Source organism: Tasmannia lanceolata, unplaced genomic scaffold (assembly GCF_043159265.1).
Source record: "Tasmannia lanceolata isolate RefF3 unplaced genomic scaffold, GAP_Taslan_0.1 ptg000012l, whole genome shotgun sequence".
Taxonomy (NCBI): domain Eukaryota; kingdom Viridiplantae; phylum Streptophyta; class Magnoliopsida; order Canellales; family Winteraceae; genus Tasmannia; species Tasmannia lanceolata.
Genome location: NW_027518689.1, coordinates 50,822,822 through 50,967,000, shown reverse-complemented (window position 1 = coordinate 50,967,000; position 144,179 = coordinate 50,822,822). Strand labels below are relative to the sequence as shown.

The following is a 144,179-nucleotide window of genomic DNA, read 5'->3' as shown; positions in this document are numbered from 1 at the left end:
ATACGTCTCTATAAACTATATCTTTGTGCTTTAATGAATATCATTCTAGAATATGTTGTCTAAGTACACACACTTTGTCTCATATCTTCTTGTACTTAGTATTCATCCACAAAGAAAAATCCACAATAGAAAATTCATTGTGAAAACCATATGTGTGCTTTCATGAAAATCAACCACTCCATTGCCCATGAGTCCAACTTGATTTATTAAGTTCATTTTCTCCATATTTGACTCTATCTAGGACAAATTTGGCATTTGCTAGATCTTAGAACATTCAACTTGTTTGAAATGTCATCTTTAGCAAAATTAAGAAGTTAAAAGCCATGTCTAAGGAAATCAACTCAAAACCTTTCTTAAACATCTCTTGTACCTAGGTGAGTAATCATGTCTATTACTTTGCACCTAGTTGTCCGTCAAACCCATTCTTGTGTGCTTAATGGTTATCATTAAATGCATAAGAAATCTTGATGGGTTAAAATAGATGTGTTCCAAAAGCTTAAAATGAATATCCCCTCATGATTAAGATGAAATTATCTAGTCATAGTAGTTCATTTTGGATGCATTTGTCCAAGGTGTTTATCTCTTGACATACTCTAAAGAGTCCTTGGATCTTTTCCTAAAGCTTATATAAGAATATATTATATAGGAAAGTTGGAAATGAGTTTAGATTCAATATATGAAACTCATTTGACCAAAATTGAAAATCTTTTAAGAATCTAGTTTCATTTCTGGGCATTTACCCATGATGGTGGTTGTCATGCAATACATTGTGATGGGAACACTTATCTCCCTCACATTTTTTGGTTTTCCATGGGCTTATGCATTTTGTGCTTAATGTCCTATCTTTATATGGTGGTTTGTGGATATAGACATAGATGTTTGGACCATCAACGTTATATGTCATATTCCTTGTGTCCAAACATGGTAGACTATCCATGAATGCTTTAAAATGTTATATCTTGCTTATGATTACCCATACTGGTATGCTCTCACTTACATGAGCCATGGATGTCTCTCTCAGGCATAGTCCTTCATAGTCTGATTTTCTTTTGTCTGAGTTCTATAGATTTGAGCTTAAATGATAATTTATATAATCTATAGTTTTATTCCCTTTGTAAGGTATTAGCTACATGGTAAAGATGATAAACTTAAAGTTAAAAGCTACTCAATTGGTACTCTTAGTCTTACCTAGTAAGTTGGAGAGTGTACACTCATCTTTTTAATTAAAATATTTAATCTTTTTGGCTTCTAGCCAACATCTTAACCATGATTAGCCATATGTGCTTAGTTAGGGGAGCATGGTATGATAGGTTGTCATCTCACTCGGTATCACTTGATTACCCTTAGCAATCATGCATTAGTAGCCCAAGGGTTGATTGTAAATCATTCATCTCAAAACCCCTTGGTGGCTATGTGGTTGAACATCCATTTGGATTCATACACTGTATGAGTCACTTGCAGAGGGGGAGAAATACATATAAATATCTGTTGGGAGAAATACAAATAAATATATGTCCTTCCATCTTGTCATATGTTGTGTATATTACATTACATATGATAAGTGCACTCATATGGAGTTCTATTGCTCCATATGTGGTGTAGTTCGGATCTTGACTTATGCCTTCATGTTGAGATTATCTCTCATGTATGTCAAGTTCCCTTAGCCTGAGCCTTAATGTCATATTCTTGTAGGCTTTATACTTATCTTGGATGATCATATATATGGTTTCATTATTTCCAATGATAAGTATCTTGTTCTAGAGTTTGGAAACTCTCTAGAACTCTCCTTCATAGGATAATGTTTAAGTTGATCACCTCATTACTTATGAAGTAGTCTCTTATCATGTATCTTTAAAAGTAAATACATCATTCAGCATGATAAGATCTATTGGCTACGCATTCACTGTCATATCTATAGCCATTTTGTATTGTCATGCCTTGCCTTATAGATTTTATCAAAGGCCAATGACAATTTCTTGGAAGAGAGAGCTGATTATTTGAGCTTTAACTGTTAAAACTCTTCCTTTTTGGTTCATGTATATGGAGCTTTGTCTTTGTTTCACACACATATATATATATATATATATATATATATATATATATATATATATATATATATACATGTCCCATTATTTGCCATAGATACACCATTATTCTTGTATCCATGTGCATTTGTGTCTCAGACTATATTCATTTCATTTCTAAATCCTTTGTCTGATATTCCTCCATTCACATTCTAAATGTAAATTTTTTTAATGGATCATTTATGAATGGTTAAGGTGTAAAAAGGCAAATCAAATGCCCTATGTGCTTGAACTGTTACATTTAGTCAATATGCACATAGTCAGGGGGAGCTTTAATTTTAAATCTCTAGGGTAAGCACTTTGGTCTCAAAAGTTATATTATAGTTAAGAGCATATCCATGCTCTGGAATAGACTTGTCTGCTTATTGCCCAAGAATCCTAAGTCAAACTTCCATCATAGTACCTTGTCATGCCCTATCATATAGGTTTCACGTAGGGCCAATGACAAACTCATAGGGGGAGAGCTAAATGGTCATATATTCATGTTTATATAGATCATTATGATATGCTTACATGATCTATTACCCCCACAGTTGTGCTTAACTGTCAAATCTTAAAAACGGGCTTATCATGCATTTCACTTTTGTTTTATTTTTTGATAAGCATTCTATGAGCTTCAATGGTATATCATATACTACATACATAGCTTAGATAAGCTATCATTCACCTTGACACTCAATTTGCACTTTCATTTGTAAAATCATTCCTTTTTGCTGTTGCCAAAAGGGGGAGAGTTTTTTGAATTGATTAGGCAGTCCATATTTGTATGCACCATATGCTTTACATTCATTTAATATACTTGTGCATATAGTGAGGGGGAGCATGGTTTCATTGTTTATAGTATTTAATGCTTATTCATCTATTTGTTTAATATCTCCTGGCTCCCTAATCAATTTGTTTTCCATCATCAAGAAGGGGAAAATATAAGCCCAAGGATTTCCATGGGTTCAAACATTCACCTTACCTTATTGTTTTGGTGCTAACAAACTAAATCGATTAGCATTTATGGGCTGAAGTGTTGCTTTGAGGTGTTGTGTTATACAGGAATTTCATGTCATAATCGCAATTACACAACTCATCTCAAGACATGACTTGTGGATCCGCACACATGATGATCAAGAGCTTGCACTCACAGTGAAGACATCACCATTTGGAGGATGTTCAAAGTTAAGAAGCTCAAGTTCAAGATCCCACAAGTTTCCTATCAAGTATCAAGAGGCAGCTTGGAGTTGAACATGCCATGGTGACACCTCATGTACCTTTCAACTTGCATTGAAGATTGGAGGAGAAGTCACAAGAGCCAAATCAGTTAAAGAAGTTCACTCACAAGCTGAAGAAGTCTAAGAAAGTGCAAATGAGCTGATACATTCCAAGAAGACTCAATGATATTCATTTTTAGAATGTATTTAGAGTCCTCTTGATTTTAGGTAGAATGCACTTTCAATAGGTTTTCAAATGGTTTTCATACTTAACTTTTTATATGCTTGAAAACCATACACCCACCCAAAAATGTGTTCGAAAACCTAGGACTTAAGCCCAAAGGCCATGGCCTAAAAACCCTTGAACTTTTAAAGTAAAAATGGAATTTTATACAGGACCGGTCGACCGGGGTGTCCCGGGTGACCGCGACAAGGTAGCTGGAAATCCAGCACTTGCTGGATATTGGCAGGCCGGTCGACCGGGGTGATTCAGGCGACCGCGGAGGTGTTCCTGAACGCCAGGAACAATCCGTCATGGGTTTGGGCGGGCGACCGCCAAGGGCCGGTCGACCGGGATAGGTTTTGTGAGCTGAATTTTTGAGCAAACAGGTAGCTGTCATCGGGCGACCGCCATGGGGCCAGTCGACCGTGAAGGTAAGAAATTTGAAAATAAAAAAGTGCGCTCGATAGGGGCGGGCAACCACTGTAGCCCGGTCGATCACCGCGGTCTGGCAAACTAGCCTTGGGGCTTTCGCAGGTTAAAATTTTCAACCCAGTTTATTACAGTTTTACCCCCAAATGGTTATATTTTCTTGTGGACTATATATACACTATTCAAACAGTTCTAAATAACCTTTTGCAAGATTAAATCATATCTTTTGAAGCTTAAACTTTTCTATAAAAGGTTATACCTCTTTGAACTTGGATTTTTACATTCTATCAAGAGGAACTCAATTGGCTTTACATTTGTATCTATTCCTTGGAGTGTTTGTGAGCTTTAAAAGTTTGTAATCTGCCTATCAAGAGGCATTGAGAGTTCTTTCCTTTTATTTTTTCATTTTCTATTCGTGGGTCTTCGATTCGGCCCGTTAACAACGATGAATCATTTATAAGGGGAAGTGTTCCTCGTAAGGCTTCGTGTAGAAAGGCTTTGTCCCCTTTGGAGATTGGAGGAGTTGTATGTTTGGCTTGGAGATTTGCCATTGAAGAATCCCAACTTTAGTGGAGCACCCAAGGAGGAAAACTTGGAAGAGTGGAGTAGGTCTTGTGATAGACCGAACCACTATAAAAATTGTGTGTTCTTGTGGTGTGCTTTCTCTCCTTCCTCTCTTGCACTCTTGGTGATTGGTAAACTCTACCCTTGTCTTGTATTTATGTTTGCTTATCATTGAACAAGGGTTAGAGCATATAAAGGCTACAGTAAAATCTAAACCCCAAATTGTTTGTCTTGATTTTTTAAAACAAGGGATAGATTAATTAGTGCTTAATTATCAAATTAATTTTAATAATCCATTTAATTAAGCCCAAAATTTTTAATTGACCAATTCACCCCCCCTCTTGGGTTGTCATACTTGTATTTCAAGGATCATCCTATGGGAAAACCAACAAATGAACTGTTTAGATCATCTAAATAGGGAAAAATACAGACCCCCTCAACTTTCTAACACATTCAACAATAACCCTAGGTTTTAAAAGTCATCAACGACACCCCCTGTGGTTACACTGGGTTTTTTTAAACTGACGAAGTGGTCGGCGAGGAGGAAATGGCCATAATGCCCATCCATATAAACCTAAAAGAAAACACTTCAATGATCATTTTATCCTCCACAACTAGGGTTTCATAATGATCTCCAAAGCTAGAGTTTAACTGTGTTCTAGAAAATTAGGGTTTCGTAGGAAGGTTTTCTTTGAGAGGAGGTTTTGTTTGTCATCGTCTTCAAGGTTGATCGTATTTGAAGCTTTGATCGTCTTCGACCTTGATCGTATTTGAATGAGGTCAGTATATTCTTACTGGAATTTATAGTTTAATTCATGTAAATTTGGCTTTCAACTATGTCAAATTAGGGTTTTTGTTGATTCATAGGTATATCTGTGCATTTTCATAGGTCAGCACAAACCCTTGTGTTCCCACTGAAATTTGGGTCTTTTTAACGGTTTTCGTAATCGTTATTTATCAACACAAACCGTCGATCCAAGGGTTTTATTTATCTCCATTCAAATCATTGTGATGGTTTGCACATAAACCCTAATATTTTAGGTTTTTTTTTGTCTTTATCAGTGTTTTTTCCTTCAAGTGTGTGGTTTGATGACCTATGAGGTGGGGACTCATTGTCTGTGGTGGAAAGGTGGTCCCCCTTTGCAACCATTGCAACCAATTTTCAATTGGTAAAATGTCATGCTGAAACTATTTACAATGTTTGGAAATGGAGGACAAGTTGTCCTCCTTTGCAACCATTTTTCAATTAATAACATTTTTTCTTTTGTCCCCCTTTGCAAACATTGCAACCAATTTTCAATTGGTAAAATGTCCTTTTGCTGAAGCTATTTAGAATGTTTGCAAAGGGGGGACACTTGGTCCCCCTTTGCAACCATTTTTCAATTGATAACATTTTTTCTTTCATCCCCCTTTGCAAACATTGCAACCAATTTTCAATTGGTAAAATATCCTTCTGCTAAAGCTATTTACAATGTTTGCAAATGGGGGACAAGTGTTCTCCCTTTGCAACCATTTTTAATTGATAACTTTTTTTGTCTTTGGTCCCCCTTTGCAAACATTATAACCAATTTTCAATTGAAAATGCTTGTTGGTGGTCCCATTCATTATCAGTCCGATTGAGATCCGAGACAGGCGTTGTGTTCCTTTCGACTTGACAGACAGGCAAGACGGTTGATTTCATTTTTCGACGTTGATCCCAATGGCTCCGCCATATGTTCCAGCTTTTTATGGGTACGACGATCGATGTTTGCATGACCAGACTCACTACATCTATTATGAGGATGCATGTTTACGGTGGATCTCACTCTAGACGCATATCATGAGTACTGTTGCTATGATCACTGCAAGACTATCTCTCGAGCGAGAAATACTGTACTACGACAAGCCCAGTTGTTCTAGCTAAAGATGGAGAGGGCGCGTGGTATTGCAGGTGCACCTCCATTCAGTCGATGGGAGGATACCTGTTCTAAGTTTATGAGAAATTATGCATATCAGTACGTACAGAGATTGAAAAGCGAGCGAGCAGCATATAAATAAAGATTGATGCGTGAAGAAGTCGCTCGACGAGAAGAAGCTGCTCGACTTGCACAAGAAGCTGAATTTCAAGCCATATTGGAAAGGATAGCCCGTGACTTAGATGCGAGGAAATTGACAAATCAATAAGCTAAGAAGGACTTTACTAACACTACTGAGGAGCCGCCTGATGATCCAACTGACAATGTTGATGAGATCATTATAGTTGAGTTTTTGCTTATGTTAGATACTGAGTCAGAAATGTCCAATATAGAGCCAGAGTGTTCATTGATTGCCGAGGTCGACGTCAACGAGCATGACAATTCAGAGATTTTCCTAGCAGCAGTTGCTGAGCATTTAGAGAGATAGCTTGACACTTCCACAGTTGAGACAATTATTGTGGCAGAGCCATGTGAGGTTGTTCCATTGATAGAGTTGATTGATCACTGTCATGTGTCAGAGGCAAGTGACCTGACTGATGGTTCGTTACCTGAGACGGATGATCGAGAGCATATTGTTGAGGATTGCCCTATCTTTGAGCCAATTGAGCAGATTGTCGAGCTTTGTGTTGACACAGAGGAGCATCATGGCAGTGTTGCGTCTCCCGTGGATATTCGGACAAAGGATTTTAGCACATTGGTTGACAACATTGAGCCAGATACGCCCCTAACAAATGATTTTATTGATGCTCCTATTGAGCCTGATGTGATACCAGCGGGTGTTGATCATTTGGAGGATGGTCATAGCCTGATACTGCCTACTACTATCATGACGTTCCAAGAGAAGTACGTTGCTATCTTCCCAGCTCATTTGATTGTGAAGAGAGGTTCGTGTCTTTATATTCTGCACGAATGATTTCTTCTGTATTACTACGCTCGCGTTCCATACCACTTTCACAGTCATCACGAGCGTTGTACATCATTTCAGAGTTCGAAGGATTATGACTCCTACTGCTTGATTGGGTCGTGTACATATTTGATCCTTGAGGACTAGAACTCGAGGTCGAGTTCTTTTCAAGCGGGGGAGAATCATGTAGATAATAGTCCAATAAGTAGCATATTTGCCCATTAAGATTTCTATTTCTATGTTATTTATTGTAGGAATTTATTTTCATGTTATTTAGATTCTAAGATATTTATTTCTATGTTTTTAGTTGTTAGGACTTTTATTTTCCTTGTAATTTTATTTGCCTATAAATAGGCCTTATGTAGTAGAGATTATTAACTTTGATGATTATTGAATAAAGATTGATTGGCTTCTCCCCTCTACAGGTTTCTTCTCCTTCCTCTATTCCTATTCTCTTCCCCCTAATTTCTTCTATTCTCTTCTTCCCCTAGTCTTCTTCTATGCTTTTCCTCTCTTCTCTTCGTCGTCTCTTTTTCTCCCCTTTATTCTAAGAGACTTACCTATTTTATTCTTAATAGCTATGGGCCAACTGGCCTCCCTTTTTTTCTATTGAAAGATACGTGAGTGTACTGAGAAAATGACATTTTTGAGGAAACTTGTTGTGAAAGTAAACTCTTTAATTTGCCTTCACTAGGAAGCTTCGTTGATAAGGATAAGAAACCCTTGAATGACACGTACGGATGTACCACACTAGCAACCTCAAAACAAATTAAAGATACACTTCTCCATGAATAGTAAAGTAACTTTCCTTGCAAGATATGTAATCTCTTTTGGCTGTTTCTGTTAGCTTTAGTAACCAGAGTCAAACAAAATCCTCCCGAGAAATCCGATTTGATTAGTTGCATATTGCAACCAGCAAGTAGGGCCGAGAAGATGCCCCGTACAGCAAGGAGTTCGACTGGCAGTGCTTGGCCGGAGATGGGTGGTGGTTCAGGCGGCTTGCTTCTCCAATGATGCTTTTCCAATTTCAAGAGGAAAGTGGGTTTTTGGATAGAGGTTGGGCTAGAATCCAAGGCCTATTAACTAGGGTTTGGAGGAGAAAGTTTTCTGCAAGATTAAAAAAGAGTGGATGCTTCGATTATCTACAGACTTTTCTATGCTTCCGGTTGAAAGTATGATGGACTTTTGTGGCTGAAAATCAGGTTTGTGAAGGGTAATTTGGTTCTAGATTAATGAAAGAAAGGGGATGGATTAGTGATTGAAAGAACAAAGGACAGCAAGGTGTATGGGTATTCCTAGAACGCCTATAGGCTACAAAAGTGGGCTGCAATTTTGGGTGAAACTCTGGGTTGAATTGGCGGTTTTGGAACTGGATTTCACCTAGAAACCTGCAAATTGGGACTGATTTGAGTCAAAGTTCTGGATCGGAGGTGAAAGGTAGTTTAAAATCTATTGGAAGATGGCCGGAAATCTGCAACGGTTGTATTGTTGTTGGTGAAGCGCTTTGACAGATGAAAAACGACTGGGACAACTTGGACCCTTCAGCTCTGATACCAAATTTGATGTAGAACTAGGAAGAGAAAAAAAGGAAGGGGAGAAAAAGAGAAGACGAAGAGAAGAGAGGGAACAAAATAGAAGAGTAGAGGAAGGAGAGAATAGAAGAAGAAATTGAGGAGGAGGGATGCAAATGAGCCTTGAAGACTTGCAAATCCTTTCAAGTTGACAAGAAAGCATCAGACGCTAAAGTGCAGTAAGTGTGGCCAATTTGCACACAACACACGTACTTGTAAAGGGCCAATCAGAGGAAAAGAAAAGGGTGCTTCTAGAGGGTCAATTAGGCCAAAAGTGCAAGGGCCAATTAGAGAAAGAGGAGAGGTTAGTAAGGGTGGGCCTTCTGTTGGAAGAGGTGAAGGAGACATCAGAGCAAAATAATAGATTATGAGGGGTGAAGCTACATCTTCTGGTGGCAGAGTTGTAGGGCATAGCACAGACCATGTAATTCCCAATTCCTTTGATAGGTTCACATTTCTTTAAACCAATTTGTGTTATTGACTTTTTGATCTTTCTGTGTGAATGGTTACATGTAGGCTACTATTGTTAGGCGAGGAAGAGGAGCAAGAGGTGGGAGAATTGAAGGAGGATGGAGGTGTGTAAGCCCAAGGTTTCCCATGGGTTCAATCATTCACCTTTACCTTCTTGTTTTGATGCTAGCAAACCAAAATTGATTAGTCTATATGGACTAATGTGTTGTCTTTGAGTGTTATGCCTTAGACAGGAACTTGACATGTCATATCGCAATTACACAACTCAACACAACATATGGCTTGAGGATCAACATGCACAATGGAAAAAGGAGTATGCACATTCATTGAAGACATCATCCCTGGAAGATGTTCAAGTTCAAGAGCTCAAGTTGAAGATCCCACAAGCATTCCTAGCAATGTGCCAGTAGAAGCTTGGAGTTGAATTAGCACTGGTGACCTTCTCATGGACCATTGAAGATATTCAAAGAATGGAGGAAGTCACAAGAGCCAAAGCAAGTCGAAGAGTTCACTTGCAAGTCAGAGATATCCAAGAAAGTGCCGAGGAGCCAAGCAATCCAAGAAGACTCAAGGTTTTATCCTTTTAAATTGTATTTGGAGTCCTCTTGTTTTAAATGTATATTTGCACTTTCAAAGATTTTCAAAATGGTATTCTTAAAACAAATTTGATATTTTTAGAAACCATCCACACTCCCCAAAAGGTGTTTGAAAACCTTGGACACAAGCCCAAAGTCTCTAAGATTTTAACTTTAAAATGGAATTTTAAACAGGGCCAGTCGACCAAGGTTGCCCGGCGACCGCGGCAAGGTGGCTGGAAATCCAGCACTTGCCAAAACATAGCGGGCCGGTCGATCGGGGCCTCTCGAGCGACCGTGGATGTGTTTCTGAAAACTCAGAAACAATCCAGCATGGTTGGGCCGGTCGACCGCCATAGGGTCGGGTGACCGCAGATAGGGATCTGGACAAAAATAAAAGGTCCAGGTTGCTCTCAGCGGCCCACCGCGATAGACCCGGTCGACCGCGGTGATAAGAATTTCAAAATTAAAAAGAGAGCGCCCGATAGGGCGGGCGACCTCAATACCTCGGTCTACCACGATGGTCTGGAAAAGTAGCTGTTGGGGCTTACGGGGCTTGACTTTGCCAACCCAGTTTTATATGGTTTTACCCCAAACAGTCATATTTCTTCATGGGCTATTTATACCCTATCCTAGACCAACTAAGCAACCTTTTAGAAGATCATTTTCAAATCCTTTTGAGCTTACACCTTCAAATCTAATGGTTTTTAGTTTTTTCTCTTTGAGCTTTGATTTGTGTATTTTCATTTATCAAGAGGATCTCCATAGGGCTTTGATTTGCTTATCTTTTAGAGAGTTTGTGAGAGCTATCATTATTGTAATCCGCCTATCAAGAGGCATTTAGAGTTTTTCACTTTTGTTCTTCTTTGTATTGATGGTCTCCGATTCGGCTCGGTAAAAAAGGAGAATCAACTTTGTGAAGAGGGATTTTATGCTTCGGCCCTTTAGAAAGGAGAAGTTGATTGTAAGAGGGTCTCCGATTCGGCCCGTTAAGAAAGGAGAATCCGGAGCTAGAGGGTTTGTCCCCTCGGAGGCGGAGAAGGTGCTTGTAATGCTTGGAGATTAGGCGTGTAAGATCTCAACATTAGTGGAGTACTCAAAGAGCCAAGCTTGGAAGAGTGGAGTAGGTCTTGTTGATAGACTGAACCACTATAAATCTTGGTGTCTCTCTTCTTCTCTTGCTTTTCCTCTTGCAGTTGGTGATTGGTAATCTCTAACCCTCTTGCGTGTTTATGCTTAATTGAACAAGGGTTAGTTAAAACACATGATAGTAATATCCAAACCCTAATTTTATTATCTTGATATTAGAACAAGGGTTAGACTTAAATTGATTTAAATTGGCAAGTTATTTTTTAATACCACACCTAATTAAATCCAAAATTTTTAATTGACCAATTCACCCCCCTCTTGGGTTGCTACACTTGTATTTCATTTGCTATCAAAGCTTAGGCTCTTAAAGAGATTTTTAATTCAAAAATCTACAAGAGAAAAGATCTATGGCAACCCTAATGGATTTTGAGGAAGACCGATCCACTCTAATTCCTCCATTCTTTGATGGAACGAATTATAGAGCTCGAAAAGTCCAAATGTTAGTCTACCTCAAATCGATAGATTGTGACATTTTAAATGTCATTGAAAAAGGCTATACTCCACCAAGGAAATGTAATAAATTTGACAATAAATTATTTTTCTTGAATTCAAAAGGTATGATTGTATTATGTTGTGGATTATTCTCAAATGCTTTTGAAAAGATCTCTTCATGGATAAATGCAAAAGATATTTGGATCACTCTTGGAAATATTCATGAGAAAAATTATTTTCTTTTTACAACAATTGATAAAAATCATACCTTTGGACAAAATGAGATTTCTCAAAAATCGTTTGTAAATGGAGATGGAGTTAAACATCAAATTTCCAATTTGAAAAAACAAATTGAAAGCTTAAAGATGGAAGTTGATGAAAGCTTAAAACAGAATGAGAGGTTAAGTCAATTAAGCAAAGTTTTGATAAACAAAATTGATGACTTAATTAAAAAATGTAATGCCTTTCAAAGAGAAAATAAAAGTTTAGAAAACTTGAATATTGAGCTTATTGAAAAACATAAACTTTTATGTGAACATGAAGAACATTTAAGAACTAATTCATCTAAACAAATAGATCATCTTGAGGATCGAGTAAAAGAGATGAAATTAGTAAATGAAGAACTTAGTTTGAAAAACCAAAAGCTACATGTAGAAAAAGATAATCATGTTTGTTCTCATAAACACTCTTGTAGTTCAATCAGTCCATCAACTTACTCTTCAATTTCATGTAATTATTGTGGTAGAAATGGACATTACAAATCTAGGTGTATGCTTATATTTGTAAAATGTTCAAAGTTTGTATGGATTAAAAAGAATTCATTATATAAAACAAACTTGAGTGGGCCCAAGATGGTTTGGGTTCCAAAATCCCCTACATGAAGCATTTTCTATGCTTAGTAGATTTAGGGGTTGTGCTTAAATTGTAATATCATTTGAATATTAAGATATGTGATACATGTGCACATTCTTGATTATTTTCTTATATCCATATTGTGCTTAAAATTTATATCTTTTGTGATCATGCATGCTAGATTCTATATTCCTAAGATAGATTGATTATCTTTGCATCTAGTTGTTTGTGCCTCAATTGTTATATCTATTGAAAAATGTTCCTTAGATGTCCCATGTTGGCATCTAGTTTATATTTGTGCTTCAATGTGTAGATTATTTCAAAATTTGATCTCTAGATACCCTGTACTCTTTTTTGGATATAAAATCTTGTATCTAGTTGGGTTGTGCTTAAAAAATCACATCTTTTTGAAAATATACTAAAGATACACAAATCTTTGACTTGGTTTATTTATATGTATCTATATTTAGGCATTCATCCAATTAATAACATGATATAGTATGTTGATATCTATAAACTCATAATAGAGTATACTCTCATATAATGGTATGACCATGCACCTATGGTCTAAGTGTTTTGGTATCACTTGAAACATGTTCATGCACTTAGTACCCCCATTGACCCATAGGAATAGAATAGTGGTTCAAGCTATGTTCCTCAGCCCAACATCTAGATTCTATTATTCTAAGATTGTTAATCATATAATTCCAGCAAATATAAAAGAAATTGAACAAAAATTTGAAAATAGAAGAAATGATGAAAAATCAAGAAAAATGCTATGTCTAAGTAAAATCATTATAAATAAAACCTTAGACATTCTTTAAACAAACAAGATTGGGTCAAAACACAAAAAATAGTGAATTTCTAAAACTATTGTTAATATCATGAGAAATTCATAAGTCAATTCATTAGCCAAAGGTGTTTCCAATTGAGACACTCTTGAGTATCCTTGGCTTTTGATATAATCCCCTTGAACTTAAAATTTTATTTCAATTAAGGGAAATTGATATTGGTTCAATGTGAGAACACATATGAGTTATCTCAACTTCTCATTGAACTAATCATGTCTAAAAGCTTCAAGGTGATCATTGCTCACTTGTTTTGAAATAAGTATAAGAAGAACATAAATCAAACAAATAAGTGAAATTTGATTAAAAGATGTGAAGTGCTAAGAAACCTTAACCATCTTAAAACCCTTCACTCTAAACTTATGTGCATTAAAAAATAAAAATTTAGTTAAAATCTCATAAGTGTGCACATTAGAACCCACTGTCATTATGGAGTGTGATATTTAGTTATCTATATCATCCATATGACATTAATGAGTTAACAAAGTCATTAAAACTTGAAACTCTTTAGACGTGTGAACTCAAAACTTAAGTGGAATCTTTAAATATTATGATTACTAAAATTCACTTAGTGAGAGGCATGTGATATACATGTATATACACATTATGCCTAAGCATGTGATCTATGCACTTCATAGTAAAGACTCCCAAGCTAGATCATTATAAGTACGAGTTATTTGAATATCCATCATATACTCAAACTTGTATCTCATGAGTTCATTGCAAATTGTGAACATCGTCAAAATCATGAGATTATGCCTAAAAAGCCAAAAGTTTACTCAAAATTGAGATATATATAAAATTGGCTTTAAAACAGAAAAATAGAAATAAATGTGTTTTGACAATTATGCTTAAATTATTCACTTCAAAATTCAATCAATCAAAACACATCTAATAAGATATTGGAAAAATAAAAATAAAAATGAAAATGAAAATCAAGCATTCCCTAAAAGTTGAAAACTAGTTTGTCTTTATAGGAAATCTTTTAAAACTAGTTGTTTTCATAATAGGATAGAGTTGCTTGTCCTAGGATAGATTTCTAAATCCATGTCATCTTTAGCTAACCTTGGTGTGCTTATATTTACTTATTTATAGCACTCTATATACAAGTGAATTCCCCTTGTATGGTATTAGCTGCATGGTAAAGATGTGAAACCTTAAAGTTAAAAGCTAATCAATAGGTGCTCATGTCTTCTTTTGAAGGAACAGTACCATCACATTAATTAACACATCTAATTACCTTAGCTTCTTACCAGCATCTTAACTATGATAAGTTATATGTGCCTTGAATTGCTATTTATATATATATATATATATATATATATATGTATATATATTCACATAGTTAGGGGAGCATGTGTTGCTAGGATACCTCACCATCTCATTTGATATCAATTGAGTATCCTTAGTAAACATGGAATTGTAGCCCAAGGGTTATTTTTCAATTATTCACCTTTCAAACCCTTGGTGACTATATGTTGGACAACCCTTTGGATTCATACTTTGTATGAGTCTCCACCAAAGGGGGAGCTATATATGCAATATATGTCCTTTATGTCTTATCATATGGGTTTGATATGTATATTACATTACATATGATAAGTGCACTTATTTGGAGCCTCATTGCTCCATTTGTGTTGTAGTTGGGTCTTGTCTTATGATTTCACTTTGTGACTGTTTCTCACTTGACAAGTTCCCTTAGCCTGAGCCTCAGTGTCACATCATTTTAGGCTTTAGACTTATCTTGGTTGTGCTCATATGTCTATCATGTCTGCCAATGATAAGCATCTTGTTCTAGAGTTCAATTTTGAAAACTCTCTAGAACTCTCCTTCATAGGTTAGTGCTCCATTTGATAATCTCATTTCCTATGAAGTCATACACTTATCATATGGGTTATAAGTCATTTGCACTCAATTTTCATGATAAGTTTATTTGGCTATGCTCTCAGCTCTCACTGTCATATCCTTAGCCATTTTGTATTGTCATGCCTTGCCTTCTAGGTTTCATCTAAGACCAATGACAAATATTTAGGGGGAGAGCATAATTGTTTTATTCTCATCTATATATATGAACTATTGTGATGTGCTCACAATGTTCATTGCCCCATTTGTTGTGCTTTACATGTACATCTTTTAGATCAAATTAAAAATAAAAAAAATCTGCTTATCATGCACTATGCTTGATTTTTTTTCTTCAATCTTTATGATAAGCATTATATGAGCTTAAAAGTTACATCATCATTAGTTTCATGGGTCATAGAAGTAGATTATAGTATTTTGACACCACTTACCTATCCCCATTCACATACTAAACATAGGATTGTTTCATACTGTCACATTGTATCTCTATATTTGGTTCTTCTTATCATGTATTTTTTCACTTTAAATATATCATATCCATGATAAGTAGATAGGGGAAGTTATTATGGCACTATAGTTTTGAACTTTAACAGTTAAAAACCTTCCATTTTACTGCTGCCAAAAGGGGGGAGAATTTTGGAATTGATTAGGCAGACCATAGTCTATATTCATTGTTTGCTTTATATTGTTATACTACATTTGTGCATATAGTGAGAGGGAGCTATGCTCTATTGTTTATATCATTTGATGATTATTTATTTATTTGTTTGATATCTCCTTCCTCCTAATCAATTTTGTTTGCCATCATAAAAAAGGGAGAGAATGTAAGCCCAAGGGTTCCCATGGGTTCCATCATTCACCTTTATCTTCTTTTTTTTATGCTAAAAAACCAAAATTGATTAGTCTTTATGAACTAATGTGTTGTCTTTGAGTGTTGTGCCTTAGACATGAACTTGACATGTCATATCGCCATTACACAACTCAACACAACACATGGCTTGAGGATCAACATGCACAATGGACCAAGGAGCATGCACATACATTGAAGACATCATCCCTGGAAGATGTTCAAGTTTAAGAGCTCAAGTTGAAGATCTCACACGCATGCCTAGCAATGTGCCAGTAGAAGCTTAGAGTTGAACTAGCACTGGTGACCTTCTCATGGACCATTGAAGATATTCAAAGAATGGAGGAAGTCACAAGAGCCAAAGCAAGTCGAAGAGTTCACTCGCAAGTCAGAGATGTCCAAGAAAGTGTGGAGGAGCTAAGCAATCCAAGAAGACTCAAGATTTTATCTTTTTAGATTATATTTGGAGTCATCTTATATTAAATGTATATTTGCACATTCAAAGGTTTTCAAAATGATTTTCTTAAAACAAATTTGATATCTTTAGAAACCATCCACACTCCCCAAAAGGTGTTTGAAAACCTTGGACAGAAGCCCAAAGATCATGGCCTAAAGTCCCTAAGATTTTTAACTTTAAAATAAAATTTTAAATAGGGCCGGTCGACCGAGGTTCCCCGGGCGACAGCGGCAAGGTGACTGAAAATCTAGCACTTGCCAAAACATAGCGGGCCGGTCGACTGCGGCCTCCCAGGCGACCGCGGATGTGTTTTTGAAAACTCAGGAACAATCTAGCATGGTTGGGCCGGTCGACCACCATAGGACCGGGCGACCGCGGATAGGGGTCTGGACAAAAATAAAAAGGTCCAGGTTGCTCTCGGCAGGCGACCGCGATAGACCCGGTTGACCGCCCCGATAAGAATTTCGAAATAAAAAAGAGAGCACCCGATAGGGTGGGCGACCGCGACACGTCTGGAAAAGTAGCCTTGGGGCTTGCAGGGCTTGACTTTTTCAACCCAGTTTTTTACGGTTTTACCCCAAACGGTCATATTTCTTCATGAGCTATTTATACCTATCCGAGACCAACTAAGCAACCTTTTGGAAGATCATTTTCAAATCCTTTTGAGCTTACACCTTCGAATCTAAAGATTTTTAGTTTTTCCTCTTTGAGCTTTGATTTGTGCATTTTCATTTATCAAGAGGATGTCCGTACGGTTTTGATTTGCTTATCTTTTGGAGAGTTTGTGAGAGCTATCATTATTGTAATCCGCCTATCAAAAGGCATTTAGAGTTTCTCATTTTTGTTTTTCTTTGTATTGATGGTCTCCGATTTGGCCCGTTAAGAAAGGATAATCCGGAGCTAGAGGGTTTGTCCCCTCGGAGGCAGAGAAGGTGCTTGTAATGCTTGGAGATTAGGCGTGTAAAATCTCAACATTAGTGGAGTACCCAAGGAGCTAAACTTGGAAGAGTGGAGTAGGTCTTGTTGATAGACCGAACCACTATAAATCTTAGTGTCTCTCTTCTTCTCTTGCTTTTCCTCTTGCAGTTGGTGATTGGTAATCTCTAACCCTCTTGTGTGTTTATGCTTAATTGAACAAGGGTTAGTTAAAACACATGATAGTAATATCCAAACCCTAATTTTAATATCTTGATATTAGAACAAGGGTTAGGCTTAAATTGATTTAAATTGGCAAATTATTTTTTAATACCACACCTAATTAAAGCTAAAATTTTTAATTGACCAATTCACCGCCCCTCCTTAGGTTGCCACACTTGTATTTCAAGGAGCAAAACTTACTCATATCCATCAATACAAAGTAGCAAGTGTAGTTTTTACCTTATTATTTCACCTATACCGTAACCTTATTATTTCACCTGTACTATATTGGCTAACTTGGCCATTTTTTTACACAACCGCACTCTTGAACTGTGGGGAGTACCTCAGGTGTGAGAGGGGGTGGTTAGTGAAGTGGACCTAATGTTGGGACTCAATAATCTTCAGCTCATGGGGCAACTGAGTTGCGGTGGGCAGTTTTATTTTTGGTGGTTTTGGATGGATTTAGAAACATTTAGATGTTGGGATAACTGAGTTCCGAGGGCTCAACTTTCCCTTTCGTCCGAATTGCATAACTGCCTTGAAGGGTGAAATCTTTAGAAAAACCATGTCTCCCACTACGAACTCGGCATAACTCTTCTGTCAGCTCTGAATCGTCTTCAATCTATCCCTAATCAAATCTACATTCTCAGAGGTCTCCTAAAGCATTTTTGGCCCAATCAAGTGCCTTTCACCAACTTCCACGCAACACAGAGGGGATCTACAAGCTCGTCCATAGGGGGCTTCGGAGGGGGATATGTATGCTCTGCTCGTAGTTGTTATTAAAAGCGAACTCACACCGGTGTAAGTTTTGCTCCCAGTCTTCCCCAAAATCAAGAACACATGCCCTCAAGAGGTCCTCCACAATCTGATTCACACTTCATCTGACCGTCAGTCAGAGGATGGTAAGTAGTATTGAATTTCAAGTTCGACCCTAAGGCTGTATGCAGACTTCGCCAAAACCCAAAAGTAAATTGGGTATCTCTGTCTAAGACAATACAAGTGGGCACCCCCCATGCAATCTAATAATCTGTTTAACATACACCTTGGCCAACTTCTCCAACTTTCAAGTCTTCTTTATGAGTATAAAATGAGCCGACTTGGTGAGACGATCCACGTTCACTTAAACATTGTCGAACCTGTACTTTATTTTGGGCAAGCCTATGATGAAATCCATAGATAAATTGTCCCATTTCCACACAGGAATCTCTAAAGGCTCAAGAGTGCCTCCAGGTTTCCGATGCTCTGTCTTAATCTTCTGGGAAGCCTTTTTATTCCACTCCACCAAAAATTCCATTTTAGGTCCTTATACTGAAGGAAGGTTATCCCCTTCTGGCAAGATCGTTATGCGTAGCGGAAATTAGATTCCCATAGTATTTTTAATTTTCCTTTTAATCTTGCTTTTGCCCAAGATCCTAGAGTCTAGATTGGTTATTATAATTAATCTAAGATCAGTAAATACCTTTATGAAGAATAAATTAACAAGTAACGGTGCTTGATCTAATCGAACGGTTGCGATTGTTCTGAACACCGCGAACCTGCAAGTTGAACCGATGGATTCTTTTGCTTTACACCGTTGAATATGGATGTGAATAATTCTTATTCACTTCTTTAGGATCTGATCTAATCAGTACCCAAGTAGTAGAGATTAGAAAACTAAATTGGAAGCCTTTTCTTTTTGAACTTTGGTGTGACTTTCAATAATTGAAGAGAGAGAGAGAGAGAGAGAGAGAGAGAGAGAGAGAGAGAGAGAGAGAGAATGATTTTTCAAGGGGGAGAAGGGGGGACAAATTTTTGGATCTCTCACACTCTAGAATTCGTCCATCCCTCTCCTATATGATTAAAGAGTTTGGTAAGTTCATTCATACTTTCTCTCTCCCAAATTCTATCCATATTAGAAGACAAGTTGTATGAGACTCCAAAACCGATTGGGACTCTTCCCAAAAACCAACCCATGGCTGAGTTGGACGCCCCTCTCTCCTTGGGGGGCATGAATTTGAGTCACTTCTCCAACTCTTTGAGAGCTTATCCCCTAGAGTCAAAGTTGGCATCGAATTGCTTGAATTCTAGAAGCTAGTCATGAACAATTCCAACTCCAAGAGGAGTTCTAATGCAACTCAAAGTCCAAGATACAATGGGAAACATTTTCCCTTGTCTTCCCACTGACTTGGGCATGTGCTGGACCCCACCACAAGTTTCTCAATGTGTGGGACAATTCCAATTCCCAAGTTGGTTCCAATTTCGCTCTCTTTGCAAAATCAGTTTGGGAATAACTGTCATCATTTGGATTTCATATTATTATTCTTTTTATTAATCACATTAATAATATTTAATAATGTTTATTAATAAATGAATAATTAACTATCTATTTAATTAATTAATAACTCGCATCCAATGGGAGTTACTTGGCTCCAATTTTGTCCTCGAAAAATTCTCTTATAGTCACTTGCTAGTTAAGCAACAAAGACATGTATATATATATATATATATATATATATATATATATATATATATATATATGAGGAAAATGTTGGTGAGCTTAAGCGCCCAATCACATTGGGGCCTACTTTGTTAGGATGATCCAAAGCATTCATTTGAAAGGCCCTTACATAGATGGGGTGTGTAGCAAAAATCAGCTCCGTAGGATCATCCTAACCCATCCATTTGTGGAGGTCAAAATGGACAGACATTATTTGTCCACAAATTTGCCCATTTTTGTCCTCCACAAATGGAGGGGTTAGGATGATCCTATGGAGGTGATTTTTGGTACACACCTTATCTATGATAGGGCCTTGCAAATGAATGGTTTGGATCACCACAGAAAATGTGGGACCCATGTGATTGGGGCGCTTAAGCTCACCAACACTTTCCTCTCTCTCTCTCTCTCTCTATATATATATATATATATATATATATATATAATATCTACATTGATCTAACGGATCATATCCGTCCGTGCAAATACATAAAATGCGGAACCCTGATCCACTTGGATGTTATTAGGTCACTTGAGTTATGAGTGGGATCGTTGTAGGGATCCGACGGTCGATCCTGCAGAACCCTATGGTGGGTTCCACTGTGATCTCGCTCTGTAGTTAAACTACACTCGAATTAGGTCAGTGGCCTTCAGCCAGACGTAACCCTGAAGATGAACGTCAGATCATCTTACCCCTAATCACATCTTATATGTGCAAGTCCTTTCTTCTTAACTACATCTACTGAGTTGAGTCATACGGTGGTTGGATACCTCTTACCCCATTGGCCCACTCTAGGTATACCATTTTGTTCAAGTGGTGTTCGGCCTCCAAATGCATTTGTTAAATCCTTTGAAAACTTTTCAACGTTTCAGAAAACATTCCGATAATCCTTTTCTCAAATCCGTCTAGCCAGCCTATTTAATAGGCCTACCGCTCTAACAAAATTGTAGATGTCAATCCCTAAATTTTAGGGCGAAGAATCCCATATTGAGTATCACTAGTGGTCTCGAGGGTTTGCTCTAGTGTATGGCACTATTTGAATGTAACTCTATACGAGAATCACTATGAGATAGACTAGACCCTAGAACGGGCCCACAGATCAATAAGATCCCTCAGGTCTAAGGACATGGGTCTTGTCTGGTAGAACAACTTTACACTCTTGTCCACAAGTTATTCTTTTATTTGATTTGGTTCGGGTGCGCGATCCATTTGTCGCACCCACTCTTCTTGCTTTGGGTCCACTACCCAGATGACCGAGATAAGTCACCTCACGACACCCGCATGTAGGCAAGACTGGTGCTGGTTGTATACAGAAAGAGATGTCCAGTCTCTTTCCCAACCAGGAACTATTAAGGCTTGCATAGAACCGAGATGTCATATCTCCTTGCTCCCTTGGATTTGTGAATCCTTCAAGCATGGCATTTCTACTATGCTTCATAAGGACGAACATATGTCATAAAATAAGCGCATCACACATTCATTAATTTAAACACCCATTCATGTCATGAAATAAACCTTTATTGATTACATAATGATATTCTACTAGCTTTTCAGGGTCTATACACTAACAAATACATCTTAGTGCTACCCGGGTGAATGGTATAGAGAGACTTGTGCCCTCTTCCAATATGTTATTTTTGAGTTCTTCCTTAGCTAGCACACAGATCTTGCCCCTAAAGTACAAACAATCATTTGTCCCAACTGAAAATTCTGGTCTGGAATCTATCTCAGTCTTAAACTTAACTATCTCTGCGTCATCTGCCTGAGCCGCATTAATCGACTCCAAGAAGTCTGACTGAAATTGAAATTTGCCAAGACTGATCTTTCACCCATTCTGCAGGCGCCCAAAGTCAAATCTCAAAATTGCTCAAGGAGTTTGCACTCTTCCATCATCAAATAGGCAAGTTTAGCGCATCCCTGTCTGCTGAGAGCATCCGCAACCACATTGGCTTTTTCCGGTGATAGCTCAATGTAAAATCATAGTCCTTGAGGAATTCGAGCCACCTCATATAGCGCATATTAAGCTCCTTCTGGTCAAACAAGTAATTGAGGCCCTTATGATCAATGAAGACCTCAAATTTCACTCCATACAAATAATGGAGCCAGATCTCGAGTGCAAACACTATTGCTGCCAATTCCAAGTCCTAAGTGGGGTAATTGCCCTCATGTCTCTTCAGCTGTGAGCCGTGATTCATAAGTGATCACCTTCCCAGGTTGCATGAGAACACAACCCAAACCCTTAATAGAGGCATCACTATAAACTACAAGTAAACCCTTAATAGAGGCATCAAACATGAGATTATACACATAAGTATTGCAGGAAAATCTAAGGTCATTAATGTTGGGTATATGATATAACCCATGTATTTTCTAATATAAGCCCAATAAGATAATGGACCGGTATAGTGGGCCTACATGGGCTAGAGTCCATTAACCAGTCATTAACCCTAGTGTATCTCAGTTGGATTAGTTAGATTATTCTAAACTGAGACCTAATGAAGGAACCAGCGTGAATCAGTTGGATTATTCTAAAATGATTGGTAGTCTCATGTATGAGATGAGTTGCACTAGACCAGACATAGCCTTTACGCTAGGCATGTTGAGTCGTTTCACTAGTAATCCTGGCCATGATCACTGGGATGCCTTTATGAGGCTGATGAGATACCTTAAGGGTACTCAAGGATATGCTCTATCTTATAATGGCCATCCTCCTATCCTGGAAGGATATTCTGATGCATCTTGGGGCTCAGAATTAAGAGACAGTAAATCTACCAATGGTTATGTATTTACACTGGGTGGAGCAGCTGTTGCATTTAAGTCAAAGAGACAGACTTGTATTGCTCTGTCATTTATGGAATCAGAACTTTATGCTCTAGCTTCTGCAGAAGATGAAGCAGAGTGGATAAGAGATCTGATCCTGGACATTCCATTGATCCGTTTAAAGATTAATTCTTTAAGTATGTTCTGTGATAATCAAGCTACAATTACGATTGTAAAGAACTCACTCTTTAATGATAAGAGGAGACATGTCAGGGTGAAACATGCCACGCTGAATTATCTCATAGAACAAGGTATTATCACTTTGGTTGATGTGCGATCGAAGGATAATATGGCCGATGCTCTCACAAAGGGACTGAACAAAGATTGAATATTCAAAACTGTGGGGGAGATGGGGTTAAAGACTGTGTAAACATGTCTTAACTTACATCCATGTTATTTTGAATTTTTTAAATCTCCCTTTCTTGGCCAAGATAAGCACTTGATGTGTTTCAATGATGTTTACAGTTGTCTTTATGTCATTCCACATTTGATGATATGTCCTTCTTGGAAAAGGTTGTTTCATCCCAAACTTGATGATACAACTTAACTCAATTTGGATATGATGGCTGTAACATTCCAAATGAAAATATGGAATGATTTTTTACAAAAGAAACTTAAGGTCTTCTTCTTGAATAAAACTTGACATTGATGCTTATTGATATTTGCTTTTCAGCCATTATGAAATTGTACTAAGTTCTTCTGGTAGAACTAGATACTTTTAGTAATTTACACAAATGATTAGATTCATTTTTTAATGAAATCATATTTGGTAATTTACAGGAATTGGCAAAAATGGAGGAGATTGCTTCAATTTGGATTTTGATGAGGATGACTTACTTGATGAGTGAATCCTTATAGAGCAGTGGAAACTATTATTTTCTTTCCAGTTGATTAAATAGTTCACTTACATGTGAAACTGCTTTTGTTTGAGTTTAGATTATTTCTTCTTAAAAGTAATTCTTGTTTTCAGTTGGATTACAAATTTTTTTTTTGGATATGGATGATTCAATATTTTGTTTGGACATCATATTATCTATCTATTGGATTGTGCTATATGAAGAACATAGGAGGAGATTGTTGGGTATATGATATAACCCATGTATATTATAATATAAGGCCAATAAGATAATGGACCGGTGTAGTGGGCCTACATGGGCTAGAGTCCATTAACCAGTCATTAACCCTAGTGTATCTCTATATATAGGGACTAGAGGCAACAAACTTGGAATTCCAAACCTATAACAATTAAGTGTGATCTACTAGGTAGCCTTGAAAATAAACTGAAAGGATCAAGGCCTGAAATAAAGAGCACACCAACTAACTTGGAATCAATGCTATATGATAGGAAGCTTAACATGATTTTATATGTAGTCTCGTTGCATGTTGATTTCTATCACATTCTCACTTAGGGGCGATTCAGTTTCCCCACATTCGAAAATCCAAGGCAAGTGATTGTGACCCATATAATAATGGTTTCAAGAATGGTTTTGTTATTATAATCTCATTTCATATGAAGATGTTCTTTGCCTCCTATTTTATGCATCTTTTAGAATAAATGTTAAACTAATAATCCATGCTCTATCTCAAATGATTTTTTGAAAATTATTATAGACATTGAAATTACTGACCATGATAGGGAAACAAAGAAAAACCTCTCATAATAGAGAGAAAAGAGGTGCGTATAATTCATGATGCATTGTAATTTTGGTAGTATATATATGAGGAAAGTGTTCCTGAGCTATAGCTCAAAAACACATGTGGCCCCACATTTTTTGGGGGATCCAAAGCATTCATTTGGAAGGCCCTTCCAAGGATAGGGTGTGTACAAAAAATCAGCTCTATTGGATCATCCTAACCCTGCCATTTGTGGAGGGAAAAAAATAGGCAGAAACATGGACACACATTGTCTGTCCATTTTTCCCTCCACCTTTGATTGGGTTAAGATGATCATACAGGGCTGATTTTTGGTACACACCCTATCCGTGGAAGGGCCTTCCAAATGAATGCTTTGGATCCCCCCAAAAATGTGGGGCCACATGTGGTTTTGAGCTATAGCTCAGGAACAGTTTCCTCTCTCTCTCTCTCTCTCTCTCTCTCTCTATATATATATATATATATATATATATATATATACACACACACACACACACACACGGTCTGAGCCGTATATTTCTATTAATGAGGAAATTTGTAGCTGTAATTTTGATATATGAGGAAATTGGTAGCCGTATATGTATATGTATATATATATATAATTTATATATATACAATGATCTGAGCAGTATGATTCGGTATACGAGGAAATTGTCGCCCGCATATATATATATATATATATATATATATATATATGTGAGAAAACGGTTTCTACACACATGTGTAGATAAGTTATCTACACACTAGCTTAAAATACAGTGGAGGGCATATTTTTTGGGTGATCCAAACCATTCATTTGATTGGCCCTCACATAGATAGGGTGTCCATAAAAAATCAGCTTAATAGGATCATCCCAACCCTATGATTTGTGGAGGTAAAATGGATGTGTATAAACCTTCACAAATCTGTCCATTTTTTGCCTCCACAGTTCGAAGGGTAGGATGATCCTATGGAGCCGATTTTTTGTGGACACCCTATCTATGTGAGGACCAATCAAATGAATGGTTTGGATCACCCAAACAATGTGGGCCTCCACTGTATTTTAAGCTAGAGTGTAGATAAATTATCTACACATGTGTGTAGAAACCGTTCTCTCTCTCTCTCTCTCTCTCTCTCTCTCTCTATATATATATATATATATATATATGCAGGAACCGATACTAAGTTGTTTTTGTTTTTCATAATTCAGGAAATGCGAATTGTCGCCACGTGCACTTTCAGCTGAAAAGGGTATATTAGAAGCAGGTGTCTGCTTTTATAAGTCCTCTGTATCCTTTTCTATCGTCAGCTAATCAATTAATACCCATACCCTCTATTAATTGAGTTTTGTTTTTTCTCTTCTTATCTCATCGGTTTGGACGGAGATAACGATGGATTAGCGTCTCGGGAAAACGCGCACCGCCAAAGTACATCCATTTGGAGTTGTAAAATGACTAAAATGCCCTTATTTATATTAGAAGCAGGTGTCTGCTTTTATAAGTCCATTAATTGAGTTTTGTTTTTTCTCTTCTTACCTCATCTCTGTTTGGACGGAGATAACGATGGATTAGCGTCTCGGGAAAACGCGCACCGCCAAATGTACATCCATTTGGAGTTGTCAAATGACTAAAATGCCCTTATTCCCAAATCTATAAACACGTTAAAGGCCTTTTGGTTTCGTTTTCGCCTAAAATGTAGTGAAAACTACATCAGAAGAAAACTTTTAACATGGGACGGTGGCGTTCATCCCAGAAAGAAAACATTCTATAATTTCTGGCCTATCTTGTGGGCGGAGAAAGTGATACTTTTCGTCAAACGCTATAAAATACAACCCAAAGACCGGTTGGGTAAGTGTAGATGTGTGGATGGGATAAGGGGACGGTGAAGACACGCGTGAGATAAGGGGACGGTGAAAATCTAGGAATTAACATCAGGGGAAATGACCGGTAAATCCGCCTTCTCCACGTTCCCTTATAATCCAACCGTTGAAGCAGATAAAGGGGGGAGAAATTCCAAAATCTTCAGTAACGAATCCTACATAGAGGTAATTTTATTTTATTTTTACATATTTTTCACTTCTTACAGACATATTAGGTGTAAATAAGGTTTAAAAGAAGGTAAATAATTTCTTTTGTCATAAAAATCTTCTAGGTCGTTCTAAATGACTCCAATTCTTTCGCCGCCAACAAACTTTGTTTCCGATATGTTTATCTAGCGGTGAGATACAGATCAGATGCCCCGTGTTATTTGTACGATGCGCCACCGTTATCTGAAGAAGCGTTTGACTCTTCTTCAAGATAAGTTGAAATATATGCGTTGATTTTTTCTTTTTTACTTCTGTTATATATCTTTCTTATCTTTGGGTTTGTAGGAAGGAGAAAAATAATGTTGTTTCCCTCTTTGTTTGGACTGGTTTTTTTTTACTACAACTTTAGTTGTAGGTTTTTTCCCTTATTGTTGTTTTTTGGTAATTATTTTCCCCGTCTTTTAATCTGTTTCCTTAGGTCGTATATTTGGTGTACAGAAAATATGGATGACATATGTTTTTATTCTCTCAGCACGACATGTAAAGTTCTAATTCTTCTATTACTGTTTCTTTTGTTGGTTTTGCTGTTTGGGTGTTATTTTCTTTTCTTTTATCATTAGGGATATTTGTTGTTCCCCTCGCTATCGTTTTAAAGGAAATAAACTATTTTCTTATCGAACTTTAGCAAGTAGGTTCAACCAATAGAGAGAAAAAAATCCAAACCGAGTTAGTAGAAAAAACGTTTTCTGCCTATTGGTTTCCATTTCTCTGCGATAGACAGAATTTGCGGCCAATTAGCTCCCACGCTATTGGAGACCTGCTGCATGAATGTCTAACCTTTCTTTCGACAGGTACTATATTAGATGGTTCCTTTGTTACTTTTGTAACCTTCTTTATGTTTCAAATTTTGTTCCCTATAAGTTGGTTCATGTAAATTGATGGGGACATGAATGACGAATTCGAAAGGCCATGCTATGAATGAAATCCTACAAGTTTTATAATAAATTTATTTTTTGATGTTAAATTTCAACTGGTTCTTTCCCTATTTGTTTACGTTATAATTCGTAATTTTCCCTACGCCAAATAAATGCAAACATGAAATAACACCCTTTCTTTAACTTTATGTTATTTGAATTTCTCATTTCCTTTAGTGGAAGTATATTTTGTCAACGTCGTTTGAAAAACCTTTCATCAATTGGACTCTTACTACTTCCTACTGTGCACCTCTACTGAAGGTATTCATGTCATTTAAATTATATAGTATGGCTTTGAAATTAAATTTCCCATCCCATGTAGAAAGTCTTAACAGTATATGAACTGTTTTGTAAAAAATATATATTTTTTTTATTTTTTCTCCTACCTGGTAAAAAATTATAATTTATGTCATTCGTTATATAAAGTTCTGTTGTTCACATATCAAATTTCATTCTATAAATATATAATAAGTTCTTCTATTAGCTTCATTAAATTAGCACCTGCATTCTTATTTTTATTTGATTGCAATTTCAATTACTCAGTTTTGATGAGTTACCGAATCAAAGCAAATATATATATATATATATATATATATATATATATATATATATATATATATATATATATATATATATTACAGTAGACATTAAAATAGGTTTACGTCTAGGTGGTTTACAAAAAATTATAAGAGCCTGTCGTATTTCTTAAGAAATTATTTTATTTTTTATGTACAAAAGAAATCATAAAGTATTATTTTTTTAAAATAATAGTGAAGTATATAAATCATAAAGCAATTTCTTGAGAAAGATGATGGGTAGTTATAAGTTGATGTACACCATCTAGGCATAAAGTTCCTTTAATGCCTACTCTAACAGTTATAGTTGGTTCAACTCAGAAAGACTACAATATCGTACTTATCTTGCGCTATAGTAATTAAAAAAATTTAACTATTTCAATAATTGGTTACAATAATCAAAACAATGAAAATTTGTATGACGCTTATAGTGTTACATCCTTAGTGCAAAAAATTTCCCAATTGCAAAAAACATATTCTTTATGAGAGACAGAAGAACATTTTATGTGTCAGCTCTATTTGGAAAAAAAAAAATATAGTATTGGAAGTTCCCTGTTGAATGTCTTTACTGTTTAATGTCAGTGGAATTTTACTTACTGATGTTGTTTGTTAACGTTTTATTAATTTATCATGAATGATAGTAACGGCCCCCCACTAAGGAAAACAAAAACTGGGAAAAGCAATTACCAAGTGCCTTTGGTTTTCATCATTATTTCAAATACGAGCAAAATAATTGGATTGGTTTCTTCTTCTTTTCATTTGTCTCTTCTTACTCCTGCTATGTCTGTTTTTTGGTTTTTTTCTCCCATGCGTAGGGATTTCTACTATACCAATAAAAACGACCTTGACATTGTGATTTGTGCCTACTACATATTGGATATGGAATTTCTTCCTGGTTGATTACAAAAAGCACACGATTTCTTCCTTCGACGGTTACGGTTGGAGTTTTATTCTGTTTACTTCTTCTACGTGCAAACAGCATCAGAACAATTGTGGACCAAATTAAAGATCGATTGCTTGGATTTGTAAGTTCCTTTTACTAGGTATGCATACATTTTTTTTGTACTATTCGTCTTGCTCTATTACAGCTACCAAATCAATTGTTTGCTAACATGCCCGCTTCGTAGTTATAAGTTTATGCCTATATATTTCTTACATTCTCGAATGATGGCTGGTGAATCGTTACTTTTCGCCTCATCAGATGCACTTATATGTTCATCTATTTCTATAGCTTTACTATATGGGTAGGTATATTGTTTCCTTTGGCATATCGACTAACATTATTTACTATGTTTTCTTATGGATTGTTACAATATGGTATGTCAATTGAGTCTTAAGAACAATTCCTTCAAATATATGCTCTGTCCATACGGATGTATATTGTTTTCCTTGAGATATCGACTAATATTATTTATTGTATTTTTCGCATGAGCTCTTATAGTATGAGATGTTACTCTTAAAATATAAGATGTTAACTTTGTTTTTTTTTAAATCATTTAAATATGCCTTTTGGCTTCGTCATATGTTTTATTCCTCATACGTCTTACTGTAGAGTTTTACAGTTTCATTGTTGAAATAGTAACTAATTTAATCACTATTGCCCAGCGTCTGTTACGAACTAATTTACGCACTGTTGAAAATGAATCCACGTCATGAAACACGTAAGTTCTATTAACTCATTACATGAACATTTTTGCAACTTCCATGACCTACTTCATAATTCATCAAACAATTGATATTATCATTGCCTTTCCTCAATAGATGATAAGCTGATAGAATATGGTTCAAAACTTAGACATTCGCTTAGAATTAGACAGTTATGTATGAAGAAAGGTGCTACTCCGAATGTGGAGTGGGAATTGGTAATTACTACATGTGGAGGCGCACCATCAACTGCAGCTGTAGAATTAAATACTACTGATTGCGACCTACAACAATGCCAACATCTTCTAAACAATGTTCAGCACAATTATTCGAAATTCGAAACCCAAATGGCAAGTCTAACTGTAACAACTGAAGAAAGTCCAGCTATTGATGGAACGTCCGTTGAGCTTCCTGTATTAAATTCATTACTATAGTATAGCATGTCTGCAAACGAGCAACCATCCTCTCTTCAAGGTCAACACTTTTTCAAAACTTGATTTTCTAAGAGCACAATATTATATAGTGCAGATTTATTTAATGTGATTTCGTCTGTTCCAAATAGAGAATAGGATATCAGCCCTCGCACCAACCGTACTTGCTACTGAAGTACATATGGAGCCTATCACATTAAATCCATTAACAGAACAAAACAGATGTGCGGAAGAACCAGATTTCTGTCCCGAAGGTCCCAATTCATGTACTTTTCAATATATATTCACTTACTATTATCTTCTCCTTATGGTTGTTGCTCTACCAAATTGTATAGGTACAAATCATTCCACATGTAGAGAATGTTATGCATTTAAAAAAACATGGAACTTCGGTCCACCAACACATGATGTGCCGAATGTGTGGTGTGCTACTGTGGTATGAGGAAAGATCCTCTTCTTCTGAGCAAAGTACTTTTGCCAGATTTACCATGTGTTGCTAGGATGGGAAAATCCAGCTTCCGTCACTTCCAGAGATGCCACAATATTTACAAGAATTGCATAATGGAAAATATGATACTCGACATACATGTTTCAAAGAACTAATTCGACCATATAATTCTATGTTCAGTTTCACTTCAATGGGTGGTGTTGTTGACTACAATATTATTGATGGTAGAAGCCCATATTCATTTAGGATCTCCGTTCAAACTACCATCAAATTGGAACATTGTTGCCAAGACCTAATTGCAAACCGATGTTTGCACAATTATACGTGTATGATCCTAAAGATGAAATAAGGAATAGAATAACCGCAATTCATGCTCACGATGGGCGTTTCTCTATTGATGAACATATTGTCAGAAATTTAACGCATATGCTCAACTATACAAATCCTTATGTACGGAGTTTCAGATATGTGAGCAAATTCTTGAAAAATGATTCCACTATTGACTTATGTATTCGTCTTATTGAAGAAAGATCTCGAGATAGTAGACAATATAATCTACCAACTGCCCCTGAATTGTTGCCGCGCTTATGGTTGGTGATGGATCTGAACATGTTGACTGTCGTGATGTTATTATTTGTAATAGTGAAGGTTTCTTGCAGAGAATAAGTGAACGCCACCCCGCTTATATGGCACTGCAGTATCCTTTGTTGTTTCCATTTGGAGAAGATGGTTGGAGAATTAACATACCAATTAGGTCAACTCTCACTTCAACACGCCCAAGTAGGAAAAATGTAACCATGAGAGAATTTTATGCTTATCGAATTCAATACCGAAGTACAAAAGGAAGGACCCTTATCGAATCTGGGCGGCTTTTTCAGCAATTTGTTGTTGATGCATATGCAGCTATTGAAGAACAAAGACTCTACTGGGTGAGAAAGCACCAGGGACAATTGCGGGGAGAGGTGTATCAAGGGTTAGAAGATGCTATGGAAAACGGAGATCACGATGCTGGGAAAATAAGACAAAGAGTTATTCTTCCATCGTCATTCACAGGTGGAGCTCGATATATGGGACAAATATTTCAGGATGCAATGGCAATCTGCCAAAGGTATGGAGTTCCAGATTTATTCATAACATTCACTTGCAATTCAAAATGGATAGAAATCACTTCTGCTTCGGAATTAATCCCGGGACAGAAGGTTGAGGACAGGCCTGAGATAGTAGCAAGGGTGTTTAATATTAAGAAAAAACAGCTTCTGAATGACCTCCGTGCGAAAAAAAGTCTTTGGCAGAGTTATCGCAGGTAATAAATATATATTATAATAATGAAATTTTTTTTCCTTCCGTTAGATAAGTTACATTTACCACTGGAGATCTACAAAAATATAAATTCGTTACGTGTTGCTAACAGTAATATTCATTAAATGCAGATTTCCATGTAGTAGAATTCCAAAAAAGAGGATTGCCACATGTACATATTCTTTTAACGTTAGCAAGTGAAGATAGGATTGTTACAACAAACGAGATTGATAATTTCATTTGTGCTGAACTCCCAGATAAAGATGACGAACCATTGCTCTTTGAAATTGTATAAAAAACAATGATACATGGGCCTTGTGGAACTTCGAATCCAAATTCACCTGTATGATTAATAATGTCTGTTCTAAACACTACCCTAAGAAATTCAACAATAATACATCAATTGATGAAGACGGGTTTCCCCATTTACCGTCGAAGGGCTGATGGACGAACAACAATGGTTCATAATCAGGAAGTGGACAATCGATGGGTTGTACCATACAATCGTGCTTTAATAACAAAATATAACTGCCACATGAATGTTGAATTTTGTGCTAGAACAAGAGTTATTAAGTATTTGTTTAAATATCTTCATAAGGGACCTGATTGAGCAACCATAGTTTTTGAAGCTAATTCCTCGATAGCGACAGATAGAAATATTGGCTTACATAAAAATAATGACGAAGTTAAACAATACTTAGATTGTAGATATGTATCTACACCGGAGGCAAGTTGGAAAATTTTTGAATTTGATACACAAAACCAACAGCCATTTGTTGAACGTTTGCAATTTCATCTACCAAATGAATAATAAGTTATATTTAATGACAATGACAATTTGTATGAAATTGATGAAAATCCAAATGTTCGGATAACAATGTTTACAAAATGGATGGACACTAACAAAAAGTTTGATGATGCGAGAGCATTGAAATATATAGAATTCCCTACTGCATGGGTGTGGGATAGAAAAGAAAAGAATGGGACCGCCGTAAGAAAAAGAGAGCTATTGGCAGACTGTATTTTGCTCACCCATCGTCAGGTGAACGTTATTACTTACGAATGCTTCTTACCATCGTACTGGTTCTTCAAGTTACGGGAACATACGCATTGTTAATGGAATTGTCTACCCAGATTTTAAATCTGCGTGTGGTTCGTTGGGTTTGTTAGAAGATGATAATGAATGGCTTGAGGCACTTGCAGAAGCAAGTATTTGGGCATCAGGTAACCAGCTTCACCATTTGTTTGCATCGATTTTGATAGCATGTAATGTAACAAACACATTATTATTATGGGAAACCTACTATGGACCTCTTTCAGAAGATGTTATTATTATCTCCAGATGTGATACAGAATATGGTACTTGAAGAAATAGAAAGCCTTCTCAATTGTAATGGAAAAAGTCTTTCGAATTACCCTCCTCTACCACTGCCAATGAAAACTCACAACCATGGATATGAAAACAGATGAAATTTGGGAAGAGTCAAACTACGTTCAAATTGAGGCACTGACTGAGTTTCAACATTTACATGAAGGTTTAAACGTCGAACAATTGAAAATCTTCGATGCAATAATTGACTCCTGTGATAATCATAAAGGTGATTTCTACTTTGTATATGGAAGCGGCGGCACAGTTAAAACATATTTGTGGAAAACTGATATCTAAGTTGCGCAGTAGTGCAAAAATAGTATTAGCTTCATCAGGTATAGCTGCAGTATTACTACCAAGTGGTCGTACTGCTCATTCACGTTTTAAAATTCCACTTGAACTGAATGACACTTCTACCCGCACGATTCCATAGCAGTCAGAATTGGCAGACCTAATTAGGAAAGCTAGCCTCATAATTTGGGATGAGGCTCCAATGATACATCGGTACACAATTGAATCTGTAGACCGGACGTTCAAAGATTTACAAAAAAATACATCGACTGACGCTGGGTCCAAAGTTTTTAAAGGGAAAACGATTGTGCTAGGAGGAGATTTTGGGCAAATACTCCCTGTCATTCCCAAGGCTAGCCGACAAGTAACTGTAGCTGCTTGCTTGCAGAAATCTTACTTGTGGTCCCATTGCAAATTGCACTATTTAATCAGAAATATGCGCTTATCTGAAGAGCAGTCAAATCAATAGAGAATCGTGAGATGTCTACTTTTGCAGCTTGGGTTCTTGAAGTTGGAAACGGCCACGTTCCTATGAATTCTATAGGTATTCACACAGAAACATATTGGATAATTATCCTTGATGATATGCTCATAGATGACGATAATTCTGGTATAATACGATTAATTTCAAAGATTTATACTGACTTCCCATCCAAGTTGCACGAAGACAGCTACCTCGAACAACGTGCGATATTAGCTCCAAGGAATGATGATGTCGATCACATCAACTTACAGATGTTGGACATGTTACCTGGTGAAATAAAAAACATATTTTAGTGCCAACTCGGCTACTACTGATAGAACCGAACCCTGCACTACGCAATTCGTACCAGCACCTGAATATTTACACTCTCTAAACTTCCCTGGCATAGCGAGCCATTGCTTGCAACTAAAGGTTGGTGTCCCTATCATACTTCTCAGGAATATCAATCCATCTGTAGGATTATGCAATGGGACCAGGCTAATTGTTCTAGGATTAGAGAAGCGTACAATTCGAGCAAGTATTATCACAAGAACTAATAAGGGCGAAATACATTGCATCCCATGAATTATAATGTCTCCATCTACCAATAAGTGGCCAAATATTAAAGAGGAGACAGTTCCCCTTGAAGCTTGCCTTTGCTATGACTATAAATAAGAGCCAAGGCCAAACATTATCAAAAGTTGGTACTTTTTTTGCCTAAGCCTGTTTTTACTCATGGACAACTTTACGTTGCTCTTTCGCGCGCTACTTCTCGGGCAGGTGTTAAGATCCTATTATCTAAAAAATAACATACAAGAAATGGATATACAAGAAATATTGTTTTCAAAGAAGTGTTTCAAGCACTCTGATCATTAGAATATGTAAGTAATTTTTTTCTGTTACTTCCTTGCTATTATATTCTTTCATATGCATTCAGAAATTTTGTACACACAACAACTACGATTTTGCAGGATGCATATCCCATTTACGTACATCCACCCAAGAATACCTTTTTAAAATATCAAGTGCCGAGTGAAGCAAATACTTGCTATTCATGACTACAACCGAGTCCAAAGTACTGGTCGAATTTGTATCATCATACTAGCAGATCAAATGGTATGTTGAACCTTCCTGACAATAGTTGCCTGTTCTACACTGCATAGGTATAAATTTTAAAATTAATTAACATTGACTTACCTGTTTTTTTAGACTATAATTACCCTGTTCTTTACCAGAAAGAGGAAATCCAGTGGACGTTGTTCAATGATGACATTGACAGATATAGAGGCCTCCTGGAAGAAGATGCCTTTTACGAAATCAGATGTTTGTCCGCAAGAGAGGTAAATCCATCGTTCAAGATTGCAGATCATCGGTTCGAATTGTTCTCCACTAGATTTACAGTCGTACTTCCATTTGATGGGGAGGCAATGGCGGTCGGTTACAATTTCAACTTACTGAAGGATGCGTCTGAGATGTCACAGTACTCAACAAGGTTACTAGGTATAGTTCTCAAATCTTGTTAATATTAGGTCTTGAAAAACAAACAAAAAAACAACTGCATTTATCATTACAAGTGAGTTTTCTAATATAACTCTTTCTTTATCTGTTGACATAAAGATGTTCTTGGAATCTTTTATACATTAGCAGTTCACATCCTGTGAAAAAAAGAAACAACAGATTCATTTTGAAAAAGGCCTTACTGTTGATTGACGAAAGGTACTACGTGTATATATATTTTTCCGCTCTCTTTCCCTTAATTCAATAACATTCTTATCAATATTTACTTTCATTTGCTTAAAATTTCCAACTTCCAGCAACCATCCTCTTGTCCTAACTCTATGGGGAGACAAAATTGAGTTAGTATCACAGGAAATAGGCGAAGGCTCTATCTTCCGTCCACCATTGCACACTATTATCATGGCTAAGGCAATTCGAATTGCTGACTACCAAGGTACATATCAAAGTCATTAGTCATTATTATATGTTACTCTCTGTATGATTTACTTACCTTCTTACCTATTGCATATTATAGGCCGTTCATTATCAAGTACGGTATATACTTCAATTGCAATCAATCCAATGCGTGTTGATGGAGAAGGAGTGTCTAATTGGTATTCAACATTGAGAGGTTTCCTTACTAAGTGATTTTACCTCACCTTCTATATAGTGAAACAAATAAATTACTTTCTTTTCAGGTTAACTTCACATAGAGATGCTAATACATTCATAAGAAGAATTCTATCCTCTTCTGCACCGGCAACTGTTGCATCTGCTTTACCAGTAGCAAGAGCAATTTCTATTGCAGAACTAGACGAGCAACACAACAATGACTCACAAATTGTAAACCAAAACCATCTGCAGCCCTGCCAAATTCGTTATTTGTTTCCATCTGCACATACTTATGTTTATAGAGTTCTCTAATTGAAACAATTCCATTGAATTGTAGGCGGGCTTCTATACAATTATTGCTGCGCTATTGTACGTACATGCAAATCAACTGTTCTGCTATTCTGCATGTATGTCATGTTTCAAAAAAGTTTCAAGAACAGCTGGTATGATCAAATGCGACGTTTGCGGCTTTGAGAGAGATACATCTACTCTAAGGTATAGGCATTACCAACATCAATTAGATAAGTAGTTTCAACATCTGTTAGTAACTCTTTCTAACTGATTGAATAAATCACCCAGATATCTCACAAAGATAAAGGTCGCCGACGGGATTGACGCGAAAGATTTCACTTTATTTAACGACGAAGCCCGTCATATTATAGGACTTTCGCCCGTCGACTTTAAGTCACAAATACTTGAGGTATGTTTGCATTCAGTATTTTTAAGTATGCAATAGATTACAATAGTATAGAGTACTGATACCTTCTATTTTTACCCACTATGGAAAGGGTGCTGATATCAAACTCGTGAATGGTATATTTCAAGAGCACATTGGCCAGAAATACATCTTCATCATCTCGGCCCAAAAGATCCAATTTATGATAGCAGATTCTTCAGCCACGGTTGTGCATTCAATTATTGATGTTGATTGCACATAAGAAAGTCATGCCCTGTTCGAATTAATTACAGTTAGTCACTAATGGAAATAAAATTACGATCTACTACGAAGATCAATGTATACATGCACTGTAGCACCAAACTTTTTAAGAAAACGTTATTTCATGTACTCCTACAGCACATGCTGGCGATGATATTTCTGGCCTAAATACACCAGATTTAAGTGCTCCCTTACCTGCCCACCATGAAACTTCGTCTACTTCAAACAAAAGAATCCGATCAGATGTATTACCTACTGAAAGTTCTTCATAACAAGGTAAAATCTATATGCTTACAAAACACAAATGCAATCTGAATAATATTAAATATTTTTTTTACATTGTTATAGATACATCCGAACCAATTACAAAAGATCCACACCAAATAATTGGCGGGAAACAGAACGAAAAAGATTGTTAGTTCTCTGTAAGTTTTAAATTATCGATCTTTCCGTTGAAGAAATACTTTCATCCACATAAAATGTCTAACTTCTACTAGTACCTTACCTGTGGTTTCTCCAAGTTTAAAGGTTCCTACCACCGTCAAAAGATTTCTCAAGTTTCTAATTTTTTATTTCCTTCATCTTCCTTCAAAGGTAAATGCTGATGATGTTCTACCAGAAGAAGACATAATTATTACTTATGAGCAAGTACTTTTGGAAGCATTTTTACTCACAGGAAGATGGGAGATGATACTTTAAATTACCAAAAATGAACACTTCAATACCTAAGGAAAGAAAGGAATAGTGGTGGCTTCCTAATGTACAAAGTGCTCTCATAGAAAGCTGTATGTAAGAACGTTTTCAAATAAGAATGTATGAAATGATTGTAAATATTTCCCTCCCATATCTTTTAAGGTGCCTATTGTTTAGCTTTGAAATTATATTATGATAACATGATTGTCAGCTACTCTGTCCCTGTAGTTTAGTGTAGAAGTAACTGAAGTTACCTATTACTTACATCTGGAATGTTAATACGGTAACATCATTAGGACATATTTTGTTCTTTGACTTTGGTGTACAGCTGTAGACACCCCATTTTGACCGAACCCGAGTTCGCGTCGCTTGTGCGAGGCCTCATCAAATCAGTGAGCTGAGATTCCAAATTTAACCCTGAGGTAGCTTAGGGTCCCGCCGAAGTCCCTACAAAATTTTGTCAAGATTCCGAGCGCGTTTGTTTAGCAAGCAAGCCGAAAAAGAGATGTAGAAAGGGGGGGTGAATCATCTTAAAGGGGGTTGTCCATTGAAAAAAGAGGCAAATATATGATTCTTTTGTAGAAAAGGAGAGGATCCGGATTTTCGTTAAAAAGGGTAGAGGAGAGATTAGCGAGGGAGGAGAAAAGGGGATCGAGATTTTCTCGTTTGCAGAGGGTTCGAGAGTGAAATTAGGGGAGAGATTTTTCATTTTTTTTCTCTTAAAAAATCAGAGAGATATGGATTTTTGTCTGAGGTAAGAAATTCCGGGAAGGGAGCTGTTCATTTTCGTGGAAAATAAGAGAGGCAGAGAGAGAGAGAGAGAGAGAGAGAGAGAGAGAGAGAGAGAGAGAGAGAGAGAGATAGAGATTAATGGGGTTTCTTCTCCGGCAAGGGTGCCAGAGCTCCGATCGTTTTGCACCGCCACCTCTCCATCCCAATCCCCAATTCCTCTTCTTCTTTTTCTTCTGCTATTTTTCCTCCACCGGCCTTTTCTTCATTTCTGCCCATCTCTGACATTATGGCATTATGTCATTGAAGCCTTTTTCTTTATTTCTCTGACACAAATTTACATTAGAAGATATGCTCAAATTTATAACCGCATGAATTTCGGCCTCCCATTCTCAATGTCACCTATTCACATCCTCAAAGCTTTCAGGCACTTGCAAAAAATTGAATTCTAATCACAACCCTTGAATAGCATTTTGCAGTATGCATCTACTACTACATTTCCGAAATCAGAAATAACCCAACGCATTGTATAGGAAACACAGTATGCATTTTTCTTCGACCCGTGCATTGCACGGGGTATCTCACTAGTGTGTGTGTGTGTATCTCACTAGCTTATGGTCGCTTGAGTGCCCAATCACATGGGTCCCACAATTTTTGTGTTGATCCAAAGCATTCATTTGCAAGGCCCTATCATAGATAGGGTGTGTACCAAAAATCAGCTCCATTGAATCATCCTAACCCCTTCAAAAGTGGAGGGAAAAAATGGGCAGATTTGTGGACAAACAGTGTCTGTCCATTTTGACCTCCACAAATGGGTGGGTTAGGATGATCCTATGGAGCTGATTTTTGGTACACACCCCATCTATGTAAGGGCCTTTCAAATGAATGCTTTGGATCATCCTAACAAAGTGGGCACACATGTGATTGGGCACTCGAGCGTACAATCCTTTTCTCTCTCTCTCTCTCTCTCTCTCTCTCTCTCTCTATATATATATATATATATATATATATATATATATATATATATATATATATATATATATATATATGCGATGATATGGATTTTTCTACCCGTAGATACATATTTATATATGTATAAACGATAACTTGGATTGTGTTATTTCTTCTACATGTGCCATGATCTGTTGATGATTCTTTTACTTGTTCTCATATTTGTATACTGATTCTTATTTCCATTGTTAATTGTCATGCCTATGCTAGTTCATTGTTCATAAGAAACGTTGTTATAATATAATCTCATATTTTAATCCTTATTGTGTGAACCACTATGTGATCTTGTTCAGCTCGCTCTGACTCGGTTACTACACACTGGTTATGTAGGTGATGATGATGGAGCATTTGCAAATGAACAAATCTGAATAACACATTAGGATGAGAAAGAGTGATCCTAGAGTTTGGAGTGTGGATTGTCATATCCAGTAGTGGGATATTTTATTCACTTTGAATTATAATTAAGTTCATGGACAAGACAGTAGTAGTTGATTTTAATGATGTACTAGACTTTTAATTCAATGGAATAAGATTTCTCAGTTTATTTTATTTATGGTTGGATCACTCTAATGTGTTTTTTTTTTTTTTTTAATTCTTGGGGTTATTACTAGTCCTTTTTGCTCGAGCCACCCTATGCGGGTTTACTTTGTGAGTTCTGAATAGCTTACTAAATCAACGATCTCAAATTTTAAGATTTGTCTCTCCCATTTTTTTCCGTTAGTACAATTTCTCAGCCCAATAAGCAAACCGTCCACATTCAAACCAAGTTCAATTGGCATGGCCCACCTTGTTCCAAGATCTTAACCGTTTATTTTCTGGGCCCAAACATAAATAGGCTTTGGAACAATCCAAAGTCGAGCAATTTCGCCGATTCACTAAAAGCTCATTCTCCTTGATGGGATGATAGTAACTCTTTGATCCATCAAGCCTCGTTTGGGGTACTGTCGAGAAAAGCTGGCCTGGTTTTTTTGGATTTTGAGAACCGATTTTGAGTCTAGCACTGATTTTTGGCTCAATCAGTTTTGGACTCCAACCATTCTCTTTCTTTGACTTTCAGTTCGAGCCAAACGGGCAGAACAGAAGCGACTCAGCTTCTCTTCAAAAAAAAAAAATCAGCATTTTTCACTTCTTGAATGTGGAGAATTCGAGAAAGATAGTTTAATATTTCTTTTCATTCTCTGCACAGAAAAAGCGCAAAAATGCTGCAGGGAATGATTGGAAGCAAATGACTTAAATTGTTCATTTTTAAGTACTTTGTCTTACGCCTCCGATGTCTGTTCAACATAAGACCCAAATTATGATCAACTGTCTCTACATGTCCAAACATAGAACCCAAAAGTTGATGGTTAGCAAGAATTCACTGATTCAACAATTCTAATCTGAGTGACTTTTGGCAATGCAACAGTTCTAATTTGTGTGACTTTTGGTAATTGTAGCTTTGACATGAGAAATCGGGGCAATAAAATTCATCTTAACATATAGAGCAAGATCACAGAAGAAAGAGAAATCGGGGCAATCCACAGGAACTGCTTAATAATGATAGGAAGTAATTACATTACAAGAGCAAGATCACAAAAGAAAGAGAAAGGGGAGTATCAGAGAATCAATGCCAACTACCTCATTCACAAAGAGTAAAAAATATACATTGCAGTGCAGCTATCAATTTCTTGGTTATGGATCTAAAAGAAATAGCTCAGAGAGATTGAATGGAAGATGGGAAGAGGTACCCACCATAGTCGGAATATAGTCTTCTCTACGCTGAAGGATGATTCTCCTCGCTGAACTGAGAAAGACATAGCTCAGAGAGATTTAAAAGGGGAAGGAAAGATATATCCGTCTCCACAACTACATCTGCATGTTGTGTTGTGTGACTGGTCTTCTCTGCATCAATGATGGACTCTACTCGCTGAATTGCATTCTCAAACTTCCCAGCATGCACAACCACATAATCGAAATCATTCAAATGCTTCACCTCCTCGCGAGCTGTGGCAGTCCTCAAGATAAGCATATCAGTAGATTCTGTCCAACTATCAATCCAGGTACACCAATTACAACATAATGGATGATGGGGTGTGAAAACACCAGCCTCTCACAGGCCGCCACCTGTCCCAGAGTAGGTGAGCTGCAGCCTCTCACAGGTAGGTGAGCTGCAGCCTCTCACAGGCCGCCACCTGTCCTGGACACCTCACCAGATTTTCCTATAAATAGAGGATCAAAGCTCAGACCAATGGGTAATGCAAAAAACCCTCTTCTCCACCCAAAACTCTTAGACATCTCCCCTTCACTCCTGCTCATACTGACTTGAGTGTCGAAGGGCCTGTCCGGAGTAAAACCCGGTCTGGTCTTCTGACCTCGCTTGCCTTGTGCAGGACTCAGCCCTCGTAGCAGGACTCGTTCTCGACCACCTCACTCCTCGTTCACTCCGGTCCCTCAGGACTCAGCTCCCCTAGTCATCCAGCTCAGCTCTCACGTCACTGTTGTACCTGTTACCGATTTTAGGTCTAACAGATTGGCGCCATCCGTGGGACCCCAGAACTAAAAGCTGTCTTTACACATCCCACTCACAAAAATGGCAGGACGCAAGAGTACGCGGATGCCTACTGCGCGGGCGCGGACTACCCAAACCGCGCTACCCCGTAGGACCCGGAGCGAGCGAATTGCATCACTAGTAGTAGCAGCTTCTGCTACAGCAGAGCAGAGCCCGGCTCGCTCAGAACATCTGAATCCCTTGCCCACCCCGGAGCAGGTTCAAGCTCTATTTCAGCAGATGACAGCCCTCGTTGGGCAGTACCAGCAACTACTTCAAGTGCCCCCTCAACCTCCCCCAGAGGCTCCGCGATCTGTCCAAGGAAGGCCAGACGTCCACAGGGGAGAGTCATCACACCATGGTGAGGGCCGAACTCATCATTCCACCAGGCAAGTCCCTCACCCCGCGACGAGGCATGCCCAAACAGAGCCTCATCACCGTGAAAGGTCGCGTTCCCCCTCCGCACAGAGGCGCCGAGCTCATGAAGATCGTGCGCCACCACCGAAACGCCGACCTCGTCGTATGAGTCGGGAGAGCCAATCCGGCTCCGCGGCGAGCCAGTCTGTGGAAAGGATCAGGTCCTTGGACCACAGGACGGATCCGCTGCTACAGAGAATGGAGGAGATGGATCATCGGATAGAGGAACTGGCAAAGGACCAGAGCCGGCCCGTCTCCAGGGCGTTCTCAAGCAGGACGCCATTCACTGATGATGTTCTGGGTGCCCCAGCACCCAGAGGGTTCAAAATGCCCGCCGTCCCTCAGTATGACGGCACTACAGACCCCGTGGACCACTTGGAGACGTTCAGAACAATTATGCTCCTCCACGGAGCTTCCGACGGCTTTCTTTGCAGAGCGTTTCCAACGACGCTAACTGGTGCGGCAAGAGACTGGTATTCCAGGATCAAACCGAACTCCATCAACAATTTTGATGATTTTGGAGAGGATCTTGTCCGCCACTTCATGAGCAGCCGCAGGCCAAGGAAAACAACAGCTTCCCTGATGGCCTTGCGACAGGATGACAACGAGCCTCTGAAGGTGTTCGTCCGCCGATTCAACAGGGAGGCACTTCAAGTGCCAAATCTAGATCCCTCAGCAGCAATGAATGCGCTCCTCGCAGGCGCCAGGTCTAATGAATTCCGTCGAGCGGTGGCTCGACAAAATCCGCACTCACTAGCGGATCTTATGGCCGGGGCAGAAGAGTACATAACGGTGGAAGAAACACTGGCAGCTCTTAATTCAAATCGGAGGATAACCTCTGAAGAGAAGAATCTCCCTAAGCAGCGCAGGGAGGATAAACCTCCCAGGAGAGAGAAGTCTCCGCCTCCTCAGAGAAGAGAAGAAAACTTCACGCCTCTCAACACCTCCAGAAAGCACATACTGGCGGCGATCAGCGAAGAAGAGTTCGTGAAGTGGCCTGCTAGAATGATCTCCAAGGGAAACAGGAGAGATCCTTCAAAGTACTGTCGGTTCCACAAGGACCACGACCACGACACAGATGATTGTTGGCAACTCAAGCAGGAAATTGAGCAACTCATCAGCCGAGGCTATTTGAAAAAGTATATCCGAACTGACAGCCGCAACCAAGAGCGCAGAGGAAAGAGCCCCCAGGGCCGCAGCCCTCGAAGATCACAGCAGCCCCCTGCTCGGGACAAAACCCCTCAGCTGGCCAATGCGCAGCCTGAGGCACCTCAATCTCAGCCAAGGGGGGTCATCGGTACAATTATGGGTGGGCCTGCGGCTGGGGGCACCTCCTCTACCGCTCGCAAAGCATATGCACGGTGAGTTAACGTCGTGCACACAACCAGCAAAAAGACGAGAACGGAGAATGAGATCTCCTTCTCAGATGCAGATCTGGATAATCTTATCCTGCCCCACGACGATGCACTGGTTTTAACCATGCTCGTTGCCAACTGGGAGGTGAAGAAAATCCTCGTCGACAATGGGAGTTCGGCGGACATTCTATACTACCACGCCTTTGAGAAAATGATGATAGGCGACGACCGTCTGAAGCCGGCGAACTCAGATTTATTTGGCTTCTCCGGAGAGGTCGTGAAAGTGGTGGGGCAGATCGAGCTCCCTGTTCTTGTCGGAGATCCACCTTGTCAAGCTTTCGCCATGGTCAACTTTCTGGTAGTAAGGGCCACTTCGGTCTATAATGCTATCTTGGGACGGCCTGGCCAGAACCTCATCCGTGCAATAGCCTCGGCCTACCACCAAAAAATGAAGTTCATAACTCCCAATGGTGTGGGGGAAGTTCGAGGAGATCAGCCTCAATCCAGAGAGTGCTACGCAATGGCACTCAAAGGCAAAAATGCAGTGGAATCACTGCCAATTGAACTGCTCGATGTAAGGGACGAGCTCAGAGGGACTCAACCTGCTGAAGACCTCCTCTCCATCCCACTGTGCCCAGAGGACAGTGAGAAAGTCGCTCTGATCGGTTCCTCCCTCAGCACCAGCATTCAGCACCAGCTCACCAATTTTCTCCAGGACAATGCAGATGTCTTTGCATGGGTTCCTGCCGATATGCCCGGCATTGATCCAGAGATCAGCACACACAGGCTCGGTGTTGATTCAACCTGTAGACCGGTGAAGCAGAAGAGACGACATTTCGCCTTCGAAAGGCGGCAGGCAATAAAAGAAGAGGTGGAGAGGCTTCTGAAGGCTGACTTCATTCGCGAGATTCGATACCCAGACTGGTTGGCAAACGTAGTCCTAGTCAAGAAGACTAATGGGAAATGGAGGACCTGCGTCGACTTCACCGATCTGAATAAGGCTTGTCCTAAGGACAGCTATCCACTCCTGAAGATCGACCAACTCATTGACGCCACAGCGGGTCATGAACTGTTGAGCTTCATGGACGCCTTCTCCGGATATAATCAGATCAGGATGTACGAGTCGGATATACCAAAGACCTCCTTCGTCAAAGATCAAGGGACTTACTGCTACCGAGTTATGCCCTTCGGCCTCAAAAATGCCGGAGCTACTTACCAAAGGCTTGTGAACAGACTTTTTCAGAACCAGATCGGCCGTAACATGGAAGTCTATGTAGACGATATGCTGGTTAAAAGTCGGAGTGCGCAGGATCATGCGTCTGATCTCAAAGAAACATTCCAGGTCCTGAAGAAGCACAACATGAAACTTAACCCTACCAAGTGCACATTTGGTGTCAGCTCGGGGAAGTTCTTAGGATTCATGGTGAGCCAGCGAGGGATAGAAGCAAACCCAGAAAAGATCAGAGCCGTGATGGAGCTTACTGCTCCAAAAACCATCAGGGAAGTCCAGCGGCTCACGGGAATGATAGCGGCGTTGGGTCGCTTTATCTCCAAATCAGCGGAAAGGTGCCTCCCCTTTTTCAGCGCGGTCAAGGGACTCAAGACTGCGCCCTGGACGGAAGAATGCCAGATCGCATTCGAAGAGCTGAAAAGATATTTGTCCTCTCCGCCATTATTAACAAAGCCGGAGCCGGGCGAGGAGCTATTTTTGTATCTCTCCATCAGCTCCACGGCTCTGGCAGCTGTCCTCGTCCGTGAAGAGCACCGCCAGCAAAAACCTATTTATTATGTCAGCAAGGTTCTTCACGACGCAGAAACAAGGTACCAGCGGGTCGAGAAATTGGCTTACGCGCTGGTAATGGCCGCCAGGAAGTTAAGGCCGTACTTCCAAGCTCACACTGTAAAGGTCTTGACTGATCAGCCACTTCGACAAGTTCTCCATCGACCAGATATCTTCGGGCGACTTGTGAAATGGGCTGTAGAGCTAAGCGAGTTCGATATTCAGTACGCACCCAGGCCAGCTATCAAGGCCCAAGTACTGGCAGATTTTGTAGCCGAGTGCACTATCCCCCAGCAGGTCGTCGACCCTGAAGCATTGCAGCTCCCAGTTATAGAGAAAGTAGTCCCTGAAGAGCGTATGACAGAGGAAATTCGGACGGAAATCAGGCCACCTTCAGCCGGACAGGACTCCATAACCAGCACACCGACTTGGGAAGTATATGTCGACGGATCTTCAAATAAAAACGGCTGTGGAGCTGGCCTCATCCTCACTGGGCCTGATGAGTTCACTGCGGATTACGCCCTGAGATTCGGGTTCCGTGCATCAAATAATGAGGCGGAATATGAGGCCCTCCTTGCCGGAATGAGCCTAGCGATTCAGACCGGCGCCCAAAAATTGAAAGCATACTGCGACTCGCAGCTGGTAGCAAACCAGATCCAAGAGGTCTACGAAGCCCGAGACGAGCGTATGATTAAATACCTCGCCAAGGTTCGCCAACTTTCCAGCCGGTTTGCAAGTTTCGAGGTCATCAGAGTGCCAAGAACAGAAAATGCCAAAGCTGACGTGCTGTCAAAACTGGCTGCCTCTGGATATACCACTCTCGGAAGCATACACATGGAGTTTCTACAGAGGTCCAGCATCGACAGTAAAGCCATGGAAGTCATGCAGGTGGAAGATGAGCCGTGCTGGATGGATGAGATCATGGGTTATCTGCGCGATGCTAGACTCCCGGAGGATAAGAAGGAAGCTCGTAAGGTGATACAGAGAGCTGCCCGATTCTCCCTCAGTGGTGACAATCTATACAAAAGGTCATATACTCTCCCATATCTGAAGTGTCTGAGGCCGAGCGACGCCGCGTATGCACTACAAGAGACTCATGAAGGAATTTGCGGAGAACATCTGGGGGCAAAGCTCTGGCGATAAAGGTGCTGCTCAGAGGACTGTATTGGCCTACTATCAGGCAGGATGCCTTGGATCTGGTTAAAAGGTGTGAGAGGTGTCAGAAGTTCTCTCCTACCATCCACCACCCCGCCGTAGCAATGGCTCCAATTATTAGTCCGCTTCCCTTCGCAGTATGGGGGATGGACATCCTGGGCCCTTTCCCACCGGCCTCTGGAAAGCGCATGTTCGTGGTAGTGGCGATCGACTATTTCACTAAGTGGGTGGAGGCAGAACCTCTGGCCCAGATCACTGAGCAGAATGTGCAGAATTTCTTCTGGAAGGCAGTAGTCTGTAGATTTGGGATTCCCCGTATCTTGATCACAGACAACGGCAAACAGTTCGACTTCCGGAACTTTCGAAAGTTCTGCTCGGACCTAAAGATTGAACAGAGATTCACTTCGGTTGCTCACCCCCAGACCAATGGGCAAACGGAAGTAACTAATAGAATCCTGCTTCAGGGGATAAAGAAGAGGCTGGATGAAAAAGCCGGCCGATGGGCAGATGAGCTCTATCACGTTCTGTGGGCTTACCGCACTACTCCTCGCACGACGACTGGTGAATCGCTATTCAACCTCTCCTTTGGTACTGAGGCTGTGATACCAGTCGATATATGCGCTCCATCTCCCAGAATCACCAGCTTCAACGAGCAGCTTAACGGCGACGGGCTCCGTACCGATCTCGACTTACTAGAAGAAATCCGGGAAGAATCTCGAATCAGGGTCGCCGCTTATAAGCAGAGGGTATCAAATTATCACAACTCCAAGATTCGCCCCAGAGAATTCAGGACAGGAGATTTGGTCCTGAGAAAGGCAGCCGTCTCCCAACCGACGAAAGTCAAGAAACTCTCCCCGACTTGGGAAGGGCCATACCGAGTGAAAGAAGTTATCCGGCCAGGAAGCTATAAAGTGGAGACACTGGAAGAGCACTTATTACCTCACGCATGGAACTCCAAAAATCTCAGGAGATATTATCAATAGACAAAATGTACGGCGTAAAAAGGTGACTTTGTAAATTTGTAAATTTGTTGTTATAAATAAATAATCTTTTTTGCAGACTTTGTTTCACTCTTACTCTTTGGAAACCCAGTTCACAAAACTTGGGTACTCATTGGAAACCCAGTTCACAAAACTTGGGTACTTACTGGAAACCCAGTTCACAAAACTCGGGTACTCATTGGAAACCCAGTTCACAAAACTCGGGTACTCATCGGAAACCCAGTTCACAAAACTTGGGTACTCATTGGAAACCCAGTTCACAAAACTTGGGTACTTACTGGAAACCCAGTTCACAAAACTTGGGTATTTATTGGAAACCCAGTTCTTAAACTTGGGTACTTGTTGTTCCTAAACTTAGGTACTTGTTAGAAGACCAGCTCGTCACAATTCGACTATCAACAGCCTCAGTCCCAGGTTATCAAAATTAAAAAGACAAGTCGAGCAAATCACTCAGTTGAGAAATATCAGAGACAGACAAATGTGATTTCATTGATCAGAATATGTGGGGCCTCGAGGGACAAATTACAAAATTCATTTTAAAGAGGCTGCTAAGAGCTGTAGGGTCTCAAGGACCATTACAAAATGAGGTCAAAATAAACAAAAAAATACTAAGCATCTGGAAGAGAGGTGATGTCAGCAGGAGCATCAGTAGGAGCATCTGGCTCCTCATCAGTAATCTTCGGCCTGGCAGGGAGAGTCATATTCTGCATCACTAAGTTTGGATTGCAGGCCTGGAGCTCCTGGAGGCAGTCGTAGTATCCAAGACTATAAGCCTCGCTCAACAGGCTGAAAAGTTCAGCCTCCTTCGCCTCTGTGGCCTCCTTCACTGCCGTCTCCTGCCTCTCTTTGGCTCTTCCTCTTTGAGCCTCCATGGCTTCGGCAGCCTTGACCAGTTTCTTTTTCTCTGAGGCCAGATCCTCCATCAACAACCTCTTCTCCTCCTGTACTCGCCCGATGGTCGTTTGAAGCTCCTGCACCTCAGTGGCCAACTTTCCGTTCACCTCTTCAGATGCAGTAATGGCTTGGGAGAACTTCTTACTCTTCTCCTTGAGGTCATTGTAGTAGAGCAAGATCTGAAGAAAGAAACAGGCATCAGTATGGTCAAAGGAAGAAATGGGGAGAAAGTTAGCAAACGGATCACCTCTTCCTTACCTGGTAAGCTGAGGATAGCACAACCTCCTCTCCTGTAGCTGGCGGCTCGTGAAGGACCTGTTGCTTGTCCTTCCGCAGCAAACACTTGCTCATGATCTCTGGTGCTACTCGGCTCTCGCCTAGGACAGTGTCATCCTTCAGAACGGCCCAATTGGGTCGAAAGACGTGCTCACTAAGCCCTGTAGGAGGACGAGCTCCAGAACCGGTTTCAGTAGAAGCACCACCGGACTTAGAAGAGCCACCGCCCTGGGCAAAGGGGCCTATTAGCTTCACCATAGTCTTGGCCCTCTGAGATGGGGGTGGAGGAGTGCCCTGTGATGGGGCCGGACTCGCCAGTACAGTCGCCTTTCTCTTCTGGCGCTCCTGTTGTGCCTGTGCAGCACCCTCCTGTGCCCGTGGCTGGGCTCCCTGTCTTATCTTCTCGACAGTCGATTGTTTCTTCATTTCTGCCAGACAAGCGAGCAGTCAGAAGCAAGCATATAAAAGTAAACATATTCTAAAGACAAGTCTCGCTACATACGTTCTGGAGTCGCGGCACTCACGCCCAGTCCAACTAGCACCTCCTCTCCTGAGAACTCTGCACAGCGGATAAGGCCTGATTGCTCAATCTCCTTCCGCATCAAGGCGAAAGTCTCTCTGTCCTCACTCTCGAGGAGCGGCTTTCGACTTAATTTGGAAGTGTCCGGAGTGTCCCACACTAAAGGGACAGGCCAGGGCTCACTGACCTCCTTAGCCTCGACGTAGAAGAACCTATTCTTCCATGAATGTATTGACGAGGGGATGCCGGTAATGATTTTGAGTTCAGGGTGCTGGCTGATGTAGATCCAGCCCCCTTCCTTATGCCTCTTCAGATGTGCACAAGCACGGAATAGCGACAAGCTCACGCTCCTCTCTAACCGGCCGTGGACAAGATACAAGAACCCAGTCAGTAGTCTCCATGAGTTCGGAGCTACTTGAGCTGGGGCCAGTCCGTAGTATCAAAGCACCGCTGCAAAGAATGGGTGCAAAGGAAATCGGAGTCCCGCCCTCATCGACTCCTCATAAATACAGAGATCTCGACTCTCGTTACAGGCTCTGTCTCCCTCTATAGCTGCCTTCAGTTCAAATCTTGGAGGCACACAGTACTTATCCCTAATGTCGCCTAGCATGGACCTGGTGAGGTAGTTCTCTTCGACTAGAGCTCGCAGGTTGTATTTTGGGTTGGCATCCATCCGCGCTCTAGCGACTACCTCCACCGCCTGACCAGGAGGGAATGTTGTAGACGCCTCAGCAACGTCACTTTCAACACTCCCTTCTGCTTGGGAGAGACTACCAGTGGGGAGTGGAGTGGCGTTCAAGTCTAAAAACACCTCCTCCTTGTCCCCTTCGTCGTCGCTATCTACAAGATCTATCCTAGCGGACGTCCTAGCCATTACAGGCTCCTGCGGCGGCCTAAATTCTGAACTACTGCTAGTGGAGGACTCCGTACCAGACTCGGAACTCGAATTACTATCAAACATGTAGTAAAGAGAAGGGCTGAGAGGAATACCGGTGAGTGGAGCTCGTCAAGTCCTTGCGTAACTCGAACTGCGAACTGCGAACTGAGAACTGAGAAGTCGAAGCTCCCAGAGCAAGAAAAAGAAGAAAAGATGAAAAGTAAAAAGTAAAAAATGAAATGGGGTAAACCTCCTTTTATAGCTTTTCAGAGGCGGTGGGGCGTTAAATACGACGCACGCATCTCGAGGACACTCGAATGGCGCCACATGTCCCATATTTATGACGGACACATTCTCCCACTCAAAAAAACGATCAAGCACGCGCGTGTTCCTACGTGCATGAAAATTCACATCTCCGCTCCGTACTCCATGCTCCGTACTCCATGCTTCCTACTCCATGCTCCGTACTCCATGCTCCGCACTCCGTACTGGATCTTTAAAGTCGAACTGGATATAACGCGTTTCAACAAGACGACAAAAATCGGTCCGAACCGGACTGGCCGCAAGACGACAAAAAACAGTCCGGCCTGAACCGGACTCAATTTCCAGCCGGACTCTGGACTCAACTTCCAGCCGGACTCCGGACTGGATCTCCGGACTCAACTTCCAGCCAGACTCCGGACTGGATCTCCAGACTCCACTTCCAGCCGGACTCCGGACTGGATCTCCGGACTCAACTTTCAGCCGGACTCCGGACTGGATCGATCTCCAGACTCCACTTCCAGCCGGACTCCGGACTGGATCTCCGGACTCAACTTCCAGCCGGACTCCGGACTGGATCTCCGGACTCAACTTCCAGCCGGACTCCGGACTGGATCTCCAGACTCCACTTCCAGCCGGACTCCGGACTAGATCTCCAGACTCCACTTCCAGCCGGACTCCGGACTGGATCTCCGGACTCAACTTCCAGCCGGACTCCGGACTGGATCTCCGGACTCAACTTCCAGCCGGACTCCGGACTGGATCTCTGAACTTAGTTTTCTGACTCATTCCCAGACAATGCCTACCCGTTAAGAGAATCGATTGATCACACTTTCCCAAGTCTCTCAATGACTTGGGAAACTGAGGGGCAACTGATGGGGTGTGAAAACACCAGCCTCTCACAGGCCGCCACCTGTCCCAGAGTAGGTGAGCTGCAGCCTCTCACAGGCCGCCACCTGTCCCAGAGTAGGTGACCTGCAGCCTCTCACAGGCCGCCACCTGTCCCAGAGTAGGTGAGCTGCAGCCTCTCACAGGCCGCCACCTGTCCAGGACACCTCACCAGATTTTCCTATAAATAGAGGATCAAAGCTCAGACCAATGGGTAATGCAAAAAACCCTCTTCTCCACCCAAAACTCTTAGACATCTCCCCTTCACTCCTGCTCATACTGACTTGAGTGTCGAAGGGCCTGTCCGGAGTAAAACCCGGTCTGGTCTTCTGACCTCGCTTGCCTTGTGCAGGACTCAGCCCTCGTAGCAGGACTCGTTCTCGACCACCTCACTCCTCGTTCACTCCGGTCCCTCAGGACTCAGCTCCCCTAGTCATCCAGCTCAGCTCTCACGTCACTGCTGTACCTGTTACCGATTTTAGGTCTAACAATGGATATGAGAAAGCTATTGCTCCAAGTAGATACAATCAATGCAATAGCATGGAAAAAGCCATAAAAGAAAAGTTCATACCTTAACAATCTTGTAAATGTCGAAACCCTCGAGAAGGAGAGCCACTCATATATCTTCATCTTGGTCAATGTGCAAAGATTTAGATGGTAATGATAGACCATCATCCAGATCTGACAGACAGACCATCTTCTGTCGAGGAATTAAGTTCAGGACAGAGCTCAATAGTAAGATTTTGGAGGGAGGTAAGAGTTCGCATCCCCTTAGGTAGGGACTTTAGTCTATCAGGTACTTTAATAACCAGATTTTTTAGAGAGGCTTGTTGATGCAACCCCACCTCCATGGTCCAATGAACCAATTTTGGACAGCAGATAATGTGCAACTTTTCAAGTCTGACTAGGTGTTGCAACATCTCATTAGGTAGTGATGTTAGCATTGGGAATCTTTCCATTGTCAGAGAGGAGAGAGACGTAAGGTAAGGCACCCAAGAACTCAATACCTGTCATTACAGTTCTCCAATAGTAGTGTTTGAAGAAATGGGAACGTTGGAAGAGCAATCAACTCTGGGCAATCTTTTATTGTAACTTGATGGAGGCAGGGGAATTCCCCTTCCTCTACTCCACACCATTCCTCCAATCCATTCAGTCCACTAAGGGATAGACTCTCTAGTGATGGAAATCCCTTACCCCTGTCGCACCCAACAAACTCATGGCCGATATGTTTCAATTCCTCAAATGCACCTATCATGAGAGATTTGAGGAGGGGTAGCTGCCCAAGTTTGCATTTACAACATGATTGGATGGTAATGCTTACTAAACTGCAGAACTGTGCATCTCCAATCCAACTAGGGAAATATATGCCACCGTAGCCAAGTATTGTTAGGATTTCAAGGTTGGTCTGAGGTTGGAGGCTTTCGAGAACTTCTCGGTCATTTTCACTGTCATGTATCCATTCAAAGGTCAATTCACAAAGGTGTTTTTTATTCTTCAGATTTGCAACTTTGGCCTCCTCTCCATTTCTCACCCACTCAAGGCATGAAATGTGAATAGCTACTCTGAGGTTGATCATGTCCTTCAACTCTCCAATACCATTTCCATCCTCTTTGCTCCCCACAACAAAATTGGACAATCTTTGGAGACAAGTTAATTTCCCAATTCCAGGTGGAAAGGATTGTAACGTTATTCCATTCCGAAGATCGAGATGTCAGAGGTTAATTAGGTTCCTCGTGTCATTTGGTAGCTCGTGAAGGTCTGTGCACATTTGGAGTTTCAGAATTTGTAAGTTGTAAAGGCTACATGTTGATTCGGGCAGCTTACAAATCGGATTATTCAAGAGGTCAAGGTATCGTAGATGTTTCAAATTACTGAAAGAATCTGGCAACTCAACTATTCAAATCCAATACCCGCAAGGAACTCAAATTTAGGAACAGAACACATCGTGAAGGATTGTTACCTAGAAACAAAAGAGTGCGTAAGCCCTTAGATTTATTGCATGCCTCAAAAATTAAGGGATCTTTATCACGACAATTAAAAGATGAATGGCGAAGAGCCTTTTCGTGGTTATGCATCTGTGTTAGCGTATAAGAGGCCTCCAAGCATCTTTGCTGCCAATGGCAAGCCATTACACTTCTTGACAATTTTTTCACCAGTGACTAACAACTTTGGATATGCATCTGAATTCCCATCAACAAATGCTCGTTCCTTGAATTAAGATAAATAAGCATCAAATGGTAAGCCGGTATAACTAGTGGCCATGATCCTTGCGACTATTTCACTTCGTGTAGTCACTAAGATTCTACTTCCTTCAGCCCCATTTCTAAAAGGGGCCCTTACGAGATCCCAATCAGTTCTTGTCTCATTCCAGACATCATCTAACAAAGTAAAAATCTCTTACCGGTAAGTGTCTTTTCAAGTTTGCATTGTATTGGATCTAATTCTGATAGATTGATTTTTGTTATAGTTGCAAATTCTAAAATTGATATTGTTAATCTCTTAACATCAAAGTCTTCAGACACACAAACCCACATCCGTAGTTCAAAATGATTCACAGCTGTTTCATCATTATAGATAGTTTAGCAAGGGTTGTTAGAGAGGGACACACTTTTGAAAAATTGATATTGTTAATCTCTCTAGCAAGGGTTGTTAGAGAGGGTTGTTACAGAGCCTTTAATAAAGAGGGAAAAAAAGTCATCGCTGGCATGCCTGACCTTCATTTGGTCAGCATCATCTAATAAATATATTATATGGTAGATCTCCAATGGCCCAAAGATCAAGTTGAATTTCATCTGATTTATTACAAAGTAAACTTAGAATATCTTTTTATTTGATTGATAGTTAAATACAGCGGAAGATATTTTTGCAAATTGCATCAAGCTCGAACTTATTGCATGTGTGTATAAACAGGGCAGTTATTTTCATTATAAAAAGGAGAATTGAAAACTTTCCGGGGCCGTTTGGATACGCGGATTTTAGAATCTGGGATTTATTCAAAATTTTAGCTAAGAGACGAGAGAAGAAGCGGACCAGCCATCCTTTATTGACTTGTTTTTTACTTCTCAGCCTTCTTTCCGTCAGCAAGAGAGTAGCAGAACCTCCCATATTTCCAAGTTTTAGAAATCTCAGGATGCAGGAGAGATTTTTAAAACCTGAATTTCTCACTTTAAATCCAAGAAACGTTGTCAGGACAGCATACAGCAGCTTGATCATGAATCCTCTTTTACATTTTTCAAACTAAAAACCTGGATTCTAAAGTACGCGTATCCAAACGGCCCCTCCATGTTTTTGCTTTTCAGGAAAATGTTAACCCTGCTTAACTGGAAATTATTTCCTCTGAAAATTTCACAGTAGCTCCAAACCAATCATTAGTATTTCAAGATATAACATTTAAAGTTCTGTTCGATCAGTTTGTACAACAACTGATAACCAGAAAAAAAAAATACAACAAAAAAATAAGTAAAACAAAACCATAGCAGCCACCACCACCACATATAAATAAAGATTTACATGCTCAAAAAAAGGCTTGAAAGTGAAAAAAAGGTATTTCATATAACAAAACAAAAATGGAAAGCTAACATATAGGAATTTCAGATGACCCTTGAACTGAACATACAGAAGTAGGCGAGGCAATGTACGGGTTCACTTGAGACGGCATTGTCAGGTTCAAAAATCATACACCCTCAAGCGATAATGCAGGAGTAAATGGCTTCAATTGAACTTGAAAAACTTATCAGTAGGCACAACAATGTGCATGTACACTCAAGAATGCATTGCCAACGTTGCAACATTGCCGGGCTCAGAACCGTGCACCCTCAAGCGATAGATGCATGTGTGTGATGGGCTTCCATGATTGGATGCAAAATCGAATCTTACTACGTTCACAATGGCCGAGTCAGATGACTCGACATTGAAGGTCTGTGCATTGCTCTTCTCAAGATCATACATGAACTCCACGAACTTAAACATGTGTTTTGCTTGGCCAGATGGATCATCATCGTGCCCTTGAAGCCAAGCGGAGACTCGACAATCTCTCGGTGCACTCGACCTGTCATATGCAACACTCTGCATATCCCAAAAAAATATGTTAAAAAATGCAAAGAAAAGTGTACAGCTGAGAATCAAAGATTTACATTTGATTATAGATGTTGGATAAGTAAACAAAATACAGTGAAAACAAATGAAAGGCAAAAACAGATGATAGAGTGCCCAGCTCTGTACTGACTTGCTGACAAAGCTGCAGCAAATGGCTTGTGATTACTTGGAATTAGTTCAACTTCTGATATACAGGATGAAATGTAATCAAATTCCTATTCATAAAAAACAATTTTAATTTTCTAGGGAGAAAAGTTGCCAAACAATACTGTTTGTTCATTAAGGTTTTGTGGCATTGACGACACAAACCTATTCATGGATTACTTAAGTTACATTTATTAAAATAAAAGACCAATTACAAGATAAGTATCTTGAACTAGAACCGTAACTACCAAGGAGATTATCACCTGCAAGTACCAACCACCAAAAATAGTCAATTTTTGGTGATAAAATTGGAGAATGGCGGAGGGACGGATCGGTTGAGGGGTGGAAGGGTTTTTGGATTCTGTAAGAAACTAAGAGGCTTAAAAATGAAGATCAGGGAGAATAATTTAGCAAAGATTATTCAAGAGAGGAAGAGGGTATTAAAAAGATTTGTTGGATAAGAAGAGAAAGCTGATATGCAAAAGTTCTTTGGATATATTGGGTTGTTCACCCTTCTTGGTCTTTGGCGGCTTGGTACGCGGCCAATGATCCCTTTGTAGTTTTTTTTTTAATTTGGTTGTAAAATTGGTTAGATTATTGGGAAAAAATCTTAGCCGGAAGAAAATATCTTAGCCAGAAGAAAAGAAAAGGAAGAAAAGTTGGAAGAACTTTTCTTTTCTTCTTCTTTCAGGGTCAAAAGTAGGTGGTTATTCATGTTTTTTGGGTATTGTGGGGCAAGAAGGCAAGTGCAATATTTTTAATCCCCCCACAGAGTATTTTGTTTCCTTGGATTGATATTGCACTCGCAATTTGAAAGGCCCCATTTTGTGGAACTTCACCCTCCAAACTATTAAAATATAAATTTAGGAGAAAAGATGACTATCAGGATAGTTTTCAGAAGCCGTCGGAACCTTCCTCCGGTGGCTGTTGTTTTTGTCTTTCCAGTGGATTCTCTTATCTGTTTGTGTGGCTCTAACCTTGACCATACAGTGGAACATTTCCTAAATTTTATTGAATCAGGGTATCATGCTTTAGAGGTGTTTGAATCCTTGGGGGTCTTTAATATTTGCTGCGGAGGACATTAAGTTTGTTCGGGCAAGATGACAATCTGATTAGGCCTCAGTGGGCTCCTCCCAAATCCCATTCGGGATCCTTGGGAAGTATTGAGCATAGAAACACCAGAGCAGGATGATTGGAATTTGGGGCAAGAAGAATCCCGGGCCATAGAGCCACCGAGTTTAACCGACGCATCCCCTCGAATGGAAGTGATTGGATGTGTTCGAAATGCCATTACAAAAACTTTGGCCAACGTAATGTCTGTAGGAAATGCTCAAAGCCTAAGACCAAACTGGCCCCAGCCATGGTTTGGAGGCCTAAAGTCAGCCCCTCAGGTTGATGTACATGATGATCCCTTGGCCCTTGAGATTCCAACTAACCTGGTGGACGGAAGAAAGAAGAGTCCTAAGAGTTGCCTCATTGGGAGTTTGAAATCTGGATCTTGGCTGCTGGAAGATGTATGGGAGTAGGCTAAAAGATGTTGGGGCCTTTCCGAGCTGCAAAAGCCTTACTCCATCAACTCAGTGGATATTTTATTTTGCTTTGAGTCAGAATCCCAGGCGACTGTTATTCTCAGACGTGGAGGTGATGCTCTGGGGGGATAACTCTCCTCCCTTCAGCCTTGGTTCCCGGCTTATAACACAGGAGCTAGAACCATTAGGATCAGATTCTATGATACCCCTCTTCATGCCTGGTCTACGTTAACTGTGGATATCCTCATACAGCACCTGGGTCAGGTGGTCCAGACTCAGCACTTTGGGAACCATGATCACTGTATGACTTTTGCCTCGCCTTTGGTTATAACTCCCAATTGAAAATCTATCCTCTCATCTATTAATCTAAGAGTAGATTCCAGCATTTATTCTATAGGAGTTAAGGTGATCTCTAAGGATAGTATTAACAGTCTGGAAATGTCGGTAATAGGGAATCAAATAGTAAAGATAATATGGCTGCTTCTGAGGACCCCGATTTGCAGGTTTCCGACATTCAGTCGCCGGCGATGGCTGACCCACCGGAAAAGGTGTCAGTTGCTAATCCCAAGGGTCGTGATAATGGCAGGGAGTCGTTGGTGGGCCCCTGTTTGAATTTTGAATTATCCACTTCCTCGTCTGGCCCACTAGCCAACAACTCGCCTAGAATGTCAGAGAGCAGAGTTATTGCTGTGTTGGGGAGGTGGGGTCAGGCTGGAGGCGGGTCGGTACCGAAATCCTCAATTGCTGCAACACGAGGTGAGAAAGGAAAGGCTCTTCATAAAGATATCGTTGACAGCTGTTTTCTGAATTCAAAAAAGGAGAAAAAAGGCCCTAAAAATAAAAACCAGATTTAATAAGGAAAACTGAGTTTTAAGGAGAAACGTCTACGTATAGGGTAAGGTAATATACCTCGTAGAAGTACTAATCTAGAAGTACGGGTGCAAGCTACCCGAGGTGGTCTCTCTATTTTTATAAGAAAACTTAAATGTATTTTTAGGAAAGAGGATCACAGGAAGAGGAGACTTGTTGCTGACTCTCAAAAGCTCCTTCAAAATTTTGACAACTTCACTGAGCCAGCTATGCCAGGGAAGGAAGCGAACTAGGGTGGCAACATTTCGATCTCTTAGGACTTTTAGTATGAGGCTGGAGATCTTGAACTTCTGAAAGATCTTCGCTACAATGAAAAACTAGCAAGGAAGGAATCACCCACCCCATGTGAGGTTTCTCTTAGCCCGCTAAAGAAGCGATGGGCACACCTAAGGAAAGACTACCAGCAATCCCGCCATCGACCTCAACTCCTCTGAGACGACAAGTGATATGAAATTGCATTTGCATCTCCTCGAACTCCCCATGTTCAGTAAAGTTTTAGAAAAGGAGAGGCGCACTCGTTGGCGCCTATGGGAGGAAAAAAGGACCGTAATTAGCTCCCTTGGAAATGCTGGGACAGGAAGTAGACCAGCGAGTCGGGGAGCTCCCAGGGCTAGTGGGGATTCTAAAGGTAAGGTCGAGCGAGTTGATGATAGTTCAGAAGAGTCAAGAAGTCGTGGATCGTTCTCGGAAGAATTTGATGACTTGTTAACAATGGGGGACGCTTTTGGGATTGAATACGATGAAGATTTGGGGGCAACCAAAGATATGTTTCTAGCAATGGCGGCAAGAGACAGGGAAGAGAAATAGATAAGAGCAAAAGAGGCTGAAAAGAAGGTTGGGGAGGGAGCTTATGTATTAAGTTCCTCTTCCAATTCAGTCCTTTCATAACCTTCTGGCATGAATTCAGGATTAAAGGGAGAAAGATTAGTGTGTTGATTGGTAGTTTAAAGGAATCCTTTTGAAACTCTCGGAAGAGGCCGTGGGAAGAATGCTAGTGTGGAAGATCCATGATAAGCTTGAGAGAGTCTTTGGCTCCCCTCTTTAGGAGTTGTTCTGCTCTAATTAAGTTCGTCTCGTTGAGTATTCCTGAGGAAGTACGTGAGTGGATGAAACGATGAAGATCTTCACTAAAGCTTCAATTTCTTAGGTCTGGTTATCTTAGGCACTAATCTAAGCCTGGAAGCAGTGGAGTAGCTGTATTGAAGTTGATTCTCTTTAGCTTGAGAGACTCCAGTCTTTCGCTTTGGGTGACATCCTTCTTTTGAACCTGTACTTTTCCTCAGGCGTTTTGGAGAGAAGAAGAATTCTTTTTGGTTGATTGGGAAGGAGGTTGGGAAATAGTTTTCGGTTGGGGTAGACGTGAGTTTCTTTTAGGTTTGTAGTTTTGTAATGTTGGTGGGAGTTGACAGGATGGATGAGTTTATACTTTATCCCGATGTAATTATGAGTAGTTTTTACTTGTTTCTCTTGATGGTTCAGAAGTACGCTCCTGGCCATAATACTATGTAAATGCAAGCCGGGACCCCTATCCCCAATGTAATTTCCATGGTATAAATATACTTTGTCATCATTAAAAAAAAAATGAAGATCAGGGAATGGCAAAAAGCAGAGGATGAGGCTAAGAGACGTCGAAAGGAGGAGGCATTGTTAAATTTATAGAATCTGGAATCCAAAGAAGTTGCACAATTAAATGTGTATGATAAGGCAGAGAGGGTTAATTAAAAAAAAAAAAAGATAAGGCGGAGAGGGTTTGCCTTATGGAGGAATACGAAGAGCTCTCAAGAAGGGAGGAAAATTAAGCGGCGGCAAAAATCAAGAGCTATGTGGCTAAGAGAGGGGGGTCATAATTCAAAAATTTTCCATCGAATGGCTAACATTCAAAGACGGCTGAATTCCATAAGTTGAATTAAGGAGAGGGAAAATTTGGTGGAGGATAGCCAAGAAATCAAGAATCTCATCATCTCATACTTCTCCAATCTATACAGTCAGGATTATGATTGGCGACCTAAATTCGATGGGTTGGAAGTTAGGTCGATCTCTCAATATCAGGCTGCACACTTGAAAAGGGGCTTCTCTGAGGATGAAGTTGAAGCAGCAATTTTCTCGATGGGAAAGGACAAGGTCCCTGGACCTGATGGTTTTCCAATGGCCTTCTGTCAAAATTATTGGAGTACCATCAAAGATGATGTTGTGGCGGTTATCCACGAGTTTCACAAGCGTGGTGTTCTAAACCAGGAGGCTAACACCACTTTTATCACCCTTATCCCCAAAAAATATGGTATCAACGGGCTTAAAGATTTCAGACCCATCAGCTTGATTCATAGTATTTCGAAGATCATCTCCAAATTATTGGCAAGGCGGCTTAAATCGGTAACGGGAGACTTGATCTCAAAATTTCAAGGAGCATTTGTCGAGAGAAGACAGATATTGGGCGGAGTGCTTATCGCTAATGAAGTTATTGATTCAGTCAAGCGCCAAGGCAATAGTGGATTGGTTCTTAAAATTGATATTGAAAAAGCTTACGACCACGTCGATTGGGATGTTCTGGATTATATCCAACTGAAAATGGGGTTCGGGACAAAATGGAGAAAATGGATCGGATCATCCGTTTCATCAGCATCATTTTCCATTTTCTTGAACGGTACGGCTGAAGGTTACTTCAAAAGTAGCAGAGGTTTGCGACAGGGTGGTCCCTTATCGCCATATCTCTTTATTATGGTGGTTGAGATTCTTAGTTTGATGATATCCAAAGCAGAAGCAAAGGGCTACATCAAAGGATTGAAACCAAGTATCAACTCGGAATCAATATCCCACCTTCAATTTGCAGATGACACATTGGTTCTGATTGAGGATGATGAGAAATTCGTTCGGAACATCAAAAGGGTGTTTAGAAGGTTTCAAACTGTTTCTGGGCTAAAAATCAACTTTTTCAAAAGCGTTCTTGCCGGAATCAATGTACATGAAGAAATGGTGAAGCGATATGCCGCATTTATTGGTTGTGATGATGGTAAGATCCCTATATCCTATTTGGGTCTCCCACTGGGATATGGAATCCCATCGATTGCTCAATGGGACCCGGTGGTGGAAAGAATAGAAAGGAGGCTTGCAACGTGGAAGAGAAAATATATTTCTTTGGGTGGTAGGATCACCTTGATAAAGGCCGCACTAGCCAATATGCCGGTGTATTTCATATCTCTATTCAAAATCCTGTCTAAAGTGGCTCGGAGAATTGAAAAATTGTAGAGGGACTTCATGTGGGATGGTAACGGAATATCTACAAACTTTAGGCATCTATTGAACTGGAAGTTGTCTAAATTGAAGAAACATGGGGGACTTGGGATTGGGAAGTTAAAATTACGCAACAAATCCCTAATGGGTAAGTGGCTGTGGAGGTATGGGGCGGAAAGAGACGCATTATGGCACTCTGTGGTAGGTACTAAATATGGGAGGCAATATGGAGAATGGACAGTCAGGAATCCAGCGTCTAGAAAGGGGTCGGGGGCTTGGAGATCAATCTGTTCATCTATGGCAGGGTTTGAAGCCTTAGTGCGGTACAATGTTGGTAGGGGTAATGAGGTCTTTTTTGGTTGGACTTATGGGTGGGGAGTGAGCTGCTGCAAAACGCATTTCCTATGCTTTTTTCTCTGGCACGAAATAAGGAATCTCTTGTATCGGATTACATGGTGAGGGACTCGGAAGCGGGGAGTGTATTTTGGGACATAAACACTTCGTAGGGATTTGAAGGATGAGGAAATTGATAGTTTCGCATCTCTTCTGAATCTCCTAAATTCTCGCTACTGCTCGCCGTGTGAACCGGATGAGAGAATATGGATTCCTGAATCACAAGGTGAATTTTCCATAAAGTCCTCTTTCTTGAGCAATGGAGCCAAACAAAGTTCAAGGCGATCTTTATTTGGAAGTCTCCCGCCCCACCGAGGGTTACTGCTTTCGCCTGGACAATAGTACATGGAGGAATTAACACCTATGATCGTCTAAAAAGGAGGCAATTTCAATTGGCAAGCTGGTGTGTTCTGTGTAAACAGGTGGAGGAGACACTTGACCATTTGCTATTACATTGCCCATTCACTTATCGGATTTGGACAGGGTTGATAAACTCATTTGGTGTGAAATGGGTTTTCCAAAAATCTATTATGAGGGTGAGTATTAACTGGACAAGTGGGGCCTTCCGTGAAACTGGGCAACTTCTTTGGAAGCTAGTTCCATATGTCCTCATATGGGCCGTGTGGAAGGAAAGAAATAACCGTATCTTCAACGAGAAGATTAAATGTGTGGAGCGGATTACTATCGAAATTAAGATCGAATTAATTTCGTGGATAAGAAATATGAAAGGGGTTGCTTATGGAATGGGGGAAATTCTGAGGAATTGGAATGCGGTAATTTGGGAGAGGAAACTTTCAGCCAAGATCACTCCTAAGTGGGAGACTCCTCCGACCGGATGGATGAAGCTCAATTTTGATGGCAGCTCAATGGGAAACCCTGGAAAGTCAGAGATTGGCGGTGTATTCCGGGATGATAGTGGGACTTTGATGATGTCCTATGCCGGTCCGATAGGCATTTGCGATGCAAATGAGGCGGAAGTAAGGGCTCTTCTGTTCGGTATCAAGTGGTACTCTTGCAATTCTTCTAATCCTCTTATAATTGAGGGGGACTCATCTGATGTGATAGCTTGAGCCACAAGAAATGCAAGAGGCCCCTGGCGCCTACGCCACTACATTGCGGAAATCAAGGATTTAGTGTCATTCAGCCAACTTTTTTTTTTTTTTTGAAAGATGATAAATTTCATTAATATTAAGTTTAGCATTCAGGAACAGCAGTCCCAACTTGCGAATACAAAATATTAAGGCGGACTGGCATTCCCTCTCCCCCAATACAGAGTCTGGAATGTTGATACTCATCGATTCCAACAGTACGCCTTGTTTGGCCTACGCATCCGCCATTTCGTTTTCCGAACATCTTCTATGTTGCATTCAGCCAACTATTCAACATAGAAGACGTTCGGAAAACAAAATGGCGGATGCGTAGGCCAAACAAGGCGTACTGTTGGAATCGATGAGTATCAACATTCCAGACTCTGTACTGGGGTGGGGGATGGCTAGTTTTTTCTTTTCATTGTTGCCTTTTACTTTGATGCTATGTACTCGGGCAGTTGAATGATTCGCTGCCCAGTGTGGGGACATCTTGTCCCCGGCTTGTTTTCTTTTGTGATTAATAAATTCAATTTTCAAAAAAATAATAATAATTCAGATCAAGCTGCAATTTTAACTATACTGGTTTCAAACTATCATATAAGCATAGACTACATGCAAAACAAATGAAAATTGCTGTTTATATTTTTATTTTATTTTATTTTTTAAAAAAAAAGATAATAACTGGTGCTTGAGAGAACAAGGTGAAGAAAAAGCAAACAAAACAACACAATTCGAGGTAAGAGTTGATAATTTCAAGTCCAGATGTTTTCCGAGCATGGATGGATCAAGCAGACTGATTGTTTTAAAGTGCTCGTAGTTAAAATTCCAGTTTGGTCAGGAATATACATATCAAGGATCGGGATTTTGTATTTCCAACAAGGTGCAATAATTAAGTTTGCTGATAATTACAAAAACATGAGATAGACATGTCCCTTAATGCGCTGTAATTGGAATTGAACCTTCACCTATCTGTTGTGTTCCCCCTCAAAGATCAAGCTCAATAGGTAAAGATATTTAACAAACCAAGGAACTTCTTAATGCACTGCAATTGGAAGTGGAGAACAGCCATCGGACCGGATTTGTCGTCAAATTGAGATTATTTCATTTCCTTTTTTCCTTTTGAACTTTCACATCTGTTGTACTCCCCATCAAAAGTCAAGCTCAATAGGTAAAGACTTTTAACAAATAAATGAACTTCTTAGTCCTCATACCTTACCCTTTATTACATTACAAGTAATGGATGTGGGTATGGAAAAGATAATCATCAAATAAAAAATAAATTTTTCTCTTGAAAGATAACACTTAACAAGTTTATCAATAACTGTAAACGAATTACGCAGTAAGCAAAAACCCTACAATTGAACAGGGGCAGAGAACCTATCCTTGTAGAACTTCAACTTCTACAGAGAGATGGAACTTTCTCTGTTCCTCACTCCCACCCTTCTCAACCGACCCCAACCTACCATGGTAGCAAGAGAGCAATAGCCCAGCTCTATTTTCACACATGCTGATTGAACATACTTTTTCAGAAAATTAAACACACCAAATTTGAGGGCTGAAACGATGACCCCAGCACCTCTTGACTTCTATTCCGACCTGTATCAATGATGGCATACGATAATAATGAACACGTGAGCCATAATGTCAGCCCCCCTTCTCCCTATGATGACTCACTACTCGATTCTTATCTACAGACCCCAGCCCCCATATATGCCAGTAATAAATCTTCGCTTTAACAACACGGTTATATCCCCTCGTCCTAACTCAACTAAGTTCCCACAGGCTGCTCCTTGAGTCCCTTCTGTTTTTGTTTTGTTGTTGTAGTTCCATTCTTCTCTCTTGAGTCTTTCTCTTGAATCATCGCAGTGTTTGGTTTTCATTTTCCTCAAACAAAATTTCTAGTTCCTTACTCACACTCAGCATGAATTCCGAGTCCGAGTCTTCCGAATTCTCAGCAGCTAGTTCTCTCTCTTTATCTCTATTCAAGATTGCTTCAGAGTATCCTTAAGTCCATCTCCAGAGAATCTTCATCACCCAGACAGTCAGAAATCATCTTCTGCCCTCCTAAGCTGATTGGATACCGGCCTGTGATATGTCGACTATTTTTCTTTCGCCACAACATACTTCTCCGCCAACACCCATTCTGATGAATTGACCTCTTTATGCACAACTGTGTTTTTCCTCCTGGCCTCATTCCTTTTCTTTATCGTCCTCATTCCTTCTCCCTATCTCCCCAACTTTAATATGATTCATGCAACATTCATTATCCACTCCCAGGATTCCCGGGGACTTTCTAGCTTCGGAGTTAGTGTAATTTGCTTTAAATAGATGCTAGAAGAGTGGCCAATGCTGTTACGGGAGAATTGGAGCAAAGGAATGATTCTATTTTACAGTGATTGTTGGTGCTTCATTGGTGCAAACCCATAGGCTCCCAGGTGATTATGGAGAATTTAAGTGCTAAATGTATCGGTCCTTAATATTAAAATAGCAAGACCAAACCAAATTCCATATGAGTGTTTAAATATTCAGTCAATGTGTGTTAGGGGGTTTTCCTTAGCTTAGTCATTGTGAAGATTTCACCAAAGGTCTAAAAATCTGCCCAAACCTACATCACACCAATAATCCACACAAAAAGAAACAATAAATATAACTATGGCAGCAAGAGCTAACAGGTCTCTGAAAACAAAACAAATAAGAGAACTAGGGCCCAACTAACCACCTATAAGGCTCAAGCGATCTCATAGATTAAATAAATGCAAAAGGGCTTTGTCTAGAGAGCAATGGTGAGTTAAACAAGGACAAGTAGGGCTTGAACTAACAACGGTCAGATCTCACCGGTAAGAACGTGTGTCGCCCTCAGATCCCGACCATAGGAGGAGGCCCAAGATGTATTGTGGAGAAGCCCGGACGCCCGATCAGCGCAAGGAAGCAACAGCCATCACCAATAGATCGATCCAAGGAGGAGAAATATGATGGAAATATACTTGTGCGCAACCCCGGACAGCAAGGCACAATGTTAGGACAAGGTAGGAACAAGAAGGGACAAGGAAATGAAGGGAGGGTGGATTGTTGTGATGAACAGCCCCCAAAAGATTATCATACAGTCCTAGAACTGTGGGGACAGCAAGATGGAAGAAAGAGGGCAGCAGAATAAGGATTAGAGAAGATAAAATATTGGAGAAGAGGGAATGGAAAAGGAGATGGTAGGAGATTGTTGCATTTGATGCAACAAACGAGCTAAGGGGACGCAACAAACGAGTTAAGGGGACTGATATAGAGAAAGAAACATAAAGATGAGGATAAAGAAAAGAGAGGGTATCTGAAAGGATGAAGGAAGAATAGCTAGGGAGAGGAGGAGATCCAAGATAGAAGAGGAGGCAAAGAGGTGGCAAGAGAGGAGAGAACAAGGGAAATGAGAGATGAAGAAGAAAGAAAGGAGGAGAAGAAGAGTGTAGGCCCAAGGGCTCCCATGGGTTAATCATTCACCTTACCTTCTTGTTTTGATGCTAGCAAAATAAATAGATTAGTTTTTACGGACTAATGTGTTGCTTTGAAGTGTTGTAGTATATACAGGATTTTCATGTCATAATAGCCATAACACAACTCTTCACAACACATGACTTGTGGATCAAAGAGCAAAGGAACCAAGAGCTTGCACCTACATTGGAGTCATCCTCATTTGAAGATGCTCAAGTCAAGAAGCTCAACATGAAAATGCCATAAGTTCCTAAGCAAGTGTCAAGAAGAAGCTTGGAGTTAAATATGCCATGGTGACACCTCATGTATCTCAACATGCATTGAAGATTGGAGGACAAGTCACAAGAGCCAAGACAAGGACAAGATGTTTACCTAAGCTGAAGAAGTCCAAGAAAGTGCAAAGGAGGCAAGACATTCCAAGAAGACTCAAGGTTCTTATTTTTAGAATGTATTTAGAGTCCTCTTGATTTAATGTTTAAATGCACTTTCAAAAAGGTTTTCAAAATGGTTTTTATACTTAACTTTTTACATCTTTGAAAATCATCAACACACCAAAAAATGTGTTTGAAAACCTATGACTAAAACCCAAAGACCAAAGCCCAAAAGCCCTTGGCATTTAGAGTTAAAAATGGAATTTCACTCAAGGCCGGTCGATCGGGCTATGCCGGGCGACCACGGGATGGAACCTGGAATTCCAGAGCATCTCGAACTTAAGCGAGCCGGTCGACTAGGTTAATCCGGGCGACCGCAAATATGCTTCTGCTTGAAACAGAAACAATCCAGATTGGTCTTGGAGGTCGACCGCCATAGGTCCGGTCGACCACGATCATAGTTGTAAATTCCGTTTCGGTCGCCATTTCGTTTTGGCCACCGAAACGAAATTTCGGTGGGATTTCGGTCATTTCGGTCGAAACTTTTCGTTCACACAAAAAATATATTAAAAAATATGAGAAAAATTCAAAAAAATAAAAAATCAATAGAAAAAGATGAAAAACTAATAAATAGTCCAAAATATGTGTCAGGGTGCGGGTACGACACGACACGGGTACGTGGGTACGTGATTAAGTTCCATATTTCATAACATGAGGTATCAATACATCATTCATTAGAAAAAAAAAGTCTGTTACCAATGTGTTGACCAGTGCCTGACAAGATGAATAATTTTTAGAGACCAAATAATGAGATTTTTTTTACCGGACTTTTGGGATTTAATAATGTTTGGACAAAATAGATTTTATGAATTTTTAAAATTTGAAAAATACCCCACCGTTTGGAAGTTAAGAAAGTTAAAATTTTGACCCGACCATTTTTCTATGAATTTTGTACTAGAACTGGAGAGTTGACTTTTTTTCCTTTTAGATTTGGGTGTTGAAACTATTTTTAATAAATCCAAAAGGGGGGTATTCCGTTATTTACATGTAAATCTTAAGTAAATGGACAATAAAATAGTAAAGACATTTACTTAAATGGTTTACATGTAAATATCGAGTACAGGAAAGTAGAGAAGTACAGGAGAGGAAAGAGAAGCAGCAGGAATCCAGTCAAACTAGCCCTTATGCACGATTCCGGCCGGAATGGAGAATTTCGTCCATTCCGGACGAAATTCCGGATTTCGGAAAATTTCGTCCATTCCGGACGAAATTCCGGATTTCGGAAAATTTCGTCCGGAATGGAACGAAATTTCCACCGGAACGAAATTTTTGGAATTTCGTTCCGGAATTGTAACGAAACCGGTTCGTTTCGTCCATTCCGGACGAAACGAAACGGAATTTACAACTATGACCACGATAGTGTTTTGAGCGAAAATGTAATTCAAACAGGTAGCCCTCGTCGGGCGACCGCCCTTGGGCCGGGCGACCGTGCCGGCATGAAATTTGAATTTCAAAAGAAGAGCCCGATAAGGGCGGGCAACCACCGTGCCTCGGTCAACCGCCGCCGCATGGAAATAGATCTGTTGGGGCTTTCGCATGTTGACTTTTTCAACCCTGTAATTTACAATTTCCCCCCCAAACGGTCATATTTCCTTGTTGGCTATATATACACTATCAAAACCTTTCTAAACAACCTTTTTGCAAAGATCAAATCATATCTTGAACCTAAACTTTTACATGAAAGGTTAAACCACTTTGAACTTGTATTTTTACATTCTATCAAGAGGTACTCCATAGGCTTTACATTTTATCTTCCTTTGAGTGTTTGTGAGCTATTCAAAGTTGTAATCAGCCTATCTAAGAGGCATTGAGACTTCTTTCATTTTATTCTTCATTCTATATTTGAGGGTCTCCGATTTGGCCCGCTAAGAAAGGTAAATCATTTGTAAGAAGAAGTTGTCCTCAGAAAGGCTTCGTGCGAAAGGGTCTGATCCGTTTGAAGTTGAAGGAGTTGGTGTACGGCTTTGAGATTATCCCGTTGAATAATCTTATTGGTTAGTGAAGAATCCCAAGGAGGAAGACTTGGAAGAGTGGAGTGGAGTAGGTCAAGTCGTGACCGAACCACTATAAATCTTGTGCCTTGTGGATGCTTTCTCTTCTCCTTCTCTTTGCACTTGGGTGTTTGGTAATTTTTCCCCTTACTTGTGTTTATGTTTGATTGAACAAGGGTTAGTGTATACAAGCATAAAGTAATATCTAATCCCTAGCCTACATTAGAATTATTGATTGATTAAGGGTTAGACTTGTTAAGGCTTAATTGGTAAAGTGATTTAAATAATCCACTTAATTAAGCCCCCAATTTTTAATTAGCCAATTCACCCCCCCCCCCCCCCCGTCTTGGGTTGTCACCTTGTATTTCATTTGGTATCAGAGCTAAGGCTCTTTAGAGAGGATTTTTTAATTCAAAATCTACAAGAGATAAAGATCCGTGACAATCCAAATGGATTTTGGGTTAGGACAATCCTCTATAATTCCTCCATTCTTTGATGGAACAAATTATAGGGCTTGGAAAGTAAAAATGTTTGCCTATCTCAAATCCATAGATTTTGTCATCTTAGATGTCATTGAAAAGGAATTTTCTATTCCAAGGAAATGCACTAAAAATGATGCAAAATTATTTTTATTAAATTCAAAAGCTATTATTATAATATGTTGTGGACTATGTCCCAATACTTTTGAGAAAATATCATCATGTACAAATGCAAAAGATATTTGGACTAATCTTGAAAATTCTTATAAGAAAAATAGTAGTCTCTCTTCAAATGATAAAAATATTATTTTTGAACAAAATGAAACTCTACAAAAATCTTTTGCAAAGGAAAATTCTTTCAAACATTCAATTTCCGACTTGGAAAAATAAATTGAAAATTTGAAATCGGAAGTTAATGAATGTTTGACAAGAAATGAAAAATTAAGTTATTTGAGCAAAATTTTGATAAACAAAAACGATGACTTAATTAAACAGTACACTATCCTTGGAAAAGAAAAAGAAAGCCTTGCAAACACAAACAATGAATTAAATGAGAAATTCAAACTTGTTTGTGAGAATGAAGATTAAAAGCTAATTTATCTTAACAAACAAATTGCTTTGAAAATCAATTAAATGAGATTAAATTAGTTAATAAAGAACTCTCTATGAAGAACCAAATAATACAAGAAGAAAATGACAAACATGGTTGTCATCATATGTATTCTTGTGGTTCTAGTTGCTCTTCATCTACACTTAATTATTCATATTCATATTGTGGTAGATTAGGGCATCACAAATCTAGGTGTAGACTTAGATTTATGAAATTAAACAAATTTGTGTGGATAAGAAAAAATACTCCCACACACAAACTTGGCTGGAACCAAGTTGATTTGGGTTCCAAAATCCTCCACTCAACTCATTGTTTAAAATTATTGATATATGGGGTTGTGCTTTAATTGCTATATCATATGAATTCTCTCTAGATACTAATTCAATATTGCATTTATTGTATCTAGATCACTTGTGCTTAATTGATATTTCATTTCATAATTAAGCATAGATACATACTATTAGTCATGTTTTTAATAGAATGTATCATTGCTAATTGAGCTTCATGATCACATCATTTATCACTTATAGTCCATAAAAAAAACAAGAAATTACCTCTGTAGACTATATGTTGTGCTTTATTGAGAATCATTTTGAAAAGTCCATCTAAGTGCAAAAACACACACATATGCACTTAGCATCCACAACTAGATGAACTAATATGTCAAATATTACTAGACATTGATCAAACAGGTATATATTTTGATAACTAGCAAAATTCATCAAAAACACATCCTCAAAGAACTTCATTGAAAACATATGTCCAATCATCCACTTGAGCATTAATGTTAAAAAAATAGAAATGAATTTTTAAATGTCCTCACATGGCCTAGGGATCGAGTTTACATGTTCATTAGAATCCCATAAATGCGAGAAAAATAGGAGAAAATCGATTTGTTCACAAAATCCTTTGAAAAATATCAAGAAATTGAAAACAGGGGTGTGGCGGTCGACCGAGCTTCGGAGGGCGACCGCGATAGGGAAATAAGAGAAAAATAAATCGAAACATGTTAAACGCGGCGGACGACCGCGATAACCCGGTCGACCGCGACGATCGAAAACTGCTCTTTAAAGGACGACCTCGAGTTATCTCTAACTTCCGCCACTCATTTCTTCTCTCGTAGGGTTTTCTTCTCTCTTTGTCCTCAAACTAATTTTGGTTAAGAATCATCAAGATTAAGGCATCCAAGTGAGTTTTGATCCATTCCTCTTCCTCTATTTCTCATTTTTTCTCTTCCTTCTTTGTTTCTCCTCATTAAATCTTTCCATTCCTTCTTCTTCATTTCTCGTGTCATATCTCTAGATTTCTCTCGTCTTTCATCTTCTTTATCCATTTTCCATCTATTCTCACCATCCTTCTCAAAACCACCTTGGTTCTCTTCTTGGTTCCCTCATTCTCTCTTAAAACCCTAACTCTAAAATGTCGACATCAAGAAAAACCATCGCACAAAAGGGCAAAAAGGCGCGAACCAAACCGGAAGAAGAGGTGTTCCCCAACGAACACTTCTTCAACAAGCAAGTCAAGGATCGTTACAAGGCCTTCATTGATAGAGTCGTCATCTCGGGACGAAAAGTGATTTTCCAAGACTTTAAAAAGTTCGATCTTCTATCGCTTTTCGAGGTCCAAGGTTGGTTCTTCTTTCTCACCTATAGCGCTCCAGTTTATCCAGATATAGTTAGATATTTTTATGCCAATTTGGAATCTCCCACGAAGGATTAGTAATGAGTACCCATCTTTAATGAGACAAATTTGGGTTAAATTTTAAAAAAATTTGTGCTTGGCTTTATATACCTAATGCAGGCAAAAAAAATTTCTTTTGGGGAAAAGATGAAATAGAAAATCACTTTCCAAGATAAGAGGTATATGGGACATTAGGAGTTCCTCCTCCAAAGGACAAGTTAAACATCCAGGCTAGCAAAATGAATGATACGACTAGGGTGATTCATAAAATTGTGGCGTACAACATCACTCCTAGAGCAGGAAACTTTGATGCTGTAAAGCCCTTCGAAGCTCTCTTAATTCACTGTAATATGAAGAAGATCCAATTAAATTTAGGCTTCATCATGTTGGGTTACATGGATGAGGCAGTCAAGAGAGGACAAGGTGGCCTACCTTATGGGATACAAATTACTAAGCTCCTGAGGAATAATAAGAACAATCTAGAAAGGGTATTCTCAGTGAGTCCTGATCCTACACTCAACCATACCACCCTTACTCTTATGAGAATCCCCATATCTAGTGGAGGTGGTCCAAGTGCGGTTGCGCAAGAAGACATAGAGGAAGCTGTGAATGAAGCTGAAAGAGTGGCCCTGATGCAGGAGCAGAGTAGAGCACATGAGCAGGCACAGGCTCAGCAGCGTCAGCCCCCTTCTACTGGCTCATATGAGGATCTAGCCAGAGACATTGCATCCATGAGGACTGGCATGGACACTCTTACGACTGGGTTTGATACCCTCTCTACTGCCTTTACGACTGCAGAGAGTCAGAGAGCCTCTGATCATGAGAAACTTATGGAGCTTATGGTGAGGCAGCATAGGGAGATGATGCAAGCTTATACGAGGAGTCAGTTCACCAGATACTACACCTCCCAGTCTCCATCTCGTGAGCATCAGCCTCCTCCACCTCAGGACTAATCAATAGACACCACTTTCTTTGCAGCAGACACAGACGATCACATTTTGCTGCTGATTATCATGTTTTATTTAGCTCTCTCTTGCCCAGTATGGGATTTTGGACTATGTTTATATTCTCTCATGGATGATGTTTATGCCCGATGTGGGCTTTATGTTTTGGTCTGTATGCCCAGTATGGGCTTTATGATATGTGGATGATGCCCGGTGTGGGCTTGATATTTTAGTTGATAGATGGTTGTGCCCAGTAGGGACATTTTATTTTATATAGATGTGGATGGATATGCCTTGTTTGACATGATTATGGATGTACAGGATATCTCCCCAGAGGGGCATTATGCTTCATGGTTCATTGTACTTTTCATATTCAGAGATTATGTGATTTTATCCTTTGTAGTGGTGATGAGCTCTTATTCCTCACACCCATTATTTGTGAATCTCTGTCATGCAGTTTTGATGTGAAGAGGGTGTATCTCTTCCATCGTTTATTCATGTATATGGGATCTCTTCTTGTCTCATCTTTATATATATATATATATATATATATATATATATATATATATGAGTTCTTTTGGTTGCCATGGATGTGTACTTTTCTTGTCTGTCAATCTTCCTATACTCCATGTGTTTATTAGACTGAATTCGCCTCAAGGTCATCATATTTTGTCTAATATTCATCCCTTCATCATGGTTTTAAATTTCGGCGGTTTCGCTAGAAAACGAAACGAAAAGAACATAGAGTCGGAAAAGTACAAATTATCGCCGAAATTTCGGAAATTTCGGCTAGAATTTCGTTTCCACACCGAAACAGTAAAAAAAAACCCTTATTAATTTGAAATTTCGTGAAATTTAGTGAGATCACATGCCAAATAGAAAAGCCTTTTAAAATTTTAGAATTTCTGAAGAAATGTCACATTTCAGCAGAAATTCTGACAAAAACAGCAAAGAGGGAAAAAAAAGGTGAAAAAAGGGGAGGACTGAGGGAATCTAACTGACCTTGCATGTGAATTTCTGATTTCTTGCCTATAAAATTACATCACCTTCATCTGCCTTTCATCATCTTCCCAACAAAGCTAAAGTATAGCTTCTTCATCTTCCCAACAAACCCAAAGCAAGCTTCAGCCTCAAGCTCTTGCAGCTTTAAGTGTTGATTCTTCCCGGAGGATTGCAAGTTTCAGCCGAAGCCACGGAGCTTGAGCCGCACAGAAAAAGCAAAGAAGCCACGAAGCTTCAGCCTCAAGCTCCATTTGCAGAGGTAAGAAACTAAATGGGTTAAGTTTCTAGGGCTCTGCTTTTTGGGTTAGCAAAAACCCTTACTCATATTAAGCCATTATTTTGGGATAAAAGTAAAACCCCCCATCTGGTATAATTCGCACCCTTTCACCATGAAATAACGAAAAAAAAGAGGGCATTTGGCAGACTTTTAACGCTTTTTTATGTAAATTCACGCTCAAGGGGTGTGAATTATCCTATAGTGGGCAACGCCCATAATTGTTTTAAATGTATTGTCCAGCCACTTCGTCAGATGATCCTAACCGTTCATCTGTGCTACAAAGCAGAAGTTTGTAGGTAATTGTCATATCTTAATACACCCTATTGGTATTTTTAGGGTAATTTTCCAACTTTAGCTCCATTTGTATGTAATTTTTCATTTAAAACTTACCACATCTGTCACAAATCACAAAAAATCGTAATGATTACTTTTTTTTCGATTTTATGCTTTTGCTAGCCACCTTTGCACTTCTGCCAATCTTTGCAATAATGGATGGCCACAGGCCGAGAAGTGGCCTTGGAGAAACTGGCTAGCAAATCCCCATACAAAAAATAAAAAAAATTGATATACCAAGAGAAAAGGAGAGAAAAGTGGCCTTATAAAGCCACATAATTTCAATCTTACCCCCTATAGATTGGGTGATCTTAACCATCTGATTTAAGAGGTACAGCATATTATGGAAACCTCTATAGATTGGAGGGCTAGGATCAGCCTATGGAAATGATTTTTGGGGCAAAACCTATTTATGTTGTCTTCCATCACATGGACGGTTTGGATCAACCTATGGATGTGGTCCGTACAGTTCTTTGTACTCAACTGCCGACTTCATAAGATGATCCAAACCATTCATTTGTAAGGGACACAACATAAATAGGTTGTGCCCCAAAAATCATCTCCATAGGATGATCTTGACCCCCCAATATTTACATGTTTTCATATTTTGTGGTCCCTAAATATATCGGAAGGTCAAGATCATCCTATGAAGATGATTTTTGGGGCACAACCTATTTACATTGTGTCCCTACAAATGAACGGTTTGGATCATTTTCATAGGCCGTACAGTACTTTTAGGGGACAACCTATTTACAAATGATCCTAGCCCTCCTATCCATATATGAACTGCATATTATGGAAACCTCAATAGATCGGAGGGCTAGAAACATCATATGGAAATGATTTTTTGGGGACAACCTATTTACATTATGGCCCATCATATGGACGGTTTGGATCATCCTATAGTGTAGCCCGTACAGTGCTTTTTGAAAAATAAGGGACTATAAGGGCTTACACCATATAAAATCTCTGGTTACCTGGCACTGTGTTATTTTTGTTTTGGTAGGTGATATAAATATATTTGTCCCCCTTTTTCCCTGGGACAGCCCCATATAGTGTATAAATGACTCCACTTTTATACTCCAAGGGCTTTATTAGGGAGAAAAGGGGGTGGATATATCATTTCTCAGTTTTTTAACTTACACAGAACATTCTTGAACCCACGTTGTACTATATCCACCCTCTTTTTCCCCAGGACAGCCCCCTCTGGTATATTAGTTACTACTCTTTTAGACTACAAGGGGTTGTACTAGAAAGAAACAGGGGGCGGATACATTTCTCGAGGAAAGATTTTTCCTTGGAAAATTTGTTTATTTCCACAATTTACTGGAGAATAGAAAATTTTAGGAATGTCATTTATTAAATTAAAGGTCCCTGTACGAAAAACATGACTTCTTTGGTTCAAGTCACTTATTTTCTTGTGTAATCAAACAATGGAAAAGTGTTAAAGTTTGGAATAGTTTTTCATTTCTTAACTTTCCCAGACAATTCTTACAATCCAAACAGTTCCTAGAGGGACCTTCAGTAGTTTATGACGGTATCACCCTAAATTAACCATAATAATCTTATCGTATCCCTCTAAATTGCAATCCTAACAGAGAAGACCTTGTTTGGATTGCCTAAAAAAAAAGACCCTGTTTGGATTGTAGGAATTTTTTGGAAAATTTTGAAAGGAATAATATTGCTAAAATTTGCTACTATTTTCACAACCTATTTACGTTGTGTCCCTTTGATCTTTCAGAGTCTTTCCTGTCACAATGCCACGACGTCCTCCTAATGAGGATGGGGATGGGGATGATGCTCGAGATATTGGTTGGTTACATGGGCGAACTAATGGCAGCAGGCAAAAGACTATATGCAATTATTACGGGAAGAAAATAGGAAGTGGGGGTGTTACATGATTGAAACACCACCTGGTAGGTGGTTATGGAGATGTATCAGTATGCCTATCTTGCCCTAAGGAGGTTAGGACACTCATCTCAAATTCATTGAAGGGGAGCAGACAAAATAAGCAGGATAAAGCGAGGAGGAGAGATGAGTTTATTGATGTTGTGGCGGGAAACTATGATGGAGTAGAATGGATAGATGATGATGATGATATTGCATATCCATCTGATGTCGAGACAAGCAGACAGAGAATGGAGTATAGACGAGCTATGGTAGAGTCTGTGGCTATCGAGAACGAAAGGCGGCAGATGAACAATCTTAATGCTACGAGGCCAAATTTTGGCCGATCCATACACGAGGCGGGTGGGGGTAGTTCAAGGGGAGCAGCAGGTGAGGGTAACATAGGAGGAAAGCCAATGAAGACGGGTTTGACACGTGGGGGCAGCCTAAGGGATCCAGCAAGCATGGACCCAGCGATATGCACAAAGGGAAAACAAAGGGGTATCAGGTGCATGTGGGGAAATGCGAGGGAGAAGGTTGGACAAGCATATGCAAAATTTGCCTTCCACAACGCCATCCCAGCAAATGCGACAAATAGCCCATACTTGCAGCATTTTATTGATACAGTTGGTCAACACGGGTCACGAGTGAAGGCCCCCACTTCATATGAGGTTATGAACAAATACTTGCCCATTGAAGTGGCTGAACTGGAGGAGTACGTCAATGGGCTGAAGAAGCAGTGGGCTGAGTATGGAGTGACTGGTCCTACAAGACAGTCTATCATCAACTTTATGGTATATTGTGATGGTAAGACTGTCTTCTTGAAGAGTATTGAGGCATCCGACGTTGTAAAAGATGCAAAATTCATATATAAGCATATGGTTGAAGTGATTAAAGAGGTTGGGAAGATGAATGTTGTTCAAATTGTCACTGACAATGGGAGCAACTATAAGAAGGCAGGACAAAAGATTATGAAGAAGTACAGTATGTTCTGGACTCCGTGTGCAACACATTGCATCGACCTTATGCTGAAGGACATCGGAAAGAAGACGACGGTGAAGAAGCTAGTTGATGAGGCCAGATCAGTAACTAACTTCTTATACAATCATGGGTATATACTGGCCCTCATGAGAAGCTTGTGTGGAGGAGACTTGGTACGCCCTGGGCTTACTAGGTTTGCAACTAATTACGTCGCTCTCCAGAGTATTTTGGATAAGAAGGTTGGTCTAAAGCAATTATTCTCTACCAAAGAGTGGAATGAGTATAAGGAGAGTAGGAGTGTAGCTGGGAAGAAGGCCGAGGAGATCGTCGGTAGACCATCCTTTTGGGATCATTGCAGGAGTATAGTTGGTATATTGGAGCCAATTGTAAAGGTATTGAGGATGGTAGATGGGGACAAAAAGCCTACCATGGGTTCTTTGTATCACGCCATCCAATTGATGAAAGAGGCAATGATAGTGGCTGCTCCTCGATCCTATCAGGGCTACCATAAAATCATTGATGATAGATGAACGAAAATGCTCCTTCACCCACTCCATTCGACTGGTACTGTCATCAATTTATATTTATTATCTCTTATGTCATCATTTACAATATACTAACAAATTATTATTTTATTAGCATATTATCTCAACCCAAAGTACCAGTACTCACAAAACCTTGGCACTCGAATGGATCTCATTGAAGACTTAGAAACTGTGGTAGCCAAGTTGGAACCGGATGCGACTACACAATCCGTTCTTCTTGGAGAGGTGAGCATTTCATTATTTCAATGTAAATAGATGGATATGCATTAGAATTTTCTACTACTAACTATTGGTGTTAATTCAATTATAGCTTAAGTGGTTTAGGGATGCAACTGGCTCCTTTGGACGTGCAGCTGCTATGGCCGGGCGAGCTACGACATTGCCAGGTAAAGGCTTGCTATAAATATTAGTTGTCAATCGACAGTAACTAATTAAAATATTATTATTATTTTGCAGCTGAGTGGTGGGTGTTATATGGGTCCGATGCTCCTAACCTAAGAAAGATAGCCGTAAAAGTGTTGTCTCAAACAGCATCTTCTTCAGGTTGTGAGAGAAATTGGAGCACATTCAACCTCATTCACTCAAAGAGACATAACAGGCTTGGACATCAAAACCTACACAAGCTTGTATATGTCCACTACAACACACGGTTGAGGATGAAGCATGTCTCTACAAGCCATAATCGAGAGGACTACACCGACCCTATTGATCTGACGGACATATTCTGTGAAAATGATGAGGATGACCCTCTATATGAGTGGGTGAGGGAGGTTGGAGAGCCGCTGATTGATGCCCCGGGGGAGGTAGACCGAATCCTCTAATCACTGCAGAGATGGGAATAGATTCAGATACATTGCCAGAGACACAGGGCCTCTCTCAACCCGTTGCAGTTCCAATACCGAATAGTGATGATGATTGGTCGACAGATTCGCCATCAGATGATGATAGAGGAGGTGGCAATGCTAGTGGTGGAGGGGGCAACATGAGAGGTGTTGGAACTTCTGATGGTAGAGGGGGTAGTGTGGGAAGTGTGGAAGGTGAGACTTATAGACCGCTTAGCCCATTCACAGTGGAACAGGAGTTTGACCATGCTACACAAGACCAAGATCATGGTGCACGACCACAGCCAAGGCATGGGCAAGTATTCCAACGACGACGGAGGTATCAGCCCACCGATGAAGAAAATGACTCCCTAGATGCCCATTCACGTTATGGAGTTGATAGTTTGACAGACACATTCGACGGTATGAGCATGGAAGGTGGGATTTCGCGGAGTGTGGGAATTGCCAACTCTACCGATTCTGGTCCATATGGTTATGGATTGATTGATGCATCTTCTGAGAGTCGACAGGGTTCAACTACTCCTTACGGCTATGGGTACCCCTACGGCTATGATACACAGACGCAGTCACAAAGTGAGTCATATGGGTATGGGATGCCATATGACCTATATGCACATGCACATGGCGGAGCAGCATTGACAATACCTGGCCCTAATGTCATGTACCCACGTTTGGGACTGTTGATGCAAGTTGAGCAGTATGTCTTTGATTATTATGTCCAGCAATACCAACAAATATATGTGGTTAACATGTCCTGGCAGGAATACTACTTGTTTATTGAAGATCAAATTCGTCAGCAGATGCACCGTGCCCATCATGAGAGGAGGGATGATGAATTTGAACCCCCTCGTAATTCAATGTGGTATTGACATAGAGGGGGGCCCTTAGATAATTGGTGATTGTACTCTCTTTACATTACACTTTATTTCATTGTACTTCTTTCCTTTGACTTTAGAGTTTAGAATACACTTCATTGTTCCAACATATGCGATAGCGCATGTTTCTAAATTTGGACGTTGTTGAACTACCATAGATGGCTTTCATGCTTAAATGATGGTTTCTATGTGTGTATTTGTGCTTATTCTAGCATTTCCTAAAGTTTCATCTTAAAATTCCATCATTTGCATATGATTTCATTCGTTTCTCTGGTTTTACAAGATTTCGTCCGAAATTTCATACCGAAACCGAAACGTTTCGGTTTCGCTGATGACCGAAACCAAAACCGAAACCGAGATTTAAAACCTTGCCCTTCATGTTCATATTGTGAATATCTATTGAAGGGAGCAAATGTTGAATAATTAAGGTGATTAAAATCAAGGGCCTGTGTGCTTAAACTATTACAGTTAAACTAGATGCACATAGTCAGAGGGAGCTTTCACTTGCAAATGTACATCTATCTAGGGCCAAACAACTCAAACTCAAAAGTTATTTCATAGTTTTGAGCATATTCATGCTCAGGAAGAGACTTGTCTGCCTTTTGACAAGAAATCCCCAACATAATGCAACTTGTGAACTTGAAAGGTTAAGTTATAGATCTGAGCATATCTTTGCTCAGGTAGATACTTATCTGCTTCAAAAAGTTGCAAATGAAACCCAAGTGTTAAAATCATTCACCTTTTTGCATCAATGTACCTTGTCATGCCCTACAGCATAGGTTTCACCTAGGGCAAATGACAACTTCATAGGGGGAGAGCCAAATGGTTATACTTTCATGTTTATATAAACCAATGTGATATGCTCATATGGTTTATTGCCCCTATTCTTGTGCTTAACTTGCGAATCATTTGATCAAAAAAAAAAAATTTAAAAAGAGGGGCTTATCATGCATTTCACCTTTGTTTTATCTTTGATAAACCATGCCAGAGCTTGAATGGTATATCACATACAAGGCACATAGCTTAGACAAGCTATTATTCATCTTGACACCCCACTTACATTTTCACTTGTAGATCCCTACCTTTTTGTTGTTGCCAAAAGGAGAAGAATTTTGGGAATTGATTAGGAAGTCAAATTGTATATGCATCATATGTCTTACAGTCATTAATTATATTTGTGCATATAGTGAGGGGGAGCTATGCTTTATTGTGTATATCATATCATGCTTGTTCATCTATTTGATTGATATCTCCTTCCTCCCTAATCAATTTGTTTGCCATCATAAAAAACGGGGAGAAAGTAAGCCCAAGGGCTCCCATGGGTTAATCATTCACCTTACCTTCTTGTTTTGATGCTAGCAAACTAAATTGATTAGCTTTTACGGACTAATGTGTTGCTTTGAAGTGTTGTAGTATATACAGGATTTTCATGTCATAAAAGCCATTGCACAACTCTTCACAACACATGACTTATTGATCAAAGAGCAAAGGATCCAAGAGCTTGCACCTACATTGGAGTCATCCTCATTTGAAGATGCTCAAGTGAAGAAGCTCAACATGAAAATGCCACAAGTTCCTAAGCAAGTATCAAGAAGAAGCTTGGAGTTGATCATGCCATGGTGACACCTCATGTACTGCAACATGCATTGAAGATTGGAGGACAAGTCACAAGAGCCAAGACAAGGACAAGATGTTCACCCAAGCTGAAGAAGTCCAAGAAAGTACAAAAGAGCCAAGACATTTCAAGAAGACTCAGGGTTCTTATTTTTAGAATGTATTTAGAGTCCTCTTGATATAATGTTTAAATGCACTTTCAAAAAGACTTTCAAAATGGTTTTCATACATAACTTTTTAGATCTTTGAAAATCATCAACACACCCAAAAATGTGTTTGAAAACCTAGGACTAAAACCCAAAAACCAAAGCCCATGGATTTTAGAGTTAAAAATGGAATTTCACTCAGGGTCGAAGAATCCACTCTTCCAAGTCCTCGGAAAGGCTTCGTGCGAAAGGGTGTGATCCATTTGAAGTTGAAGGAGTTGGTGTACGGCTTTGAGATTTGCCCGTTGAATAATCTTATTGGTTAGTGAAAAATCCCAAGGAGGAAGACTTGGAAGAGTGGAGTAGGTCAAGTCGTGACCGAACCACTATAAATATTGTGCCTTGTGGATGCTTTCTCTTCTCCTTCTCTTTGCACTTGGGTGTTTGGTAATCTTTCCCCTTGTGTTTATGTTTGATTAAACAAGGGTTAGTGTATACAAGCATAAAGTAATATCTAATCCCTAGCCTACATTATAATTATTGATTGATTAAGGGTTAGACTTGTTAAGGCTCAATTGGTAAAGTGATTTAAATAATCCACTTAATTAAGCCCCAAATTTTTAATTGGCCAATTCATCGCCCCCCCCCCCCCCTGCCCCCGGGTTGTCACCTTGTATTTCAAAGAGAAAGAGAAGAAAGAGAAGAAAGAAAGGAGGAGGAGAGAAAGAGAAGAAAGAAACCGTAACCTGGATGTCCAAAGGCTGCTCATGATTTCTCCATAACTTGAGATTTTCCTCCCCTTAGGTCTTTTTAAATGAGCTTTAAGTGAAAAAGTGGGCCCTCCATAAACCAATGTGATATGTTATAACTTAAATGACAAGTTATAACAAATGACCTAAATACCCCCACACTTAAACAAAACAACTCTGAAATAAAAACCCCGCCATAAACATATACTACCCTGGTAAATGGCCCATAACTTCCTGTCTTCCTCAAATCACTTCCAAATTGTGTGATCTTCGGCTCGTTGGATAGGTAATCGAAAAACCTTTCAAATGACAACAAAATCAAGACAAATGGGCATGATTTGATACCCTACAAGTAGACTAAAAGTCCAAATAGAAATCATGGTCAGGTCAAAGTAAGGGGTAGTGGTGAGGCGGTATGTGAGCGGTGTGGGCCCTAGACGATGTGGACATCCCCCATATCTAGGTTCAAAAATACTAATATGCTGAAATATAAAATCCTCCATGAAAATAAAAGCTAGATAAATAATGAATCCCTATATATATGGTGAAAAGATGTGGCTAAATCACATCATTCATGCCTGAAGGCATTGATGAAGAGGATTGGATGTCCATGGAGCAGAATCTACATAAGGAGTTCAACTGCTGAAAACTTAAATAGTTCGATCCTTCAAGAGGAGCTAAAGCGGAAGCAAAGGTTTAGAACTAAGTGTTGAAAGAGGGGATAAGAATATGGCTTACTTCCATAGCATTGATAGTGCCAGAAGACGAGGAATGGAATACATTCCTTGTCTATCAATGATTCTAGGGTGTAGGATGAGCAGGCTATTACCTTCAGTACTGTCTCTTCTTTTAAATCATCTTACTTCACGTATAATTAGACCATTCTAAACCTTGAGGAAGTGATGTTTGAGCAGTTGGATGAGGTTTCTCGGAAGGGGCTGGAAAGATGTTTTTTCTAAGTGGTTAAGACTACCGTTTTCACTATAAAGAGAGATAAAGCTACAGGCCCTGATGACTTCAACATGGCTTTTTTCTAGCAATGTTGGGACTGGATCAAAGGAACGTCATGGACTTCTTTACAGAATATCATGATGGTAGGAAGCTCAAGAAAAGTACAAGGGCCACTTTCAAAACATTAAAAAAAAATACACGGGCCACTTTCATTATATTGACTCCTAAAAGGACAGACCATTAAGAGATTGACTTCAAACCTATTAGCCTGGTGGGAAACGTGTATAAATTCCTGGCCAAAGTGGGTTTTGGAGGGGTTATTTCTAAAGCCTGAAGTGCTTTCATTAAAATGGACCAATTCTTGATGACTCTTTGATTCCAAATGTTTATGTTAGCATTTATCATCAATCTGGAAAAAAATGGTGTTGTTTGTAAATTCAACATGGAAAAATCCTACGACAAAGTTGAATAGAGTCGTCGATATTATTTGATAGGTAGAATGGGATTCAGAACAAACAGGGGAGAATTGATGGACAATAGCTTGGATTCGGTGTGGGTTTCGATTTTGGTTAACGGGTCGCTTAGAGGTTTATTCGGGACCTACAGATGTCTTCGGCTAGGGATCTCCTTTCTCCTTTTTTTGCTCACCATCATGGCTGATGCTATGAGGATAATAATGGCAAAAACAAGATCCATAGGGTTGATTGAAGACTTCATATTAGGTCAAGATGGGATGAAAATATCCTACGTCCAAAATGTTGATGACAATATGCTTTTTAGCAACCCTAATCAGTGGAAGATTAAGAATTTGAAGGTGATTCTTAGATGTTAGGAAGCAATCTCCGGCCAAAGTACTAATTTGGCCAAATTAGTAGTGATAGGAATATGTATGGAGGATACCAAGGTTGTAGAGTTTGCTAACACTTAAGGTTGTAAAAGTGGTACAATTCTCAACTCATATTTAGGTCGTCCCCCTTGCATTAGAGGCCTTCTAATAATTTGTGGGACCCAGTTATCGAGAAAGTGGAGAAGAAACTATCCTTGGGGGGGAAAAATACTATCATTGGGGAATGGGGAGTAGAATTAAGCTTGTTAAGGCTATCCTGGATAATCTCCCCTTATATTATGTCTTTATTCTCTATGTGAGCTCAGTGATAAAGAAGTAAGATCAGCTGCAAATAAACTTCTTGTGGAATGATAAAGATAAGAACAGAAATATCACTTCGTCAAGTGGGAAAGGTTTGCAGGCCTAAGTAGGGAGGGCGACCTCGGAATCAATAGATCAAAGATTATGGATATGGCACTCCTCAATAAATGGATGTGGAAATTTGAAGAAGACAGAGATAGCCTTTGGTGAAGGCTATTAAGGCTAAGTATGGATCCAACTTTGGGGATTGGGATTCTTTAAATGTGTATAAAGCCCAAAGGACCGCAACTTGGTGTGTGACATTGAAATTTTGCTCTCTCTTCTATGAAAGCATCCGATGTAGAGTTGGCAATGGGAAGAAGATTCGTTTTTGGATAGATGAGTGGTGCGGTGAAAATATGCTAATTACTTATTACCCTAGACTTTACAACATGGCTTGGGATGAAGGATCTTATGTGGCTGGGTTTTTTTTTAGACATAACAAGAAAGTGGATCAGAAGATGAGTTTTGATAGAAATTATTTGATTAGGAGGTGGATTTGGTTGTCTCTTTCTTGAATAGAATCAATTCGGTGTTCATCAAAAGGCAAGGTGTTGATAAAAGAGTCTGGAAATGGTGATCATCGGGATCCTTTTTTTTTCGTCGGAATCCTTTTTATTAGTTCCTTTTTCGGTCAGTAGGTTCATCACTTGAGTCCTTCCCCAGAGAGGAGAGCTTGGGGCTCCCAAGCCCCTTATAGAGTTTTAGCTTTTTGTTGGATGGCTTGACTTGACAAGATTCTCACTGTCAATCATCTTCGTCGTAGACATAGGATAATTGTCAATCACTAAGCTTCATAACTTGAAGATGCTAAGTTGGGGGATCATCTTCTCATCCATTTCAATTTTGTGCGTCAAATTTGGGATTTTGTTCTTGGTTTCTCTGGGGTGAATTGGGTCCTTCCTGGTACTATTGCAAATCTTTACTCCTTTGCCTCGTGGAGGTCATATTCTTTAGCACCTCTATTTTGTTGCTTCTCTTTGGTTTGTGTGGAAGGAAAGAAATAGGATACTTTTCAAAGGAGATTCTAGCAGTGTGTACCGCATTCAGAACTATCTTCAAATGGTGATCGTCTCACATTGTGAGTCTCCCTCGATGATAAGCCTATAGAGCAAACTCTTATCCACCGGGTGGATACCACGAAGAAGAGCATGAACCTCCACCTCCCTGATCTTGGGTTTTCTTCTCTCGTCAGTTTTAATGCATTTCCACTCGAGAGAAAAAAAGAACCTCACAGGTTACTTGTAGAGAAGACCTAAGGTGTAGAAAGCTTGGTAGATGACTTGGAGGTAGACATAAGGCCACAATTTTCAAAAGAAGAGCTAAGGCCATATTTTTTAAACAGTAACATGTGAAGCTTATATCAGAATGGGAGATCCAAACGATTGAGGAAGGATTTATGAAAAACAATATACATGTGTGGTGAGCCTTATCGAGCACACCCAGTGGCTTCCCATATTGCAAGGGTTCGGCAAACCTCAAGAAAAAGGATCCATGGATTCGCCGATATATTTTAATCTATTCTAAAATTATAGTTCTTTTACATAATAATATGGTTATCATAGGTAATATATTGGGAAGTTAGATAGGTCAGGTAAATATAATGCTTTATTTCCATAAAAAAACTTAATATTAGGAGGGATAAAAGTCAAAACTGTAATTGTAAATTTGTGGTAGTACTATATGGAAATAGATAGCCGAGATCTAGAAGTGTCACATTTAATCCTAAAGTATAGAAATCTTACACGTGTCCAACACAGGTACTTCACCCATTTAGAAGAATCCTACGTAGCATAGGTGGCTGCTAATAGCAACAAATTGATTGAATAATCCCTTCATCTCCATGTCCCTACAATGTGTAACATACTTTATCGAGCACATCCAAGGCAGTTGAATATCATAGTCCCTTCATCTTGATTACATACTCTTGAATAGATAAATTCTTGTTCTTGTTGTTGTGAAACTTATCGGTTTTTACATGGTGCGAGCTTCAGACTGTTTCGAGTAGAACGCATGTGATGCCTTCCACAAATTCCTCATGGAGATAACATCAAGTACTTGAGGAATACCTATGGGGGTAAGGTGGAGTTAACCCACACAACAATCATTTTGATCTTTGGCGTAAGGCATACCAGGTATCATATTCATAAGATTCACTCCCAGTGGAAGCCTTATCTTCTCCACCATGCTTATCTTCCATCTTCCTTCACAAACTCATTTGGAGGTATAGTCAAGCCTTTAAGTCGGTCAAAAATGCCCTAAGAACAGGCCACAGGAAGGTTCCATGGGAGAAATTGTCGTGGGGAAGTATGATAGAGACTGATACAGGGAGTAGATGAAAAGAAGACGAAATAGAGAAGAAAGATATAACATGAAGGACAGCAAAAGAAATATATACACCAAAAAGGAGAAAATAAGGAGTTCAAGAATAAAAGAATATATAAAAAGGGAATAAAAGCAAGATGAAAAGAAAGACAGAGGGGGGAAAGGTGTGCAAGAGGTAGAAGAAGAAGATGATGATGATGATGATGAACCCTTCAAAAAAAGGTAGAAGATGAAGAAGAGCAGCCATAGCAGTAAAGTGGAGGATGGGGTTAGGGTTTGCACGAACGAAGAAGAGGAGTTTTCCAAGTGGAGAGGGTGATGTTGATGGATGGTGCTAAAATGCACATAATTTAAAGTCATTAGGCTACAATGCAACAAACTGAAGTGAGAAAGTGGGGCCTTGTTAAGTGTTAATAAAGGTAAATTCTGAGCTTCTAAATTGGAGATAATTTGAAAAAGGGTATTCTAGTGATCTAAGATTCCAAAAGATGATATAGAAGAAATTCAAAGAGAAAGGTTAAACATGGATGAATGAGAACAGAGTACTTTAATCAGGAAGAACATATCCTCATGAGATGAAACTGATCGACTACAAGATGGTATCGTCTTGATTAACAATAATGGTCATGATGCAAAGTAAATGTGGCACATTTTTATTAGCAGACTGTTAATCTGATGGTCATCAGACTCATCACCAGGTGACCCAATGGACCTAGGTCCCATGCAAAATGGAGACCCATCACAAGATCAAGTCCTGCAAACAATCAATTACTAAATTAAAGAAACATAAACGGACTTCCTTCCATCACCCTTGACCAACGGACTAAGATCATCAGTTGATGGCGTGGAGGGAAGCGGGGTAAATGGTAGATACTAGTGGAAGGATTTCTCTTTGGCTGATAGGTACTGCAGGATTATTAATAACTCGTTGGATTTATTCGAGACATTTCCCGTTAAGTGATTTTATGAATCATTAATGTTCCTAGACCACGAGCAATGGGCTGAACTTGTGATAGCTTCAGGGTTTATGATGTGCATGTGGCTGTAGGCCCATGCCATACTCTTTTAACTAAGACCATTTTCTTGAAATAAAAGTGTGTGTCTCCATCATTCGATCATGAAAACAACAGGAACAAATGAAAGACTAACTTATTCTGACTCTCTCACAAGCACTCTAGCTCTTATCCGGTTCATTCGGAGATGGCACTCCTTCACGTCACTAGCATCCAGGAAGAAGACTGACCGATGACCTCTTGAAAATTATGACAGTTCAAAGAGATTTCCCATAGTTATTACTTATTATCCCTGTCCTCAAGATCATAGCTATTCCACCATCAACTGATGATGGATGAATGAGAAGGATGATATAGAAGAAAAACAAAGAGAAAAGAAAAGATGGATGAATGATAAAAAATACCTTTATCCAATAAGAACATATTCTTAACTTACCATTAAAAGAAAAACATATTCTTAACTTTGTTCCTTGATTGAATGGTTCTAATACCATGCTAAAAATATCTTGAGTCTAATAATTAGATTGTCAGATAAGACTAGGAGGAAATTTTGTACGAGAAACCAACCGACTAAAAGATGGCATCATCTTGATTCACAATAATGGTCATGATGCAACAAAATTCCGCAAATGTGGCACACTTATTTTATGACCAGACTGTTAATCTGTTAATCTGATGGACTATCGTCACGTTACACGATGGCTCTAGGTGTCATGCCAAATGGAGAGCCATAGCAAGAGCAAGGCTCGCAAACAATCAATCATTGAGTTAGAGAAACATAAAAGGACTTTTTTTCCATCACCCTTGACCAAGAGGTTAAGATCAACGATTGATGGTGGGAGTGGGACCAGGAGCAATGGGCTGGACTTGTGATGGCTTCCACGGCCATCACAATGATATAAAGGAAAAATAAATGATATAAAGGAAATAGAACAATGATAAGCAAATTCATATCCACGGCCATTTTGCACTGATCTGAGTAGCAAAACATGTTTCCCTTCTAGGGATGCAACTGCCCTAGCCACCTATGCAATTTTCCCCTGGTTGTGTAGACATACCGACATGCATTTTACAAAAAATGATAATAATAATAATAATAACAAAATAAAATGCTGATTTCCTAGAAGTCATACAACTATGGTTGAGGAAGTACTTGAATAATTCTCTCAAGTCTTCTCCATGGGCTACATTCGAGGAGCACAAGTTATGGTTCGCATGCTTATTCCATGAAGAAAGATTGAATTCTTTAATACCATTATATGCATGAAAACTACGATGAGTACATGTCAGAGCACAGTCCTCTGACTGCAATAATTCGTATTTTTTTCTCTTTTGTGGGTTATAAGGTTTGTGAGATGGGAAAGTGATGTCCATCTACCTTAACCTCTAATTTCATCCAATTATGAGGTTTCTTACATAAAACCACACCAAGTAGAGTATATGAGAATATTTATGAAGAAATTTCACAGTAAGGTATTCCATAAAGAGATAAATAAAACCCTTGAAAAAACAAAGCAGACCAAAACTACTAAACACAAACATATTCTTCTTGTAGCAGATACATCACCTTTGCAACATGCTCCAAGGTAACAGCCTCGAGAATGATTGATGTCCTCAGCTTGATCTCAACAAACCCATTGCTTCCTTTCAGGGGAAAACACTGGCCAGGCTCTCCAAAACTCGGCTGCAACATCTTTTGTGCAGCTGTACTGACCCAATTTTGGAATATAGCTGGATGAAACCAACTGACCCCTTTCTCAAATAGTTCTGAATGCCTAAGCACCTTGGCACCACTAGAAGCCAGTGCATAGTCTGCCCTTCCAAGTCCATCAGCCGCATGTCTCGCAATCTCCTTCTCAACAATCTCCCTAGCAACAGCCCTAATTTCGTCCAAACTAAAACTTTCATCCCTGCCTTCAAGACCCTTACTCTTCTTCAGCTCATTAAAAAAGCTGTCAAAATCTTCCTTCGAAAGGAAACCTGTATCCTTAAATTCATCCAAAGACTTTTCAAGATTGTCAGTTCTAAAGCCCAATTTCTTCAACTCAGTCTGAATGAGCAAACCTTTCTCTTCATCTTTCTTTGTTAATTCCCTTCTCAAACTCACAACCTCACTCTCAATCTTCTTATCAACAACATCAACCTGAAGTTGCATCATATTTGTTGTCTTCTTCAAAAATGCCTTAAGTTCCGAAATTCGCCCCTCAAAATCTAATGCAGCAACCGGATCAACAGCCCTACTATCCTCATATTTCCAAACCTGTTTCGAGATCATCTTCCACAATCCTAACAGTACAACAACAAGCACAAGATTCTTGGTTAAAACACTGATCGCAGTCTGCCACCTGGGCTTCTCAGGTTTGGCAATGCGCTTCCGGCGTAGAGGCGAGATGGTGGGATTGGTCAAAACTTTGTTAGCTTGCAAAGAATCTTTTGCTCTCCCAAGACCAGTATCTCCCCTTAAAGAACGCCCCTCTTCAGAGGACATTTCAAAATTCGCGCTCTTCTTCATGACCCTAATCCTCACATTTGGCCGCGAATCAGAATCCAACGCCGTGGAAGGGCTGTTGGCACCAGTTGGATTTGCAGTGACTGCAACAGACATGGCTCAACCCTAATTTTCCACCCAAATCTTGTCACAACTTACGTATAAAGAACCAAACTTAAAAACTCTAAACAATCTGAAAGAAAAGAAATAACCCTACTAGAAGTTAAAACAAAACACCAGCCAAACCTAGTGAATCAAGAACAAGAAGAAACGCCAGAACAGGAAGTTCAGCAATGTGCCCAAATTGCAAACCCTACTTACATCTTATTGTGAAAAAAAAAAAACAGAAACCCTAGAAAAAGCAAGAAATCGGATCAAGAACTAGAAAATTTGCAAAGGGAAACTAACAATTACCTTAAACTGCGCGAGGATCCTTCTGAAATGCCAACTCCCCCAACAGATAACAGTACTAGAAAGGGAAATTCAAGCAGAAGTTTAAAAGCACAAGAATCGGAGCAAAATCTATAGAACTTTGAAAAACCGAGAAAAAAGATGGTGAAGAATCAAACGAAATGCAAATCCGCCTAACAGGTAACAGGAACGGGAAATTAAAGTAGAAATTCTTAACCAGAATTTGGGGGGAAATGATAGAAACCCTAGAATGTCGGGGACGTGATTGCAAAAAAACAGGATAGAAAATGAATGGAGACACCGATGAAGGCAATGCGCTTCGGGCGTGGAGGGTTAGATCCTTTTTTTTAGGGCGATGATAAATTCGCACCCTATATAGGATAATTCGCGCCCTTGTAAAGGAGGGTATGTGGTAGGCTTTTTCAACGTTCAGGGGGGCGAATTATCTTACAGCGGGTGCGAATTTATCATTGCCCGTTTTTTTAATTGGGCATGTATTTCCAAATTGATCAAATGGATAGGATTTTTTTTTTTTTTTGAAATGGATAGGATAATCCGATAAATTCTACGGCAACGAAAATTGTTATCTAAGGGAAATATTATATTCAGCTCATTTTATTACTTGGGACAGCTCTCGCTATTGTAAAAGAGTAGTTATAAATACACTAGAGGGGCTTTCCCAAGCAAGGTTTAAGATTTCGGTTCCGGACCCTGAAATTTCAAATTTTCGGTCAAAATCTGGTACAAAACCCAAAACCAATATTTTATTCAATATTAAATTTCGGTCGAAATTTTGGTGGAATATTAAATTAATATTAAAAAAACATATTTTTTGGGTCAAATTTGGGAAAAACCGAAATTTTGACCGAAATTCCGAAATTTCAGCCGAAATAAATGACCGTTTCGGTTTTTTGGGTGATTTCGGTGTCGGTCGGTCGAAATTTAAGACCATGGTCCCAAGTAAAAAGTAAGGGCACATCTATCACTTTTCGGTTCCAAATGTTGGGGCCTGTGTAAGATGGAGATTTAGGCAACTAGCTAATTTAGTAGCAGGAAGATTTTTAGAAAGAGGAAGTCTAAACTGAAGGGAGCCCTTACAAAAAAGAGGTGAAAGGGCTCTGATAACAATAAAGAGGAAGTCTACACATAAATGCATGATGGTGATGTGTAGCCTTCCTCCATGCATTTATGTGTAGACTTCCTCTTTATTGTTATCAGAGCCCTTTCACCTCTTTTTTGCAAGGGCTCCCTTCAGAAAATAGGATCTTTAACTTTAATCTTATTTGCGGGTTTAAGAACTAATCACTTCTCGGGCTCCCTTTCATAGAACAGAAACCATATCTTCGAGCTACCTTTGTAATTAATTAAATAGGCTTGTCCAACATGGAGAATTGCTTGGTGTGTTAATGGATCCAGATGGCCTGTGGATCCCATGGATCTGACTATATTTGGATGGGACACATAAAAAATTGGGATTTGCTAGCGTCTTTCGTAGAAGGCATTTCGCGGACGGTCTGTTGCATCTTACACCAGCCACAGAGGCTCACTTTTCAGCACATTTTGTCTTCATTCACGAGGTGGCTACTGTCAGATGCAACATACCATCCGTGAAATGCCTTCTGCAATAGATGCTAGCAAATCCCAAAAAAAATTTTTATCCAACAAGATTGTAAAATCACGCTGTTAGATTTTAGTAATCAAAACTAATGTGAAAACAATTATACCTCCTACGACAATAATCAGATGGTGATGTTTTGTGATTCACGCAATCCGATCATTGAAGATACTCTTGATGAATACCGTTCATCAATTACCGAAAGGATCTTGCAAACTAATCAAATCTTGATGCTCAGATCAATAGTATCTTGGTCTTGGCCTTAGTAGATCTAGGACCACCTAGATCTACTGTCTCTGATGATCCCATTACCTTCCATGAATTACGATGACATTGATTGCTTCTAAAGAGCACTTATGTGCTGCATTCCTTATGAATGGGCTAGCAAATACCCATTCCGATCCAACTTTATTCTGTCATCATGGACAAATTGTCATTCAAAATAACTTTATATTCACACTTTAATGGAAGACAAAGATAAGAATTATCACAACCATATTGGAATAATAATAAATCAACGGTGTCTAAGTATCACGGTCAAACAATAAATGAACTAAATAGTCACATGCTCTACATGATCTGCAAAATGGAAGCCCTTTCTTTATGTGGTGTATAATTATCATATCAGTATGAATGTGCTCAATCACAACTGAACTTCGAGGTTGCTCACTCCCACTAATATCACAAATCACACAATTCTTGTCTGAGTTATCTTTGTTGTCTGGTAAGGACTATAGAATCTGCATCTCTTGGACTTTGCAACGTAGCCAATGAAAGATCCGCTGATAGTCCAATTTCTTCTCTTGTGGATTTTACACCCTTACGTCAATTGGACAAGCCCATATGTGTACATGACCTAAACTTGGTTTCAACCATTTAATAAATCAATAGATCTTTGGAATTGTCTTATTGAGAATATTGTTTAGGTTGTACATTGCAGTCTCTAAGGCCTTGAAATACCCTGAACTTGTATTTTAAATTTAATAAGGTAATTAGTGAGACTAATCAATATTAGGAATCTTAACTGTGATTATTGTTAAATGAAAGAGGATGTGAATGTAATTTTGTCACTTTAAAAGGATGAAATTGGAAAAAAATGGTATTTAATCATTTATATACAACCAATTTAAAATATATACAACCAATTTATGCAAAAGCTTAATCTGCAGTGTTGGGTTATTTAATCATGTATATTTCAACACTCACCCACCAATTTATCTAAAAGCATAGGCTGTAGAGTTTGTGCTATTTACTAGTCTATACTTCAACACACCCAAACCTGTAGCCCACTTTTGGGTTGGCCTCTTGAGGTGTTGTACCACCAATTAAACCAAAATCTTAAGATGTTAGAATTGGTGTTATTTAATCATTTACACTTCAGCACTCCCCACTCATGTGGGTCCCACCATATATCCAAAAGATTGTGTTGTAGAGTGATGTTAATTACTCACTTACACTCCCTCTCACGTGTGGGTCCACTATTTACATGTGGGTCCCACCATCCCTAGCTTAAGATGTAGAGTTGATATTATTTAATTAATTATACTTCAACAGTCCATTCACATGTGGACCCCACTAACTATCCAAAAGCTATAGCCATTAGAGTCGGTGTTGTTTAACCCTTTATAATTCAACACTCCTTCTCATATGTGGGCCCCACTTTTGGATTGGCATTACGTGTGGATTTTAATACAAGGGGAGAGCATGAGCTGTTAAATTAGTGGTGTTTAACCACTTATACTTCAACAGTTCTTCTCATATGTGGGCCCCACTTCAAGCTACCCTTACATTTGGACTTTTTGCATCTTGTTTTTATTAATCAAGGGGAGTTGTAACTCTCTCACTCTTTGGAATTTCCGGTGAACGAGTGAGGGAAAGAGAGAGTGTGTGAGGAAGAGAAAGGGCCAGTGTTGGATTTAATATTAATTGTACGTGATTAAGAGGATAAGAGTGATTAAGAGGATAAGAGTGATTGAGTAAGAATCAGTGATTATGATGGATTACTTAAATTATTTTTTTATTTTATAACTAGAAGGGTATTTTGTTAATTTCACTACATGGCACATGTGTAATTAATAAATGGCAAAGGCAAAAGACCAAGGGCAATTTTGCCATTAGTGTTTTGCATGGATGGGAGAGAGGAAAGAATGACACTTGGATTCCAAGTGTCATTTCTCTCCCATGCAAGCTTATTTGAGAAAGAAATTAAGTTTTATTCATTTTAATTACTTAAAATTCAAGAGAAATATTAGGAATAATTAGAGAAAATTCGTGAAAAGATTCAAGAAAATAAATGTGATCTGGGATGGAATTTGGAAGCGTTTGAGAGCAAGATTGATTGCAAGGGAGTAGAAGAAGAGAAGAAATTTTAGTAATATTTTAAGTTCATCTTGTCTTTTCCTCGTTAATTTGATTCCTGTGTGATTTTCTTTCATTTTTATCAATTTTTGTCAACTAAAAAGTTGTAGATCTCGTTGAGCTAGTGTGTTTTGATATAAATTTTACCTGATTTGGTTTTGATTTGAAAAAAGTTACAGCAGTTTTACTAAAGTGCAGTTTTTAAAGACTTGGCGTTTTTCATATTTTCCGGCCATCTCCAGCTAGATTTGCCGGAGATGTCAGCATAAAAGTTGTTGAAAATATTTCCAATAACAACTTTTATGTTTTGATCTAAACCTGGTCCAAAAAGGTTTGAGAGTTATGTGAGTTGAAAATTTTTAGTTTTGAGAAAAATAACATGAAATGTGTGTTTTTAGAATTTTTGGTTTTCCAGCCATCTCAGATGGAACTTGGCCGGAGTTGTCAACTAAATAGACATTCCTTAGGTTGTAATGAACAACATTTGTGTTTACAAGTTTCTAAAAATTAGTCTCTTTGTATTATTTTGGAGGAGAGCAAAATCCCTATTTTCTGCAATTTTGCTTTAGGGCGGTCTACCGGTAGTACCGGTATACCACGACCCCTCTGGATTTTGTATGGTGTAGTTTTGGGTCCGGCATATACCACGAGCCCCCCTGGTTGGGCTGGTTCAGTTGTGGGGACACGGTATACCACCACCCAGTGTATATGTGTTTTACACTTTACAGTGTGTTTGAGTTTTGAATCGTAGTTCTACTACATCGTATGACTTGTGCTTGATGTTTAAAACCATAGAAAGGTATTGATTTGAAAAACCCTAATACTATAGGATTTCAATAAGAGAAAGAGAAAGATGAGAGAAAATTAAAGGGCAAGGATAAAGTGATCCCCTGGTAAGTGATATGGTACCTGTCAGTATGCATTACTTGTTAGGCAAACCAAGAAAGTAAAAGACATATGTTGTGAATAAGAAGAATTAGTATCATATATATATATATATATATATATATATATATATATATATATATATAGAGAGAGAGAGAGAGAGAGAGAGAGAGAGAATAGAGTTCCTAAGGTGTTACCTCATATAGCTTATATAAGGTGGCGCTCACAAAACATAAGGGGCCCACATTTTTGGGGTGATCGAAACCACTCATTTGAAAGGCCCTTAGATGGATATGGTGCCTACAAAAGATCAGGTCCATAGGATCATCCTAACCCTTCCATTTATGGAGGTTAAAAATGGGCAGATTTATGGAGGTTTATACCCATCCATTTCAACCTTCACAAATGGAAGGGTTAGGATGATCCTATGAAGTTGATTTTTTGGGCACACCCTATCTATGTGAGGGCCTATCATATGAATGCTTTGGATCATCCAAACAAAGTGGGCACCTTATGTTTTTAAGCGCCACCTCATATAAGCTATATGAGGTGACACCTTAGGAACTCTATTCTCATATATATATATATATATATATATATATATATATATATATATATATATATAGGTGTAGGTGTACATGTATAGGTATATATATGTACATATATATGTTCTCGTTTGAATGCTTTTGGCTATGCTTCTGACTTTATAAGTTTAGAATATCTGGTTATTCGTATGATTATGATTCAATATGTTTAGATCTATTCTAGTATGGTTATCTGACATACATTAAATCTGAAACTTTGCATCTGCACATCATAGCATGGTCCCGCTAGTAGGATAACTGGACATCATATTCATTATGAATCTGAATCAGCATTTGAACTTGAATGTGAATCTGCACTTGAATTTGTATTTGAACTTGGATCTGAATCTGAGTATGGACTCGAGCATGACTTAGATATATTTCTGTCAAGATAAACATGTTATATTCAGTCTGCTTTGATATTATGTGGAAAATGTTATTTTGCTATATATAATATCCTGATCAGTAGCAGTTAGTAATATACTGCTAGATTACTATATTGCTTACTAGTTCTGTGCAAATGTGCGTGATGTTGCACACTTCAGACTCTGGCGTTTCCTATGTTCGACCCGTCTGTCTCGAGGCCAGCATACCGACGCTGAGTTCAAGAGAGCGTGGCTATACTAGAGTGAGTATGGTAATGTATTTTTGGTTTCGTTATTTTGTATATATCTAAAGAGACCCTGAGAGACTTGTATAAATGAAAAAAAAAGTTTCTTTTATTTATTTCTCTTCTACTTATTTGTGGATTTTATGTTTCGACCATGCTGGCCTGGATGTTTGTATATTCAGAGGCCTTGTACGCTTGCCTGGTTCGCCTAGCAAGCGTGCGGCGCTTGTCACGTGGCTCGAGGGTTCCCGGGTCTGGGGCGTGATAGGAAGAGAATTGGAGACTAAAGAAAAATAACACAATGGGAAGTGGATTTTGATTCAAGTTTAAGTTACTAGGTGGTAAGTGTTATTTAATCATTTTTACTACAACACTTCCTCTCACTTGTAGTATCGTTTAAACAACTAATTAATCCACAAGCTTAAACTATTATAGTTGATCCTATTTAATTATCTTTGCTTCAAGACTAGTTCCAAGCCTAAACGGTTAGAGTTGATGTTATTTAAACACTAATTCACAAGCTTAAACTGTTAGAGATGAGGTTATTTAATCATCTTTGTTTCAACACTACTTTACAAGCTTAAACTCTTAGAGTTGATACTATTTAATCATCTTTGCTTCAACACTTTCTTTAAGTTGTAGCCTGTGGACCCCGATCCGAGAGAGAGGCGGGGGACGAGCCCCACACGAGCAGTCTCAGGATCATCCACGTGAATGGAGAGCTCTACCAAGAAACTCTCGAAAGAAGTGCCTCTCACAGCATGAGTGGCGATAAAAGGTGAGATACCTCTCGATTCGGGGACTAGCCCAGATTCGAGGCGTACCTTAAACAAAGAAGAGTCGACATCCAAGAAAGTGGGCCAAGGATCCCATACTATGCTCTGCTGCAACGGATAACTAGAGATATAAAAAGAAGGTTTGTGCCTGGTTACGAATTCGGAAGGTTTGAAGAGCACCTCGTCCGCCCAAGTGCAAGCACCTGGTCTCTTATGCCATTTACTTATTGATTTTGATGAGTTTTGGGCAAAAGTCATATGAAATGGGACCGGATATCTCCGAGAAGACGTCTATCTAATCATGCATGTCTCATCGGAATAATAAGCACACACAAAATAGATGAAAGTAGTGTCGCCTAAGAATATCTAAGTTATGACTGTCATACCTAATTGGTGTCTGAGTTCTGGTGTGCAAACACATGCATGCTACAGCTAAAGGTATAGGATCTGTACATGAAAGTAAGAAAACACAGCAAAACACACAACACAAATAAACTCTATACACAACAGGACAAGACAAATCCTAAAACTCTAATGCAGGACTTGACTCGGACCAAGATGGCCGTTCATCCCAGCTGCTCTACGTATCCCGGCCTTGGGAAGAATCGGAGTCAACGTAGTTCGATGACCTATTCTAAACTACGATGTCTAACCATCTAGAACTGCTATCCTAGACTCGATTCCACTAGACTCGACTGATTTTTAAAGCTTTTTGTACGATTGCTTAAGTTCAAGTGGATTGTAATTTTTAGGACTCTCTATATGCCCTAACTAATGCAAGTTGTTTAGCCTTAAGCTAATGCAGGTGGGCCCTACATCCTATGTGTATCTAGGCTGTGCAACCTAATGAAAACCATGGGCTGACTATATGCTTCCTAGTCTAGCCATCGGTTCGACTAAATATCTAACCGATCGACTCGAGGCCTCCTAACTCTAGGGACACTCACACGACAGGACACACCATATCAATACAAATCAGGACAGACTCCTAACTCTAAAACATCCCAAATAGCTAGGACAGACTCCCAACACTAGAGGAAGATCTTTTTGAAAAGGTTTTGAAGAAGTTTTGTATTTTTGGAAGATTTGAAATGTTTATTTTTAAAGGTTTGGCTGGATTTGGGATATAGATCCCAAGCTGCACTACGTACCCTATGGAAAGAGATCAAGCCAACGTAGTTCGGAATAGAATTCCTAACTACTCTCCTAAGGACTCGAGATTTTTAAGATTTTTGGTTTTTGAAATATTTTTGTTGTTTTTGACACAAGAGGACAGAATCCTATCATCATAAGGGGAGGACAGACTCCTGATATCCCGCAAAGGTTGGACAGCATCCTATACTTTGCGGACTAATGAACAGAATAACAACTCTGCAAGGGTTGGACAGCATCCTATACCTTGCAGAAGCGGATAGAAAAACACATGATTTGATGAGAGGTTGGATAAAATCCTAACCCCTATGATGATAGGACAGACTCCTGAAAGATTGACTCTCTGGCTAAGGACGAACCTCCTCTGCTAAAGGACTGACTCCTATACGGAATGATTGATTCTTAGTGCACAACCTTAAGAGGGGAGTGCGAATGAGACTAAGCTAGTCTCCTAAAAGAAGAGGAGATAAGAAGGGTGCTAGTGAGACTAGGCAAGTCTCCTAAACACAGAGATGGGCTCCATTGCCCTTGCAATGATAAGAAGGGTATGATTTTTAACAGACCAAGTCGGTCTTTAACCTAAAGGATGCGTTCTATTTGAGACTTGGATAGTCTCCTATGTATGACTCGCTAATGAGACAAAGCTTGTCTCCAAAGGATTTGATTATGCTTTCGTGAGACATAGCTTGTCTCCCTAAAAGGATTGGGCTCTAGATGACTCTTTCATTGCCCATGCAATGAATAGGGGAACCTAAAGTCTTAAGGGATATACATCTAAAAGACTGGGCAAGTCTTTCAAATTATAGAGGGGAGTGTTACCTGGACTAAGTGAGTCCTCTAAGGATGGGCTTGGGCTAGCGCCTTCATCGCTCTGGCAATGGATAAGGGCTATCTATGGGTTCAGGGCTCCTAAAAGACTAAGAACACTCTACCTAAAGAAAAGGAAGAAGGAGAAAAGAGGGTACCACCATGTCCAGGTAAGTCCCTCTACGGATGGGCTTGGGCTAACACCTTCATCGCCCTTCACACCATCATCTTCATTCGTGGCTAATCCTTTATTCCATCTAGAAGGTGGATTCCCAATGGATTTTTGTGTTTTCCAATTGCTTCCTTAGTCCATACTTGGAAGTTTTGCTTTCTCCCAAAAGTCTGTTATAGATCCGGTAACTTTGTCTTTACTCGTTATTTTATTCAACCATGTACTTTGATCTCCACTTGAGCCAATTACATTGCCTCAGCTTGCACTAGATGGAAGCTCCAGATTCCAGCCACTATTTTCCATTGATGTTTTTGTTGCCCCATCCATCGATGCATCTTTTGTGATTCTTCTTTTGGTGCTAAAGTGGTCAAAAGGATTTCCAGAATCTCTTACAGGCAACTCCATGTTAGTTGAATTTCCATAACCCTTCATACCAACCTCAGAAAGATGCCCAGAATTGAATGTAAAATCTCTGTTGAGCATCCAGCTTTACTGTGACATCAAAGCGATAGACGGCTACAACATGACAACGGTAACCCTTTAGAGAACCTACACGAATTCTCAAGGTCTGCCCCACTGAGAAATCTTGGTTTCTTTCCCCTTGAGAATTACTTTTAGAACTGTGAGTAGAATCATCCTGTTGGAATGGTCTTTTAGAGGGCCGAGGAATTTTTGTCGTTGACTTGCTACCCTCAAAACCCTCATACTGATGCTTAACAATCCCTTGCCAACCCTTCAGGAAACCTTGCATGACCTTGATGCTATCATGGATAGATATGATTTTCATGTGCCAATTTGGAGCTATAAACGTTTTATCACAGCATCAAATCTTCATGGAATCTCACAAAAGTTAAACTTCTATTGAGGTTATGCACCCTAAAAGAGACAATTGACCAAGAATAAATTCTAACATGCCTTAAGACCAAGGTAATGCAATCAGCTAAAGTCCTCTACTTCAACTCAGTTCAACAAATGGGAAAACAAATGCACTTTCTAAACTGCTAAAAATATGTCAATCACCCACCATGACTCAACAACTAAGGAAAGGGGTAATATTATCATGTCTTTAAAGATTGTTCTCATACAATCCTTAAAACTACTGTAGTTTCACTACCCTGTTTTTGACCTGAAATCACTTGTCTGGAAGCAGAGAAGAGTTGACCTCGCGTAATTAACAAGAACATATGCACAGTGGACGCCTCACAAAGAAAATAAATGTGATACATATAATCATGAAGAATACCAAAGTGGTAACTTGGTTGAAACAACATACTGAAATTTCCTGAAAGAGCATATTCCTAATAAGACATTTGCAACTCTATACCCTTTTTTTTTAACAGATCAAGAGCAAATCAGATTCATACAAAAATAATCAATCAACACTAAACAATTTCAGAGAAATCATTAGACCCAAAATTACATCATCATATCTATTCAGCTGTTAAAACCGAAGGAATAAACAAGATCATACCTGATTGATGGGGGAATTTCAAGTTGAGCAGGTAGAATACCTTGGAGATGATCCAATCTTCTGTTCCCTTTTGTTAAAAAGATAGTGATGGATTCCAATGTAACTGATGCTGAGCCCAAGATCTTCGCAATCCGATAACTATTCACTCTGTCTTCTTCTTTGATCTCTCTTATACTGACAGAAAATGAGCAGATCTGCTTCTGATTTTGACTTCAAATAAAAACAAATGTTCGATGCTCTTTCCTTTGTACGGAGAAGGAAATTTATAAGAGAATATGTTGGATCGGAGAAGGAAATTTTGCCGGAAATTGGTCGGACCTTCGGCAAGGTGATCGGAGAAGAAGAAGATGGGAGAAAAATTAGGGTTTCAAAAGCTTGAGTTCTCTCTCTCGATCTCTCTGATGCTCCTTGTGCCTCTCCCCTTTTTTCTCTTTCTCTAAGACCATTTTCTCACTTCAAATCTGGTCTCCCATCCATCGATCTCTACTCTTTCTATATAGATCTAGGGTTTATATGTATGGCTTTAAGGAAAAAATGTTAAATCTAAGGTTCTATAAACTGGAAAAATTGAATCCGAACAATAGAAGTTCGAATCTTAGGGTATAATATGAAAAGAAAGAGAATCCTAAGGTTTATAAAGAAGAAAACAGAGATCTAAAATTTCAGAGATAGATTTAGAACTAAAAAAATAGAAAAACTTGATCGGAGAAGAAGAAATCGGAGTTAGGGTTTGGATTTGGATTTGGGGGAAAATTTCTCTAATCTCTCTCTGAATCTTCAGATCTTGGATCTATACGAGAAATGGCCAGGAAAAATTGCTCCTCGCCGGAGAAGATGATCGGATCTGCTCGGGGTCAGGGTTAGGGTTTGGGTTCTAGATCTGAGGTTTTACCGCTTGCAAAAACAAAATTGAAAGAGGAACATAGATGATTCAAAGAAGAACTAATTGGCCGGAGCTCCGGTAATCCTACCGGAGAAGAAGATCGGGGAAGATAAGCTTTGATTGCAAGGTTTAGGTTAGGGTTTCATCTCTTCTCCTTTTTCTCTCTGAGATTTTTCCGAAATTTTCAGACGAAAATGAACTCTCCCTCTTGCCCTTGCCCGATGAATTCTTTTTATATTAAAGTGATAAATTCGACCTCTTTTTCTTATTTGGACAACCACTTTTCGGATAATCCAATCCTCTTTTGCTATACTATACCCTACTACACTATGAACTATACTCAACTTGATGGGCAAAACTCCACGGATTTCAACAAAATTTTGCGGAGACCTACAGGGAATCCTAAGCTAGCCTAGGGTGGAATTTGGGACCCTAGTTGATTGATTTGGTTGGGTTTTGCTCAAAATTGGAAGGATTAGGGCACGGTCAAAATGGGGTGTCTACATAGCCACACTTGTGGGTTGGACTTGCACATGTATTTTTATTATGAAAGTGGTATTGGGTTTTCAACCCATATTTTTATGTCAAACGGCCAATTAGTCCAAAAGCTTAAGATCTTAGAATTGGTGTTATTTAACCATCTATACTTTAATACATATTTCAAGTAATAAGTGTAATCTCTATGTTTCTTGTACTCTCTGGTCATTTCCAGAGAGCTCAAGTGAGAGACAGAAGGAGAAAGAGAGTTGGAAATATATATATATATATATATATATATATATATATACATATAATATATAATAATAAATATAACAGAAAAAGGATTATACGCTTGGCCGTTCGAAAATTTGGTACGCTTGAGTTTTAAAAAACACTCCCATTGGTTGTTTGACCGGGCCCCACTTACATACATCCGAAGAAGAAAAAACCCAAATGTTACAGATTCGAGCCTCTTCTGTAACTCGTCTGCTTTTGGGTTTTCTAAAACGAGAAGAAGACGAAGCTCTCTCTCTCTCTCTCTCTCTCTCTCTCTCTCTCTCAAAACGTCATAGATCCCTCCCTCCGACCTTCCCCGAGTGCCACCTCCGTCGCGACAGGCGCCAAGGGAGTTCTCCGACGCACATGTATGTTTTTTTTAGTTTATTTTTTTCGTATAAACTGCTATGCTAGGGTTTCTTTGTCATTTTTTTTATGGGTAAAAGGGGTTTTCATTCAAGGGTTTGGTTTTGTATTATATGGTATTGTAGGGTTTTTTTTCGTTTTAAATGGCTTTAAGGGGGGTTTGTATGTGATTCAAGGGGGGTTTTCTTTCAAGGGTTTTTTTCAATTTTAAATGGCTTTAAGGGGGGTTTGTATGTGATTCAAGGGGGGTTTTCATTCAAGGGTTTGTATCATTTTAAATGGTTTTTTTTCATTCAACTATTTAAGTATGTGTTTCTGTTTTTTTTTCTTTGGACTAATCTTACATCACTGCCTCTCATTTTTTTTCAATTTTTTTTCGGTATAATGCTATTCTAAATTTTTTTTTTTTGTTTATTTATGGATTAAAGGGGTTTGGATTCAAGACCATGGTGTTAGGGTTTGTATTTTTGTGTAGAATGAAGACAGAGTTAGGATTTGTATTTTTGTGTAGATTCAAGACATGGAGTTAAGGTTTGAATTTTTATTTGGATTGAAGACATGGAGTTAGGGTTTCTTTTTCTTAAAATCTAGGGTTTCTTTTTCTTAAACTAATATTCCATGGGAAAAATGTCACGGTTACTAAAGATGGCCTAGACATGATTTAATTTGCGTACAGAAAATTCAACAATGATGTTATTTTGGTATTTGGGTAATGAAAAGTTAATCCATGATGGAAGGATATTTCGATGGCATTGCATGAGAACAAGAAGAATATCAGTTGTGGGTGAGTACTCTTTCCCTCTCGAGTTGTCCCTTAGTTTATGTTAAACTGCTGTTGTGTGATGATGTGCCCATATGTGGGCTTGTAGTATCAATTGATTGACTTTGGGTCCCCCTGTTTTTGGCTAACCATTAAGTTAGATGGTGTCATTTTCATTTGACCATATAGAGTCAAAACACAAGACTGGTTTGTAAGGCCTTTTTCCATGGCTGATATCAGTAGGAAATGACCTATAGAGCTTTCCTAGAATCCCTCTATCAGTAGGAAATGACCCTTCCTTACCATTTTCTGATTTAGGGCTTTACGCTTGGAGGTGATTTCATTTTGTTTTACCAAATCCACAATGTTATGTCATGATGATGCTGCTCTTGTTAATTGATGAATTAATTGATCCAATGTTGTTTGAACAACGTAGTTATTTTGCTGACATTCTCTTATTTTCCATGTAAGAGAAACTATCGTGATGGCTTCCTCAAGCAGCAACAATGGTAATTCATCTAGTGTACAAGCAACGTCCAAGAACTGTCTATGTGAGCAGCCAGCGGTGTTGAAAATTACCAAAAGTAACGCAAACGGAAATAGAGGCCGCCCATACTACAGTTGCAATATGCCCTGGGTCAGTAAACATTCAATTTTTGTAATGTAGTCTTCTTTTATGCAACTTGTGGGAATTCTAATGTGTAACCAATGTTCAGGGCAGAAATGTAGATATTTCTGTTGGGCTGACGTTGATTCATACGGGACTGAGGTTGGCAGGGTGTCAAGGCCTTACAATGGAAAAGAAGGAAATGCCGAGAATAGGACGATTGAAGACCGCGTGAACGCATTGGAGAATGAAAATACCATATTAAAGAATGAAAATACCATGTTGAAGAATGAAATTTGGATGCATAAAGTATTAGGAATTGTTGGTTTTTTTTTCCTTATTTTTCATGAAATCAAAGTCTTAAATTGGGTTGAAACATTAAGGGGTGTTGGCAATGTAATTATTTTTATGGACGGAGAAACTTGATGATGACGTTGGCAATGTACTTATTTTCATGCTTTGAATGTGAATTACTGATCTTTTTGCCAACTTACCTCATTTAATTGCTCTTGCTAATCTTAGATAGGTGATGGAACATTAACGTATAAAATAGGAGCGTCTCTGAAGTTGTATTTTTTTTTTGAAAATTCATGTCGAAAGTTGTATGAATGGTAATACAAATGCCACTCTCTGCTGCAAGATTTGTATACGATTGAAACCGAATTTGGCAAGCTCAAGTACAACATCATTCCTTTCATTCTCTCCTTCATACACTGAGATGAAATACCTGTGTATTCAAGAGGGCAAATTTTCCTTCCCTTGTTGTTTTGGCTTGGTAATGTCGGATCATGAATATCAGCACCTCCTCTTTGGAACTGTGTTCTTCAACTTGTTTAAGGTTGTTTGACAGATTTTTAGATGGCATTTGTGCTCCTCCTTCAGTTATCTGGGCCCGCAAAGGTGTTTAGTCTGAATAATTGAAAAATTCTTGAAAAAAACTTGAATTTTAGTTACCCTGTTTAACCTGTTTGAAACTTTTAAAAAAAAAAATTAAATGTGATGTTTCCAAATTAAACCCAAAATTTTCCAATTAAATGCAACTTTGACGAATAACTCCAATTTGTCAGATATTATTTGTAAATCCCTTGAAAAATTCAAAATGATTGAAAGTGACACTATTGGTGAAAATCTAACTGACATTCTAATCTAGAATGTGCACACACACTTAAAACATTGTTTCATGTTTTATGTTGGATTTTAGTCAGAAAAACTATGCATATTTCTTAGACATAACAAGCTTCCAGCCCCCTCTAGGGTGTTTATGGCTCTCTTTTTACAAGGGCTGGACCGGGTATTTATACCTCCACTTTATTTCCTCCATTTTATTTCAGCTTTTGGGGTATTTCACTGTACGCTTCTCAGGGGTTTGTCCCTTGTCACTAAGGGGACATACCTACGCATGAAATACATCATGCTCGAAAGAGGGGAACATCCGACCCTTCCCCTAGGACCATACAATGAATAGAGCATGATAGAAAAGTAAAAGAAAACATATGATGAAAATAAGAAAGAAGAAACAAGGTTGCACGGGAAGGTAGAAAATGAGATAGGCATTCTCCCGCTCCCTGCCCCCTCCTAGGCGCAGGGTGCGACAACAATCTATATCCTTATAAGGCTTACGTGAAAGGGAAGACTCTTTCCATGCTCTTCATCTAGGACGATAGACCAAAGTAGATAGCTACACTTCTAATGCACAATTACGAAGTGGAAGTGGATAGAAATTATACCTTGGCCAGAAAAACATGTATACTAGCACTAGAAAAACACAAATAAAGAACCAATAACAGAGTTTGATATTGATAGATTTACTCACGGTGAGGTGCGGAAAACAATACTGAAAACCTTATTCTCATCATACAATGGCAACAGTTGGCATCAAATGCAAACATATAAGCACTTCACACAATGCCAACGAAAAAAGTGTCCCAATAAAACAAAAGCAATTGCAGTAGTAGTTCTTCTTCATTAGTAATGTAGCATCAGCCATCAACACCCAAAAAAAGCAGCAGCAGCAGGTTCTGATAACTCTTCTCAGCCCAAAATGCCTGCAAGGATGGAACATCCATGTATTTATGATACTGATAACGTCCATGTATTTATGAACTCGAAAAAAAAAAAAAAAACACCGACTAACGTGCTCGGCGTCTACTCTTCCACCTGCTCATCTTCCTCTTCCTCCTCCTCTCCCTCTTCTTTCCTTGGCCGCGTTCGTTTTAGTTTCTATTACAAAAATAAATAAATAAATTTGTTATTAAGGAATATTTTAAGGAGTACAAGGGCCTTATTGTTGTAAGGCCTTACACCATATAATTTCTCTACTTTAAGAAACTTATAACTTAAAAACGCACCATGTACAGACCTTGGAGTTCTTTTTACAAGTCAACACAAAATGTCCTTGTTCCTCACAAGATTTGCACGTCCTCTTCTTTGGTTGGGTTGCAGAGGTCTCTATGTAGATTTCAAACGTGTAGCATTCTTCGATCGGCCCTTTGTCTTCTCAACTGTGGGGTCTCGAATTGTAATTTCAGGCGTTTAACTGACACAAATGTTAGACTGGACTTGGCTACCAATTGTTTAAGGTCAAAAATACGAAGGATATGTTGACATAATATCCCTTCCATCTCAAACATAGCGCACTCACATGTCGCGGTCACTCCGTCAGAATCGTCATACTGTACCCTGCACCATTTACTCTTCTGATCATTTCTGAGACCTACAGAATACTCTTCCATTGTCCCTTCACTGCTCAAAAAACCATGCCAACAGTTGGTACTACCCTTCAACTCATCCTGAAATTTGTTAAAGATGATACTCGTATAGAATTTACCGGCCTCTTCTTCTAGTGGGCTATTCGTTTGCATCTTAGGAATCGAATATTTTGACTTGAAATCTTCTTCGGCTTCGGTTTTACGGCGTTGAACAAGTGCCCTTTCATATGCATTCAAGAACTCATTTAAGCCAGTGTTGTTCACATATCTGTCGAAGAAGGAATTCATGCTTTCGCTACGCTGACTTGATTTCATGCCTGCAGTGAAAGTGGTTCTCCAATATGCCCGCATCCAATGCTCTCGCTGCTCCCACATCCTACACAACCATTCATTACCACCAATTTCATAATTGACCACCAATTGTTGCCATTTGTCCTCACAGTCCTCTATTTTTTTTTGAATGAAAACAGCGATTATAATCACGATAAAAATCACTATCGGTATCCCGTATTTCTACAACTTTCTCAAGAAGATGCTTCCATATGTGCCACTCGCAAAACCTATGGCGTGTATCTGGAAAAACTCTTTTAATTGCATTTTTCATAGCCATGTCCATATCGGTTATTATTGCACCTGGAGCTTTACCATGCATGCACGTCAACCACTGCTCAAATACCCAACAAAATGTCTCATCCGTCTCATTGGCTAGCAGCGTAGATCCGAATAGGGTCGACTGTCTGTGGTGGTTCACTCCTGTAAACGGTGCAAATGGTAGAGAGAGTCTATTTGTTTTGTAGGTAACATAAAAAATAATGACATCATTGAATGTCATGTACGCATCCCTCGCCCTAGCGTCAGCCCAGAACATGGATCGAAATGTCCCATCTGTGTCTAACTCCATCGAGAAAAAGAAGTTTGGGTCTTCCGACCGTTTCTTTTGCAGATGGTTGGCCACTAAGACTGCTTCTTGCCCCAAATTGTTCTTCGGTTTTGCTCTCAAATGGGCAATAACTTGATTTGTTGAGAGCCCACCTGTTACTCCATCGTGGGTCGAATTAATGGCCTTTGCGATCCTAGACTTTGCCATTTGTGTCTCATTGAGACAATCTATCAAAACCTTAACACCTTCACTCTTATGAAATCGGTCGTGGGAACGAAGCATTTTGGTTTTCAGTGGGGAGGTCAGCTCGTGAGAATGGATGTCTTCAAAAGTACTCACAACCCACTTCTCATTTCTAAGTTTGATGATCATCCTAACTTTACAATTTACTCTCACAGCGCAACGATCCCTCATTTCCTTGACATTATCTATCTTGCCCTTATCCATTTTCACCCCCTCTCTGTCACATACAAACGTCCTCGATATAACCACATTTGTCTTCATTGAAGAGGATGTACTCCACTTCCGTACCCCAAACCAAGTGGCCAGCCCATAAGCATTGTAAAACTCATAGGCAGATTCCCATCTATCAAACGCTTGCCCCACAAATGACATATTTACAACACCCTTCTCACCATCAACTCTCTTGGGTGTACTAAATGTACCACTGCCAACCTCATCTCTGTCATTCACATCTGTCTCGGCCCATTCTCCAATATCTTCATCCAGATTAACACCATCATCACCTATTAGTAAACCATGAGCATCAACTTCTTCAATAGCTAAGCCGTATGCTTGCGACAAAGCGTCGTCAACCAAACCACAAGGTCTACAATCAACTCCTTCAATAGGTACCCCACATGGTTGTTAAGAATTTGGATCCATTATGCTTACCTAAAAAAATGAAAATTTGGGAAATATATCCACCAAACAACATGGAGAAACAAAATGAAAGAACAAAATGTGTAGATTTCAGAAAACCAAAGTCTCCTACAATCAACCGCATACTTTGGATATACTTTGGATTCAAAGTATATACTTAGTTTCTATATAGTTTGGATTCAAAGGGCATGGTCCAAGGTTTAATCCAAAGTTGGAGTCATTTTAATTGAATAAATTTGGACCATGTCCTTTGAATCCAAAGTCTAACAAACTCTTGAAGAAACCCTACTTCGTATTGGCTCCCATTTAAACCAAAGAAAAAAAAATCGAAACCCTAGATAGGTTTTTTCCCAAAAAAAAAAAAAAACAAATCACATACCTAAGCAATCAATTAAATTTTTTTTAACAAACCCTAGAGTTTAAGAAAAAAAAACCCTCACTCAGAAATCAGAAACTCCAACCCTAGCCCCCCTTAAAGCCATTTAAAACGAAAAAAACCCTTGAATGAAAACCCCCCTTGAATCAAAACCAAAAAACAAAAAAACCCTACAGTACCATATAATACACAACCAAACCCTTGAATAAAAACCCCTTTTACCCATAAAAAACGACAAAAAAACCCTAGCATAGCAGTTTATACGAGAAAAATAAACTAAAAAAAACAAAACTGTGTGTCGAAGAACACCCTTGGCACCCGTCGCGACGGAGGTGGCGCCCGGAGAAGGTCGGAGAGAGGGATCTATGACGTTTTCAGAGAGAGAGAGAGAGAGAGAGAGAGAGAGAGAGAGAGCTTCGTCTTCTTCTCGTTTTAGAAAACCCAAAAGCAGACGAGTTACAGAAGAGGCTCGAATCTGTAACATTTGGGTTTTTTCTTCTTGCGTGAGAGAGCAGCCACCAAACAAAAAAAAATAGAAACACATACTTAAATAGTTGAATGAAAAAAAAACCATTTAAAATGATACAAACCCTTGAATGAAAACCCCCTTTGAATCACATACAAACCCCCTCTAAAGCCATTTAAAACGAAAAAAACCCTTGAATGAGAACCCCCCTTGAATCAAAACCAAAAAACGGAAAAAAACCCTACAGTACCATATAATACAAAACCAAACCCTTGAATGAAATCCCCTTTTACGCATTAAAAAATGACAAAAAAACCCTAGCATAGAAGTTTATACAAGAAAAATAAACTAAAAAAAACATACATGTGCGTCGGAGAACTCCCTTGGCGCCCGTCGCGACGGAGGTGGCGCCCGAGGAAGGTCGGAGGGAGGGATCTATGACGTTTTGAGAGAGAGAGAGAGAGAGAGAGAGAGAGAGAGAGAGAGAGAGAGAGAGAGAGAGAGAGCTTCGTCTTCTTCTCATTTTAGAAAACCCAAAAGCAGACGAGTTACAGAAGAGGCTCGAATCTGTAACATTTGGGTTTTTTCTTCTTCGGATGTATGTAAGTGGGGCCCGGTCAAACAACCAATGGGAGTGTTTTTTAAAACTCAAGCGTACCAAATTTTCGAACGGCCAAGTGTATAATCCTTTTTTAGGCTTGTTAATTGTATAGTAATCCTACTTTTAATGAGGTTTAGGTGATTGGGAAAGTCGTGAAAAGAAAAGGGAAAAGAAGGGAAAGGAGAAAGTGTACTCTGGTAAGTAACCTGGTATCTTCCCATGATACATTATCTATTATGCAAACCAAATGAATAAAAGACATGTTTGATAATGGATTGATTGGAGATATAGTATATATACGTATACACATGTATATATGGGTGTTCATGTATATATATATGTGTGCGTGTGTATATACGATATATAGACTATTTTGATACTGTTTTCCGTTTATGATTATCTATTTTTCCAGTACATATATACATGTATACACAAAATATATCATGCACATGCATCATATGCATCATACCATTCAGCATGCATGGGTGTGTTTCCTCCCTCAAGAGTGCTATGAGTTATGTGCATTCTCACATACTTAGCCACACCAGCTAAGTTCTGTAAAAGATACTTAAAAGATAAGGATTTTGAAAGCCTACGGGCGCCAATTCTTTAAATGCCTGTGGGCTGATTCTGAGCATACATACATACATAAGCATTTGCATCTAGTTCTAATTTTGATTCCTATTCTGGTTATGATTCTGATAGTGTTGTATTACTGGCCCAGTTCTGATATGATATATACCCTTTTATTTATAAGGGAATAAGCAAGAATATGATACATATAGTCTAGTACACATTAATGAAACTTATAGCAGGTAGTGTTGCACTATTAGTATACTTTGTTGCTTACAAGTTATATGCTCATGCAAGATTGATGCATTCTTTTCAGATACTGAGTAGCTGATCAGCTGGATGAGCTGATTCCTGGTGTTGTTTCTTTTGAGATCCATAGAGAGACCATACTACAGGGTGAGTATGGGTTGTATATACTTTTCTTTTGTTTTTTTCAGATGTTCTAGACAAAGATGTGTGTGTGTATATATATATATGAGAGAGAGAGAGAAAGTTTGTTTTATGTATTCTAGTTCATTGTGGATGTTATATTTGTTACCATGCTTTTCTGGATGATTATATGTTTAGAGGCCTTGCACGCTTGTTGGGTCCGCCTAGCGAGCGTGCAGCGCCTGTCACACGCCCTAAGGATCGAGTCGGGGGTGTGAAAGGAAAGATGATATCAGAGCATAAAGATTCATAATGTTAGAATTTGAGAGGTGATAGATAAGGACCAATCTGTGATAACACGATTGACTTGAGTGTTCTGGGGATGCCTGGTTAGCACAATAGTTAATTTTGCAAAAAGAAGCCAAGTAACATACTTTATATATATCAGGGACGCCTAATAGTGTAAGAGTAAGTTGTCTTGGCTAGTGATTATATGAGAAGTGCTCTAGAAAGTGAAATCCAGACTCTGATAGTGACCTGTTCTTGCAGCAGGATGAGACCTCCTCGTAAAAGAGCAATACTTTTATCATTTCCGTCACTCCGTCAAGGCACCATGTCTGTGGACCAGTATGTGGCCGAGTTTGAAAGACTTTTGAGATATGTACCTTTGATCTCGGCCAGCACTGAGATAAGGGCCTGTAGGTTTGAACAGGGTTTGGAGCCTCACATCAGATGAGGCTTGGCTCCTTCTTTTGGGGCTAGTTTTCCAGAATTGGTGTATAGGGCCAGATTTGTGGAGTCAGTCTGGCTTGAGACCAAGGAGGTTTTTAAAGAGGTCCAGAGGAGGAGGGGCAGCCAGTTTTCCTAAGGGGCAATTGGTGCAATTAGACCTTGACTAGCAGGAGGACCCCAGTTTTCTACTCCCCTCTAGAGACCTCTGAGTGTTCCTGTGGCTAGCCAGGAGGTTCAGAGCAAACCCCCGAGACCAGTTTGTGGAGTTTGTGGGAGAGGTCATTTGACCAATACTTGTCGAGTTGCATCCGGTGCTTGCTTCAGATGTGGCCAGCAGGGCCATAGGATAGCTCAGTGTTCTTTTGCACCATCATCTCCCACACCATCAGTAGCTTCGAGGCCAGGACAGAGGCCTCCTTTACTGCTAGTTCCGTGGGTCCCTAGAGGGATAGCTCCACTAGTGGGAGGGCCGAGTCTCATCAGAGTTCTGTTGGTCCAGTTGTACTGAGCAGGCAACATAGTGGGGACAGACCCCGAGCGGCAGGTCATGTATTTGTACCGACTCACCAGGATGCAGAGGCATCGGGCACGATGATGTCAGGTATTGTTTCTGTTGATTCATTTTCAGCGTGTGCTTTATTTGATCCGGGTGCCACCCATTCTTTTATTTCTACATATTTTGTGCTTGAGCATGGGATTCAATCAGTTCCTCTTGGGGTTAGCTTGTCCATTAGCACGCCTATAGGTGGAGTTCTGTTAACATATAGGATTAGTTGTTTGTGTCCTGTCTGGATTTTGGATAGAGAGTTTTTTGCTGATTTGATTATTCTTAGTATGCATGATTTTGACGTTATTCTGAGTATGGATTGGCTTTCTACTTACTCGCAACCATCGATTGTCGAGCGAAGCAAGTTTGTTTTCTGATTCTAGGCAAATTCAAATTTTGTTTTTTCTGGTTCTGGAAGGAGATTGCCTGTCAGACTGGTATCAGCTCTTCAGATTCAGAAGCCGATTAAAAGTGGGTATACTGCATACCTAGCTGCGGTAGTGGAAGCTAGTGGTTGTGAGCTGAGGCTCGATGAGATACAAGTAGTTCGGGATTTCCCAGATGTATTTCCTAAGGATCTTCCAGGTTTACCTCCAGATAGAGAGGTAGAGTTTGTTGTGGATCTTGCACCTGATACGGTACCGATATCTAGAGCACCGTATAGGATGGGCCAAACTGCATACCTTCCTGCATTTCTATTATAAAAATCAGTGCAGGGTAGTTATAGGACCTATGGCTCATTTTGCCCCAGATCCTGTAATGTAAATCCCTCTCCTTTCTTTGTAAATAGGGCTACGTTCCCTCTCCTTATCCTACCACTCTGACTCTGGTCCTACCATAGACAAAAGAGAGAGAGACGAGAGCCCTGGTGCTCCACGGTGTTGGACAAACGGAGGGAATCATAAATCCAGAGTTTTCTTTCCCTTTTGTATTATCTTTTCCGTTTGATTTAGTTATCCTGATTATGGTCAGCTGCGAGATCTTTCGGGACTCATGTTACAACATACGACTTCAATCCGGATAACGACCCGAACAGTTTTTTGGTCTTTTCTTTATACTTTCATTTTATTCTACATATAGGAATTAATTCTAAATGTAATAAAAGGGTAAAAAGTAAAGATTTCTGATAAATTTCTCCAAAAGTGCCAAATCAAGTCAAGAGACTGGGTTTACCTGGGCATGAGGGGTGCCTAACACCTTCCCCGAATGCAATCATAACCCTTACTCAGAATTCTATAAGGACCACGCCTTAACAAGCAGAGCAAAATTACGGGTTCTAGGCACCCGACCTAGAGTACAACTGTGGTTGCTTCTTTTCACATGAAATATGGATCTTTATCCTCATTTCACTGGAAAAGCAGATACGGGTCCTAGGCCCTAACCTAGGTACTGACTATGAAAGTTCTCTTTCTTGTAAAATCCAGATCCCATCCCAAATTCACGAGAAACGCAGACAAAGCAAGCACTCCCACAAAGAGTAACCCGAAGTGGTGATCCCTCCACACAAGGACCGGAAAAAATCCGATCCCACAGGCTAGCGACTCTGCTGGGGATTTGAGTTATAGCTCTATAATGACTTGGCTTGGCAGATTTTTTAGAAAAATATAAGAAAACCTGGCTTTTTACGCCTTTATTACAGTTAATCTTAACCCTGTAATGCGCTCAGGGGCAATCGTAAGTTGCGAACCTCTTGTAAGTTGCGGCTACTCGTCACGTGCAAAATAAAACAAGTGCTAGACTTACTTTCTGTACAATACACTTGCTTCCCAGGATTGCTTGAGCCAATGCTCAAAATTGCCACCAATTGCGCGAAAATGCCCCGGGAGGCACCTAGGCTTACCTATTTACTTTATATCAAACACTGCACACACTATGTTTTGCATACCTACTACCCTCGAGAGTTACTAGCGCTTGGTCCGGATGGGTGGCATTTGGGATTCATCACCCGGATTGCTGTTTGTCACGGTACTATTTGAAGTGAAAGCACCACCTCTTTGCACGTCGCCCTTGTGGTGGTGTTAAAACGAAACTGTACTGGACTTCCCACCGCAACAGGGCCTCCTGGTAAGGGTTGTTCATACATTTCGGCAAGAGGGACCTTCAAGCCTTCATTACAATGCATAAGCCCAACATACGCATCACCTTCCACATCACAAATATGATCACCTCAATGCACCAACTCTATCAATATTTTGGGAAATAATTTGTCACATGATTCGAGAGAATTTAAGAAAGCTACAGAGTCGAGCCAGGTTTCGATTTTTTTTCTTTAAACCCTACTCGACCCAATATTGAGTCAGGTTTTTCAACCTAAAACCCTACCCAACCCAAGACCCATGATTTCTAAACCCGACCCATGTTATTTTCAGGTCAAGTCAATGCGGGCCGGGTAAAACCCTATCCAAGTTGCAACCCTACTAAATAACTTCGCCAAAAGGGAATGGACTTTTTGTATGCTTTCACAATTTTTGTTACCCATTTTTCCATTATATATATTGCTTTGTGTTCAATAAATCTCAAAAGCTTCCCGCTAGTTTTTTAATCATATGCAGAAAATGGACAAATTATATGATGAAAGGTGACAAACATTTGAGTCACATGTTTATTTGCTCAATTATGATAACAACACCCATTCCATGGAAATAGTTCACAAAATAAATTTTTTATAATGACACCCATAAAATAGCCATAAATTCAATTTGATAAGGACACCAATAAGCCCAATCCTATCTAGTTTTGATGATTCCAAACACAAGTGATTATGTATCGTTATTACTAATATGTCTGATGTTTTAGTGTATGAATAGAAGATCTAATTCATCAAGCATCAAAGTCAAGGAAAGAGCATGGATCATGGCTTGAACTAATGGTGGAGGTCATAAGAGGCCAAAGTGAAGATATGAAAGATGGTCAAACGAGAGGAAGAACGTCTAGCATAGCCAGTTAAAGAAGAAATCGAAGCTATTAATAGTGGTATCGAAATTCGAAACTCAGGAAAGATGGATTGACAAAACTTTATCTCCCAAGGAGCGTGAAGAATTGATAAACCTATTTAGAGGGGTTCAGGGTAGTCTTGCTTGATCCTATAAGGATAAACCGGGGAAATGCCCTGTTGTTGTGCAAAGCGAGACTCTTTCAGTTTTAGCCATCAAGTTATAATCGAAAATGCTAGAGAGATAGATATCGAGCATCAAGTGAAGCTGATAAGAGCATTGAGAGAAGACTTTCGGATACAAAATCGCTTTCATAGAACATGATCCACAAAAGACCACTTGGGTTGTACATTTTGGTGGGATTTCAAGTTGTAGTATTCAGAGAGTAAGGACAGTTTTTATGTCAAAAAGGAAGATAACATCCAAAAGAAAGGAAAGAACACGAGAGAAGGACAAAAAAGAGAAGGGAATGTGTTCATAGGACAATTCCTTAGGAATATCAAAAACCCAGATGTTGGAGTCAATGAGATAGATTGAATATGAGAATCATTGAACCTTTCATGAAGATAAAATGACCCAAAGTGAAGGTGGAGGCCTGGACAATTCATGGCAATTCATGGAGACTTTGAGAAGCCAAAAAAGGAGAAATGATCCATGGGCATTGAAGACTTGAAGGGTTGAAGGCAAAGTGAAGAATCAACTGTCTTTCAAGTATTTAAAATGTATAACTCCAATCCTTATCTTAGGAGTTAATAGAGGGTCAAGGAAACATCATTTAGAGTCTAAAAACATGATGAAATATGAGTAACAAGACTTAGGCAACACACATAAAATATTAGAATATAATTTGAATTAAATGTGTAAAATCTGGCAGGGTCGGTCAACCGACCCCAGCTCGGTCGACCAAGATATGGTTGTTAAAATAAAAAAGGGTCCAGCAACATTGGACCGTTCGACCGGACTGGGCTAGAAAACTAGCCGTTAGGCTGCAATGGCTAGTTTTAAGGTACTTAGCAGGACTTACCAAAATGGCTCTGAAACGGCTAGTTTTGGTTAAAAGTTATATATATATTAATATATATATATATATATATATCTGTGTGTGTGTGTGGTTCCCTATCCTTTTAAACTAGATTTTCACGCACCCAAGCCTCAGAATACATTTAAGTGTGGAGAAACCGCCTTGAGCCTCACTTGAGCATTATAACTAAGGATTGGACATAGGGCTTGCTCGTATATCTTTTTTCAAAAATATTTTAGCCTTTAATAAGGCATTTATTGTCTTATTCTTTATTAATTGAGATTTTAATTGAGCGATTGTTTGGAGAAGCAAAGCCCTCTCTCCGTGGTGAAGGATCACCACCAAGGTTAAAGAGTAGGATTGTAATTGGCACCTGTCTTCGCCAAAGTTAAGATCAAAATTAGTGAAGCCATCAACCTATTTTGTTGGTGGAGTGGAGTAGGCCTTTTGAGATAGAGGACCAAACCACTATAAATCCCCGGTGACTCTCTCTTACTCTTGCTCTTTACTTTCATGTTTGCACTTTGGATTTAGCTTGGTGTGCTTGATTCTTTTTTATCTTTTAACTTGTTGGAGAGTTTAAAATTTGGGTTTAAGTATTTAAAAGGCAAAAATTTATTAGTTTACCCGATTCGCCCTCTTGAGTTGCCATTCTTGGTTGGGTCATAGATGTTTTTCAACACCTATATATAAAAAAAAATACATGGGGCCGGGTATTACAGAAAATGAAAGGTTTTTTCGCTCAAGCAAAAAATAGACGATGGAAGCTTTTTCGCTAAGAGTAGGGTTCTCGACTTCCTTTTTTCCCAAAAAGAACGAATCATGCTAGAATTTCACCTTTTCCGCTATTGAGAGGCGAAAAGTTGGGTAGGGATTTTAAGCGAACATGTCAAATTTAATGGATTCCATGTAGGATTGAAGAGTCCTTAATTTTAAGCAAAAGAATGGGCATATTAAGCCTTTTTCATGGAAAAGGGGTGTTTTCCATTTATTTTCCCGTCAACGTGATGCAACAAAAGCTGGAATGAAATCATTTTGAAGAAAAGATAAACAAAGGGGGTGTAAACGGAGGCAGTCTTAAAAAAGACAAGACAAAATGGGGTAGGAAACTGAAAAGACGGTGAAAAAATCATTTTCCTTTGCTCTCTCCCATTTTTGCAATAGTTTGTATTTTATATAGTTGTGTCACATTAAGGGAAGTGATATATCTGTCATTTTCTTTTCTTCAGACTGCCCTCTCTAGTGTAAAAGAAATGAACTCTCTCTCTCTCTCTCTCTCTCTCTCTCTCTCTCTCTCGCTCTCTCCCTCTAACACACAAAACACAAATGAAAAAGAAAAAGAAGACAAACAACAAAAACAATGAATAAAAGAACAAATATAAGCGAAAATGGCTAACGAACACGGGCCTATTCAGATTCTGGCAGATTGCGTTCCATCAGGACTCTGAGTGGCGAGATTTTTAACTCAATAGGTAGGACAACTTCCATGCCGTACGTAAGTGAGTATGGAGTCACTCCTGTGGAGGTACAGACAGACGTTTTGTATGCCCATTGCACAAACATAAGTTTGTTTGACCAATCACGGTATGACCGGGACATTTTACGAAGAATTGTCTTCATATTTTTGTTGGCTGCTTCGACAGCTCCATTAGTCTGAGGCCGGTACGGAGACGACTTATGGTGCTTGATTCTGAATTCTTCACACAAAGATGCTACTTCTTTCTTGAAGTGGGAACCATTGTCTGACATTAATTCATGTGGGATTCCATATCTGCATATGATGTTGGCCCTGATAAATTTGGCGACTGACACCGTTGATATCAAAGCATATGACTGAGCTTCAATCCATTTCGTGAAGTAATCAATTACGACAAGTATATACTCGTGTCCACTGAAGGGTTTTGGAGAAATCTTGCCAATAATGTCAATACCCCAGACTGAGAAAGGCCGTGGAGATGTTAGGGAGTGGAGCTCTGAAGGTGGTACATGTATCAAATAAGCATTGATCTGACATAAGTGATACTTCTTGACAAATGTGAAGCAATCCGCTTCAAGGGTAGTCTAGAAGTAACTAAGATGAAGAATCTTTCGGGCTAGCATCTTGCCATTCATATGAGGACCACAGACACCGGAGTGAATATCTTCTAAGATTTCTGCAGCTCTATCTTCATCAACGCAAAGAAGCTGGATTCCATCGAAGGATATGCGGTAGAGGTCTCCTCCATAAATGACATACCTAGACGTCCGTTTTTGTAATGCTCTTTTCTCCTTATATGAGGCCTCTGGGGGATGTCCTCCGCCGGAGATAAGGTTCTTGATATCAAAATACCAGGGCTTCCCATCTGGGCACCTAGCTGCTATTTCAATTGTGTGTACATGCGCTGGGATGACATGTCGCTTTATTACCAAAGGACATTCCTTTACCCCTACTTGAATGTCCACCATGGAGGCGAGTGTGGCTAAAGCATCAGCAAATTTGTTTCTCAATCTGAAGATGTAATTAAAGCTAATATTGCGGAAACTTTTATGAGATTCGAAAGATAAGCATGATATGGGATCAACCTATCTTCTTTAGTCTGCCATTTCCCGTTTGTCTGACAAATAATTAGGAGGGAGTCTCCATATACTTCAAGGTTTTGTACCTCTAATGACAAGGCTGCTTCGAGACCGGTTATGCAAGCTTCATACTCAGCCATGTTGTTAGTGCATTCAAATTGTAATTTGATGGAAATTGGTATCTGTTCGTCTCGAGATGAGACAAGAACAATGCCAACTCCTCTGCCTCTAGAATTTGAAGCACCATCAAAGTACACGGTCCATGTAGTGTTGCTGGGTGCATATCCGATTGTCATGATCCCATCATCTGGAAATTCACAGTTCAGTTCTATATCTTCAGTAAGTGCATCAGCTAACTGTTCTGCAACGATTCTGCCTTTGACAAATTTCTGAGTGACGTAGGTAATGTCGAATTCTGACAACAACAACCAATGAGCGGTCCTGCTGACCAGAGTGGGTTGTTCAAACAAATACTTCATCGGATCCATTCGAGATATGAGGAGGATTTTTTGTGATAGCAAGTAGTGCCTGAGCCTTTGAGTGGCCCATACTAATGCTAGACAGGTTTTCTCCAATTGAGTGTAATTCAATTCATATTCCAACATCTTCTTGCTGAGATAATAAACTGGCATTTCTTTTCTGGTTTCAGGATTTTCTTGTGCCAACATACATCCAAGAGATGTGTCTGTATTTGAAAGACACAAGAGAAAAGGTCGTCCGGCGACGCAGGTGTTAAAACTAGTAGTGATGACAAACAATCTTTGATCTTTTCAAAGCTTCTTGGCATTCATGGTTCTATTGCTTGGAAGAATTCTTCTTCAGAAGTTTGAAAATAGGCTCGCATGTACTGGTAAGCTAGGTTATAAAACGGTTCAAGTATTAATTCTTCCAAAGAAACCTCTGATTTCTTTTTCTATTTTTGGAGACGGCATCTATTGAATTGCTTTAACTTTGGCAGGGTCCACCTCGATCCCTCTGTGGCTGACAAGGAAACTAAGTAGTTTTCCGGATATTACTGTAGACACCCCATTTTGACCGGACCCTAAAGTCCCCAAAATCAAATAAGAACTCCCAAAAATCAAATGAAATTCCCAAAATCCGAGTCCCAAAATATCCCTAAATTAATCTCAAAAATTCCTGAAGAACTGGGCCCAAAAAGAGAAGAAGGCTTGAGTTTTGAGCATCTTATTGTGCATATTCCTGGGTACAAATTCCCCAGGAGGTTGTTAGTATTCTCAGGGATGCCCCTGCAAAATTTCATGGCAATCGGGCGAGAAATGTAGAATAAGACAGGCGAAGTTTGTGCAATAATCAAAACTAGTTTGTGATAGGGTATGAATTATCAAAGCATGGTTGTGTGGATATCAACCTCCTTTTTCTAAAAAAGACAAGATATTTTTGTTTGGCAAAATGGTGATTTGCCATCCTTAGAGGGGCGATTTTGGAATTCCAATATTACTTAAGGTATAAGCAACCCCTCTTAGCCTTTGGATCAAATCAAGGGGTTACGATCTTTTAGAGGGAAACGATTCTTGGCCATGTTTCCTACTTGGACCACCCCCTTTTCGTTAAATGAATAACCCTAAATACACTAGGAGGGGCTGTCCAAGTAAAGAAAAGGGGGCGAAAAATTTCATTTCCGTTTTTATAAGAGGATCGGCTAGGGTTTTCTGAGAGAGGGGAGATTTTTGAAAAAAGAAAAAGAAAAAGAGAGAAAACAGAGGGAGAGAGAGGAGACCAGCCACCTACCATCTCCAGCCATTTCTCTTGCCTCCGACCAACCTCCATCGCCGACCATTCCTCCGGCTAGCCTCTTCCCAGCCCCACTTTCTTCTTCTTCCCCTCTTCTCAATACCTTGAAAGCCCACGCCCAAGTCTTCGTCTTCTCCGGGCACCCCGCCGGAATCCGGTACCCATTTTCGAAAACCCACATCCACACCACCTTCTTCTTCTCCAACCCCCAAACCTCCATTAAACCCTTCTAATCCACCATCAAGCATCTCAACCGTTTTCCCCAAAAGCCATTTCAAAAACCCCAACCTCTGCAACTCCGACCTTCTTCCACCTCCGGCCACTCCTCCGGTCAAGCCTCCTCCTCCAGCCGACCCCTCTCTATTAGCCACCATTTTCTTCCCCAAACCCATTTTAAAACACCATCAAAACCACCAAGCTTCTCCACAGCCACCTCCTCTGCCACCCAAAACCCATTTTTAAGGCCAAACCCACTTGGAAAAAAAAAACCTAAATCCACCTCCATTAAACCCTTATTCCCCATCAAACCCATTTCTACCCAAACTAAACCCAAGCCCTTATCACTCCTCTGACCACCTTGGTTTTCAAGGAGTTGCAGATTTCAAAAAAAAAATATATATACAAAAAAAAAACAGAGAGAGTAGCAGAGAGCAGAAGGAGAAAGGGAGAGATACCACCATCTTCTTCTTCTTGATTTTCTTTTTTTTCCCAAACAGGGAATATCATTTTGGCAGCCACACAAGGGAAGGTAGCCACCGACACCGCCATCTTCACGCCCCCCTCTAACCCATCTCCGACCATACCCCGCTGGAATCCGGCAAACCCACCATTGAATCCGGCCACCACCTCTTGCCTCCACCATTTCCACTTCAACCACCATCCCCTTCCATTCCCACCTTGAATCCAACCCAAACCCCATTAAAATCCAATCAGCCCAAACCCATTTCGTTTTCATCTTCATCTCCTCTTAAACCCCATTTTCTGCAAACCCATTTCTAGTCTTCACCTCCTCAGCCATTGATTCCAGTGATCCTACCGGAATCCGGTCACCGACATCTTCATTGTTCCAAACAGATCTTCATCTCAGACACATCTCCACCATCACTCTCCTCCATTTCCGGCCCTACCACCATCTCCACCTCCCGAAACCCACTTCGATTTTCATCTTCTCTGCCATTAAAACCCACTATTTATATCAAACCCATTTGATGCTCCCTCATTTTCGTCAGCAGAAAGAGAGATAGAGGGAGATGATACATAAGAGGTAGAGTGGAGAAACGATTAGAGTTTCTAAAATCAGAGAGGGAGATAGTGAAAGGTTTGGGGAGAAATCTAGCTCCATTTCATTTTTTTTTCTTCTCCGGTTGCTTCCTCGGTGCCGGCTTCCTATAGATTCGATTCTGTTTCGCCACCAAGACTGTGTTTCTTGCAATTTGGCCCTAGATCATAAGGTTCTTCACCAAAATCCAAGCGTCTCCTCTTCGGTAACTTCAACTCAGGTAGCATCTATGCCCCTTTGCATGGTTAAAATTCGTATGGTTATTTGCCTTGTTTCTGGTTATGGCATTGATTCATGGGCTTGCTGTGTTAATGTGATCCTTGTATGCAGTCTAATTTTTTTATGTAAAAAAAATAAATAAATAAAAAATGGTGGAGTTATGTGTGCTTAATTGCTGTAGGAAATCAGATGATTACCTTACCCGGCGTTGTGGGTACGGTCTCATCTGATTTCACAGGAGACCCCAAGTCGAGGGTTCAAGTGTGTGAATCATAGGATGGCATAATCTTTTTCTTTGTAATGCCCAGATGATAGTGTTTGGATGTGATTCTCTTGAAGATTGCAGCAATTCTCCGATGAATTATGATGCAATTACTTTTGATAGAAATGTTATGATGTCTGATAATAGGCTTGTTTGTGAATATATTTGGAATCATATAAGGATTAATGGGTCTGTCCAGTCGGGTTCACTTGATGCTTAAGGTTTCAAAATATTAGTTGTAGCAAAAATGGAAATGATTTCCATGAGTATTTGTTCTAGGCCTTAGAACTTGACAGATGGGGGTTCAAATTGGAGTGCGATAGCAGTTGGGGGGCAGTCCTTTTGATATGAATGTAGGGTCTTTGCCAACCTTTATGTCAATAGGTGGAATTCAATGAGGGTATAAGGGGAGGTTGCATATGTATTCAGGGTTTTCTAATTTTAGCTATAATGGGTGTAGCCTTCCTTTGGCTCCAGAAGCAGCGTTGATTGATAAAGGAAAGGATTCAGTGAGAGGGTTCTGATGGGATGAACACTTACACAGAATCAGAATTAATGCTGACTTTTCTTGTGTATTGGGTTTCTAGGCATCAATGATAGCATCCAAGATGGCTCCATGCTCAAGCTATTCCATCTGCCATCCCTTGCTGCAATTGCAAGACCTGCCGTTGCCGCGTGTGGTAATAGTCTTGTAGTTGAGTTCATAAAATGGAGAAGGCAGAGCAACTGGTTAGTTCATCATCGAAGTTCACGAAAGGCAAAGATACCAACTCAATCTTTAGAAAATGCACATCAGCCCCCGTCCCTTCCTGCCTTAGAGTCTTCGCAGGTTAAGGGATTTCTTCCTCTTTAGAGTCAGTCATAGAGAGTTTAGGAGTCTGTCCTACCATCCTAGGGTTTGGGAGTCTGTCCTACCCTTGTAGAGTTTCGGATTCTGTCCTATCCCTTCATAAAGTTTAGGATTCCGTCTTTCCATCTTTTAGAGTCAGTCTTCAGCATAGGAGTCAGTCCTTCAGTCTTTTAGGAGTCTGTCCTATCATCATAGGGGTTAGGATTCTGTTGAACCCCTCATCAAGTCATGTGATTTTATCCGCTCCTGCAAGGTATAGGATGCTGTCCAACCCTTGCAGAGTCGTGATTCTGTTCATTTCCCCCGCAGAGTATAGGATGTTGTCCAACCTTTGCGGGATATCTGGAGTCTATCCTACCCTTATGATGATAGGATTCTATCCTGTTCAGTCAAAAACATCAAAAATATCTCAAAAATCAAAAATCTCAAAAATCTTGAGTCATTAGGAGTAGTTAGGAAAATCTGCTCCGAACTACGGATGGCTTGATCCCTAGCTGAGGGGTACGTAGGCAGCTCAAGTATGCAGCAGGCATTCTGAGTCCAGTCACCATTTTTACACACCATTTTTACAAATATTTCTCACTATTTCGTCCGAACTACGGATGGCTTGATCCCTAGCTGAGGGGTACGTAGGCAGCTCAGGCGTGCAGCTGTCATCCTGAGTTCATTCACAACTTAAAAAACTTTCACACTTTCAAAAACTTCCATAAGCTTCAAAACCTTTCAAATCTTCCCAAAATACAAAAATTCTTCAAAATAACTTTGCAAACTATCTTCAAAAGATCTTCCCATAGAGTTAGGAGTCTGTCCTAAGCGTTTCGGGTGTCTTAGAGTTAGGAGTCTGTCCTGATTTTGTGGATTTGCCATGTCTGGTCGTGTGAGTGTCCCTAGAGTTAGGAGGCCTCAAGTCGTGGTCGGTTGGACACTTAGTCGAGCCGATGGCTAGACTAGGATGCGCTTAAATAGCCCCTTGTTTTCTTTAGGACCCACAACCTAGTCGCACTTAGGGTGTAGGGACCACCTGCATTAGTTTAAAGCTAAAAAACTTGTATTAGCTAGGGCATATAGAGTCCTAAAAATTACAACTCACTTGAACTTAAGTAATAGCAAGAAGCTTTTAAAAACTAGTCGAGTCTAGTTGATCGAGTCTAGGATAGCGGTCCTAGAGGGTTAGGCATTGTAGTTTAGCATAGGCTGCCGAACTACGTTGACTCTGATTCTTCCCGAGGCCAGGATACATAGTGCAGCCAGGATGGATGGCCATCTTGGTCCGAGTCAAGTATCGCATTAGAGTCTAGGGTTTGTCATATTGTATGTTTTGCTGTGTTTTCTTACTTTCCTGTACAGACCTTATACCTTTAGTTGTAGTGTGCATGTGTTTGCCCACCAGAACTTAGACACCAATCAGGCATGACACTCATAACCTAGCTATTCTTAGGTGGCATGTCTTTCATTTCTTTTTTTGTGTGTGCTTATTATTCATCTCCAAGACATGCATGATTAGATAGACGTTATCTTGGAGATATTCATTCCCATTTCGCATGATTTTCGCCCAAAACTCTTCAAAGTTAATAATAAATGGCATAAGAGACCAGGTGCTTGCACTTGGGCGAATTGGGGGCGCCTAACCCCTTCCCCATTCGTCATCAGGCATGGACCTTTTATATCTCTGGTTATCTGTTGCGACAGAGCACAGCATGGTATCCAGGGCCTACTTCCTTGGATGGCGACTCTTTCTTTGTTTAAGGTGCGTCTCGAATCCGGGCTAGTCCCCAAATCGAGAGGTATCTCACTTTACATCGCCACTCATGCTGTGAGGGGCACTCTTTCGAGAGTTCCTTGGTGGAGCTCTCCTTCACGTGGATGATCTAGAGACTTTCAGGGGGACCCGTCCCCCCGCCTCTCTCGGATTGGGGTCCACAATTACTCAGAAAACATATTTGTTAGGATTAAGCCGGAGCTTGTATTTTGCGATTCTTTCGAAGAATTTTCTCAGAGCTTGAGTACGATCTGCTCGAGTCTTGGCTTTGACAATCATGTCATCAACGTATACTTCTACTTCCTTGTGAATTAAGTCATGTAAGAGGGCAATTGCAGCCCTTTGGTAAGTTGCCCTGACGTTCTTGATACCGAATGGCATTACTCTGTAGCAGTTGTGGACCCTGATCCCGAGAGGACGGTGAGCGAGGGACGCGAGATCCCCCGTCAATCCTCTGAGACCTCCACAATGTGAAGGAGAGCTCTACCAAGGAACTCTCGAAATGATGCCACTCACAGCATGGGTGGCGATTGTATATGTACGAGATACCTCTTGATCCGGAGACAAAAGCCTCGAAACCAAGACGCACCTAAAATAACTCAGAGTCGCCATCCAAGGAAATGGGCCCTAGATCCCATGAAATACTCTGTTGCAACGGATAACCAGAGATACAAACGGTCCGTGCCTGGTGACGAATGAGGAAGATCCGAAGAGCACCCCCCGATTCACCCAAGTGCAAGCACATGGTCTCTTATGCCAGTTCTAATTAACTTTGAAGAGTTTTGGGCAAAAATCATGTGCTGCTGGATTTTTGTTAAAAACTTTGGAGTGATCATTATTCTTTTAGGTTTGTTGACGAACCATGTGCTTACCATACCACATCTCCTAGTATGGCCGTCATGCTGCCAAATTTTCTCTAAATACCTTGAGTGTGGTCATCACCCTTTTAGGCTTGTTAACAAATCATGTGCTTATGTTACCCTGTCTCCATGTATAGCCGTTATGCTGTCTGATTTTATCCAACGGAAGGATGTGTTGGTGCTACCTTTTGTCTCAACTTGCCATGCGATTTCTTCTCATTGAACCTAGTGTTTGTGATGTCCATGATAGGAATCTTGTCCGGTTTGTTAATCATAGCTCTCGAAAGATTCACCTTTTCAAAACCCATTTGGCCTCGCCCAGTGTGGACCCCGATCCGAGAGAGAGGCGGGGAACGGGCCCCACGCTAAGTCTCAGGATCATCCACGTGAATGGAGAGCTCTACCAAGGAACTCTCGAAAGAAGAATGCCTCTCACAGTATGAGTGGCGATATAAGGTGAGATACCTCTCGATTCGGGGACTAGCCCAGATTCGAGGCGTACCTTAAACAAAGAAGAGTCGCCATCCAAGGAAAAAAACAAATGGGCCCTGGATCCCATACTATGCTCTGTTGCAACGGATAACCAGAGATATAAAATAAGGTTCGTGCCTGGTTACGAATTCGGAAGGTCCAAAGAGCACCTCGTCCGCCCAAGTGCAAGCACCTGGTCTCTTATGCCATATACTTAATAATTTTGAAGAGTTTTGGGCGAAAATCATATGAAATGGGAACACAAATCTCCGAGAAGACGTCTATCTAATCATGCATGTCTCGGAGGAATAATAAACACATATAAAAGAAATAAAAGTGTCACCTGAGAATAACTAGGTTATGAATGTCAAACATAAATTGGTATCTAAGTTCTGGTGTGCAAACACATGCATGCTACAGCTAAAAGCATAAGGTTTGCGCAATAAAGTAAGAAACACTGCAAAACATAGAAAATGACTCGATACCATACAACCCTAAGACTCTAATCTATACCTAGGCCCGAGTCTTTAGATGATCTGATGTTCATCCAAAGAAGCCTACGTATCCCCGCCTCCACGAGAATCAAGGCAACGTAGTTCTTCGCACCTATTCTAAGCTATGATGCCTAAGACATCTAGACCTCTATCCTAGACTCGATCTAAAAGACCGGACTAGTTCTTAAAGCTTCTTGTATGATTATTTAAATTCCAATGGATTGTAGATTTTAGGACACCCTATATGCCCTAACTAAATGCAGGATAGCCCTAAGCTAATGCAGGTGGTTCCTATAATCTATGTGTAGCTAGGCTGTATATCCTAAGAAAAACAGTAGGATCTATCGCATCTTAGACCTAGTCATCAATTGGCGATGTGGATCGCCAACTGACCGGACGGAGGCGTAAAACTCCTAGCTAGGACTCACTCCTAACTCTAACATAAACAAATAAAACACACAACAAACAAACAACGAACGAGGGAGCAACTCCCGACTCAAAAACTCTCTAACTAGGACAACCTCCTAACTCTAGAGGAAGATCCTTTCAAAAAAACAATATTTTGAAAGATTTTTGTAATTTTGAAAGATTTAAAATGCTTATTTTTAAAAGTTTGGCTGGACTTGGGATGTGGATCCCAAGCTGCACTACGTACCCTGTTGAAAGGGATCAAGCCAACGTAGTTCAGAACAGATTTCCTAACTACTCTGAAAGACTCAAGATTTTCAAGATTTTTTTGGTTTTTTATATGTTTTTGATGAATTTTTAAGTGTTTTTGAAACGTTTTTTGAATTTTCAAGTGTTTTTGAGAGGTTTTTGAATTTTCAAGTGTTTTTGAAATGTTTTTGTTGTTTTTAAATGTTTTTGACTCAAGGGGGACAAATCCTATCATCATAAGGGGAGGACAGACTCCTGATATCTCGCAAAGGTTGGACAGCATCCTATGCTTTGCGGGGGAAAAGAACAGAAACACAGCTCTGCAAGGGTTGGACAGCATCCTATACTTTGCAGGAGCGGATAGAAAAAACACATGATTTGATAAGAGGTAGAATAGAATCCTAACCCCTATGATGATAGAATTTGATTCCTGAACAAGAGAATTGACTCTCTAGACTAAGGACGGATTCCTATGCTAGTGGACTATCAAACTAATATAAAGCTCAACAAGTAATAAGGAAAAAGAGACCTTGTGCATATTTGGCAAAGGTAAAACACCCAGTCGGGCCGGACAGCTACCTAGCCCTAGGGTGCAACAAATGTGCAACCCAATACCCATAAGGGTAAGGGTATGATGCCAAGCCGAGTAAGATGTTCTCCCAAAACCAAATGATGCACAAAGAGGAGGTTTAGTAAGAGAATGAGACTGGGTAAGTCTCTTAGACACATAGGTAGGATAGAGAAAAATGTTAACAAGGAAAAAGAGACCTTGTGCATATTTGGCAAAGGTAAAACACCCAGCCGGGCCGGACAGCTACCTAGCCCTAGGGTGCAACAAATGTGCAACCCAATACCCATAAGGGTCGGGGTATGATGCCAAGCCGAGTAAGGTGTTCTCCCAAAACCAAAAGACGCACAAAGAGGAGGTTTAGCAAGAAAATGAGACTGGATAAGTCTCTTAGACATAGAGGTAGGATAAAGAAAAATGCTAGCAAGACTGAGCAAGTCTCCTAGGATGGGCTTGAGCTATCACTTTCATCGCCCTTGCAATGAAAGGGGATTCTAGATAATCGCAAATTCTATTTCTATTCTTATAAAAAAATCAAGTGCTAAGCAAAGAAGAATTTTCAATAATAAAATACACAATCTATAGCAATCATGAAATGATAAACAACATTAATTAGATGATGGATAGCCTAATAAAGTAAAAAACAACATCAAACACTTCTATGCCCAACCACAAGCGCTGCCCCAATATGGGGGTGAAATCAGATGATGCTAAAGTAATCATCTGATATCACAAATACACATGATAATATTTCTAAGCCCGCCTTGAGATCAGACAGTACTCATGTCGATAATATCGAATAGAGTAGTCATCTGATCTCCTTCTTCCTAAAATAATTTATTTAAATAAAAGAGAGACAGGTATAATAAGCTTTCAAGATAATCTCACCTGAACAATTCATTTATCTTCAGAATCTAACTCAAAACTAAATAAGAGGAAAGAAAAGGGGAGCGCTATTCAGACTATGTAAGTCCTCTAATAATGGGCTTGGGCTATCGCCTTCATCGCCCATAATTTGAAAATTTTAACCAAAAGGAAGATGGATAGATACACTACTATCAATTACAAAAACTACCATTTCTTTGGACAAACAACATCAATAACTCCAAATTTAAAGATTTTATTCAAGTAACTACACTAAATAAATGTCATTATGAAACCAAAAGACCTAACTTAAACATGCTATAAGACCTTCAAAATAGTCTCACCATAGACATGGATCCATATCTATCTCTTTTCAAATCCAACAGAATTATAAATATTTCTAAATGAACCATACAGCCACTTGTGGACCCCGATCCTGAGAGGGCGGTGCCGAGGGACGCGAGATCCCTCCTGCAATCCTCTAGATCTCCACAACGGAAGGAGAGCTCTACCAAGGAACTCTCGAAACGGTTGTCACCCTCACAGCATAGCATGAGTGGCGATATAAAAGGAAAGAGATACATCCTGATCCGGAGCCAGGGCTCGAAACCAAGATATATCTAGAAATAACTCAGAGTCGCCATCCATGGACGCGCCATGGAACCAAAACAAATGCTCTGTTTGCAATGGATAACCAGAGATACAATAGGTCCGTGCCTGATGACGAATGGAGAAGGTCCGAAGAGCGCCCCCAATTCGCCCGAGTGCGAACACTTGGTCTCTTATGCCATTTTTCATTAACTTCGAAGAAGCTTGGGTAAAAATCATGTGAAATGGGAACAATCCTCAGGAGTCGTCTATCTAAGCATGCATTTCCTGAGAATAGAAATAATAAGCACACAAAAAATAAATGAAAGAGGTGCTACCTAAATATTGCTAGGTTATGAGTGACATGCCTAACTGGTGTCTAAGTTCTGGTGGACAAACACATGCAAGCTATAACTAAAGGTATAAGATCAGTACAAGAAAGTAAGAAAACACAACAAAATATACAATATAACAACACCATAAATCCTAAGACTCTAAAATGATTTAGCCCGAGTTCTCGGATGGTCTGATATTCATCCAAAGAAGCCTACGTATCCCCGCCTCCACGAGAATCAATGCAACGTAGTTCTTCACGCCTATTCTAAGCTATGATGCCTAAGACACCTAGCCCTCTATCCTAAACTCGATCTAAAAGACCGGACCACTTATTAAAATTTATTGTACGATTATTTAAATTCCAGTGAATTGTAGATTTTAGGATACCCTATATGCCCTAACTAAATGCAAGTTAGCCCTAAGCTAATGCAGGTGGTTCTTACAACCTATGTGTAACTAGGCTGTTCGTCCTAAGGAAAACAATGGGATCGCTAACGCATCCTAGACCTAGTCATCAGTCGGCGATGTGAATCGCCAACTGACCGGACGGAGGCGAAACAGACTCCTAACTCTAACACAAACACAAACAAAACACACAACAATCAAACAACACACCGATGACGAAACTCTTAACTCTAAAACAAACGCAAACAAGCACACAACAAATCAAAGACTAAAACCAAAGACAAACCCCTAACTCTAAAACGCTCCTCCTAGGACAAAGTCCCAACTCTAGAGGAAGATTTTTCGAAAACAGGTTTATGAAATCTTTTTGTACTTTTTTAAAGAGTTTGAATGATTTATTTACAAAGGTTTGGCTGGACCTGGGATAAGAATCCCAAGCTGCACTACGTACCTCGTGAGAGAGGATCAAGCCAACGTAGTTCGAAACGAACTCTCAAACTACGCTTCTAAAAGAAACACTCAACACTTCAGATTTTTTAAGGTTTTTTTTTATATTTTTAAATGTTTTTGATATTTTTTAAAGTTTTCAAATGTTTTTGAGTTTTAAATTTCTAATGTTTTTGGATTTTAAAGCTTTTCCAATGCTCTAAACCTTTAAATGTTTTCAATCTTAAAGGGGACACGCAAGTAATACCATAAACTAAGGCAAAGCCTTAAAGCAAAAAGGGGAAACCCCAAACAAGCAACAAAGGTCTCAAAGAGACGATCCACAACAAGAAACTGGCGTCTCAAAGAGACAAACCACAACAAGAAAGATAGTGCCCCAAGAACAGAGAAAACAATCTAAGATCCTAAGCAGGGAAGGCTCTATATGACTGAGTTAGTCTCTAATGAAAAAACTCCTAACTAATAACACTAGGGAGGAAGTACAAATGAGTCAGAGACTCTAATAACACTACAAAGGATGAATGAGTCAAAGACTCTCTAATCAGGGCTGACTCCTATGCGAATGGACTATCGAATAAGGAGAATCTCACAAGTAAAAAGGAATAAGAGACCCTGTGCATAGTTGGCAAAGGTGAAACACCCAGCCGGGCCGGACAGCTACCTAGCCCTAGGGTGCAACAAATGTGCAACCCAATACCCATAAGGGTAGGGGTATGCTGCCAAGCCGAGTAGGGTGTTCTCCCAAAACCAAACGACGCACAAAGAGGAGGTTTAGCAAGAGAATGAGACTGGGTAAGTCTCTTAGACACAGAGGTAGGATAGAGAAAAATGCTAGCAAGACTGGGCAAGTCTCCTATATACAAATGAGGGTATGCTACTTGGACTGAGCAAGTCCCCTAAGGATGGGCTTGGGCTAGCGCCTTCATCGCCCTCGCAATGAGAGGGGATTCTAGTATCTAAGGAAAATTTAACAGAAATCTATAGGACTGTGTTAGTCTATCAAAAGAGAAGAAAAGGCTACCAGATAATCTCAAATTTCCATTCAATTATTATAAAAAACAAATCAAGTATTAGCAAAGTATGATTTACAACTAAAGAGTGCACAATCTGCAAGAATAGCAATCATAAAATGATAAACAACATTAATTAGTCCAGACCAGCCGCTGGATAGCCTAATAAAGTCAACACAATATCAAACACTTCAAAGCCAACCACAAACCCCAATACGGGGACTCTAATGAAATCAGATGATGCCAAAGTAATCATCTGATATCAAATACACATGATAATATTTCTATATCCCGCCTTGAAATCAGACAGTACTCATGTCGATAACATCGAATAGAGTAGTCATCTGATCTCCTTCTTCCCTAAAATAATTTATTTAAGTAAAAAAGAAAATGAGTATGATAAGCTTTCAGGATAGTCTCACCTGAACAGTCTATTCATCTTCAGAACCTAACTCAAAACTTAACATAAAGAAGAATATTAAATTTTCAACAAATTATACAAATGCATGCAATGATATTTCTGATTTTTATAAATTTTGGTGCATAACAGGGGGCATCAACTTGTGCAGATTCAAGTGCAAAAAATGGTGAGCCACAAAACACAAAGACAGGCTCCAAGTAACCTTATCATTGCCCTCCGAAATGAAGGCCCAAAACACATTCAGCTACGAATACAGGTGAATGTCTCAAGGAAATGACATCCTCGCAATGATCAGGTATTAGAACCAATCCAAAAGGGATCAGATAACAAAGCCAGTCATGCCGGAAACATCATCTACTTAACACATGCTATTTTCAAATCAAAATATAGAAACCAAGGGTTAACTCAACCAAAGCCAGGTTCAGGAAATATATGAAAATGTCAAACTCCAGGAATCTACAAATGCTCCAGAAATAATTGAAAACAAATCCTTCCAGTAATACCCACAACATAGGGTAAAGAAATAAACATCAAGTGATACACACAAATAAACCCTCGACATGGGGTCTCCTGTGAAATCAGATAGTACTCATACCCATGACATGGAGTAGAGAAACAACCTGATTTCCTACATCAGTTAAACATACATCCGAGAGGAGAGTAATTAACAAAAATCAAGGAGAATTAGCCAATCCCAAAATCAGAGATAATAGCAATTTAAAGAACCCAAAAGGAATCATCCTTATTAAAGCTAATTTTCTTTTAAAATATTAGCCACTGATGCAAAAGCCAAGCGACACAAGCAAAAGATAGGATCTGGATAACTTTATAAAGAAGAAACGAGAAGAGTTTTACCTCCTTATCTTTGTCCTTCTTCTCCTGCTATGATTTCTCCGAGATCCGAGTCGCGGGTCCACGAAATCAACTCCTTCTCCCCTTCTTGAGATCAGACCCCTAAGACCTTCAAGTATAGCTCAGACTCTAACTCAATCTCTCATCAAACCCTACTTCACAAATCCAATTTAGGTTTGAGACCAACAGAGATAGAAGTAGCTGATAATAGGGTCCGTAAATTAGGGATTGGGGTGGCATATGATGAGAAAGAGAAGAGAATAGGGGTTGGTTCGGGTTCTCAAGTGAGGACAAGATGGGTTTGGGCTTGGGAACACGATCAGGGAGATGGGTGGTGGAGCTCGGTTGGGTTGGGGTTAAGAAAAATGGGTTTGAGGTGGGTTTTAGAGAAGAAGAGAAAGATGAAGAAGGAGATGGTGGCGCAGATTTGGTCGGAGCTCCGATGGGGTTGCCGGAGATGAAGGTTATGGTCGGTGTGGGTGTGAAGGTGGTGTGGCTTTGCCGGATTTCGGCCGGAATCGGTGAGGATGACCGGATTTAATGGCGTAAACAAATGTAGAAGATGTTGATGGAGGGTTTGCTGGGTAACAGAGATGGGTTTGAGGTGGGTTTAATGGTCGGAGAAATGGGATGGAGAGGTGGCCGGAGGTGGGAGATTGCAGAGGGAGATGGAGATGAGGGTTTTAATTGCTAGGTAAATATAGGGTTCGGATTGGGGTAAAAGAAGATGGAAGATGATGGTGGCTTTGATTGGTGGTGGTGGTGGTGGGAAATGGTGGCGGTATTGGAGGTTTTCGATGGAGGTGGTGGTGCCGATGATGGCGGTGGAGGAGTAATCAGCCGGAGATGGGATTCGTGGTGATGGAGTTGCAGAGGAGATGAGCTTGAAGAAGGGGATCTAATTAAATGGGTTTGAAGAAACTGATAAGGGTTGTGGTGGAGAAGATACCTGGTGGCGGTGGTGTTGGCCGGCGGCGAGGGGAGTGCTCGGAGAAGATGGGAACGGTTGGATCTCCGGCGGGACAGCCGGAGAAGATGACCGGAGTTGGGGAGAGATGAAGATAAGGGTAGTGATGATGGTCGGTGATGGCGAAAATAGAGATTGAGCAGAGGAAGGAGGTGGGGGTTTTGGTGAAATGAAAGAGGATTGGTGGAGCGGAGAGGAAGATGGTCAAAAAATGGCCGGATCAAGGCCGGAGCTCCGGCAGGAATGGAGTCGGAGGTGGGGAAGAAGAAGAAGGAGAAAAGGTTGCTGGCCAAAAATCATGGTCGGTGATGGCCTCTCCTCTCCCTCTATATATTCTCTAAAAATGAAGAGGGAGCCCCTCTCCTTGCAACTCTCTCTCTCGTTCTTGCGGCTGCCCCCCAAAAAATGAGAAAATCCAGCGGCTCCCCCCCTTTCTGCCCTAACTCGATAGGTTTTATATATAGAAAAACAAAAATTTCGATCCTCCATCCTCCTATGCACACCCCCTATTATATGATTCACCCCTCTCTTTTGATAGGAAATGATATACCTGCACTCCCTCTTCCTAACTGGACAACCCCCTTTCTAGTGTATGCATGGTTGTTCTTTTACTAATAAAAAAAAAAATTTCGGGCTACAAAAATGCTCAACAAGCTTCGCCATAGGGAATTTTTAAGATATTTCGGGACTCGGCTCTTCAAGAATTTGGGGATTCAGCTCTTCGGGAATTTATTTGACTTCGGGACCTTTGGAATCAGTTTCGAAACTTTGTTCGATTTCAGGAATTTATTCGGTTTTGGGTAAAAGGGGTCGGTCAAAATGGGGTGTCTACAGATGCCCCTCTTTGGCAGAGTGCGCTTGTCACACGAATGGCAAAGCTGAACAGACAACACATTTTGGCCGGCCTGAAAACAAAGTAAAACAAAATTTTTGGGTTTTGATTTTGAAACACAAAGGTAAACTGGAACAAGGACCTTAACAAAACTCTAAAACTGCAAGCAAAAGGGAGATAGTCTCTCTCTGACCCTTAACTCGACAAAACATATCGTGACATATCAATGAGATGGCATCTCTTTAAACTCTAAACTTGGCAAAACAAACCATATTGGTGAAACTACTTGTCACCTCAAGCAAACAAAACAATGGGGAAACTGCTTTCAAACAAGCATTCTAAATCAAAAGAAACTACTTTTCTCTCAAACAATCAAAACCAAAAGGAAACTACTTTTCCGACAAACGCAAAAAACACGAGAAACTACTTCTCTCCGAAAACTTTATCTTTGAGAAACTACTTTTCTCCAAAACCCAAAACTGAGAAACTACTTTTCTCCAAAAACTCTATCCAATGAGAAACTACTTTTCTCTCCAAAAACTTCAAATAATTGAGAAACTACTTTTCTCCTCAAAACTCTATTTTCGAGAAACTACTTTTCTCTTCAAAAAACCTCAAATAATTGAGAAACTACTTTTCTCTTCTAAAAATCTTCAAATAATCGAGAAAACTACTTCTCGTCCGAACTTCCAATCAATGGGGAAACTATTTTTCGCCCAATTTTTCAATCAACGGGGAAACTACTTCTCGCCTAATTTTTCAATCACGGGGAAACTACTTCTCGCCCGATTTTCAAATCCACGGGGAAACTACTTCTCGCCCGATCTTCCAAACACGGGGAAACTACTTTTCGCCCAATGTTCCAATTCAAAGGGAAAACTACTTTTCGCCCAATCTTCCAAATAACGGGGAAACTACTTCTCGCCCTATCTTTCAAACAACGGGGAAACTACTTTTCGCCCAAACTTCCAAATAACGGGGAAACTACTTCTCGCCCGAAACTTTCAATACCAAGGCGAAACTACTTTTCACCAAACAACAATTAAACAGGCCACTACTTGGCACTTCACCAAACATCAAAAGATTTCATTTTTTTTCTGAAAAAAATGCCCCTGGTTTGGGTTTAACAAAGAAAAAAGATTTTTTTTTTTAGGCCCAAAGGGCTTGCAAACATGATTGATGGGTTTATCGATCTTATATCAAGTTCATTGATAGCATAGCTATCTCCTGCCGAGAATAAATGGAGTGCATGATCATTGCTGAAGACCAGACTCGAAAAACTTGATGGGATTTTTGGATATTGACTCTTTTAAAAAGAGGAAAAGCATTCTGCTAAGATTTGAAAACTGCAAAAGCAGGAATTCTAGACTCCGTTGGGTACTAGATTTTCTGAAACATTGACTCTTTCAAAGAATGAGTTCAATTGATGAAATTGATTCAAGAGAGCGTTCAAGCTTCTCTTGCTTCTATTTGCTGAAAATATTTATCTCAATTACCTTGTATTTGATATCTTTTATGACGCAAGTCATAAAAGATGCCCCTAGTATGATTACTTCCATGACAGGATTCATAAGAGAGTAAAATCAGGACAGGCAAGAAAGCTTGAGCTTGCATGGGTTCTTTCTTTGGTATATAAGCAAAAGGATATCCACAATGGATGAGTCTGAGAGAAAAAAATGTATATGGGTTTTTTTCATTGCTCACTACTTGAGGCTTTGATGTCTCTGGCAAGTTTGAACAAAATGTCTCTTGCCCTTCTTTAATTCTTAACCAGGATCCACTTTGAATTCTCTTCACATTTTAAAAGGTGTACTCTCGCTCTTCCAGTGCCAAACACTTCGGACGTCGAGAGAGAAAAAATGATAAAAATAAGAAAAAGACTTCCAATGACTCAATCAAAGAAGACCCAAATTACTCAAGGGACTTGACTCACTTTTGATTCACCCTTAGATAAAATGTGTTATTTTATTATGGTAAGGCTAGCCACTCTTAGAGTACTCTCGAAAACCATGTCAAAATGCTCTAATTTCCTCCATCAAAAATCTGTCATGGTTATTACCCCTTTGGGTTGCTCGGTTTCAATGCCCCTAGTTTAAAAGAATATCAAAGTAGGTCTTGTCGACACTACTCGAATTCCAGGGTCCTGCCCTGTTTTGAGATTGCTTCTCTGTCTCCTTTATTTCTCTCTTCACAGGAAGTCACGACTAATGTCCTCCAACTTTCGGTCTAAAAGACCACTTGTCTCAACTTTCGCTTGTACTAGAAGGACTTTCTAGGAAGGCTTGGGATCAAAAGGGTGGGATATTTAAAGTTCAAACGATTTGGACCGAATCTGGTCTAGCCAGACTACCTACGTACCCCAAAAATGGAGGATCAGATCCGCGTAGTTCGCTTTGGTGATGTTCAAAGAATGGTTTAGCATTTAGCTTCAAAATTTTGAAAGGAATTTTATCCCAAGGTTTGACCGAACTTGAATTAATCAAGTTGCCTACGTACCCCTGAAGAGTTAGGGATCAGGTCTGACGTAGTTCGGGTGCATAAAATGCCCCGGGTTTATAAAATGGTTAGAAAAAATATGGTTTGATTTGACTTTTTGGCCCAAAGGGTTTACAGATGGATTTTAAAACATTAGGATTTTGGCTATAAAAGTTCAGACTATCAAGGATGGCCTCCTGGTATATTTGGCGTACAAGCTCTTTTGCTTAAGATTCAAAGACTTAAAAAATTTTCGGAATCTGACGGCATGTCAGGCAAAACTTCAACCGCTGCGCTCCACTCCCATCTCGAAGATCTTGAATTTATGCTCAAGATTCCACAACTCCTTGTCTCTTTCTTCTTCTTCTTTTTTCTTTTTTTTTTCTTTTTTTTTTCTTTTTCTTAGGGCTCAAATTTATCATACAACTTCCTCGCCCGAAAATCTTCTCTCAATATTTCATCAGCTCCATAGGATGTCTGATGTTTCACTCTTTAAAAAATTTCTCTTCAACTGGATGTCTAAAGACAATGAAGTCTTACTTTGCTCAACGACAGGGCATTCCCCTGGTTTATCCTTATAGGATCAAGCAAGACAACCTCAAACCCCTCTAAACAGGTTTATCAATCCTTTGCGCTCCTCGGGAGATAAAGTTTTGCCACTCCATCTTTCTCGAGTTTCGAATTTCGATACCACTATCAATGGCTTCGATTTCTTCTTCAAGTGGCTATGCTCGACGCTCTTCCTCTCATTTGACCATCTTTCAGATCTCGAGGTGAATTTTGTCTGCATTCTCATCCGAGAAGGGGGTCTGTAGTTGTTTTAAACATTAAATCCAAGAGTGAATCATAAAACATTGAAGATACAGAATCAAATGATATATTGAATTAAAAACTTTGAAGTACATAGATGACTCACAGACAAGCCTCTATGAGCTCTTCATCAGTTCTGATAAAAACAAAACACTGACTCTATATATGAAAGACTGACAGACATGACAATTCTTTTTCTTCTTCTTTTTTTTTGACATTGACACTACAAGACCTACCAACTTTCAACCTAGGAGTTGGTATAAACCTGACAAAAAATGAATCTTGAAACAAGATACTTGACATATGACTCTTGAGACATAACATTTGAACAGAGGTGAGGACTTGGCACTGAAGTTCACAAGTAGCACGCCTTCCTCCATGTTAATGCTGGCTAAGGAGTTCGACCCTGGTTCAGAAACCTTGGAAAGGGTGGTCCTCTGAACTCCTGTTGACTTGGCCCAAATTGTCTTTGAAAACTTGCTGGTGACATCACCCTCTCTGCCTCAACATTCTTAGGAGATTCAAACTCTGTTATCTTCTCTTTTCCCTTCGACTGATTCCTCGGCTCTGAAGTGACATAAGCGACGGGATCTCTGAGAGGTTGAGTGGTTCTTTCAAGTGCCTGGTTCGAAAAAGCATAAATTTCAGCGAGAGCAGAAGAGTCTTTCTCGATCCGGTTCTGGATTGCATGTTTCAAAGCTAAACAATTTTCCGTCAGGTGACCTGGGCCTCTATGATACTCACAGTATTGATCCATCCTCCAATTGTTGGGGAATGGTTCAGGCACAGGTTTAATATCTGGAAGTCTCAAACAACCTTCACTGACCAATTTCTTCATGATGGCTATAAGAGAACAAGGCATTTGAGTGAATTCTCTCTCCCATTTTTGACCCATCTTTTCTTCCTCTACCACTGGCTTCTTTAAAGGTTGGCGAGAAGGTCCAACATTCTTAACCTCTCTCGGAGCAATGAGAGGCTTCTTAAGAGGTTGGCGAGAAGGTCCAACACTTTTAACTTCCTTTGGAGCAATGCAAGGCATTTTTCCATTATGCAAATCAACATATCTATCAAGGATTAAACTCTGAACAGAGGCCTCTTCTGTCATAGTACCCATATCAACAAGTTGCTTTGGAACAGAGTCACATTTAAAAGACAAGTGCTGCATCTGAATTTTCATCTCCCTCACCTCCTCAGTTAGCATAGCCATCTGACCGAAGAGCTTGACCATCCAATTTTCCATTCTAACAAGTGTAGTCCTCTCAACAGATTCTTCTACAGATCGAGTGCTTGATGGGACAAATTGGGTCGCAGAAATAGGGTGAATGAGAGATGCAGGATCCAAGATTGCTTCTTCAGTAGAAATGACATTTATCGAAGCTGGTGGCGGGACAGCATGAGTATCGAAAGGCTTTTGAGGGTCACCAGATTCTTCAATAGCGAGCTCATCTTCATCGATCATATCTTGCACTTTATGCTTCAGAGTATAACATTTATCAGTCGTATGACCCGAACCACGATGATATGCACAAAATAAATCCTTTCTCCAATTCTTAGGCAGAGGATTAGGGAGGACCCTTTGTTCAGGCAATTCGATCTTGTTGTCCTTGATCAATCTTCTGAGAAGGTAGGATAACGAGCAAGGAAGCGGAGTAAATTTTCTTGTTTTCTTTTCTGCTGTCTCTTCCCCTTCCAATACTGTTTTGACTGGAGTCCTAACAGAATTGACATTATGTACATCCTTTGGCTCGACCATAGGTCTTTTCCCTTCTGCGATATCAGATAAAGTCTTGGACCTCAGGCCTTTTACCAAAGCATCTTCAGTTTGAGTTCCCGTCTTTATCAGATGATCAAAACTTGTGTACTGCTGAGGTGCCATGAAATGAAAATATTCGTAGGATAGGCTCTTTACTACCAGCTTGATTCGATCTGCCTCTGAGAGTGTCTGACTCAATTGCGCTAACATTCTTTTCCCTCGCCGGATAAAAGAGGTAAAGGTCTCCCGCGGCCCTTGTTTCAACTGCTTCAAATCCCTCTTCGTAACCTCTATTCCGTCCTCCATCGAAAATTGTTCGACAAGTTTGTTTGCTATGGCCTCCATAGTTCTGACTTCTTCGGGTTTCAAGCGCAAGAACCACTGTTTTGCAATTCCCACAAGAGACACAGGGAATAATTGTGCCATCTGCTCGGGGTTGAGTCCATGTTGTTGGGAAAGCTTTATGAACCATCCTACATGACCCCGAGGACACCCAGTCCCATCATATTTATCATAGTCAGGGGTTTTGAATTTGGGTGGCAGAATAGCCTCAGGAGGAATCATAAACTCAGAAATATCGAACTTCTTTGGCCCCTGAAATTTCATATTCTCTACATCTTGAGCCAACTTTCTGAACTTGCCGTACATCTCATTCTCTAACTTGCCATACATCCCTTTCTCTTTACTGACCACAGGTGCACAAAATTCTTCAGCATATTGCTCATCTTCTAAATTGATTTCAAAAGGTGAAACAGCCGGTCTGTTCGAATCTGGAGACGCAACTTGAGGAAATTGGGGTACTGGCCTTCTAGAATTGGAGGCCTTGTCAGTACTTTGAACTTTCAAATGAGTAATCTCTTCCTTCATGCTCGCCATGTCGCGAGTAAGATTTCTCAACATCTCTTGAATGGCTATCATAGGATCAACTGGGTCAGCCATTGGATGAACCTCTGGTAATTCAAACAGTTAAGACAGAGAGTGAAGGTATTCTCGATGTAATGGGAGGATCAACTGAGTCTAGATACAGAAGATGGTCTAACCGAGCAGGTTTGGCTTAGTTATCTCTTTTGAGGGTGATAACGACAATTGCTCACTTTAAGAATCCTGAAATTGAGGTTAAAACACTAGGTTAAATGAATGATAATGGGGATAAACTATCCCCTACAAATAGAAACAAGAATAATCCTGAACATGTTTGGATTACAGAACAGATAAGTCAATCTACGAAGGTCAAAGAAAGGTAGGCATAGATAACATGACCTACACCAACAGGATCTCAAGGAATCTTCAATTTACCCCTTTAAGTCTTTTTGAGATATGGCTGTTCTCTTTTGGGGTATGAAAAAAAAATTAGGAATGATAAAAACCTATAATTTAAATGAGTTAGGACCTCAGCAATAATCTTGCACTCGCGACAAATAGGGAAGATTTAGTTAATCCATCAATGATCATGATATAAGAAAGGTAAATCCATGATGGAGAATACGAATCAATTTTATGTACAAAAGATGAAAAAATAGATTATGACCAAAGTCAAGAATCCGATGATAATCCACAAATGGATAAATAGGAATAAACAAAAAGATCATGATACAACAAACTCATGGTCTATCCCCGACTTTGAAGAATAGCAGTTATGCTCAAAATGTTCCAGGTAAAATCCGGCAGCATAACTGTAAGCCCAAGGGTCTACTCTCCTATCTTGTTTTGATGATTCTAAACATAATTGATTGTGTTTTTGAATACTAATAAATTTGCTTTGAAGTGTTGTGTTTGAGATAGGATTGATCATTGAAGAAACCAACACACAACATGGTCATGCTTGGAGATATCCCATACAAGAGTCAAAGGAGCTAAGTGAAGCTCACCTCATCTCTCAAGCAAGCATACACAAGATGGAAGATCAATTGAAGACCAAGACTAAAGAGAAGTTGAAAGCGACATAGGTTTCATTGTACATCCTTTCTCTTTAGATTTTCAAGACAAGGCAAAACGTTTTCAAAGTGTTTTCAAATTGTTTTTTCAAAGAACACTTAAGAACTTAAAATGGATTAGTGAATGGTTATGTGGTGGACCAACATGTTGGGACCCTCATAAACATTCCAAAATAACCATAGGAGTTGAGTTCCAAAAGCTAAAAATCAAACATGCAATAAAAATAAAAAACTGCAGATTTTTAGGCTTCTCGGAACTCCGAGAGTTCCCTCGGAACTCCGAGAAAAGGTCCAGTAGCGTCTGGACATTTTCTCGGAACTCCGAGAAAATTTCTCGGAACTCCGAGAAATGGTCCAGTAGAAATTTTATTTCTTCTGGCCGTTGTCTCGGAACTCCGAGAATATTTCTCGGAACTCCGAGAATGGTTCTCGGAACTCCGAGAACCCTGCGACAGCTCAGAATATAGCCGTTGGGATTTGAATTAATTCTTGTATTTTGATATTTCCACCCCCAAACGGTCATATTCTTTGGAGAGGCTATAAATACAATATGTAGAGAAGTTTTTCTCTCTCTCTTGATCATTTGAAAACATCTTTGAGCATCAAAGAAAACTTGCAACCTATTATTGCTTGAGATTTTGTTTTCCCAAACTTGCCTTGCAACTTGCAAATCTATTTGAGTTGGGATTTTAGAGCTTTCATTTGCAACCATCATTGAAGAGCAATCAAGGATCTACAAAGAGCATCAAGCTTTCAAGAAGAAGCCAAGCTATCAATCCTTCATTTCTTGTATAGGTGGCTAGGGCATTCCTTATTTTAATTCCCTAGAGAGCAACCGCTTAGAACTCGGCGGAGAAGGAGAGTCTTTGTAAAGGTGTAAGGGCATCCTTGTTTAATATCCCTTGGAATTGTAACCGCCTCGGAGCCGGGCATCGTGGAGGTCTCCAATAGTGGAATCCCTCAAGTACGACCTTGAGTAGAGTGGAGTAGGCCGTTGGCCGAACCACTATATATCGGTGTGTCATTTCTCACTCTTGCATTTCCATTATTGTTTGATTTGGCATTTCACTTTGTTTTTCAAATTATATTTGCACTAACCAAATATTTTGTTAAGTGAAGAAAAATTCCAATTAGGGTTCATAGGTAATTTTAAAAAGGCCTAATATTGAGTTAAATTCAATTCACCCCCCCTCTTGAGTATTTCAATAACAACTATACAAGAAGATCGAGGTAAGGCAAACTCATGGTTTAACTAACTCCAAATGATGGCGGTCATGCTCAAAAAATATTCTGGATAAAATCCGGCAGCATAACGGCTATACAGGGGATTCCCACAGCTCAACCAGAGGGTATGCGAATAATGGGGGTAAGATAAGCTTGAAATGTGGTCATTAGATAATGGCGATCAACTGAAGGGCTGACCCAGGGTGAGAACCTATGACAACAGGTCAAATCCAATGGACAACAGATCAAAGGACGGATCATGGCCGCAGTAACGACAAGCAAAAACCACTGACTAAATCTAGATCTGAACAGAGAATAGATATAACCAATTGAAATGAATAAGGAACTTTAACTAAGAGAACCCTAATATACATAATCAGTATATATAAGTATATATACATGTACATATATCCTAACCAGGGGCACCAGCCCTAATCTATCTAACGGAGTCGAGAAAGTCTCGACTTGCGACCTACCAGTGAGTGTACTAAGACCGTGTTGTAGCCACACAAGGTGAGCTACCCTAGTCTACAGATGGGGACAAGGCTCCTAACTCTAAGCTTTACATGTGTAAGCAACACATGTTCGACCCTTATATGAATGCAATATACTTATATACACAAGGGTACTTCCTAGTTGGATTTCACTAGGTCAGTAAGTATATACATAATATATAAAACAAAGTAAGGCTCCGGACTCAATCTATCGGGTACTATGCGTATGAACCATACTTAATATGTATAACTCAAGTGCACCGAGTGTTATACATAGTATGCTTCATTGCTCATCGGCTGCTGTAAACACAAGTGCACCGAGTGTTTACGGCTGCAGCGCTGGCGCATAGCTTGGAAATAGATTCAACAGTACCATCAGGGTGTAATGACATCCCAGTCGGGCACGCATTAAATCTATCCCGTGGAGCCAATAATAAAAAACAATGAAAAATAATGAAAGAAATAACAAATATGATAATACATGATGTGTAGTGTGTGAATCCCTTGTTTTAATTACGCACCTGTCTGGTGCCCCTGGATTCTAACGATAGAGTTCCCATTTAAAATGATTTTAGTTCAAATTTCTCCAAAGTTAGTAAAAATGGCATTTTTATAGAGTTAGGCAATGTTCCAAGAACTCCCCAGCAGAGTCGCCAGCCTGTGGACCCCGATCCTGAGAGGACGGTGCCGAGGGACGCGAGATCCCTCCTGCAATCCTCTAGATCTCCACAACGGAAGGAGAGCTCTACCAAGGAACTCTCGAAACGGTTGCCACCCTCACAGCATAGCATGAGTGGCGATATAAAAGGAAAGAGATACATCCTGATCCGGAGCCAGGGCTCGAAACCAAGATATATCTAGAAATAACTCAGAGTCGCCATCCATGGACGCGCCATGGAACCAAAACAAATGCTCTGTTTGCAATGGATAACCAGAGATACAATAGGTCCGTGCCTGATGACGAATGGAGAAGATCCGAAGAGCGCCCCCAATTCGCCCGAGTGCGAACACTTGGTCTCTTATGCCATTTTTCATTAACTTCGAAGAAGCTTGGGTAAAAATCATGTGAAATGGGAACAATCCTCAGGAGTCGTCTATCTAAGCATGCATTTCCTTAGAATAGAAATAATAAG

General features: G+C 39.8%; 4 protein-coding genes and 1 long non-coding RNA gene across 9 annotated transcripts; 2 read left to right on the top strand and 3 right to left on the bottom strand.

Annotated features, from left to right (window-relative positions):
* Nucleotides 1-54,784: 54,784 nt before the first annotated feature.
* On the bottom strand, nt 54,785-90,329 carry LOC143888431 (SUN domain-containing protein 1-like). 4 transcript variants are annotated; one of them, XM_077392844.1, is made up of 3 exons: nt 90,021-90,329; nt 88,686-89,799; nt 54,785-55,498 (listed from the first exon to the last, which is right to left on the bottom strand). In XM_077392844.1, exons 2-3 carry the CDS (start codon nt 89,721-89,723, stop codon nt 55,196-55,198), a joined length of 1,341 nt encoding a protein of 446 aa, XP_077248959.1. In that variant the 5' UTR covers nt 89,724-89,799; nt 90,021-90,329; the 3' UTR covers nt 54,785-55,195. The 4 variants fall into 4 exon arrangements, with proteins under 4 accessions (XP_077248959.1, XP_077248960.1, XP_077248961.1 ...); XM_077392845.1 differs by having other exon boundaries at nt 88,686-89,732; XM_077392846.1 differs by having other exon boundaries at nt 88,686-89,710; nt 90,021-90,328.
* A 3,543-nt stretch (nt 90,330-93,872) lies between these two features.
* Nucleotides 93,873-104,279, top strand: LOC143887443 (uncharacterized). 2 transcript variants are annotated; one of them, XR_013254184.1, is made up of 4 exons: nt 93,873-94,003; nt 96,005-96,087; nt 103,684-103,849; nt 103,929-104,279. It is a non-coding gene; the product is annotated as an uncharacterized LOC143887443 (long non-coding RNA). The 2 variants fall into 2 exon arrangements; XR_013254183.1 differs by lacking the exon at nt 96,005-96,087.
* Nucleotides 104,280-105,798: 1,519 nt separating this feature from the next.
* On the bottom strand, nt 105,799-111,955 carry LOC143888927 (protein FAR1-RELATED SEQUENCE 5-like). Its single transcript, XM_077393307.1, has 5 exons — nt 111,775-111,955; nt 106,996-108,249; nt 106,285-106,844; nt 105,977-106,039; nt 105,799-105,864 (listed from the first exon to the last, which is right to left on the bottom strand). The coding sequence occupies exons 1-5, from the start codon at nt 111,953-111,955 to the stop codon at nt 105,799-105,801; spliced, it is 2,124 nt and encodes a 707-aa protein (XP_077249422.1).
* A 45-nt stretch (nt 111,956-112,000) lies between these two features.
* LOC143888926 (uncharacterized) lies at nt 112,001-112,657 on the top strand. The gene is made up of 2 exons (XM_077393306.1): nt 112,001-112,317; nt 112,372-112,657. Exons 1-2 carry the CDS (start codon nt 112,001-112,003, stop codon nt 112,655-112,657), a joined length of 603 nt encoding a protein of 200 aa, XP_077249421.1.
* Nucleotides 112,658-117,314: 4,657 nt separating this feature from the next.
* On the bottom strand, nt 117,315-120,607 carry LOC143888925 (uncharacterized). Its single transcript, XM_077393305.1, has 4 exons — nt 120,319-120,607; nt 118,470-118,878; nt 118,013-118,395; nt 117,315-117,880 (listed from the first exon to the last, which is right to left on the bottom strand). Exons 1-4 carry the CDS (start codon nt 120,605-120,607, stop codon nt 117,315-117,317), a joined length of 1,647 nt encoding a protein of 548 aa, XP_077249420.1.
* Between the last annotated feature and the right edge of the window lie 23,572 nt (nt 120,608-144,179).

Bases quoted from the DNA above. Each gene is read 5' to 3' on its own strand.
- LOC143888431 (XM_077392844.1), bottom strand. From the start codon at position 89,723: ATGTCTGTTGCAGTCACTGCAAATCCAACTGGTGCCAACAGCCCTTCC. The intron at 55,499-88,685 runs GTGATGTATCTG...TGGGATATGCAG, and splicing joins CCTTGGAGCATGTTGCAAAG to AGTGTTGCATATGACAGGTC.
- LOC143888927 (XM_077393307.1), bottom strand. From the start codon at position 111,955: ATGACCTGCCGCTCGGGGTCTGTCCCCACTATGTTGCCTGCTCAGTAC. The intron at 106,845-106,995 runs GTTTTCATTCAA...CTTTCACTGCAG, and splicing joins TTATCGTGATTATAATCGCT to GCATGAAATCAAGTCAGCGT. The intron at 105,865-105,976 runs GTGGAAGAGTAG...CCATCCTTGCAG, and splicing joins AGGAAGAGGAAGATGAGCAG to GCATTTTGGGCTGAGAAGAG.
- LOC143888926 (XM_077393306.1), top strand. From the start codon at position 112,001: ATGTCAGGTATTGTTTCTGTTGATTCATTTTCAGCGTGTGCTTTATTT. The intron at 112,318-112,371 runs GTTTGTTTTCTG...TGGTTCTGGAAG, and splicing joins TCGATTGTCGAGCGAAGCAA to GAGATTGCCTGTCAGACTGG.
- LOC143888925 (XM_077393305.1), bottom strand. From the start codon at position 120,607: ATGGGTTTGGGGAAGAAAATGGTGGCTAATAGAGAGGGGTCGGCTGGA. The intron at 118,879-120,318 runs GTATTGAGAAGA...TGTTGTTGTCAG, and splicing joins CTTGGGCGTGGGCTTTCAAG to AATTCGACATTACCTACGTC. The intron at 117,881-118,012 runs GCAAGATGCTAG...TACCACCTTCAG, and splicing joins CTGTGGTCCTCATATGAATG to AGCTCCACTCCCTAACATCT.